This window comes from Silene latifolia, chromosome 6 (assembly GCF_048544455.1).
Source record: "Silene latifolia isolate original U9 population chromosome 6, ASM4854445v1, whole genome shotgun sequence".
Classification (NCBI taxonomy): Eukaryota; Viridiplantae; Streptophyta; class Magnoliopsida; order Caryophyllales; family Caryophyllaceae; genus Silene; species Silene latifolia.
In genome coordinates this window covers 86,761,604-86,905,782 of record NC_133531.1, presented here as the reverse complement: position 1 = coordinate 86,905,782, position 144,179 = coordinate 86,761,604, and the positions used below count along the sequence as shown (strand labels likewise).

Below are 144,179 nucleotides of genomic sequence, written 5' to 3'. Positions count from 1 at the left end.
TGATTATTTGTAAGTGGAAAACATAATTATAATACCTACATCTAGCCTTGCATGCATAGCTTTCTCTTGGGAAGAAAAGGAGAGCATGCATTGGGTCTTCTCCCTTCCCCATTTCCGGTTTTACCATAAGAAAAAGAGCAAAAGTTTTTGCTTAATTTTTCACTCCAACACTACATGCAAAACTAGTGTGTATTATTCATTCAACACATCTAAAACAAATGTATTTTAGAGAGATAAAAATTACTCCATTATTCCTCCTCTTGACCGAAACTCCAAGAGGACAAAACAATATTTTTGGGTCAATTTTTAGTAAGATTATTATTATTCTAGATCTAATAATATTAATATATTAAGGGGTTATCTTGGGTATATGCTTTTGGGAGAGGTTCTAATTTTAACCTTGTTCATCCAGTATTTGGAAGCTCGAGAACAAGTAAGAAGGAGATCTTACTTGTGCCCAATAATCTGAAATCTTCAATGTAAGATGATGATTTCTTCCTTATTCTTTTATTGTTTGCATGCATAAGATCTAATTAATTTTATGACTAAATTAATTTTGGAACATATAAGAATATGTTGTATAATGAGATATAGATTTCTAACAAGCGGTATCGAGAGCCTTGGTTGTTTGCATGCAAATCGGTTATAGTTTTTCCGAGTTATACGATATACATATAAAACTTGTAAATTTGTGTTATTATGATATATCACGAAAATAATTTATGCATGTTAAAGTTTCTGATCCTAAAATGTATTTAGGATATTTTGGTTAATTTATGGATTTTTATTGTTCATCCTTTATAATAATGGCATTAAAATGTGATTTTATGATTAAAAGGTCATTTTCGGAATAAAATTATCTAAACTTCGAATTTTCTAGTGGTTTTTGGATATGTTATCACATGTTTTAGTTTTAGATGACCTGTAAATTGTCATAATTTTTGGAGTTGTTATGCTCGAAATATGGATTTTTCATGATAAAAATCGGTTTTAAATGAAAAATAGGTTAATATGAGAAATATTTCGAATCTGGTCATAGAAATTTAGTATGTTATGACATGCAATTTTACAAGATGTGTGTAAAATAATAGGCTATATTGAAGTCTTTATGCATGATTTATGAATTTTTGATGAAAAATAGCATAAATAGTGACTTAATTAGTGAATAATTGCTAAAACATACTTCATGACTAAGGAAAAACGTCACATGTTGCATTTAACTATCTTTTTCAGATCTAAAATTGAAAAGTTGATGAATATAATTTTTCTCATGTTTTTATGATTATAATTGATAAATCCGATAAACCGCAACATAGTTTTTCCGATAATTTTTTGAAATTTTAACCTATGTTTTTGAACATTATGAGTGTCATGGTATTTTTCCAGAATGTTCATGAGTTTAAATTTCAAATTTTGAATTTATTTGAAATTTTTGTGATTTATTTGAAGTTTATAGTTTTTATTGTAATTTTTGAGTCCACTAATGAACAATTTTAAGAAATATAAGTTAATTATAGTCAAATAGTTAGTGGAGACTAATTTTGAGTCCTAAGAGGTTAGGGTAATTAACTTGTACATAAATATGAATTTATGTATTTATTGTGATTTTAAAAGGTTGAATCACGCAAATCCGTAAAAACCGTTTAATATACGATATTGGCTCCTTAAAGGCGATTTAGCATAAAATTTGGCATGTTCATACATATTATAATGCTGAATTTTATTTATGATTGTCATAATTTTATTTTATGTAATTTTTGAATTATGTAATTTTTACTTAGTATGGCCTTAGTTTTTAATTGGCATTACCCGAAATGTATGGGAATATCGATTCGGTTGTAATTTATTGTTATCTCGTATCACCGTTTTGTAATTTAATAGATTTACTTTATTTTAATTACAAATGTATAATAGGAATTATGTAATTTGTTATGTAATTTATTTATTTCGGAGTTCCTTGAAGACGGTGTCACTCAAGAAGGCGATACATAAAGACGGTGTTACCTCGAGATGCGTGCTAAAACCGAAGTTCAAGGGACCAATGGAGTTGGTTTACGAATATGTAATAGTTAATTAGATTTTCTATTTTAGGAAGGCCATACTAGGATTTAATTTATACTTTGCATTTTATTTATATGTTGCATGCATTGCTAAATCGCCATAACTAAAATATGCATTGTCATTTTTAATCGAGTTTATCGACCGTGTCAATTACAATTATTGTAGTTCACCGCTTTAGTTCATTTAAAACGTGATAGATAATAAATTGACATGACCTCTCACTAAAATAAACAATTGAGACTTAGCCTTACCAAAAAGTAGAAACCATGAAAACCTATTTCGTGAGGGAGTGCACTCGGCCACACCAGGGTACAAACCTTGTTACGTAGGGGAAGTGGGTGATAAATGTCTATCCACCGAATTTATGTTAATAAAGGGTATTTCGGCACACCGTGCCCTAAGTTGATATTAGTTTGGATCATGGACACATTTATTCGAAATTTGGGTTGAACCCAACGAAAGTATTCACGACGATTTCCGGATGTGTTACGGGCTAGAGATAAATATTAATGTAATTTTATCGACCAAGAGTTCTAAAAGTAGAATCGATTAAAGAGTTAATCCACCGAGTTATGTTAATAAAGGGTATTTTGGCACACCGTGCCCCAAGTTAATATGAATTTGGATCTTGGAATCATTTATCATAGTTGGGTAGAGGTCACTATGTAAATGCTTTACTTGTTATTTACAAGTATTAATAAAACGATAAATGTTAAGTTTTCCACTATTCCGTTATTATATTGTTCTATTTCTTTACCACAATTCATATACGATATCATTTCGATTTTAATTCAAATCTCCATTAAAACATCGTAACTAAAGACAAATATGAATTTTCTTCTAAAACCTCATATGAACCATTGCTAAAGATCTCTTGTGAAGAGTATAGATAAAAATTACTCCATTATTCCTCCTCTTGACCGAAACTCCAAGAGGACAAAACAATATTTTTGGGTCAATTTTTAGTAAGATTATTATTATCTAGATCTAATAATATTAATCTATTAAGGGGTTATCTTGGGTATATGCTTTTGGGAGAGGTTCTAATTTGAACCTTGTTCATCCAATATTTGGAAGCTCAAGAACAAGTAAGAAGGAGATCTTACTTGTGCCCAATAATCTGAAATCTTCAATGTAAGATGATGATTTCTTCCTTATTCTTTTATTGTTTGCATGCATAAGATCTAATTAATTTTATGACTAAATTAATTTTGGAACATATAAGAATATGTTGTATAATGAGATATAGATTTCTAACAGTTTTAGCATGTTATAGTCATGAAACAAATGAAAAAATAATAAAAGAGGATTTTTACAACCTCATACTTACATGTTTGGTTATGGCGAGTGACCGACGTAAGTGTAACAACTAGTTTGATCGGAAAAAATTTGGTTTAAAACCGTTTTGGTAAGTAAAAAGAGTGTTTTAAGCTTAGTGATGGTGTAGTGGTCGAAGTGGTTGGTCAAGTGATTTAATGCACGATGACGGTACCAAACAATGTGTAAGGCTTGTATTTACGATCGGTAGGTCGTAAATACGCGTCGGATTGTGACTTAAGAAGTCGAGTCGAGAATTTTAATGGAGAAAAGAGGGGGCGGACGCTCGCGTAAGTCTCAAATGGGTGGCATTTGATGGGTATTTATAGGAGAATGAGTGGTTGTGTGAGTTTTGAGAGACGTGGCCACTTGGGCTGCTCAAAGAGGCGCGAGCCACGTCGCGGTTCTTCGAGTTGTGTTGTCACTTTCACAACAAACGCAATCATGATTTGTTCTATCCTAGGTTTTGTAGTCACATGTTTGGTACTTGACTAACATGAATCCGGGAAAAATTAAGGTAGAAGGTTTGAAATGTTTTGTTTTTGGTGGTTGACTCGGCTTGACTCGTTGTTGGAGTCGGGATTTGAATTTTTGAGTCGGTTTTTGGTCCGGTGTCGGTTTTGACTCTAGTTAGTGTCATTGCGACCCCGTCGTCGTGCATTAAACACTCCAGGTATTTTTGAAATGTTTTATTTTCGAAATCATTTTAAGTTTTCCGACGTAAAGTTGTACACAAACTGTCGATCAAACGCCGCGATTCCAAAACATGTTATAGTCCGATAATCATCGGGTGTTTGTTGGAGTCTCGGCGAGATCTGGGTATCTCTGAGCCCCCACGTTGACGAGGCTTGGACAGGGCAAAAGTCAAAGTAGAGCCCCCAGGTCAATCGAAGATTACAACCTGGAGACCCAAGCGACGTCGAGGCGGCTCGAAAGGATTCGGGCCAAGGACCTGCCGTCAGGAAGGGCGACGCCAAGGCGACTCGAGGGTACGAGTCAAGGACCTGCCGTCGAAAACAGTTTAGAGTCTGTCGACTATCCGTGTGGGTCGTTTAAAGTCCATTAGACTACGTACAAAGGCTCGCCAACCACAAGAAGGAGTCATACCTGAGGCATCTTCGGATATGTTCTTGCGTGTTTGCAGACAAAGGCTCGCCAGCTGATGGTAAGGAAATGTACCAGAGGTATTTTCGGGATCTGTCCTTGATGTGTTGCGGACAAAGGCTCGCCATCCAAAGGTAAGGAAATGTACCCGAGGCATCTTCGGGATCTGTCCTTAAAAGGTAAGGAAATGTACCCGAGGCATTTTCGGGATCTGTCCTTGAAAGGTAAGGAAATGTACCCGAGGCATTTTCGGGATCTGTCCTTGAAAGGTTACGGACAAAGGCTCGCCAGCCAATGAGGCGGTCGATTAATGGACCATGGGAATAACCGCATCAAATGGGCTTGTTTTTGGTGTTGGGAAATGTGTCCTCAACAATAGTGCGATCACATGATTTAAATATCATTATTAAATCTCACTTTAAAGAATACAATTGGGAAGTAATTTTATTCTTAACCAATTCAACATATATCGGTAATGATTGGCTGACTAGAGTTTGACATTACTGTCGTGTGACGGTGGTGATCAGTTGACCCCCTAGGTCATACCTAAAGGGCAACACTCTTAATTGATTATTTAATTAATCGTATAACGTTACGAGTTAATTAAATTACTTGAAAAATTGACGGACGATTTTGGAAGTAAAATTTACGTATCAAATTGAAATGTGATTAAATGAGATACGGTCTGAGTAATCGAATTGTATCATTACTCGGATGAAATTATTGTTTAAAGAAACAATTGAAACGGAATGAATAAATTATTATAAATACAGAATGTTGTAGTTTATAATTCGGAAACATTTTGGTACGAGTAATTACGAATTACTAGTCAATTTTGTAAATGACATATTTTATGAGTATGTTGATTTTTAATATGATAAAAATACATTTCATTGTAACATGTCATGTAACATGTTACATGTGACAAATTTGACAAATGATAAAATAAAATGGACCATCCATTTTATTATAAAAAAATCTTAGAAATTAGAGGGGTGTTGGGTTAATATTGTGCTTTTCATTTGAGTGGAAAACATGATTATTAAAGACTACCTACTAGCCTTGCAAGCCTAAGCTTTTGAGAAGAGCAAAAACAAGAGGCATTGGGCATACTACCCAATGCTCTCTTTTTCGGCCACCAACAACAATAGAGAAGAGAGCTCTTCACTTTAATTCATTCATTCATGCTTCTTATTTTTCTAGTGTAAGAAAATGAAAAATACTCTCTACAATTTATGAGAATTCTAGAGAAATAAACTCCAAAATCCCCTTACTCTTGACCGAATATTCAAGAGCACAAACAATATTTTTGGGTCATTTTTCTACAAGAATTAATATTATCTAGTACTCATAATATTAATTCTAATTAAGAGAAAGCCTTGGGTATAAAGCTTAGGGAGAGATCTTACCCTTAGATCTTTGTTCTTCCATTGGAAAGGCTCAAGAACAAGAAGAGAAAGGAGATCTCTCTTGTGCCCTAATAGCCGAAATATTGAATGTAAGGACATGATTTCTCCTCTATTCATTTTATTGTTTGCATGCATAAGACCTTTATTAATTTATGACAAATTAATTAGACATATATGAGTATGTTAAATATGTATATAGATCTACATTTTCTTCAATCGGTATCATGAGCCACGGTTGTTTGCATGCAAATTGGTTAAAAGTTTTTCCGAGTTATATGAATAACAAAATAAAACTTGTAAAATTTGTGTTATTATGATATATCACGAAATAATTACATGCATGTTAATATTTCTGGTCCTAAAGTGTTTTAGGATATTTTGGTTAATTTTTCGGATTTTTATTGTTCATATCTAATAAAAATGACATTTAAATGTGATTTTATGAGTAAAAATGTCATTTTTGGTCCAAAATTAGCTATACTTCGAATTTTCACTTGGTTTTTGGATATGTTGTTACATATATTATTTTGAGATAACCTGTAAATTTTCATAATTTTTGCACTTGTTATGCTCGAAAAATGAATTTTTCATTATTAAATTCGGATTTAAGAGAAAAATAGGTTAATATGAGTTAAATTTCGAATCTGGTCATAGAAAATTTATATGTTGTCACATGCAATTTTACAAGATGTGTGTAAAATAATTGGCTATAAAGAAGTCTTTTAGCATGATTTATGAATTTTTGAAGAAAAATGACATAAATAGTGACTTTATTAGTGAAAATTAATAAAATATAATCTATGACTTAGGAAAAACGTCTAATGTTGCATTTTATTATATTTTTCAGATCTAAAATTGAAAAGTTAATGAAAATAATTTTTTCCATGTTTTTATGATTATTTTATTAAATATCGATAAACCGCAACATTGTTTTTCCGGAAAATTTCGAAATTTTTAACCTAAGGTTTTGAACATTATGAGTGTCATGGAATTTTTCCAGAATGTTCATGAATTTAAATTTTGAATTTTGAATTTATTTGAAATTTTTGTGATTTATTTGAAGTTTAATAGCTTATTTTTGTAATTTTTGTCCATTTATGAACAATTTAAGTAAATAAAAGTTAATTATGGTCAAATTATTAGTGAAGACTATATTTTGAGTCCTAAGAGGTTAGGGTAATTAGCTTATGCATAAATATGAGTTTATGTATTTTTGTGATTATAAAATGGTGAAATCACGCAAATCCGTAAAAACCGAGTAATATACGATATTGGCTAATTAAAGGCGATTTAGCATAAAAATTGAGCATGTTCATACATATTATAATGCTGCATTTTTATTTATGATTGTCATAATTTTAATTTATGTAATTTTGAATTATGTAATTTTACTTAGTATGGCCTTAGATTTAATTGGTATTTCCCGAAATGTATGGGAATATCGATTCGGTTGTAATTTTTATTGTGATCTCGTATCACCGTTTTGTAATTTAATAGATTTATTTTATTTTAGTTACAAATGTATAATAGGAAATTATGTAATTTGTTATGTAATTTTATTCATTCCGGAGTTCCTAAAGACGGATTTCTTCAAGAATGGCGATACATAAAGACGGTGTTACCTCGAGATGCGTGACACAACCGAAGTTCAAGGGACCAATGGAGTTGGTTTCCGAATATGTAATAGTTAAAGAGTTTTTCTATTTTAGGAAAGGCCATACTAGGATTTATTTATTTTTATGCTTGCATTTTATTTTATGTTACATGCATCGCTAAATCGCCATAACTAAACATGCATTGTCATTTTATCGAGTTTATCGACCGTGTCAATTAGAATTATCGTAGTTCACCGCTTTAGTTCACTTAAAACGTGATAGATAATAAATTGACATGACCTCTCGCTAAAACAATTAATTGAGATATAGCCTTACCAAATAGTAGAAACCATGAAAACCTATTTCGCGAGGGAGTGCACTCGGCCCTACCGGGGTACAAACCTTGTTACGTAGGGGAAGTGGGTGATGAATGTTAAATCCACCGAATTCATGTTGATAAGGGATGTATCGGCCCTACCGTGCCCAAATTGATATGGATTTGGATCATGGACACATTTATTCGAAATTTGGATTGAACTCAACAAAAGTTTTTGATAAGGGATGTATCGGCCCTACCGTGCCCTTGTCGAATGTGTTTTGGGCTAAAGATAAATGTTAATGTAATATTATCGACCAAGAGTTCTAAAAGTAGAATCGATTAAACGTTAATCCACCGAGTTATATTGATAAAGGATGAATCGGCCCTACCGTGCCTAAGTCGATATGAATTTGGGTCTTGGAATCATTTATTATAGTTGGGTAGAGGTCACTATGTAAATGCTATACTTGTTTACAAGTATTTATAAAACGATAAATGTTAAGTTTTCCATTATTCCGTTATCACATTGTTCTATTTCTTTACCACAATTCATATACGATATCATTTCGATTTTGATTCAAATCTCCATTAAAACATCGTAACCAAAGACAAAATTTGATTTTTCTTCTTAAGACCTCAAATTAACCATTGCTAAGGATCTCTTGTAAAGAGTATAGATTAAAGTTATTCATTATCAAACAGGTTTTTGATTCTTGACTAACACATCTACTTACAATGGATTGTTATATACTTAAATGTATTAAGTACCTTGAAGCGATAAATTGTTTTGGTGATTAGATTTTCAGAATTCGTAATTGACCAAAATAACGCAACCACCTCAATGAAAGTTTTTAAGTATAAAGCGAACAAATGAAGAGTGTTCTTCATGAAATTCAATTTTGCTTCTCAAAGCAAAGACTCATTGAAATGAGTGGGAGCATTCTCTTAAACCGTTAAGATGAGGACGAGGTTCAAGAAGTAAAGATTATTATGGAATTGATACAAGGTAATGTTAAAGGTAAAGTTGTTGAGAATGACGATACTAAACCTATCAATGCCGACCGATAAAATTTCCATTGTCTTAAATGTTAGACACGAGAAAGGAAACTACCCCAAATTATTGAAGAATCAACAAGTTAGTTGTGGGACATCTAATGGGACATTCTTCTTTAAAATGTTTATTTGATTAAACATAAATTTTGCTAGTACTACTTAAATCAATATTAGAAACCAAAGGAGAGGTTTTCATCATTATGTTTGATACATAGGATGATTAGAATATGACGACTAGCAACAATGAAGTCGAGAGATAGAGTAATTGTGTACTCTATCTAGTTTTGGATTTAAAGTTGTACTTAATTATGACTATTAAGTGCATAAACTCTAAATAAGAATATAAACTTGTTAAGATACAAAAGAGGTTTTCACTTTTGTGACCCTATACACCACAATTTGATGTATGGCTAGCCCATTATCAAGGTGATTATATTCTAAACCAAACTAGAATGATGTATCATGTAGATGATGTAAGATTCAAATTGGTAACCCAAGATTAAACCTTAAATTTTGGAATGATGAACGCAGAGAGTTATCGAGTACTCTTGAAACCATTAGATTGTTAATGGTATATGCGTATCTTGTATTCAAAGCAAGATATCTCGTGCCTTTTGGTTAAAAAAAGGAGATCGAGATTGTAAATCATTTATCCAAAATAGGTTGATCATTTTCTTTTACCAACGATTTAAGTTGACACTAGTATGTTCACTTAATAAGGTAAATAGAGAAATCTTTGAAGAATTTCAAAGAGTTCAAGGAATCACGATTTAGTCGTGATGGGATTATCAAAGTGAAGACTTTGATATAAGCCAAAGGAAATGTGATATTGTATCACAAATTAATCTCTCTTAGCACACGTTATGGAATAATGTGTGATTGGATATGAATTCAAACGCTATTCGATATGGTTTGGACTTCAATCAAGTTACTTTGAGTAACTTGATCCTTTTGGGGATTTTATCATTTTTGTCTAAATTATTTTTCCACTAAAACGAAACATATGAGATATGAAATGGTAAGGGTACCATGTTTGTAAGTTTTCACAAGAAACAAATGCTCATTTTTCCCTCTTAAATTATCACGAGTACGACGGGTTTTGCGGCTCGTGAAGTCGCTTTCTTCTAAAATATAAGTTTATTTTTAGAAGACAGAGTGGGAGAAAATTATTCAAAGAGCCACAAAGATGTTATGTCGCAAGAAACTGGTCTTTCTTGGCTACGTGAGATGTTTTGTGTAAAACGTTGTCGCAAGAAACTGGTCTTTCTTGGCTACATGAGACGTTTTGTGTAAGACATTGTTTCTTCAAAACCTAGGAGGTTAAATTCGTCACTTGTTAAAAATGATGAATTCATGTTACTTTAAAGAAAGTAAAAAGCTTATAACTTACAAAAGAAATTGTTTGATTCAAGTTGATTACTTCTAGAAAGTAATGAACATATGACTTACATAAGAGTGTTTAAGTCACAACTCAATACAAGGCTTAGAGCCATGAAAACCCGAAAATAAAAGGCTTGATTAGTGACAAAGGGTTTTTGCACTAATAAAGAGATATTTCAATACAAGATTGGATGCAAAGGGTTTTGCACTAATTGAAATGCTTAAGTCTATTTGGATCTTCTTAAGGATTGTGTTTCATTATGAGGTTATGAAATACGTAGCAAGTGAATCTAAAACCCGCTTCTTCAAAAGAAGGAATGTATTCAATACATGTCATGAGTTTTGTAGATTCTTGCAATCCTAAGATAATGTGAAACTTAAGAGAGGGTCTTAAGTAGGACATCAATGAGTTGGAATCAACATTTTGATCATGTGATAAAACATTTCTCGATAAGTCGAGAAGTTATGTTTATACATAGAGTTTAGTGGGAGTTACGAAATTTTTAATTAGTTCGATATGTGGATGACATATTGATCATTGAGAATGATTTAAGACTTTTGGAGTATTATAATACATCTTGAATATCCGGATTTATGAAGATAAATCCACATGATATTAGCGTCAGTAAGAAGTCTTATGTTGATAAGATTCATGACTAGTTCAATTAAATTGAACATATTTGATTGATTTCATTTGCTTCCGCTGCCGAATCAATTAAAAAGAGATGATGTATAACACTTCATATACCTTGAGTATGATGAATTGTTTTCAAAAATCGAATTTAAGTAATCTTTACCAAGTAAGCTATAAAGATTACCCTTAAGTGCTTGCAGAAGCATTAAGGAAGTAAAGCAAAGTGTTTATGATGCAATATTGTGTAAGGGTGTTACACAAGTGACAATTGACAATTGAGATTGCGCATGGTTTCCGACAAAACCATAATCAAAACACACTAGGATGGTTAAGATACCATTGTGGCAATGTTAATTAAGAAGTAGATTTTCTAGAATCGTTCTAGGCAATAAAGAACAATGAGAGATTTTATAACGGAAATTAAGTACACTTACGATCATGAGATGTGTAAGAAACATGAGTCCCGCACACTGTGAAAACAGTGGGAGCTATTCTTAGGCTAGAGGGCCTATGTCTTGATTGGATCTCGACACGTACTCAGGAAGTTTTGTAATGCAAATGTATACATTACAAAGGAAAACAAGTATGTAGTAAGGATGAGTAAGGTACAAAAGGTTGATAAAACCTACTAACCAAAGCCTTCTCAAAGGCTAAACATGATGAGTCATGTCATTTCAATTGAATTGAAATGAACAACTACGTACAAGATCAAATTAGATTATAGAATATGAAATAGTAATCAAGCATTGACTATTCATATGTGATAATCACATTTGTCGTTCGAGTTTTATTTTAAAACTCTTTTATTATACTTTGTTACATCCAAACGGGTTGTGGAGACAATTGAACCCCGTTAAAGTGAACACGGATTAACATTGTATTCGCCCATAGTCACTTATATGAGGTGACGTCTCGAAGTGACTAGAGTGCGATGCGATTGATGGCAAGTTCAAGTGCCATACAGTCATGTGAGATGACTAGTCGATCACATAGGCAGATGTTAGGAACACCTTGTCGGGCCTAATGACCGCTTATAGAGTTACGCAAATTTATATAGCCTGGTCGTGGCGAGAGCTGCTATAGTATTCTAATGAGTCGATTCTTTTGACTAAAGACTATTCACCTAAGATGGCACAGTTTCAGATTAACTTTGATTTGTGTTACTACGACCTTCGTAAATGGGGTCAAATGGGCATATTTTGGGTTATGATGGCTGTGGCTAGTCGAAGGGAATGAGTGCGATAGGAATTGTCCATCCCCTTGTCAGGGTTAAAATAATGTCTCAGGGCCACTCGAGGAGTAATGAACTGGAAATGCGTGGCCACGCTCGGAAGGTATCCAGAGTGGATAAATCCGGTCAATCGATTTATTCTCCGGATCGAGGAAACCACTCTCGATATGATCACTTGCAAGTACGACCTGAAAGACACCTTGCATTGAGTGGGAGATAGTAATAGGACAAGAGAATTGGTGACGCACACTTGTCGAGGACAAGTGGGAGATTGTTGGGAAATGTGTCCTCAACAATAGTGCGATCACATGATTTAAATATCATTATTAAATCTCACTTTAAAGAATACAATTGGGAAGTAATTTTGTTCTCACAATCTGGTCAACATATATCGGTAATGATTGGCTGACTAGAGTTTGACATTACTGTCGTGTGACGGTGGTGATCAGTTGACCCCCTAGGTCATACCTAAAGGGCAACACTCTTAATTGATTATTTAATTAATCGTATAACGTTACGAGTTAATTAAATTACTTGAAAAATTGACGGACGATTTTGGAAGTAAAATTTACGTATCAAATTGAAATGTGATTAAATGAGATACGGTCTGAGTAATCGAATTGTATCATTACTCGGATGAAATTATTGTTTAAAGAAACAATTGAAACGGAATGAATAAATTATTATAAATACAGAATGTTGTAGTTTATAATTCGGAAACATTTTGGTACGAGTAATTACGAATTACTAGTCAATTTTGTAAATGACATATTTTATGAGTATGTTGATTTTTAATATGATAAAAATACATTTCATTGTAACATGTCATGTAACATGTTACATGTGACAAATTTGACAAATGATAAAATAAAATGGACCATCCATTTTATTATAAAAGTGCCGAAATTAGAGGGGTGTTGGGTTAATATTGTGCTTTTCATTTGAGTGGAAAACATGATTATTAAAGACTACCTACTAGCCTTGCAAGCCTAAGCTTTTGAGAAGAGCAAAAACAAGAGGCATTGGGCATACTACCCAATGCTCTCTTTTTCGGCCACCAACAACAATAGAGAAGAGAGCTCTTCACTTTAATTCATTCATTCATGCTTCTTATTTTTCTAGTGTAAGAAAATGAAAAATACTCTCTACAATTTATGAGAATTCTAGAGAAATAAACTCCAAAATCCCCTTACTCTTGACCGAATATTCAAGAGCACAAACAATATTTTTGGGTCATTTTTCTACAAGAATTAATATTATCTAGTACTCATAATATTAATTCTAATTAAGAGAAAGCCTTGGGTATAAAGCTTAGGGAGAGATCTTACCCTTAGATCTTTGTTCTTCCATTGGAAAGGCTCAAGAACAAGAAGAGAAAGGAGATCTCTCTTGTGCCCTAATAGCCGAAATATTGAATGTAAGGACATGATTTCTCCTCTATTCATTTTATTGTTTGCATGCATAAGACCTTTATTAATTTATGACAAATTAATTAGACATATATGAGTATGTTAAATATGTATATAGATCTACATTTTCTTCATTTGGAAGTAGCGAACTCATGATGCCGCCGGGGAAATAGTGAGTTTGGATTTTCAGTATCATTGTTTTTGAAATGAGCGGGTTCCATGAGGGAGCCCCCTGCTGGTATTTGAAGGAATAGTGAATTTGGAATCTTCACCATTCATCGTTCTTCTTTGAACTTGAAGTGGCGGCTTCGATCGCCGTTTGTTTTAATTTTGAAGGAAAATAGCAAATTTGAGTTTGCTATTACGTTTGAAGTGACGGTTTATATGCCGCCGTTGACATTTGATGCAAATAGTGAATTTGGAATCTTCACTATTAATTGAAGTGACGGTTTATGTGCCGCCGTTGACATGTGTGGAAATAGTGAATTTGGAATCTTAACTATTAATTGAAGTGACGGTTTATGTGCCGCCGTTGACATATGTGGTGAAAATAGTGGAATTCAATTTCCAACTATTATCTTGAAAATGACGGTTTTAATTGCCGTCGCTTAAAATTTGGAGAAATAATGGTTTTTGAATTTTCGCTATTTATTTTTTTTTGAAATTGAAGGAAAATAGTGAATTTGATTTCACTATTATTTTTGAAATTGGCGGTTTTGATCGCCGTTTGCTTGAAAATTTTTGAAAATAGCGAATTTAAATTTTCACTATTTGCTTTTGTTTGTCTTTGAGGAAATGACGATTTCCAATATCGTCAATGAAAATCCGAATTTTGTTATGTGGAAATTGGGCTAAAGCCCAAAATTCGCTGAAAGAGTGAGAGACGCCTGATTGAGGCGCGAGCCACCTGGCGAACCAAAGGGGATTCCCTTTTTTCTGTAAAAGACGCGAGTTCAGGCCGCTTACCATTCATCATCTCGTCTTCTTTCTTTTCGACAAAACAAAGCCAAATTCGCCATTGTTGGACCTTCTAGCTTGTTCGAATTCTTGCCCTCATCAACAATGTCATCTCAAGGTATGTATTTCCTCTTAAATCCATTTAAATTTGTTGATCCATAGCTTGAATGAATTAGGGCGAATTTTACCGTAGAAAATCGAATTGGGCGTTTTTGATTGAGCCCTTTTCGAGTGAAATTGATGTTTGCATTAGGTTAGAAACCTGTTTAGGAGTATAGGGGTGCTTTTAGTTTGCAATTTGGTCCCCATTCCCGCTCCCTATGATCGAAAAACGTGAGTGAGGGGAGAAACCGTCTCATTTCACAATGCCAAGTTTATTTGCTTGGGTAGTGGGTCCCACTAGGTTGCATTGTAGTTGAGAAAACCCGTATTCGCCTTTTATGGACCTTCGTTGGATATTTGTGGGCAAAATTGGATTTTTGCCTTTTGTGACGGTCTTACGTCTGACAAAATAAGCGCCTGTTTTGGCTTGAATTGAGTCAGTTTTCCTTGAAGTGGACCTTATTGGTAATTTAGGTCGCTTTGAGGCGTGATAAAATCACGTTTGCCTTTTTGCGGTCGTTTTTGAATTTTTGACCGGTTTGGGCTCAATTTAGCGTATGAATTGCTTTTTTTTTTTAGTCGCAGAAAAATACCCCATTGTGTCGAGAATGTATTTTGGTTTGTAGGCAGACCTTGTACGGGTCTTGAAATGCCGTTTTTGTGGTTTTGACTCGTCTTTTGCTTGAAAAGATGGGCGAGTCGTTTTGTGTTTGTGTGGTTTTTTTTTTTTTGAATTGTTTTGTTTGGTTGGATTTTGGGCGGGATTGCCCTTGTTTTGGCATTGTAGGTTGTTTTTGTTTTTTTGGATTTATCCATTTCATGCCGTCGTAATGCCGAAATTTCGACTGACGTTTTTTATTTGCAGGAGAGTGTTCGGGGCATGCCGAGTCCCTTGCTGCGACTTTTGAGGAGTTGTTCGGGGTGGGCCTGGTTAGCACTCCAGCTAGTGCACCCGCCGTGGTTGTGGAGGACATCACCGAGGAGGAGAGACCTCCTGAGAAGACTGCTAGGGCCACAGAGGCCGTCGAGGAGCGTGAGGCGCCCGTTGTTGGGGCCACTGTCACTGGGAGAGCTTAGAGTGGGTCTGAGGCTGGTACCTCTGGGAGGAGGGTTTCTTCGAGGTCGCGCCGTCCCTGGGCGACCAGACGGTCGTTGCAGGACGTCGCCAGGGTCGTTGAGCTGGGCCCTGCCCACCACGTTGAGTCGCGCGGTCATAAGAGGCGGAGAGCGGAGACAGCCGAGGACGATGCTGATGTCGCGAGTTGGAGAGCCAGGCGAGTTACTGCCCCGCGTGGGTTGCTTTTACGAACGACGCCTGCTTGGGACGAGGGTTTTGACGGCAGCCAGTTGTTGCTTTGACTGGACAGACACCTCTCCAACCGTGCTCACGAGGGCTTGGTGAGTCGTGTTCCCCGATTGAATTTCATCACTTCAGGCCTGAATAGGCATTCTGACGTTGTTTGTTTTTGATTTCAGGAGATTGGCACCATGAGGACTTTCTCAGGCTTTTCTACCTGCTTGGTTTTCTACGACGTTCTCCGAGCCGGGACGAAGGCGTTGATAGAGAGGTCGGCTTTTGGGCCGTTGGTGGCCGCCTGGCGGGACATTCACAGGTCTTCGATTAGGGCGAACCTGTGTCTGATTTCACGTTTTTAGATCTTGAGGATCTGTTATTGTGTTTCTCGGCTTTCTCAGGTATGTTTTGTGTGCTGTTTTTGTGTGTTTGGTGTCGTATTTCAAGCTTTTAGATCTTGAGGATCTGTTATTGTGTTTTGTAGGGCACTGCGGATCCGGGGGAGCTTTCTCGGGTCCGTGCTGAGTTGGAGGCAGCCAGGTCGACGATCGAGGGCCAATAGCTGGGGATCATCCGTCGGGACCAGGACTTGAGGCGTCGTGAGGATGAGCTGCGGAGCCGAGACGCGGAGATTGCCTCTCTCAGGGCTCAGTTGGCTGCGGCGGAGGAGGTTCACGTCGTGATGGAGGAGGAGACGCTGGAGAGTTCTCCGGAGAGGGAGTCCGAGCAGGTGGTGGTGTCTGCGTTGGCGGCGACTCCTAGTGAGACCAGGACTGGTCCGACGAGAGATGCTGAGTAGTTGTTGTAGTTTGTCCGTGTCTTGGACTCTTGTCTGTATATATTTACATTTTGCGTGAGACTGTTTGTATATATGTGTTTTTGGATTGTGGTTTATTTTGTGAGTTTTGGCTTTTTTGTGTTGTGTTTCGGACGAGCGTTGTCGGCTGTTGATTCTCCTTTTGCTTTGCACCAGTTCCTACATCGTTAGTGTAGAAAACAGGCAACAGATAGCACATATACATAAACGCAAACACGTAGAAGCATTTGATTGAAAACCAAAATTAACCAAGATGACTTGAAGTTAAAATTGAATTTTGAAATGAATTTTAAAAATTCCGCGACAAGTCGTCGCGTTCGGAATTCAAAAGGAATTGATTTGGAAATTTGAGCAATTAACTCGTGTCGCGAATTAAATTGCGTCGAAATTATTGCAATTAATTTGCGACTCGAAAAATTCAAACTCAAACCGTCAGGAAAGAATTTTAGAAAAGGATTTTTACGAGTACATTTGATTTTTGATTTTTGAGGTCAAGACTCGAACTTGTGAGTGCTTGAATTTTGATGAAAATTGATGTCGTGTTATCAATTCCCAATTTTGATTTTTTTTTTTGATGGAAAATTGCGAAAAAAATTCTGAATTTCGACTGACATGGAAACGATCCATCGCGGATCGGGGCGACTAGCCCTTCCCCCCTTAAAAAACAGAAAGAAAAATCCGTATGTTTAAAGCTGCGTCATGGAAACCGTGTCGGATTTCGTAAAACGCGAAAGCAAGGAAATGTGAGTGTGAGGAACCACAAAATAGTCCTGGATCATCCCGAAGAGGTGCGAGCTTCCTGGCGGGAGGTTTGAGGTGTCAGGAGAAAGCACAAGTTGAAAGAGACAAGTCAACAGCGGGAATCCTGGAGAAGCCTCAAAGAGGCGCGAGCGAGCACTGGCGATGGCCGCTCTCTCCCCTTTTTCTGAAAAATGCGCTGATCATTTTGTATAAATAGGGACGTTTGCGCTTCATTGTTTCCTCATCCGAAACACAAAAACATCTCTATAAAATCTCTTCTTCTTCCACAAAAATATTTCATGGATGCTTTTGAGAACGCATTGCGACAATGGTGCCGGGATTTGTCGCCTCCCGAAAAGTATCAACTCGTTTGCATGGGAGTTGGTCAATTGTTGGTGCTTCGTCAAGTCAAGGTGCAACCTTCGTTTCTTGAAGCATGTTCTCGGTTTTGGGATTCGAAACATCATGTTTTCGTTTTCCCAAAAGGTGAGCTTTGTCCTCTTGCCGAAGAAGTTGGAGCCATTGGTGGGTGGTCAGAGTGTGTTCCGGTGCTTCCTCCGACTCGGTTGTGCTATAAGGAGAAATTTCGTTCCATGTTGGGCTTGTCAACAAGCCAAATCAACTTTCTCCTTGCTCCACATGGGGTGGACATGTTGGCTCTTATCAACATCTTTTCAAACCAATTAGATGCTAATGTCTCGGAGGTGGCTAGGAGAAGGGCTCTTGCATTTTGCCTTGTCCATATGTACCTCTTTGTTGATGTCTTGAAGAAGGAGGGGCCAAAATGTTATGGTAGCATGACCCTCATTATGTGATTGAGCAAATGGAGCATGGTAGGGATCCATCGTGGTTGATGCTTGGAGAGATTATCCAAGCTTTGGACAAGGAAGGTCTTGTGGAGAAGCTCCCTCTTTCGGGTCCCCGAGGATCCTTCAAGTGTGGCTATTTGAGAGGCTAAGGTATGTACAGCCTCCGGTTGATTCTTCTTCTTATTCCTTCCGTCATCTTACCATGAGGAAGAAGTTGTACCCGGATAGTTTTGCTTCCACCGAGGCCTATTGGGCCGCAAGATTGGCGGAGGAGGGCGGTCCTCATATCCGTTGGGTGGTGCCATGGTGGCACTTGAAGTCCTTCACGGGGTTGTCCGCTTCGGGGGCTAGTCCTCGTTCTTTGATGGTGGTGGGTTTGAAGGTTGTTTCCTTCATTTATCCCGAAAGGCTCATGAGGCAAATGGGGCGTCAACAAAAGGTGCCCACTCAAGATACTCTTGTTCAAGAGAATGTTTTTCGGAACTCCGAACTTGTGGAGTTCTTCGAAAGATGGTGGGCCACTCGGCCACTTTGGGAGGTGCCAAACCCCGTTGCCACGACATGGGTGACTCCCGCTTATGTCAAGTGGTCACGAGCTCCGTCCTTGGAAGAGAGATCCAAATTTCGTAAGGACTAGGTCGTCGATTTGAAGTACTGAGAGGTTGGTAAGGCCAACCGTGCCTTCTTTGAGGAGTATGTTGATGGAGCTACTCCCGATGTGATGAGATCACCGAAGAGGAGGAGTTCCGATCCCAAGAATATGGTGGGCCGTGCATTGGCTCGTCTTGGGTCGAAAATGGGGTCTTGTGCTAGACCGGAGGCCGTTGCCGTCTTAGATCCATTTAGGATCCGTTCCGAGGAAAAAGTCCATGCGAGGCGGGCCAACAAGAAGAACAAGGGGAAGATGTACCCCGGGGGAAAAGGCAAGGGTAGAATGGAAGAGTGAAGACCTCCATTACCCACTTTATTATTATGTTGTATTATTGTTGTAGGTTTTTATTATGTTGTACTAGCTAGTTGTTGTGTGTTTTGTGCTAGTTTTATTATGTGAGGTGTTTTAGTTGACACCTTAGCTTTGACAAGTTGTAGACTCGTCGAGCTTTATTTGTTGTTGAAATTGTAATCCCTCCCATTATTAATTAAATAAGAGGATTGCCCGTGTCGAAAACTATGAACGCTTGTTTCTTCCATCCATTTTGTAAAGGCAATTCAATTTGAATCGTCTTAAACATTTGCACTCGGGAAAGTGGTATTTTGTGGAAAGGGAGAAAGGCTCATTTTTGTATTTTGGTGGGAAAGGGAATGGTTTTCCCTTTCCTTTTTTTTTGGGATGTGGGATTTTTGTATGGGGATGGTTGTTTTTGATTATGGGAATGGTTGTATCCTCCTTGTGTAAGGAAGGACTGCCTACGTATTCACTTGAAGAGGTGAAATCAAACCATGCTCGTAGTTCAGGGTTTTTTTTGTTTTAGTGCAAATGGACGTTGCCTTTGACAGATCAAAGGACATTTGAAATGGGCAAGGTGCCGCAGCTTAGACTCGATAAAACATGCAATTTCAAATCAGAACACGTTGAGGAACTTGACTTGAAAAGGGTTGAGGTCTTTGCTAGTTGTAAAACTAGGCTAGGTCGTTGGTTGCTATGGTTTAAGGGGAGTATTTCTTGAGTTGGTCTAGGTTGCTCGGGTTTGTAAACTCTTCTCCATCTAGGTCACTCAGTCTCACTGCGCCCCCCGAAAGTATTTTCTTGACCAGGTATGGCCCGGCCCAGTTGGGTTTGAATTTTCCCCTCGGATCAACGGGTAATGGTACTCGAACTGACTTGAGGACCAAGTCGCCCTCCTGGATGTTTCTGGGTTTAACCTTCTTGTTGAATGCCCGGTGTGTACGTCGTTGGTATAGTTGGACGTTGTGCAAGGCGTTGAGTCTCCGTTCGTCTAGAAGAGTGAGTTGCTCGTACCTTCGACGGGTCCATTCCGCCTCAGGGACTTGACTCTCCTGTAGGATGCGTACAGAAGGGACCTCTAACTCTACCGGTTGAACCGCCTCCATACCGTATGCTGGGTAGAAGGGCGTGGCGCCTGTCGGTGTTCGAATGGAGGTTCGGTATACCCAGAGTGCGAACGGGAGTTTGCTCGGCCAATCGCGGTATTTGTCTTGCGTTTTCTTGATAATGGTGACAAGAGTTTTTTTCGCTGCCTCCACCGCTCCGTTGGTTTGGGGACGGTAGGGGGACGATCGACGTCGTTGATCTTATTTTTGTCCAGCAAGGCCTGAGTTTCCGCCTGGAAGTAAGAGCCTTGATCGCTGATAATTTCATGGGGTACCCCATATCGGCAGATGATGTTGTTTTGAATGAACTTGGCCACTTGTTTGGCGGTCAAGACTACATATGACTGTGCTTCCACCCATTTGGTGAAGTAATCGATGGCGACGAGGACAAAACAATGCCCCTTGGTGCCTATCGGGTTGACTTTCCCGATGATGTCAATGCCCCAGGTTGAGAATCGCCAGGGTGATGTCATGGTGTATAAAAAAGATGGTGGTATGTGTTGTATGTTGGCGAAGATTTGGCAATTGTGGCAATGTTTGACGTAGTTACGGCAATCGGCTTCCATGGTGGTCCAGTAGTAACCTAGCCGCATAATTTTCCGTGTAAACATCATTGCACTCATGTGAGGGCCACATTCTCCGTCGTGAACCTCTCCCATGACTTTCTTGGCTTCGTGATGGTCAATGCAATGGAGGAGAATCCCTTGGGGTGTTCTTTTGTTGAGTTAGTTTTGGTTTATCACGAATTGTGATGCAAGTAAGCGGATGGCTCTTTGTCCTCTTTGATCAGAGTTGGGAGGGAATTCGTTTTTGGTTTTGTAATTGAGGATGGCTTGGTACCAAGGTTCATCACGACTTTCCTTGTCGTCGATAATGGCACAAATGTGAGCTGGCTCGCTCCTTCTCTCGACACATAGGGGCATTGATGTCATGTCGTCAGGTATGTTGACGAGCGCGACAAGTTTTGCCAGGGCATCAGCAAATTGATTTTTCTCTCGTGGCAAGTGGAAGTAGTCGACTTGGTCGAAGAACTCGGCCTCTTGATTGATCTTTCCTCGGTAGGGAGCTAAGCTGTCAGATCGGATTTTCCATGATCCGGACACCTGATTGATGATGAGCGAGGAATCGCCGTGGACCCTCAGTCTCTTGATGTCAAGTGTGATGGCTGCCTGTAGGCCGATGAGGTATGCTTCATATTCAGCGGCATTGTTGGTGACGGCGAAGTCTAGCTTGACCGAGATCGGAACATGTTCTCCCTCTGGTGATATTAGAAGGATTCCTACCCCGAAGCCTCTCAGATTAGATGCACCATCGAAGTATAGGTCCCATGCGTCAGAGTCGGCACAAAGGATGTCTTCGTCATGAAGTGACTATGTGTCGGTCGTTGGGTCTTCGTTGACGGGATTCTCTGCCAGGAAATCGGCAACTGCTCTTCCCTTAATAACCTTGAGGGGTACAAACTTGAGATCAAACTCGGACAGCATGAGTGTCCACCTAGACAGCCTTCCGTTTAGTACGGGTTTTTCGAAGATGTATTTAACTGGGTCCATCTTGGAGTAGATGTGGACCGTGTAGCTGAGCATGTAATGTCACAGCTTCTTTGTTGACCATACTAGGGCAAGGCATGTCTTTTCCAGTTGGGTATACCTCGTCTCGTACTCAATGAACTTTTTGCTGATATAGTTGATGGCTCGTTCTTCGTTGCCAACTGTTTGTGCTAGCATTGCTCCCATGGCTGTGTTGGTAACAGTCAGGTATAGGGATAGAGGAACCCCCGGTTGAGGTGGCATGAGGACAGGAGGTTTGGATAGGATTTCCTTTATCCTGTCGAAGGCCTTCTAACAGTCGTCGTCCCAATCGGTGTGTTCGGAGGCGCGAAGCTTCTTGAATATTGGTTCACAAATCATAGTGAGCTTGAAAATGAACCGGCTGATGTATTGGACCTGACCGAGAAATCCCCGAATCTCCTTCTCGTTCCTAGGCCGAGGCATTTGTTGAAGGGCTTTGATTTTGGTTGGAACAATCTCAATGCCTCTTTTGCTGACGACGTGTCCCAAGAGTTTTCCGGAGGTGACTCCGAATGCACACTTCTGAGGATTTAGTCTCATGTTATATTTCCGCAGACGATCGAAGAATTTCCAGAGGGCACTGATGTGGCCGTCCCGTTCTTTTGATTTGACAATCATGTCATCGACATATACCTCTACCTCCTTGTGCATCATATCATGTAAGAGAGTGGTAGCGGTTATTTAATAGGTTGTTCCGGCGTTGATGAGGCCGAAAGGCATGACCGTGTAGCAATATGTACCACACTGCGTAGTGAACGCAGTCTTGTGCATGTCTTACTCAACCATCTTAATCTGGTTGTACCCAGCATACCCGTCCATAAAGGATAGGAGAGCATGCTCGGCGGTATTGTCTACCAGAATGTCAATATGTGGTAAAGGGAAGTCGTCCTTTGGACTCGCCTTGTTCAGATCCCTGAAGTCGACGCAAACCCGAATTCTTCCGTCTTTCTTTGGCACAAGCACAATGTTGGCCACCCAATCCGAGTATTCAGACACCTTGATAAAACCAGCCTTGAACTGTTTATCCACTTCTTCCTTGATTTTTAGGGCCCACTCCGGGCGCATCCGGCGTAGTTTCTGCTTCACAGGTTTAGCCTCGGGTTTAATGGGTATCCAGTGCTCTGCAATTTCCTTGTCAAGCCCAGGCATGTCTCTGTAAGACCAGGCGAACACGTCCTTGTATTCGTGGAGGAGATCAATGAACTCTTGTCTTTTCGAGGGGTCCAGGGTTGTCCCTATCCTAAGTTCTTGAGGTGTATTGTCGGTTCCTACATTAATAGGTTCGGTCTCCTCAATGATGGGGGTTCTGGTTTCCCGCTTGTCGAGTTCTTTGGCCAGGTGAGGTGGGTAGTCACTCAATTCAAATTACTCATAGTCATTCAAAATTGCATTGTAGTTAAATTGAGACGAGTCATAAGCAAACTTAGCATTCATTAAGTTGACACGAGCGAAAAGCTCGGAAAGGACACACATCTCGTGGTCAGTCAGAGGCGACACAGCAGAGGAGGCGGCCCCTGCAACAGGCTCCAGGTTGTCACCTTTCATGGGAGTGGGGGTGACCCTAGTAGACTCAGACTCTGAATCAGCCACGACTTTATGATAAAATAGTGGGAAGGGGACCTTGACTGGGACATCAGGAGTGTTAGGAGCTACGACAGACTCTGACTCTGACTCAGACTCAAATCATTCTTCGCTTCCTTCCTTGAACATAGGGCCTTTTCCAGTTGTTATCTTGAGAATGCGGCCCTGGCGATCGGTCCAGTTGACGGTCTTCCTCCAACCCTGGGCGGCTTTCTCCGGGTCAGTATCGGAGATCAAGGCGGTTGGATCAAATTGATTGTCTTTCAGGGCGATGTTGATGATATCCTCATAGTCGAGGTGTTTGACGTTATCTTCCCCAAAGAGGAGTGTGACAGCTTGTCCGTCAAGGCATGGTGACGGCTTGGACTCAGTTGATGCAGCTTCGATGTTGTCGGGGATAAAGTAGCAGTCCTGGAAAATTTCCACTCCCGGGTACCTAGCCTTCACCACATAGTTATAGATTGGTTCCGGAAAGCCGTGGTAGAGCTCGGACTCTCCCTCGGGGACAAAGTATCCGTTGAGAGTCAGGTGGTAGGGACGGAGGATAACCCCGTGCTTCTTGCGTTTTCGGACTAGGAGGTTCATCTCATGGATATCTTCGTCGGTAGGTTCATATCCTAGCCCAAAGGGAATGTTGGGGACCTTAGCCTATTTCAAGGGAGGCAATGGGTCTTTTAGTGGATTGAGCGGCAAACCCGGGAAATAACCCTAACGCATCATGATACGGTTGACCGTGAGGTTGGTGAACGGGTCACAATCAGAGGGCGTCAATTCATCAGTTATGGCGTTCACGGCTTGGAAACCCCACATTTCGTTATCATCCTCTTCAATGGCTTGGGAGGCTGTCCCCTTTCTCATGACTGCTTTGATCGGGGAAGCGGGAATTGTGATCATTTTCCCATTAAAGGGGACCCTGATCTTCTGGTGGAGAGTTGAGATGACCGCCTTGACAGCGTGAATCCAGGGACGTCCCAGGAGCATGTTGAAGGAAGCGTCGATGTCGACCACTTAAAAATTGGTTTGTCTTTCTAGTGGTCCGGTTGCGACGGTCAAAGTGACTAGCCCAGCGACCTTGCGACGAGTGCCGTCGTAGGCGCGTACTCCTTGATTCATTGGGACCAAATCAGATTCCTTGATACCCAGCTTGTGGGCAGTTTTGAGAGGAATGACATTCACCGCGGAACCGTCATCCACGAGTACCATGGGTATATTTTTATGGAGGCATTGTACGGTGTTATACAGGGCCAGGTTATGATTGGCTCTGAACGTAGGGATATCCTCGTCGGAGAAGCCGACTCGGTTGTTCAGATCAGGGGCGTCCCTCGTCATGTGCGCCACTATTTCTTCTGGGAAGAGGTGGAGGGCACGGTTAATTTTCCCAAGGCCTGCAGCAAGGCCTGCCGATACTCAAAAGACGTTGCGATCAGTTGCCACATCGAGATCTCGGCTTTTGCTTTCTGTAGTTGTTTCAGGATTGAGTTCTCAGGAGCCTTCGGTTGAGTGTCCACTTCCGGGACGACTTGGTCATTCGTTGTTGGAACGACCGTTGGATTGTTCGGATTTTGATAGGGACGTCCGGACCGGGTGAGTTGCCCGATTTCTTTCGCCCGCTTCTCCTTCTTTGGGATGATATAGACGTCCTCAACATCATCTCTCCATATGCCGTTAATTTCGGAGTCTCGAGGATACCTTGGAGGGGTATTCCTCGGTGGGTAGTTCTTGTGAGGGATACTTTTGTGAGGGCGATTTTTATGGGGGTAGTTATTTTGAGGGTAGTTATTTTGAGGGTGATTATTTTGAGGGTAGTTATTTTGAGGCTGATTTTCGTGGGGTCTATGCCAAAATGATCGCGGGAACAATCCATCCTGGGGTGGGTAGTTTTGAATGTTTGGGGAATTCTCCCTCTGACGCGGTGCTGGGGGATTGAAGATGAGTCGACAGTAGGCGTCGTCGAGTCGGGTGATTCTCTAAGAGAGGCTGGCTATGGACTCCTCAACTTGCTGAAACATAGTGAGCATAGTGGCAGCACTAAACACAAACACTCCGTCTGAAGGATCTTTTTCCAAAGCATTCACCTCGTCATCAACTGGCAGGATGAGGTGAGAGCAGTCTAGGGTCGGCTCATCGTCAGAGATGACGTGAATTCCCAGGGGATTCGTTTTGTTGTTCGGTTTAGTTGGTGGGGGTAATGGCAAATCTCCTTTCTCAATCATGTCTTGAATGAGGTGCTTGAGTTTGAAGCAAGTTTCAGTATCATGCCCTTTCCCTCGATGATACTGATAGTAAGCATTGGCGTTCCAGAACTGGGACTTCTTAGCATCGGTCAGATCCGAGGTGGGTCCGATCGGTTGTAACTTCCCCTGGTCCATGAGTCTTTTCAGGGCACTAGCGTAAGTCGACCCTATGTTGGTAAACACTCTCTGGGGGCGCTCAGTCTTCTTAGTAGATGGTTCAACGAGGTTAACCTCATCAATCTTGTTTGTCTGGCCGTAAGGGCGAGATTCGGTTGAGGTGGATCCCTGATAACCACTGCCAGTGGTCTTTGCTAAGATACCTGATGCGTGTCATTTGTATGATGTTTTACACCTCATTTTACACGCATTTCAGAGCTCGTTTATGTAGTTTATGCTACTATTCTCCCCATTTCCGTCTACTTTCGTGTTTTTGTACATTATTGCAGAAATGTGAAGAATCCAGCGGAAATCAAGCTAAATCCATCCCCGAGTACCTTGCATTGCATTTGACATGAAGTTTTTACTCAAGGAACGAACTTGGTGCAAATATCGAGACCCGAAAGACTAATTCACGAAGTTTTTGAAGCCAAGTACCAGCTACTCCAGTCGATCGACTGACCTCTATAGTCGATCGACCAGAGCACGACGATCAGAGGCCACTGTTCAGCACAGACCAGTCGATCGACCGTCTTTCATGGTCGATCGACCATCATACGAGCTGAGGCACAAATTAAATAAATAGAACGAGAATTCCAAAGCCCATTGTATATTAGGTTTAGGAATAAGTGTTACGTGATATTCCTATATAACGTAACCTCATGTTTTCATAAGAATCATCCAGTTTTAATTCAGTTTTTAGTTTATCATCGATAATTAGGGTTCTAAAGATTATTGTTCTCTCGTTAATAAAGTTTCTATTTGCATTCGGTTTTGATCTTTCCTTTACAATTCCTCTATACGGTATTCTTCTGTTCTAATATTCAGTTTTATTGCTTTCATTCGTAGTGTAGAATTGCTAGGTTAGATCTCCCGAAGCCATATTATTGTTTTATGTTAATTGTTCATTTAATTAATTTAAGTATGAATTCGAATGTTTTAATTGTTAAGTTTATTGCTGTCATTATTTCTAGTATGAGTAGCTAAATACCTTGTGCCAGGATGTAGGGAATCTGTAGAAGTAGGCGGCATTAGAATAGTATGACCTAAATCGCGCCATGGTCGATCGACTGGGTTCCCTGGTCGATCGAATGGCCATGTGAGGTATGCTTCGTTTTAATTAATTTAATTGCTATATTTGACGAATCGAGTGCACGCGACTAGTTGAATGTTTAGGAATTGACCGACCCAATAAAGATCGAAAGATAGGGAAGGGAGATAGCCTACCTAATTAAGACGACTAGTTTAATGAGATCGAAAGATGAGTTATTTTAGCCTTTTAAATCACTTTTCAGAACGAAAGTTAGCATTAGTAATATTAGGGACCTGTAGCGAGAATGAAAGATGCTACCTATAAGAATGGACTGAGAGGACTTCTTATTTTCCTGTCTCACGTGTTTGTTTTAGACCTACCTAGCATACTGCCTCCGAAACTATAGTGAACCGACCATCTTAGCACCCTTTTAATTATTGATTTCATCTGTTTATTTAGTTTACTTTTCATTTACTGCCTTTAGTTATAGAACAACTCAATATAAACCCCCACACACTATTACTTTTAGACTAAAATCAGACGACTATTAATTGCATCGCCTCCCTGTGGTTCGACCCTGTTACCACTAGCTTATGTTAGTTTTAATAGGTATTATAAATATTATTTTTGGTGCACACAACGACAGGCATCAAATTTTGGCGCCGTTGTCGGGGAGGCAATTGTTAAAAATTTTAGTTGTTTCATTTTTAGTCTTTCTATTAGTTTAAGGGATATCTGTTCCTTAAACTATTCTCATATTCTACTTGTAGTTTCTTCTTATGCGCAGGTCACAGGGTGGTGAATTACTACCGTTCAATCCTGAGATTGAGAAGACTTTACGTGAGTTGAGACGATCATCTAGAGTGTTGCCGACAGAGGAAGAGCTGAGTACTTTGTCTAGTTACTACGAGAACGAGCTATTCGAGGAGGATCCACCTTCGTCACCTGTTTCTACTTCCTCAGCTGAGACCGTCACATCTCCAGACATGGCTGAAGAAGCAAGTATAGCCAGTCACTATTAGCCGACAGCTGAGAATCTCTATAAGGGATTCGCATTACCAGGGACGGACAGAAAATTCGAGCCGAAATCGTCCTATATCAACTTGGTTGAGAGAAACCAATTTGGGGGAGCTGCAAATGAAGATGCAGCTAAGCATTTGGAGACATTCATTGATTATTACTGTTCCATACCCCCACCAACCGGTGTGACCCAGGACCAGGTGAAGGAGACCATGTTCATATTCTCTCTTCGTGATGCTGCAAGGGAGTGGTACAGAGACCTGGATCGAGCTGCTAACGGGATCACTGATTGGAAGTCGCTGGCCCTGGCATTCTACAATAAATATTTCTCTGCCTCAAAGACAAATGCCATTAGAGCTCAGATCACGAGCTTTAAATAGGGTCCGAATGAGAATTTTCATGAGGCATGGGTCCGTTTCAAGAAGCTGGTGCGAACTATTCCACACCATGGGTTCGAGAAATAGAGCTTATGCAATCAATTTTATAATGGTCTTTATGACGATCAGAGGGCGATCCTGGATGCGGCAGCTAATGGCAGATTCCAGGAGAATGTTGGAGAAACTAAGGGGTGGAAAATTATTGATGATTTGGCCACCCACAAAGCTGAGTATGGAAATTCCTCGGAAAATCAAAGGAGAAGTGCTGAATCCCCTTCTGTAGCTGCATTAGAGGCTCTTACGGCGAGATTTGATAAGTACGATTTGGGAGGAGCTTCAAAAGGAGGGATCTCTCATGTGAATGCTGTTTCAGACGGTCCTTTCGTCTGCAAAATATGTGGAGGAGAAAGGCATGTTTCAGACAACTGCAGCATTCCCTATGAGTCATGTGCTGCTTTTCAACATTATAGGTAGACAAATACTTATTTTGAGCCGAATGTCCATCCGAACTTGAGGTGGAGTAGCCAAAATGTTCAAAATCTGACTCCCCCTTCACAGCAGCAGCAGCAGCAGAATTATGTGCCCCCTCATAAGCAGCAACAACCATATCAAAAGCCTCCGTATGTCCCTCAGCAGTAGCAGCAGTCCCAAGGCTCCGAATTTGCCGAGTTGAAAAATTTGTTGCTGAAAGAGTCTCAAGCTAGAGAGGCCGGGATGAAAATGTTGGAGAGTCAAATTGCTCAATTGGCTAGCAAGAGTGCAACAAGAGCTCCGGGACATTTACCGTCGCAGACGGATCAAAAGGAGACCCTTAATGCTATTACTTTGAGGAGTGGGTCCACCCTTGAGGGGCCCGCTATGGACGAGGATGTTACTGGAAAAGATGAGGCGGAACCAAGTAAGAGGAAAGCAGAGATGAACAGTGGAAAGAAAAAGACGTCTACCAGGTATATCAGTCGATCGACTGACATACCCAGTCGATCGACCTGTCCGCGAAGTGAAACAGCTTCTGGTCCTGTAGAAGTCAATCGATCGACTAACATGCATGGTCGATCGACTGACAACGCTACTGATGGTGAGTCTTTTCGTCCTCCAATGCCAAATAACTTGAGGGACCACTTGTTTCGGGGTACGACTACTCCGAAAATATTGAGGCAAGACCCAATCTTGATGGGTCGATCCCCAGGTTCCAAAGTATGACCCGATTACGATTAATGGTTCATTCTTGAGACGGTCTGAAGAAGGGTCAAGCTACAACAAAGAGAAGGTAATGGATTTTCAGCCTAAATCCACCGATGCCGGCATGAGAGACCTAGAGGAGAGGGCTAAGTTACTTCTTTTAGCCCCCTATCCGGAGAGATTGGTGCCGACAAAGGAACATGTATCGTTTAACAAATTTGAAAATGTTATTCGTAGCTTAAACGTACAAGTTCCTTTTCTTGAGTTAGTTAATCGAGTGCCTGCTTACATGAAATTTATGAAGCAACTTTTATCTAAAAAGAAGTCACTTGAAACTGTGCAATCTGTCGCACTAACTGAGGAGTCATGTTCTTATTTGACCTATACTGCACCTCATAAGCTAGAAGACCCAGGAAGCTTTTCAGTTCCATTTAGTATTGGCACCTTTACTATTGAGAAGCCTTTGTGTGACCTAGGAGCCAGTATTAGTGTAATGTCTTTGAGTCTTGCTAGGAAGTTAAAATTGACTAGGTTTGCAGTTACCAACATGACAGTACAGATGTCTGATCATTCTGCGGTCCAGCCTATAGGAGTCTTAGAGGACATTTCTGTGCAAATAGGAAAGTTTTTTTTCCCTGTTGACTTCGTTGTACTAGATATGCCCGAGGATGCCCACATTCCTATCATATTGGGTAGACCATTTCTGCACACTGCTGGTGTAGTTATAGATGTTGGTTCAGGGACTCTGACCTTCAAAGTAGGGAAGTATTCCATTGTCTTTGCCCAGACAGCTAAGAAGAAAGATCCCATGTGGCCCGTCACTTGTAATACGGTTTCTGAAAAGAAATCTTATTTTGTGCTTCATGATATGCCTGCCTCTATGCTTGTTTCTGCTGTAACACCTCCGCCCCAGATTGGGAGCAAATTGGAGGAAGATTCTTGTGTTTTCGATATTGCAGGACCTGGTTTGGGGAAGGACGAGCCGCATGTTGCTTTAGCTGTGAAGGAGCCAATCGTTCAAAGAGGCGGTTTAGGGTGTCTTAGCTATGACACTGATGAGGAACCTGATGAGGAGTCAGTCAAAGTGAGGGAGTCCGACTTGGACTTTGATGAGCCAGAAGATGTCATTAATTGGGGAGATGCTGAAGCTGTTGATCCGTTAAGTTTTGCGGATGTTGGAGTTGAGAAGAGTGCAGCTGAGAAGATGAGCACTGTAGAGGCTACCTCTTGTAGCCAGAAGCCGAGCAAGTGGGCCATTCCGTGGCCGTTCTTGATCAACTATTAGTTGATTAAGACTTTACAAACATTTTATTTGCTTTCGTTAAACTTTTTCTTTTATTGCTTTTGTGTGCGCGAAACTTCGCATTTTAATAAGTTTGCTTAGGATTTTATACACTTTAGACAGTTACTTTGGGTTTTGCGCAATTTTGGGCGCGTTATTGTGTGTATTTGCAGGTTCATAGACCTTGATAGCTCAATTTATTGAGCTAATTCGAAGAAATCAGAAAGTTACAGCAGGTTTTTCAGTCGATCGACTGGCCTGTGTGGTCGATCGACTGAGCTGCGAATTCCAGGAGCTTCTGTTCCTGTTCACTCTGGTCGATCGACTGGGTGATGTGGTCGATCGACCGCCCAGCACTGTTGTACCTGTTTTCGATCATTCCCCTACTGTGTTTGGTCGATTTGCGGAGTTGAGGGAGTCTTTTCTCCACTTTATTCTCCGACTCATTTCTGTTTTCTTCTTTTTTTTTGGTGAAATGTAAGAATTCCATTAATAACCGTAACAAAAGTTACAACACCGTTTTTTTGTTACATAACAGTTTCAATTCCTAAAAGGAATCTACAAATGCAATTTGACACTACTTAGCCACATAACATCTCGACTTACTAAATTAGGCTGAAGCCGTGAACTAACTCTCATTTTTAGTAACTTCATTATCTGTGACACAACTAGACTAGGCCTAAGAATACAGCCTGCAACCCTAGCCTGATTACGTTGGATCCAAATGTGATATTGAGCTGCAAGAACAGCACATAGGAGGACCCCTTTCTTCAGTTTGGAATGCTGCCCAGAACCTATCAGATATATCAAGTTAGTTGCAGGAAGAGCAACATCCAACAGAGTACCAAGCTCAGCATAAATCTTTCTTGCATATTCACATGTCTGAAACAAGTGAATATGATTTTCAATCCCCTTACCACAGAGTAAACAACAAGATCGCATCGCTATGCCTAGGGACAGCATCCTCTCCTTGAGCAGAAGAGCCTCTCTAGCCACAAGCCAAGCAATAAATTGATGTTTAGGGATACACTAAGGATTCCAGACCTGTTTATGCCATGATACAGTCTGGAATTTATGTCTGAGAAGTTCATAACCACTTTGAATTGTGTAGCCTTTAGTATCTAACACCCACTGCCCATTGGAATAACCAGCAGCCAGTTTATCCTTGATCCTACAAACTAACTTCCAACCCCAACTGATATCAGTCCCAGGTTGATAATCATCCCAGTTTTGGCCCTTTAAATAAATTTGGTTAACCCACTTCACCCAAAGTCTATCTGGATTGGAATAAACCCACCATACTAACTTGCCCACGGCTGCAATGTTCCAGATATGACTATCTCTAAGACCCAGTCCCCCTCGGACTTGGGGAGCAGACTTTCTCCCAACTCACTCTTGGGCATCTGATAAAGTCAGGCCCTCCATCCCAAAGATAATTTCTACAAATGGAATTGACTTTGTTGAGCACACCCTTAGGTATAACAAAGATATTCACCCAGTAATTGCAAAGAGCAGTAAGAACAGAGGACACTAACACCAATCTCCCAGAGTATGACAATTTTTTTGAACCAAAACTTCTTATACGAGTGATTAGTTTCTCCACCAGAATACTACAGTCCAACTTAGACATTCTACCACAGGTAATGGGAACTCCCAGATACCTGAATGGCAGGGAGCCTTCATGGACCCCAGAAATTTGCAGAATCTCAAGCTTAATATCAGTAGGGACCCCATTAAAAAAAGCATTAGTCTTGGTAGGATTCATCTGAAGACCAGAGGCATGAGAAAAGGTGGAAAAGGATCTCAAAATAACCATAATAGACTTCATATCTCCTTTGCAGAATAGTAAAAGATCATCAGCAAACATCGGGTGGGACAATCTCAAGGGACTACAAAGAGGATGGAATTTGAAAGGGAAAGTAGCAGTGGTATAGGCTAATATCCTACTCAAATACTCCATAGCTATAGTGAAAAGAAGGGGAGACAGGGGATCTCCATGCCTCAGCCCCTGAGCCCCCTTGAAATGTCCAAAAGACTCACCATTAAGAACAAGAGAGTATGAAGCAGTTCTTGTGCATTCCATGATTAGATGAATAAAGAAAGGAGGGAAATTCAAATAGTTGAGCATTTGTTCCAAGAAATCCCAATTAACTGAGTCATAGGCTTTTTTTAGGTCAACTTTGAGCATGAATCTAGGTGACACAGACTTCCTCTTAAAACATCTAATCACATTCTGACAAATTAGGATATTCTCCACAATACTACGACCTTTAATAAACCCACCCTGGCTATCACTAATAATATGGGGAAGAATTTGAGCTAGCCTGTTGCACAACAATTTTGAAATACACTTATAGACAACATTGCAACAAGAAATGGGTCTGAATTGTGTGACATTTTTGGACAGATCACATTTAGGGATTAAGGTAACCAAGGTATGATTGATTTGTTTTAAAAGATGACCATTGTGGAAGAAATCATGAATAGCCTCACACACAGAAGGACCCACAATGTCCCAGGAATCCCTAAAAAACCCACTGGAATACCCATCAGGCCCAGGAGCCTTATGGGGGGGGGGAATAGAAAATAATACCTGTTTTATCTCATCATTGGTGATGGGAGAAAGCAGGATAGCATGATGCTCCTCAGAACAAATATTACCCAGCTGAACCACATGTTGAGAGACCTTTGTAACAGATGAACTGGTGCCAAGCAAATCAGTGTAGAAATCAATAAAAGCATTCTGAATATGAGTGATATCTTCACACAGCACACCCTTATTATCCTCAATTTTCATAATTTTACTCCTCACTTGCCTTGTTTTGATCACACTGTGGAAGTATCTGTTGTTGCTGTCCCCTTTATCCACCCATGTGACTTTGGATTTCTGAACTAAGAAGGTATATCAAGCATCCTCCAGAAATCTCACACTGCTAGCAGCTTCAATTTCCATATGAATGAGATCAGGATTGTTGGGATCAATCCTTAACTTCTCCTGAATGGATTCAAGATACATCCTAGCTCTGGCAGCATTGTTCTCAATATCATCAAAGTCATGCCTATTGAGACTCTTTAGTGGCCCTTTAAGATTTTTCAGCTTATGAGTTAACTGGTACATTTTGGTCCCAGGCCAATATTTACTCCAATGCTCTTGGACACAAGACTTGAAGTCAACAGATTGACTCCACATGTTGAGATATTTGAAGCTTCTCCTCTTCTTAGGTCCATCACATTGTTCTTGCACCACACATGGTGTATGATCAAATGTGCCCTCACAATAAAAGTGAGCATAGGCAAGGGGATTTGCAGTGAGCCACATTTGATTCACTAAAACTCTGTCAAGACGGCTATACACTCTGGTGGAAGGATCTTGCTTGTTGCACCAAGTATAAAGAGATCCAGAAGCTGGACAATCCATCACTTCACACTCATCAACACAGCGTTTAAAATCATCTATTTCTTCCTCTGTGCTATGACCACCCAGTCTTTCATTGGGACTAAGAACAGTGTTGAAATCTCCACAAATAACCCAAGGTCCCTGAGTCTGAATTTTAATTTGAGAAAGCTTTACCCACAACTCTTTCCTTTCTTGAGTTCCATTGTAAGCATAGACCACAGTAAGAGTAAACTGAGACTTAGACTCCACATCCGTGGCTACTAAATGAATAAATTGAGCATCATAAAGAAGAATTTGAACATTGAACATAGAAGGATTCCAAATAATCCACACTCTACCCCCATGATGAAGGTGAGTGTTAGTAGTGACACACCAAGAGTTGCAGAAGTTGTTTTTAACAGCATTTAGAGACAAAGGCTTGACCTTTGTTTTAAGGAGGCCAAACAGTCCTATCTGGTGGTGATAAAGAAAAATTTTAATGCTATTTTGTTTAGATGGACTGTTCAACCCCCTCACATTCCAGAACCCCCAATTATGCATTACCCCCATCTGGAGGTAATACACTACCAATTGTCCCTATTGCAACTTTAGGGGTCAAGTTGTTCAGAGTTTCTAAAAGATTATGGGAGCCAAATTGCATAGCCTGATGTCCAGTCTCGACAATTTCTTGCCTACTCAGACGAATAATCTTGCGAGCAGGAGTATCAGCCATATGGTACTTCCCATTTCTAGACCAGGAGACTTCAAAATTGTTGGGTTTTTTAAAGGGGGTACTTACAGGGATATCCTCTTGAGTATTAAGGGGAGGTGACACAACGATGTGATAGAATGGTTTCGAGTCCGCTTTGGTCTCCATTGTTTTTCCCCACCGGGTTAACGTCTTACGAGGGATATCTTTCTTACCATCCTTTTGCCTTTCCTACACTTAGCGACTTCATGACCTACTCCTTGGCACTGAGTGCAGAGAAGTGGCTTCCATTCAAACTCCACTTTCAGAGAAATGGTACTGCCATCCACATCACGGAATTTGACTGACTCAGGGATAGGGTGACCAAAAGGAACATCAATCATCACTCTGGCAAAACTAAGATGAGTTTTCCCTTGGGTAGCATCATCACATCGAACAAATTTGCCCATGATACCAGCAATTCTAGGTAAACACTTCCCCCAAAACTTAAGAGGAAGGTTAAAAATTTTGACCCATACTGGTACTTCTTTGATAGCTTCTTTCTCCAGGGCTACACCTTCATCCCAAGGGCGAACAATTAACGGCTTATTGTCGAACAAAAAATGGCCTTGTTGCAGAATCTGTTGCCGGGCTTGGTTAGTGCGAAAACGTACCATGAAAACGCCATTAGCACAAAAGGAGATCTTATCAATGGGATAATTGGACCATAAGCGTTTGAGAAAACCTTCAACTACATCAACAGGCGGATTCGCACCAAGGATAAACCCATACACAGAATTTTTACAATATTCTAACTCTTCTTTCACATCTTCATCTGAGAACTACAGCAAGTCAGAGGGTTCCTCCGGAATGGTAGCCAACGGTTGCTTCCCACGGCGTCTGGTTTGGGTAACCCACTCTTCAGTAGGGGACAAAGAATCCAGATCATACGGGGGTATTCCGACCAATTGATTAACATCCGCCGTCTTCTGAACCTGCTCACAATCAGGGCCACCAACTACAACAGTAGTCGAGGACGAAACAGACGAAGATGCTTGATTATTTGGTACTTGTATTGGGTGATTTGAGACTAGAGGAGGGAATTGAATTGGATCAGTACAATCGATCGACATCGATTAATTTTTAGGGATTTTTTTTGGGATTTTTTAATTAGGGTTTATGAATTTTGGGGATTTTTTTGGATTCTCTCTCTCTCATCTCTCTATTTTTTTCTGTTTTCTTCTGTTTTCTTATTTTACACATAATTTTGCGTTTAATAAATTGTTTTCTCGGATTTACGCACCGTACTTTTATTTGTCATTTCAGGTACTTATTGGTAGCACTGTTGGCTACTGAAACCTCCTAGCTCACGCTGGTTTGGGGAGGTTTCCTTTTGCTACGCTTAAAGTCTTGTGAGTTTCCGAGTCCTTACTTCATGTCTTATGTAGTTAATTTATCGCATATTCCCGTTTTCCTTTTATTTCATTACATGATTTTGCACAATGGGGACATTGTGTGATTTGGTTTGGGGAAGGGTTTTGCGTTGCATTTTATTTGCTTGCATTCACGTTTACATTTTTGTCTTGCATTGTTGTTTATTTTCTCTTATATATACAGAAAAATTCAAAAAAATTGAAAAATTTCAAAAAATGCACGTTTATTTTAGCATACAGGTTGAGTCGGAACGGTAGTATTTCAATGATGACATTGCATTTGCATCTGTTTTTGCCTAAGACTTGCTAATTGACATGTTATTAGTAGAATTATATATGCATAGTCTACGAGTTTTCGTTAATTTATTCGCTGAATCTTGAGACTTGACTTAGATTTTTGGCAAACTACATCATTTTCTGAGATTTAGAGCCTATAACTGGTGACATTCATGACCAGTGTATCTAGGATTGTGAGTAGTTACTCCTTATAAGACGTGTTATATAAATTTGCATAAATATGAACTTAATCTGCTTAATACCTGTATGCATTCGGGTTCGTGGTTAGTTGACACATGTGGAAGAGGTTCCCCTTTATCCATTTTTCCCATAAGCCTCACACTGCCAGAAATAGCCTTTTTGTCCCGTTACTACATCCTACATTTAGCCTGCCCTTGTCAAGCTAGTAGTTTAGTTTTTGGGATTGTTACTACGTTTTTGGTGGCATATGCTCATTTTGAGATGTTGTTGGGAAAATAAAAAAGGAAGGAAGGAAAGAAAGAAAGAACAAATAAAATTGAAAAAAAGAAATGATTCGAAAAAAGAAAAAGAAAAAAAACGCATGCTGTACTGTAGAGGGCGGTCGATCGACTGGCCATCTCGGTCGATCGACTAAAGCCCGAGGAGAAAAGAAAATCAAATCGCATAATTCAAAGTCTTTACTAAATGGCGGTTTTTGCTCCCATGTTGCATTCATATCTTATGGGGAGTTGATTAATTATGGAGGTTGTGAGTTTTGTGCTTGCTATTAGCACCGTTTCGATTAAAATTTTGAGCAAGAAGTTGGATGTTGTTAATAAATTGGTTCCCTTAGTTACTAGCTTGGCTTTTAACTCTGTTTTTATCCAAATTCATCTTAGCCTCTTCTTACCCATTACCTCACATATCCATATTTACCTCGGCATGTGTCATGGTCATCTGTTTGGTTGGAATGCATATGTATGGTTGTAGAGGTTACTTTCATATTAGATTGCAGGCATGTTCTTATAGGTCGTAGTTAGGTGAGCGTCATTACATTTACTTCTTTCTATCTTACATATACTCACCTGTATTTATTGAGTGATATGAGCGACCCGTGAGAGTCCGATTTGATAAGTCTCTACAGTTGACGGTTCAGCATGTTTTTAACGACTTCATAACTCGTTTGCATGGTTCATATTGCTGATTGATTGTTAGTTGTTGCATTAAATTGGTTTAGGCTATTCGGTTTGCATTTCGCTCTGAGATCGAACTTGTTCCATTAGGTTTTAGGATCGAGTCTTGTTCTTGCTTGGGGACAAGCAAGGGTTTGGTTTGGGGAAGTTTGATGCGTGTCATTTATATGATGTTTTACACCTCATTTTACACGCATTTCAGAGCTCATTTATGTAGTTTATGCTACTATTCTCCCCATTTCCGTCTACTTTCGTGTTTTTGTACATTATTGCAGAAATGTGAAGAATCCAGCGGAAATCAAGCTAAATCCATCCCCGAGTACCTTGCATTGCATTTGACGTGAAGTTTTTACTCAAGGAACGAACTTGGTGCGCATATCGAGACCCGAAAGACTAATTCACGAAGTTTTTGAAGCCAAGTACCAGCTACTCCAGTCGATCGACTGACCTCTATAGTCGATCGACCAGAGCATGAAGATCAGAGGCCACTGTTCAGCACAGACCAGTCGATCGACTGTCTTTCATGGTCGATCGACCATCATACGAGCTGATGCGCAAATTAAATAAATAGAACGAGAATTCCAAAGCCCATTGTATATTAGGTTTAGGAATAAGTGTTACGTGATATTCCTATATAACGTAACCTGATGTTTTCATAAGAATCATCCAGTTTTAATTCATTTTTTAGTTTATCATCGATAATTAGGGTTCTAAAGATTATTGTTCTTTCGTTAATAAAGTTTCTATTTGCATTCGGTTTTGATCTTTCCTTTACAATTCCTCTATACGGTATTCTTCTGTTCTAATATTCAGTTTTATTGCTTTCATTCGTAGTGTAGAATTGCTAGGTTAGATCTCCCGAAGCCAAATTATTGTTTTATGTTAATTGTTCATTTAATTAATTTAAGTATGAATTCGAATGTTTTAATTGTTAAGTTTATTGCTGTCATTATTTCTAGTATGAGTAGCTAAATACCTTGTGCTAGGATGTAGGGAATCTGTAGAAGTAGGCGGCATTAGAATAGTATGACCTAAATCGCGCCATGGTCGATCGACTGGGTTCCCTGGTCGATCAACTGGCCACGTGAGGTATGCTTTGTTTTAATTAATTTAATTGCTATAATTGACGAATCGAGTGCACGCGACTAGTTGAATGTTTAGGAATTGACCGACCCAATAAAGATCGAAAGATAGAGAAGGGAGATAGCCTACCTAATTAAGACGACTAGATTAATGAGATCGAAAGATGAGTTATTTTAGCCTTTTAAATCACTTTTCAGAACGAAAGTTAGCATTAGTGATATTAGGGACCTGTAGCGAGATCGAAAGATGCTACCTGTAAGAATGGACCGAGAGGACTTCTTAGTTTCCCATCTCACGTGTTTGTTTTAGACCTACCTAGTATACTGCCGCCGAAACTATAGTGAACCGACCATCTTAGCACCCTTTTAATTTTTGATTTCATCTGTTTATTTAGTTTACTTTTCATTATTGCCTTTAGTTATAGAACAACTCAATATAAACCCCCACACACTGTTACTTTAAGACTAAAATCAGATGACTATTAATTGCATCGCCTCCCTGTGGTTCGACTCTGTTACCACTAGCTTTTGTTAGTTTTAATAGGTATTATAAATATTATATTTGGTGCACACAACGACAGGCATCAACACCCTTTCGGAGGTCGTCCTCAATACGCGTCCCCAGAATCTACAGATCTTGGAAGGTCTTGATATTCTGATACCTCATTAGGTTGGCATAAACTGGGCGGAGATTGTTGACAAACTTTTCCACCAAAGTTGACCCACTCGGCTTACTGACCAATTGAGTACTCACCCTCCTCCAACGGGTTAGGAACTCAGTAAACCCCTCTTTGTCGTTCTGGGTTAGTACTTCGAGAGGACGGGTATTGGCCTAGATCTCGACGTTGTCGGCATACTGTTTGGCAAACTCAACTGCGATCTCATCCCAAGTAGTAAGGTTTTTCGGATCAAGGGAGTAGTACCATTGGCGAAGGATCGGTTCCAAAGAGGATGGGAAGATCCGGGTAAAAAGTTCCTGTTTGACCCCTTTATCGGCCATGTAGTCCTTGAAAGCACTGATATGGTTGAGTGGGTCCTCCACTCCTTTGAACTTAGGCTCATCAGTCAGGGTGAAGTTGTCGGGTAACTGGTCCCCAACAGGTTCGAACCTTCGGTTGTTCTCAAGATGGATATTGTTACCCCGGGCTAGGAGCTGCTCTTCCAAGAGCTTCAGCCTCTTCTCAGTTTCAGTCAGAGGTGGGGTATTATGTTCCCCAGTTTCATTGTTCTCCAGGGTCTCGATACGGGTCTCGACGCGATCTAGGGTGACCTTAAGGGTGGTAAGCAGGCTGGCTAGCTGATCAGTTGTGACATCTCTGTTGTTGTCATTGTTGTTGTTGGACGAAGCTGAAGACGGGGCCATGGCTCTGAGGCAGAAAAACGGCTCACATTACAACTTAATCCGACACGGTTCCAAGACTGAACGCAGACAATACAAAGGATGGGGCGACCGTGTGTGGTCCCTCGGTGCGGACTCGATTTATGACGTGACGGTGTTTGACCGAACCTTTGACACGAGTCCAACATGACGGCGTGACGCCGTTGGACGGGTCTCGTGGTGAGACGACTCATAAGTAAAGACCCATAAGTACGTTTTCTTTGACTCGATAGACACGAGGCGGAATTGGAATGGTGGACTGAAGTTTTCGAACATAGAAATTTTCAAAAAGATTATTTGTCGCTTTAATGGACGGCTTCCGAAGATAGAAATCTCCGCAAGTCGATCAGTTGAAAGGGGTCACCTTAAGTTTATTTTCAAAAGACGGTTTGAGTTTGAGTCGGCTCGGAAAACAGTGCATTGCTTCCCAAGACGGCTTTTGAAATTCAAAATTGTATGTTTTGGAAATCGAGTTTGAAATGTTTGAAGAGGTCTCGGGGACGGTGCATGGTCCTCGGGATCTCGAAAGTGTCTCGAGAAAAGGGTGTGTACTTTTCTCGGGTTTTGAAAGAGCCATTGTCGGCGCGAAATGGGTTAAAATCCGTGTCTAGACGCGGCGATTATAACGGCGTAAAAGGGTGATTTGACATGGTTGGTAAAAAACCGGGTTTGAAAATCGTCATTACGACGGCCTAGAAAGGCGTGTTAAAATGGTTATACAAAACCGGGTTTGAAAATCGTCATTCCGACGGCCTAGAAAGGTGTGTTGGAATGGTTATACAAAACCGGGTTTGAAAATCGTCATTACGACGGCCTAGAAAGGCGTGTTGAAATGGTTATACAAAATCGGGTTTGAAAATCGTCATTACGACGGCCTAGAAAGGCGTGTTGAAATGGTTATACAAAACTGGGTTTGAAAATCGTCATTACGACGGCCTAGAAAGGCGTGTTGAAATGGTTTTACAAAACCGGGTTAGAAAATCGTCATTATGACGGCCTAGAAAGGCGTGCAACGGTCGGCGAAAGACCGAGGTTTGAAATGGCCATTATAACGGCGCAAAAAGGTGTTTTTGAAAGTTTGAAAATGACACGGAAGGACTTATGATCAAGTAACACATAAGCACTCGGAGTTCATTATATTATGCATTATGCTGACACGGGTTTTGGCTTAAAAGGGTGGGTTACACACCAAGCAATCAAACCCCAATTTGCGAGAGGGATACCATTCCAAACAAAATGTGTAAGGAGGGTGCCCTAGCCTCGTGCTCGAAAGTGATGAAAGCTCTTTGACGAAACATAAATGTGTAACGTCAATGGTATGCTTGACTCAATCAGGATTCAAAACGCGGGGATGAGAAAAACTCACGCCGACGAGACGAGCCAATTGGTCGAAAAGGGTTAGGTTGTGGGCCCGGACAAGGAACCCGACCGTGACCGTAATATCAATTAATGCATTCCAACCAAGACCTCGTTCGAGTCTCACCATCTAGGGATCACAAAGACGTAAGTGTCCTAGTTATCCCCAACGGAGTCGCCAATCTGTGGACACGGCCCACCTGCAAGCCCACTTCGATCTGTGGACATACAGCGGTCTTTTAAAAGCCACGCTCGGCGGCATAAAAATGCTTTCGACCGGATCGTTTTAGATCGGTCGGTTTCGTCTCGGTAAGGGTCTCGAAACGATTGGAGATGTTCGGAGTCGCCACCAAGCATTTGTGGGATGCGTGGAACCCGTTCGAATTCCACTTTATACCTCGGTCAAATCGAAGCACAAAGCAGCGTTTGACATAGGTACTAAAGATAAGGAAATCGTCCCTCTTTAGCATCATATCTCTAGAATGACTCTCGTACGCCCTGGATAAGGCCGTCCAAAATCCAAAGTTTCTGAGTAAGATGTGAAGGTACGTATTGGGAAGCCCTTTAATCAGACACCCAATCTCGCCCGCGTTAGCGGCCTCTACTGATCGATCTTGGTTGGTTGAATGCAAAAGTTGATAAAACTGTTTAAATGCATGAATGCGTATCCAATAATTTAAACCTAACATGTGAGAGCTTTCTAAGTCGGTTGATTTAATCCAAGTATCAAGTATAAGATGTCAAGTTGGATTAATGATTGATTTGCATGCAAGACGGAAATTAAACATCCATTTACCGTATTAGGTTTAGGGTGCATAACATAATCCATTTGTCTTAGTAATGCATTTTGCAAATATGGTTTTGAATAATCAAATAGTCATCTGATCCGTCCTATATCCGGTCTAACAGGAGTCGGGATCGTCCTGGACTAATGCTGGAAGGGAACAGGCCCTGTACCAGACGGCTATATGAGGCGCGAGCCAGCCGGCGGTTTAAGGGGCCTCCCTCTGGTTTTGAAAATGAGAAATGGAGAGCCTGTTTAGGCGCGGGTTAGCCAACGGTTCATGTGCCGTGTTCTGACCTTTTAGAAAACGTTATAAAACGTGTTGAAAATGGGTATTTGAACCCGGTTTGATTTAAAGGGGGTCGTTTAGACCACATTTGTTGATTTGAAGAGCTAGACTCGAATAATCATCCTTATTTGGATAATATTCGGTGTCGGGTTCTATTTGACAAACTTGACATGAATAGTTTTGAAAATAATTATGGACTAATTGTTTTAAGTCCATTTGAATGTTATTAGTCGATACTCATCATCGTACCCGGGTTAAAATCCGGCATGGTATGTAGAACCAAGGATGACTTTGTGTTGGTGACTAATATGTTTGTTTGAAAATGTAAAGAAATGAAATAAAAGGCTTTAAGATACCTTCTAAATGTCATTAACCAAATATTATCACCGAAACACGGATTTAACCATCATGGTATGAGAAACCAAGGGTGAAAAATGCTTTATGGTTAAAACAAGTGAAATAAAATAAAAAGGGTTCGAAAATATTTGGAATGGTAAAAACCGATTACAAATATGAAAGTGGATTAAAGGGGAATGACGAGAACAAACACAGTTGATTTCTGGTCTGAACACCCCATTTAGGCGCGGGCAAGTTGGCGACCTAAGGGGCTTCTGCCTCAGACCAAAAATCAGTTTTGGCTCATTTATCCCATGTTTTGGTTCATGTTATGCAAGTTTTAGCATGTTATAGTCATGAAAAAAATGAAAACATAATAAAAGAGGATTTTAACACCCTCATACTTACATGTTTGGTTATGGCGAGTGACCGGCGTAAGTGTAACAACTCGTTTGATCAGAAAAAACTCGGTTTAAAACCGTTTTGGTAAGTAAAAAGAGTGTTTTAAGCTTAGTGATGGTGTAGTGGTCGAAGTTGTCGGTCAAGTGATTTAATGCACGATGACGGTACCAAACAATGTGTAAGGCTTGTATTTACGATCGGTAGGTCGTAAATACGCGTCGGATTGTGACTTAAGAAGTCGAGTCGAGAGTTTTAAGGGAGAAAAGAAGGTGCGGACACTCGCGTAAGTCTCAAATGGGTGGCATTTGAGAGGTATTTATAGGAGAATGAGTGGTTGTGTGAGTTTTGAGCGACGTGGCCACTTGGACTGCTCAAAGAGGCGCGAGCCACGTCGCGGTTCTTCGAGTTGTGTTGTCACTTTCACAACAAACGCAATCATGATTTGTTCTATCCTAGGTTTTGTAGTCACATGTTTGGTACTTGACCAACATGAATGCAGGAAAACTTAAGGTAGAAGGTTCGAAATGTTTTGTTTTTGGTGGTTGACTCGGTTTGCCTCGTTGTTGGAGTCGGGATTTGAATTTTTTAGTCGGTTTTTGGTCCGGTGTCGGTTTTGACTCTAGTTAGTGTCATTGCGACCCTGTCGTCGTGCATTAAACACTCCAGGTATTTTTGAAATGTTTTATTTTCGAAATCGTTTTAAGTTTTCCGACGTAAAGTTGTACACAAACTGTCGATCAAACGTCGCGATTCCAAAACATGTTATAGTCAGATAATCATCGGGTGTTTGTTGGAGTCTCAGCAGATACTGGGTATCTACAATATGTAATTTAATTAATTTGTATAATGATATTTAATATGTTAAATATCCATTAGAACTAATTAATAACGTGCTACATACTACATGTGACACATTGTGTGACAAATGACAAATTGACAAAATAAAATGGAAGTCCATTTTATACATAATGATCGAAATATTGGAGGGATTATAGGTTAGTGGGTGTTTTATTTAATTGATTTATAAAATACAATCATAACCTATTTTTGGAGTAGCCTTACACTTACAATTCTTGTGAAGAACAAAAGAAAAAGCAAGGAGGCCATGAATTGGCCTTCCTTCCCCCCACCACCGGCTCCCTCTTTTCTCATATAGAGAAATTGTTCTCTATATTAATCATTCTACACAATTTCATATCATTCTTATCTTCTTCTCCCACTTCTCTCCAAAAAAAATTTTTTAGAATATATTAAATTTGTTCATCCATATTCTAATATTACTACATATTATTACTAGTGTAGTAATACAAATTTATTAGAACTATTAAGGGCTTCTCATATACTAATCTAGTTAATTAGTATATAAGATTTAAGGGTTTTGTTTTGGGTGCAAAAAAAGAAGGATCTCAATACTTGGGATTTTGGAGCATCATCTATAATACATAAGCTCAAGAACAAATCAGGAAGGTGTCTTTGCCCTTATTTTCGAACTAAAAACAATGTAAGAATCATTGTTTTCTTATTTTATTTCTTATTTAGTTATGCATGCACTAGATCTTTAGAACTCACATTAAAATTTTAATTAGTTCATCATTAGAAAAGTCTAATAATAGGTATATGAACCTAACAATTGGTATCAGAGCATAGGATGTTGCATGCATAATCGATTTATAGTTTTTTCGAGTTATTAGTAACTTAATTAAAACTAAAAATTTGTGATTTATTAGATAAATTCATGATATCATATTGCATAATATATATTCTGGTCCTAAAATGTATTTAAGTCATTTTGATTATTTATGGTATTTTATTATTCATTTTAATGATTTTTAGTTATTTTATTACATTTTTACTTATTGTATGTAAAATAACTTAGACATAGTTTCTGACCTTGAAATTTTCATATGACCTCACATGCATATTTTACTTATTGTATGTAAAATTTCGAATAAATTTGATTTATTTTGCATGATTTATGATTTTTATGAGATAAAAATGAATTAAATGGACGTGAAATGGGTAAATATAGTTAAACTTCGAAACATGCCATGAAATTTTACTATGTTGTCACATGCACATTTTACTCACTGTGTGTAAAATTTAAGATGAACTTGATTAATTTTGCATGATTTATGAATTTTTAGAGTAAAAATGACATAAATAGTGATTCTTTTAGCATAAATAGCTAAAACAAATTCCATGACATGAGAAAATTAATTTAGGTTGCATTTATATCCTACTTATCAGATCCAAACTTGTAAAATTGATTAGATTAATTTTTGTATGCTTTATATGTTTTATATGATAAAACCGATAAATCGCAACTACATTTTTCTCGAAATAAATTCGAAAACTTTAACCATGATTTTTGGCATTATTAGTCTCATGGATATATTCCAGAACGTTTAAAAATTTAAAATTCAAATTTTGAAATTATTGTAATTAAATTTGGATTTATTTCATAAATGTTATGATTTTGGGGTCAAAATGAGCATAAAATTATATCAAGTTGAATTATTATCAAAAATTGAGTAATGATTAATTTTTGAGATCTAAGAGTTTTAGGATAATTAACTTGGACTAAAATTAGATTTTAGTATTATTTAGCGATTTTAATAAGTTAAAATCGTGCATTTCCATGAAACCGGGTTATATAATCTATATAAGTTAAATAGGGCGATTTGGCACATAATTTGGCATGTTAGATACATATTATAATGCTGCATATTGCATTGTTGGATGTCATATTTTATTTATGTAATTTTGAATTATGTAATTTATCTTAGTATGACCTTAGTTTTTAATCAATATTAGCCGTAATGTAAGGGGATATTGATTCGGTTGTAATTTATTGTGATCTCTTATCACTTTTATTTTTACTAGTTTTTCATATTACAAATGTATAATAGGAATAGTTATGTATTTTATTATTATTTTTAATTCCGAAGTTCCTTCAAGGCGGTACCATTCGGAAAGGCGTTCCGACGAAGACGGTGTTCGAGGGAGGCGTTCCACTTGATGATTTAAGGGACCAAAGGAGTTGGTTTCCTAATTTGTAATAGATTATTTGATTTTCTATTTTAGGATGGCCATACTAGGAATTTATTATTTGATTTGCATTTCTTTTAATATGTTGCATGCATTGCCAAATCGCCACAACAACACATGCATATCATATCGAGTTTTCGACCGTGTCAATTAAAATTATCGATAATTCGACCTTTTAGCTCACTTAAAATTGATAGATAATAAATTGACATGACCTCTCAATAATTTTAAAATTGAGATTAGCCTTACCAAATAGTAAGACCCATGAATCCCCGTGACATTTGGGGTAGGTTCGGTTTTCTCGAGGTGCCTTCATTTATCATTGGGTAAGTGGGGTAATAAAATATTATTACACGTGAAATTTGGTTCGTCTCAACGGGATATTATGACTAGTCTTATGTTCCGGGGCTAGAGATGGGTTTTATGAAAAACATCGACCGAGAGTTCTAAAGTAGAATCAATTAAAGAGTTAATTCACCAGATTTTTATAAGTATGGGATGTATCGGTTTCCCCGTACCCATATTTGTATAAAGATGGATCTCAGAATCATTTATTATAGTTGGGTAGAGGTCACTATATAAATGTTAAACTTGTTTAAAAATATTTACAAGTTTTAAGACGATAAATGTTTATAATTCCTTCATTTTCTATTTTGTAGTCAATTTGATTAGTTTGCAATGTCGACTCCAATTTCATCCGCATCAACTAGTGCAAACGCTCCACCACTCCCCAATGCTTCTTGGCTCCGATCCTTTATGGATCGATGTAAACTTGAAAAGAATGGTTCTAACTTCGCCGATTGGGATGCACAACTCTTTTTGGCCGCGGAAGGTGACGACAAGCTTCGTTACTTTACCGAAGCCGCTCCCACCACACCTACTACTAGGTCAACTGCCGCCGTAAGGGAAGCCTGTGAGGCCTACCTAAACGAGTCGGCCGCTATCAAGAACGTCTTGATTTTCTCTATGGAGCCCGATCTCCAAAGGAGTGCTATTAAGATGAGCACGGCCTATGAGATCTACACCAAGCTTGTGACCATGTTTTCGCAAGCTCCTAGGGTAATCCAATATGAGGCGGCCTCCGCATTCTTCGAAATCAACATCAAAGAGGGCCAAAAGGTTATCCCTCATGTGCTCAAATTGATTGAGCTTGTTGAGACTCTTAAGATCCAAGGGGTTGACATTTCCAAACAACTCATTATAGACCGAGTTTTACATTCCTTGAACAAAGTCAAGGCATATGTGCAGTTTAGGGTAAACTAAAATATGCAAAATATGAAGACTTCTCTCCATGAATTGCACAAATTGCTTGTGCAAGCCGAGAGGGATATGGGTCTAAATGTTAGCTCAACCAAGGATGTGCTTATTATTAACAATAAGACCAAAGAGAAGTTTAAAAGGAGTGCTAGCAAGGGGAAGAAACCCACTCCCTTCAAGGGAAAAGGAAAAGCGATTGAGAAAAGCTCTTCTAAAAAGGGTGCTACTTCTGAGGACAAATGCCATTATTGTAATGGCGTAGGACATTGGAAGAGGAATTCCCCGAAGTATCTTGGTGATATCAAAGCTGGAAAGATTGTTCCAGTAGGTAAATAAATTTATCCCTATAATTTATGTTTTGATTTCAATCTCAACTTTGGTATTTGGATACAAGTTGTGATTCTTAACCTTTTTATTTGTATTTAAGGGCATCCAAGCAAAGACAAAGGCAAAGACAAGCAAGCCTAAAGAGGCTCTTCAAGGGAAGCTAGAGTAGCCGCCCATAGTAGAAGACCTATGGAAGCCTGGCCTTTATTTTGATAGTCTTCCTTATATTGTTGTATTTTGAACTTGTTGTTTTAGAACTCTTTTAATTTCCTAGTTGGACATGAAAATTAGTTTATTTCCTTTCATTTTCAAGGACAAGTATTTCTATTTGAATTTTAGTGACTTGGTTTCCAACCCAAGTCACTCGGTTTATGGAAATTTTCCGTTCTAAAACTTGTAACTATACACCTTTTATATCAAAACATAAATTATGTTGACTTAAATTAATCATAAAAGAATTAAAACGATTAGATCATTGTGATTAGTTCATAAGCCATGAATTAGATTCTCACTTATGCTTTTATGACTTAATATCACATCTTATATGATATAAGATAGAATGATTGAAAAGCCAAATAGAGTGATTTGAACTCAAAATGGGGAATTTACTCAACCAATTGACTTGTGACCACTTATACAACTCCATACAAGCTATGAGAGGGCTTAAGACTTTAAGATTGTATTTGACATGGATATGAGTCCAATCCTTTACTCTATAAGGATTAATCTACTTTGAAGATAGATTATAATATCTTTACGAAAGGGTCGTCAATTAAGGTGATCATATAAGATATTTTCTTCCTTCACAATCAAAGTCTGAAATTGTTCGTTGCTTATAAAGCTATCTTTCGAGAAAAACAAATGTATTTTTCAAAGACAGAGTGGGAGAAAATTAGCAACAAACATACGACTGGTTAGAAACTAGTGAGGAGACCAAAAGAAAGCGTTCTTAAGTAAAACTCATGTCATGTGAGGAGACCAAAAGAAAGCTTTCTTAGGTAAATCTTCATACTAGTGAGGAGACCAAAAGAAAATGTTCTTTATATAATAAGATTATGAAGTGGTTGTATCATGAAATTTCAATTCTACTTTACATAAGAGTAGTATGAACCAAAGTAAAATTTGTGCAAAAGGATAAATTTGTTTAGGGTTGCATAGATAGACATGAAAGATGTCTACCAAGCTAAGTCAACATGTAACTTTGCTAAGATACATGATATCATTGCTACACCTCATAGTGTGTATGATCAAGTTAGATGTTAAAACCAATTTCTAAATAGGTATTTAGAAAGCGGTGTGTGTGTGTGTGTGACATAAGCACAAGGTTTTAATTAACACTAAAGACTGCAATGATCTTTTCAATCATGTGATGAGAAAATGGTTTCACTCGAGTTGTCGAGAGACCATGTGTACACATGGATTTGAGTGGGAGTCAAAATTGCCACGTTTAGACATAAAATTCAGTAGGAGAGATTGTCTTCCATATTGTTGTCATATTGCTCATTGAGAATAACACGCTAACACTACCATTGATGAGGGGGTGTTTTTCAATGAAAGAAGACATATTGCATTCCAAAATTCCAAATCTATTATGACATAGGGAATTTTTATTGGCACTTAGATAAAGTGTCCTATATTGATAAGATTCTCTATCTGTTTAACATCAACAAGGTTGAGTAGGTTATTCATATTGATGAAAATAGAATCACTATGAGAGAGTCATAGTCATTCACTGAACCTAATAAGTTGTTGATTCCATGAAATCGATTGCTAATGTTTTCGCCATTAGAATGATCATGTATGCCATTATATGCATATGCTATGATGAATCACATGCTTGGAGCATGATAAGTCAATAACAAGTTAATTCGAATGAAGGTCATTTGAAAGCCTTCAAGAACATCAATTAATTCTTGAGGAGAATTGAGGATTCGTTCTTATGTTTAACATACTAAGTTGTGTGTTGAAGGGTTACACAAACTCAAGTTTCCAAACCTGTAAGGATTTATCGAAATTCGAGGCTGATTTTATTGACTTAGGAGTAAGAGACTAGAGAAATGTTTTAGTTTCAACCATTGCAAATTTTACAAACAGAATCTAAGTACATTGTGATAAGATGGTCAACGTAGGGAATAAGAGTAGATCCCTCTACCAAAGACTTTATCACAAGTTATATGATAATAGTGGGAGCATCTTCCAAGTATAAGAACCCAAGTTTGGTAAGAAGACTGGACATCTACTTAGATAAATTCATGTCATTAGAAATAACATTGAATAGGAGGAAATAGCAATTCATAAAGTTGAAACATATGGATACATGGTATATCCATTTACCAAGCTTTTATTGCAATTGAACTAGTGTAAAATGTACACAATAGATTATAAGATATGAAGTAGCAATAAGGTATTGACTATTCATATATGATAATCGCATTTATCGTTCGAGTTTCTTTAAACTCATCCATTACTTTGTTATATCCAAATGGGTTATTGAGACAATATTGAACCCCATTGAAGTGAACTGGATTGACATAGTATGCGCCCCTAGTTACTTATAGGAGGTGACGTCTCGTAGTGACTATAGTGTGATGCGATTGATGGCAAGTTCAAGAGCCATAGGGTCATATGGGATGACTAGTCGATCACAAAGACAGACTGTATCGGACACTTTGTCGGGCAGTGACCGCTTATAGAGTTCTGGAAATTCATAAAGCCTGGTCGTGGCAAGAGCTACTACAGTATTCTTATGAGTCGATTCTTTTGACTAGAGACTATTTGCCCAAGTCTGCACAAGTTTTTGATTGGCTTTGATTTATACTCTACGACTGTCGTAACTGAAGTCAAATGAGTGTATTTTGGGTTATGATGAACTGTGGCTATACGAAGGGAATAGTGCGATAGGAATTGTCCACCCCCTTATCAGGTTTGTTTGAAAACTCAGGGCCACTCGAGGAGTAGTGAACTGAAAATTCGTGGCCACGCTCGGAAGGTATCTACGGTAGATAATTCCGGTCAGATAGTTACTCTCCAGATCAAGGAAACCACTCAAGATATGATCAAATACAAGTACGACCTGCAAGACACCTTGCATTTAGTGGGAGATAGTAATAGGACAAGAGATTTGGTGACACACACTTGTCTCGGACAAGTGGGAGATTGTTGGAGTATGTTTCCTCAACAATAGTGTGATCACATGTTTAAATCTCAAATTAAGAATATGTAAGAGATGATTCAATTATAAGTCAACTGATCAACATTAATCAGTAATGATTGGCTAACTTGTGTTTGACATTACTGTCGTTTGACGGTGGTCGTCAGTTGATCCCTTAAGGTCACACCTCTAGGAAAATTCCCTTAATAGATAAGGTGATTAATTGTATGTCGATACAAGTTAATCAATTCCTTAAAATTGAACAATTCATTTGCGAGTAAGAATTTTTATATCTTATTGTAATTTGATTAAATAAGATTTATTTTAGTAATAAAAAGATTTTATTACTAAAAGTGATTATTGTTTATGAAACAATTAAGATAAGAATGAATGGTTAAATATAATTACAAAATATTGTGAATTATATTATCATGTCCCATTTTATACTATGTAATTGTGAATTACTAGACAATTTATTTTATGTAATTTAATTAATTTGTATAATGATATTTAATATGTTAAATATCCATTAGAATTAATAAATAACATGCTACATACTACATGTGACACATTGTGTGACAAATGACAAATTGGCAAAATAAAATGGAAGTCCATTTTATACATATGACCGAAATATTGGAGGGATTATAGGTTAGTGGGTGTTTTATTTAATTGATTTATAAAACACAATCATAACCTATTTTTGGAGTAGCCTTACACCAACAATTCTTGTGAAGAACAAAAGAAAAAGCAAGGAGGCCATGCATTGGCCTTCCTTCTCCTCACCACTGTCTCCCTGTTTTCTCATATAGAGAAATTGGTCTCTATATTAATCATTCTACACAATTTCATATCATTCTTATCTTCTTCTCCCACTTCTCTCTAAAAGTAAGTTTTTAGAATATATTAAATTTGTTCATCCATATTCTAATATTACTACATATTATTACTAGTGTAGTAATACAAATTTATTAGAATTATTAAGGGCTTCTCATATATTACTTTAGTTAATTAGTATATAAGATTTAAGGGTCTTGTTTTGGGTGCAACAAGAGGAGGATCTCAATACTTAGGTTTTTGGAGGATCATACATAATACTTAAGCTCAAGAACAAATAAGGAAGGTGTTTTTATTTGCGCCCTTATTTTCGAACCAAAAACAATGTAAGAACCATTGTTTTCTCGTTTTATTTCTTATTTAGTTATGCATGCACTAGATCTTTAGAACTCACATTAAAATGTTAATTTGTTCATCATTAGAAAAGAATAATAATAGGTATATGAACTTAACAGAAATTTGTCATTTCCTTGAAGAAATAACTATTGTAGGAGGATGGGGCCCAGAAACTGTACCGGCTATACCCCCTAGCTCTCAAGGGTATAAAAGTAAATTTAGGGACTTGCTTGGATTGACCAAGGCTGAGGTGGACCGTCCTGTGACCTCGAAAGGAGTTCGTATGTTTGACTTTATTGACCGATTTATAAATAGGGAGGACCCTACCATTTCTTATGTTGTGAGGCGCAGAGCCATCGGGTTTTGTCCACTGCATTGTTATGTCCTTCGAGGGCGTGTTGATGAGGAGATGAGAGGGGATCCTCTTTTTCTGAGCTTAGTGGAACAAATGGAGCTGCGCAAGAGCCCAGCATGCCTAGTCTTAGGGGAGACCATTCTTGGTTTGGATAATAGAAAGGCCAACCGTGAGCTCCCTTATTTGGGAAGTCCCGTCATCCTGCAGGTAAGAACCTATTTTTCGACCGTTCCTTTTTTTTCCTTTTTTTTGTTTTTTTTTTCTTTTCTTTTTTTTATATATGGCCATTAATTCCTCTCTTTTCTTTTTCAGGTTTGGCTGATGGAACGGCTGTAGTTGATTGAGCCTCTAGTTAATGTGCCCGGATATCATGCTCGATCAATTGCAATGAGGAACAGGCTATACATGGTGGACTTCACTCGGGTATCCAACTACTGGGAAAATAAGTTAAAGAGCGAAGGAGGTCCCTTGATCCGGTGGATTGTGCCATGGTGGCATCTTAGGTCAGTCACTGGAGTCTCATCTTTGGATCTGACACGGTCAGTTCGTGTCCCTGGCTTGGAATTTATGGTTTGCATTTTTCCGGAGAGATTGATAAGGCAAGTGGGCTTTAAGCAGAAAATTCCAAAGTTGGATACCGTTCCTCAAACTTCCTTGGCACATACTTCGAATTCTTGTCGGGAATGGGTAATTCGGTGGGCCCAGAGGAACATGTGGTTCATATCATTTCCTATTGGCTCTCTATAGGTATCTGACTCATATTTGCAATGGAGAAAGGCCGGTACTTCTGAAGAGCGTGAGAAGCTGAGAAAGCACAAGCCCGTGGACAATAAAATCCGTGAAGTAGCAAAGGAGAACCAAAAGTACTTTACTGAAGAGGAATAAAGGCCGAATTCCGAGTCGTTCATCCGTCGAAGAAACCGAAAACTGCTTCTGCCGTCGAAATGGTGATGGATTGCAATGGTAAGGCTAGATCGCGAGAGAGACTGTTGGTGATTAGATCGGAGACAACGCAAGAGCGCTCGGCTCGTGGTCGAGACAAGAAGTATGATAAGGGTGACAAAGGCAAAGGGAAGATGGAAGAGTAGCCTTAGTCATATATTATAGAATTATTTATTATTATTCAAGTTGTAATAAACGGCGGGGTTTTTAGAATCCTAGCCTAGCATTTATTTCAGCATTTTCATTTTATATATATTTAGCATATTATTATTTATGGAACAATGAATAAAATATTTATTAGTTAAGAAACTATTATGATTTTCTTTTATTATTCTTGTCGAATTTCAAATGCAAATGCAAATGTCCTTCTATTTACATTTTTTTAATAATGGGTTGTATCCTATGAAGGATTGCCTACGTATTCATTAGAAAAAATGAAATCAAACCCTATGCGTAATTCAAGTAAATGTAAAAGAATAATTGTTCAAAGCAAGAGCTTGTAATGAGCTTTAGAAAAATAAGCATGTGCTTTTTACTTACTCCTAAAGGAAGTACAATTCAATCTATTTGATGATATGAGGATGTCGAAATATCAAAAATGTAAGAGCATAGTGACATGAGCTGTTGCTGGCCAGGGGCCGATTTTATTTCGTGTCGCATGAGCGGCACATGGGTTACGCGAGGCGCGTTTTCCTGTCTTGTGCTAAGGGTAGTATCGTTTCAGTTGGGGTTTAGATTAGTAGGATTAGAAAATTCATTCCCATCCAGGTCTGTAATCCTAACCGCACCCCCCGAGAGTATGGACTTGACTAAGACAGGACCGGCCCAGTTAGGTTTAAACTTTCTCGTGGATCGACAGGTAGGAGAACTCTTACTGATTTGGGCACCAAATCGCCTTCTTTGATGTTCCTGGGCTTAACCCGTTTATTGAAGGCTCGTTTGATACGTGCCTGATATGTCTGCACATTATGTAATGCACGCAACCTTCGTTCATCCAAGAGGATGAGTTCCTCATATCAATCCCTATTCCTTTCATCTTCTAAGATTTGACTTTCTAGCAAAATGCGTAGGGATGGAATCTCTAATTCAACTGGTTGCACAGCTTCCATGCCATAAATTATAAAGAAAGGAGTGGCTCCAGTGGGCGTCCTAACTGATGTGCATTAACCCCACAGTTCAAAAGGTAATTTGCTAGGCCAATCTCGATAATTGTCAATCATTTTCTTGAGGATCATGACGACATTCTTGTTAGTCGCCTCTACTGCACCATTAGTTTGAGGTCTATAAGGCGAGGAATGGTGGTGCTTGATTATGTATTTGGCTAGCAATTGTGCGGCTTCGACCTAGAAATGTGACCCATTGTCACTGATGATCTCATGTGGGCAACCATATCGACAGATGATATTGTTTTTTATGAACTTGGCCACATGTTTAGCTATAAGAGCACTGTAGGATGCTGCTTCGACCCATTTAGTAAAATAGTTGATAGCTACTAAAATTAAACAGTGACCTCCTGTTCCAGCTGAGGTGATCTTCCCAATGATGTCGATTCCCCAAGCATAAAATGGCCAAGGAGATGTCATGGTGTAAAGCATCGAGGGAGGGACATGTTGCACATTCACGAAGATCTGGCAATTATGGCAATGTCTGACGTATTTGACATAATCTGACTCTATTGTCGTCCAGTAATATCCCAGACGCGTGATTTTCTTTGCCATCATGGGTCCACCCATATAAGGACCGCATTCTCCATCGTGAACTTCTTCCATCACATTTTGTGCCTGTGAATGATCAAGGCAACGCAAGATGAGACCAAGTGGTGTTCTTTTGTACAATTCTCCCTGCATGAGGAGGTATTGAGAGCCTAGTAGGCGTATAGCGCATTGTCCCATCTTATACATATCTGGTGGGTATGCACCATTAAGTTTGAAGTTTAGTATGGCTTGGTACCAAGGTTCCTCTGGACTTTCTTCTTCATCTGTAAGGAGGTGTACATAGGCTGGTTCTGACCGCCGTTTAATTCATAAAGGCATTTCAACCATGTTGTCTGGCATATTAATCAAAGATGCAAGTTTCGCAAGAGCGTCTGCAAATTGATTTTCTTCATGAGGTAGGTGTAAATAAGTGACCTGATCGAAGAATTAGGCAACTTGATCTATCCTACCCTGATAAGGTGCTAGACTTTCACTTCGAATTTTCCAAGATCCTGTAACTTGGTTAATGATCAAGGATGAGTCACCATGAACTCAAAGATTTATGCTCTGAAATCCCCCAAGCTCATATACTGGGTCTGTGACTACTTCATTGCTTGACATTTTCTCTATTACAGCCTTGATAGGTGACAAAGTGATCGTCACTACTTTGCCATCTAGAGGAATCTTGATCTTCTGGTGCAAGGTGGATGTTACCGCTTTGGAAGCGTGAATCCAAGGCCTTCCCAGAAGTATATTGAATGATGCTTCGATATCCCCTCTCTGAAAATTAACCTTTCGCTCGACCGGTCTTGTGGCTACAGTGAGGTTAATTAGCCCTACTATATTACGTTTTGTTCAATCGTATGCTCGAACAACCTGGTTGGTAGGAGTCCAATCGGATTCTTTCATACCCTACTTATATGCTGTCTTTAGTGGTATGACGTTAACAACGGAGCCATCATCCACCAAAGTCATTGGTACGTTCTTCTTTAAGCATGTGACCGTAATGTATAGAGCGAGGTTATGACTGGCGCCGAAGGGAGGCAAATCTTCATCTGAAAAAGTAACTGGGTTACTTAGTTTAACTGAGTCTTGGAAGACTAGGTTGACTACGTCATCAGGCGTAGAGTTGTGCGCTACGTTCAATTTAGCCAATGCTTGCTGTAAAGCTTGACGATGGGGAAATGAACTCGCAACTAGTTGCCAGACTTAAAGATCGGCCTTTGTCTTCTGCAGTTGCTTTAGCAAGCGGACAGTAGATGTATCTTCGCCATCATTTGGTGTGATCATATCCTGAAGGACATGTTTCAGTTTGAAACATTTCTCTTTATCGTGTCCCTTGCCTCTGTGATATTCGTAGTATGCGTTCTCATCCCAGAATTTAAACTTCTTCTCTGAGTCAGGTGTAGGTCATATGGGTTGGAGCTTACCTTGTTTCATCAACCTTTTCAGAGCGTTGGAGTATGAATCCCCAATGTTTGTGAACTTCTTTTGCGGGTTATTCTTCTTAGATGATTCGACAAGGTTAAACTCATCGGTTTTGCTAGTGGAGCCATAAGAGCGACTCGTTGAACCCCGATATACACAACCTACCGTTTTGGACAAGAGTCCTTTACGGATGTTGTCTTCAATTCTCGTTCCTAGGACAGTCAAGTCTCTGAAAGACTTTATGTTTTTGTATCTCAAATAGTTTGCATAAATGAGTCTCAAATTATCCAAGAACTTTTCCATAAGAGTGGCTTCATCTGGACGTTCAACAAATTGTGTGCTAGTCTTTCTCCACCTACTTAGGAAGTCGTTGAAGCCTTCTTTCTCATTTTGGGTAAGAACCTCTAGAGTGCGCATATTCACTTGGATCTCAGCATTATCCGCATATTGTTTGGTGAACTTATTTGCGGCATCGTCCCAAGTGGCAATCTTCTGGTGCTCCAAAGAGTAAAACCATTGCTTAGGAATAGTGTCGAGAGATGAAGGAAAGATCCTTAGGAACATCTCGGGTTTGATGCCTTTGATAGACATATAATCTTTGAAGGCACGAATATGGTTCAAAGGGTTTTCATGCCCCTTGAACTTTGGGATGTTAGTCATGTTGAAGTTGGTTGGCAATTGAGCATTTACCGCCTCATACTTGCGATTATTCTCCCTGTAGATGTCATCTCCCTTAAGGTACATTAATTGCTCCTCCAGGTATTGGAGTCGCTTTTCAGCTTCAGTGAGACCTAGTGGGGGGTTGACTTCTGGTTGTCCAACAAAGGGTGGAAGGTTATCATGCATGCTCATGTCGGGAACATCATTCTCTGCAGGAGAAAATCTAGTTTCTACGGCAACAATTCGGCGTTCGATAGCATTTAGGCGAGCATAAGCTTGGCCTTGGCTTGTTTGGAGACGGACGAGCGCAACTAGGATTAGATCATTACCAATTCCGGGTGGTCCATTAATGCTTGCGGGACTAGTTCCAGGCATCTTGGAAACTGGGGATAAGAGATCGACGACGAATCAAAACATGATCGACCATTTTAGCACACTTACTCAAAAAAGACTCGACTTGTGAAGTGGGTGTGTGCCACTGTGTCAAGTGAGGTTTGAAAATGACAGAATTTGAAATGTTTATCTTAGGCAACTGTAGTGTAGTTGTAGGAGTGACGACTCGAAGTGGGTTTTTGAAATGGGTTTTGAGGCCCGAATTTTGACTGGACATTTGGACAGAGTTTCGACTCATTTTGCGCTATTTTAGGCCATTTTTGAAAATATTTACATTTTGAAAAGGATTTTATTTTACAAAATTTCGTCATGGTTTTGTTTACAAAATGGTGATCACGTATATGATACAAACATTCATACAGGCATTAAAATGGTATGCTGAATGCATTTAAAGGGTTTTGGCTTGAAAGGTGGGTTGCCATACCAAGCAATCAAACCCTGGTCTGTAGAGAGGTCTGTGCCAAACATGAGAAAAGTCGGTTCCTAGTCCATTTCCTCGAGTAGTGAAAGCCCTTGATACAAACATGAGTATGTACCATGGTATAGTTAACGTCAATCGCTATCTATCCTTAGGCCCATATAAGAATTTGGACCGTCCAGCCGGGACGCTTGGTCGAATGGGTTGGGTTAAGCCTAGAAAAGACGAATAAAACGACCTAAGAAGGTCGAGTAATTAAAACCGACAACTGTCTCGTATAAACTATTCCCTAACCTCGTTCAAGTTTCACCCTGGGTAACACGTAAGTTCATCCCCAGCGAAGTTGCCAAACTGTGGACATGGGCCACCCGCGCAGCGCGCACCCGCGTTTTTGTGAATGTTTATGGCGGCGGCACTTCTCCCACGGAACCTTGGATAGCCAAAGCACGTCATGGGCCGTTACCGATTTGTGAGGCTTTGAAACCGGTGAAAGGTTGAATAACCCTGCATTTGTGAAGTCGCCACCATTTTTTATGGGAACTTGGAACCGTTCGAATACCTCGTGTCATGTGAAGACACAAAGTAGTGACATGAACACTAAGAACTCGTTACCCTTAGCATTCTATGTCTAGAATGACTTTCATGGATGCCAACGAACACGGATGTTCACAGAGATCTGGAGTAAGGGGTGAGGGTATGTATTAGGAAGTCCTTTTACTAAACATTTAATCCCTCCCGCCTCGATAGCGGCCTCTACTAATGAATAGGGAAATCGTTCGTATTTGATATATCGTCGATTATATGCATGCAATGCAACATCCACAAATTAATCCTAGCATGTGAATTAAACTATGTCGGTGAGCAAATAATTAGGCAACTATTAATGTCGAGTTGAGATTTAGAATTGATTACATGTGAATACAAGTGGATAGATCATACATAAGTAAATACGATAAATAAATAACGATAATTGAAATTACAAATGAATTACAAGGGTTTAATTGATTTACGTCAAAAATACACTTAAGACGGATTTTTGGAGAGAATAAAAGGGTAGAAAATTAAGGTAATAAAATAGGTCAGATTAAGGGTGATATTACGATTATAGTTAATTAAACACCTAATTAAAGCTACATTACAGCGAGAACGGAAATTCAGGGACAGAGATCATCTCGAAAAGGCGCAGCAACTGCTGCGTCCCTTGGAAGAGGCGCAGCTGTTCTTGCGTCTGTTCTTGAGTTGAGCTCTGACAGTGAAGTCAGAACCGCGGTTTGTAAATATTTGTTGGTATATTTACGATTGGTTATTGACGTCTAAACTCAAGTGAAAATGTTTTAGCAGATTAATTACATCTAGAACCGTCATAAAAAGGATAAGAAACGAAATAAAACAAGTTAGAACAAATTAGAACGAATTAGATTTATTTACGGTGTCAGAATTACAAAAGGAACGAACTTGAAAGAATAGAACTTGATAAACTGGATTCAAACAGGGAAATATGTACCAAAGAACAAATCTTAGAAACTTGATATGAACAAATCGAGTTTCTAAAATCCGGGTTTGATTTAATGACGAAAACCCGCAAATATCGAATTATAAAGGATTTAAGTCGAAAATAAAATGTGATAATCAAAAGGAATTATTAGAAACACAGTTTACGTACTGAAGAAAGAAACAAAATAAGAAAAATAAGACGAAATGAATGAAACACAGAAAACCGGAGGAAAAAGAAGAAGAGCAGAGAGCGGCGTAGCCTGAAGAGGCGCGGCAGAGATGTCTTGCGACCCTTCAAGAGCCGCAAATTCTTTTTGCGTTTAAATCACGACGTCTGGTTACTGCAATTTCGTAAAAACAGTTTGCAATAAAGGTTTTTAAAATCGGTTTTAAATATACTTTTGACGTAAATGTTACAATAATGAGTACAAAAATAAAATACAATAAAAAAAAGATGGGATTTACACCCTCAAACTTACATGATTGACGAAACGAGATTGACTAAATTAACGTTAGTGATTGCTCGACTCGAATGTATGTAGAAAGTGCCCTTGTTGGAGGATTTTAGATTAATTGATTGATGTGTAGTGGTCAAATTGGTCGGTCATGCAACGTGACTGGAACTCGGAATGATCTGAGCTTACGTGGTCGATTGATCAAGCACGTAGGCGTCAAAAGCTTAGAGCAAAGTCTAGAATGCAATGGGAGAAGAGAAGGGCGGACACTCGCGTGAAAAATATGGAGACCGAAGGTCTCTATTTATACCAAAAAATGTGAAGAGTTTTGGAATGACACAAACTTTGGAAAGAATAACGGACTTATTCCGTGAATAGCAAAAGAGGGCTGGAGAAGAGGCGCAGCAGCTGCTGTGGTCCTTCCAAGAGGCGCAGCACCTGCTGCGTAATTTCCCCAGAGGTTTCCTCCTGCGGAAGAAAGATTTCCGCATTTCTTTTAGGGAATTGTGGTAGATCTCTACTTCTTTATTCCATAAAATATGATATTTGGGATATATTTTACCAAAAGATGTAAAATTAAATTATGGAATAAATATCTAGAACATTCTAGAACGTTCCGACTCGGCATTTTAAACGGTTTCTTAGAAAATGAAGTGGTTTTTGACCCAGACTCCAAATGAACTCTAATTACTGTCAAAACGACCGTATCGGCTCGTAGATGACGATCAAGGGGTAGACACAAGTGTTTGAGCTATCACCTGATGATAAACTTACAGGACTGTCAAAAATCGTTTCGCGTACCAAACATGCGGCCCAATCGTCACTGGGTGGTTGGCGGAAGGTGCAGAAATGAGGTATCTACACATGTTTGGGAGCAGATATATGTTGGATGAAGGGGAACATGTCACGCTTGATGCTGGGCCAGCACTTCTTGAAGAAGCCAGCATGATACCCGTCAGATCCCGGGGCTTTGTTCGACCACAAGAGAAAGAGACCCATACGAATCCCTTCTTCACAGGGGACGGAGAAAGAAATGATTTGAGAGAAGGAGGGTTGAGGAGAGTGATCACCTCAGCATGAGACCTAGTGGGTGTTTACGTAGGTGTGGGATTTCGGAAGCTAGGAGCTCTAGTTTGTGGGGTTCGAGGGCTGCTTGGTGAGACTTCCATCGACAAAAAGGGTGTTTGACCAGGCAAGGTTCGGATATAATCGGGCGACCTAAATAGAGGGTGAATTAGGTGACTTCGGTATAATCTGGCTGGACCGGGTGGCCTAACCATGGAAGTTGTGTGTATTGGAGTTCCTTCCTTTTCTAACCCTGCCTACGGTATCTATAATTGTACATATGCGTACATAAAATGGGTTATACGAAATGAATTTTTTTAATTTTTTTATTCTTACATATCATAACCAAACTAAATTTATGTAAGAGTATTAAATCAAATTATTTTTCATTGGTAGACATTTATCACATGCACTAACCAAATGAACTATGACATAAAATAAAACAAGTAAATAAAGTAAACTTTCATGACAAAAACATGCAAACCATTAAATATTGATGGAAAAACTACGAAGCACGATGATTTCAATAGTGATTCCGGGTCCAACTGCAATCAAAACACCATCATTCAACCCTTGGCCTGTTGTAGGCATACCTTCCTTAAATGACCTATTCCTTATCTCATCCAACACAAATATGATTGTTGTACTCGACATGTTCCCGAATTCACTCAACACGTGCCGACTTGCTTCTAATTTATGATCCTTTAGCCCGAGTCGAGCTTCCATTTTGTCTAAAATTGCCGGTCCACCCGGGTGAACTGCGAAGAATATAGAGTTCCAATTATGTATATTTAATGGACCAAAAGCTTGAAGTAGTGGCTTTTCAATGCTATCTGCGAGCACTTGGGAGAGTTTCTTTGACAAATAGAAGTTTAACCCTGTTTCTCTTAATTGTCCTCCAGCGCCCCATTTAGTATCTGGTATTAGACTTTGGAAAGCTGATACCATTTCAAAAATAGGTCTCTCGCCAATCGCTTCATTCGGATTTGAGCCGATAATCATCGCGCCTGCACCATCGCTGAAGAGGATATGCCCCACCATAGAACCCATATCACGTTCACCTATTAGATTATTTATAAAGTAGTAAAGAAAAATACATCAACATAAATTTATAAGTCGATATATATTTTTCAAGGCTATTACAGTACATGTTTATTTGTATCTTTTCGTGTTCAATACAATGGCTTATTCATTTGGAGAATCAGTTGTAAAATACTCTAGAAAATTCTTTGGTCCAAAAAGTGCAGACAGATCAGATCATAATCGTAGGTATGATCTTAATATATTAGGATCACACGAATATACTTGTCTTAATGTTCTATAAAGTATAATCTTAATATTACTAATAAGACGGATTTAGTAGAGTATAGAAGTGTGGATTTAGGCAAGTTATTGGTGGAATAAGTAGCGTTTAGAGGTATAATTGTATAATTCATTCCTATTTCATGGTGTTAATTGCATTTGAGAGTAATTAAGTTGAAATATGGGTTAATGGAGTTTTTTTTAGATGAAATATGAGTATATATATTATATCAAAAACCAATCCAATATACATGAGGCTTGGGGTTCAAAACCCCCAAAGGTCAAACAAATCAGACCCAAAACAAACAAGCTAAATTACAAATCAGAGTAATTAAACCAGCCATTTGTTGTGTGACCCAACTCAGGGCCAGTTTTGCTATGTCCTATTCTCCTTGCAGTTTCCTCAATTTGAAGAGCTATGAGTTCAGGCCTCATCACTGAAAGATTAACCCTTGTAGAGTTCCTTTGGTACCAGACGGTGTAGTGGAAAACATTGAGTAACATTGTCATAACTTTTCACTCTCTACTGCTTTTTTTACCATTCTGAAGCTGATTGACAGTAGGGAAGGTTCTTCCAAGCCAACTGGCAATAACCTCCTTGATCTTGCAACTATTGATACATTCATGGAACAAATGATCAAAAGCTTCAGGCAGTTCTCTACAAAGTAGGCACAGATTATCCTCACAAAAACCTAAATGAAACAGTTTGGTTTTAATGTTTAGACCTTCTTGCATAATGAGCCAGGTGATGATTGAGTGCTTGGGTATGTTCCAGCTGTTCCATACCAGAGAACACCAATCCAGTTTAGGCTATTGAGTACTGAGCCAGGCATAGCCATTTCTGACAGTGTATCCTTTAGCATTAGGTGTCTAACAGTTCTCAGTGAAACCATCTTTCAATTTGTCTTAAGAATGCCAGTCCTGGGATTTCAGGTAAATATTACTTACCCATTTTATCCAGAGCCTGTCAGCTTTGCAATACACCCAATTAACCAGTTTCCCTACAGCTGCCACATTCCAAGTTTCAGCCTTTTTAATGCCAAGTCCACCTGTATCTTTGGGGAGAGTAGCCTTGTCCCATGCCACTAAGGGGACCCTGTGATATTCAGAACTCCCATCCCAAATATAATTCCTGCATATAGCCTCAATCCTCTTTATTACACACTTAGGTATCAAAAACATATTGGCCCAGTAGCTATGAAGAGTATTCAGCACTGAATTAATAAGAGTGATTCTGCCAGCATAAGATAGTTTTTTTATTCCTAGAGCCTCAATCCTCTTTATTACACACTTAGGTATTAAAAACATATTGGCCTAGTAGCTATGAAGAGTATTCAGCACTGAATTGATAAGAGTGATTCTGCCAGTATAAGATAGTTTTTTTATTCCTAGGCTTCTGATCTTAGATATCATCTTTTCTGTCAAGCTGCTGCAGTCTTTTTTGCTCAGTTTGCCAGGTTGAATGGGGACCCCCAAATATCTGAAAGGCAATTTGCCCTCTGGAAACCCTATTACTCTCATTATATCTGTTTTTAGATCAGTTGTCATGCCACTGAAAAAAATCTCAGACTTTGTATTATTCATACTCAAGCCAGAAGCCTTAGAAAAGGAAGGCTGTAGCAAAAGTAATCAATCTAGTCAAATAATCCATACAAATGGTGAAGAGAAGTGGTGAGATTGGGTCACCCTGCCTAATCCCTCTTTAACCCTTGAAATATCCAAAATTATTACCATTCAAAACCAAAGTGAAAGAGGTTGATCTGATGCAGGCCATAACAAGCTTTGTAAAGTGACTTGGGAAATTTAGACCATAAAGCAATTGTTCTACAAAATCCCATTCTACAGTATCAAATGCTTTTTGAAGATCAATTTTGAATAGGTATCTAGGGGAGACATGACTCCTGGCATACATATGCACAATATCCTGACATATTAAACATTTTCAATGATAGATCTTCCGTGTATAAAAGCTCCTTGGTTGTCATGGATAATGTCAGGGAGCACAAGAGCCAATCTGTTGCAAAGTAGTTTAGAGATGATTTTGTAGAGCTTATTACAGCAAGCAATAGGTCTAAATTGCTTAACAGAAGTGGGCCTATCACACTTGGGAATAAGAGTAATGTTAGTGGCATTAATCTGAGTAAGCAATTGACCTGTGGTGAAGAAGTCTGCAATAGCTTCATATACATCATGCCCAATCATTTCCCGAGTATCCTTAAAGAATCCATTGGAGTATCCATCAGGGCCTGGAGCTTTGTCCTTGGGGATGGAGAAAACAGCCCGTTTAACCTCTTGATAAGTGACATTGCTATTAAGGACTTCAATATGTTCAGAGTTGTAGACCTTGCCATGGGCCAGAACAGCAGGTCTGACTACATCAGTAGGACTTCTTTTACCAAGCAGATCTTTGTAGTATTCTAGGAAAGCATTCTAAATAGTATCAGTGTCCTTACAGACCTTCTCCTTTTGATCTTCAATTTGGATCACTCTATTTCTCATACATCTCTTCTTGATAGCATTATGAAAATAAGCTGTATTACTATCTCCATCTTACAGCCACTGGCCTTTTGATTTCTGTTGGAGGAAGCTGTCCCTGGCTTTTGTCAAATTTTGAAGCTCGGAAATAAGGACCACTTCCTTCTCAATAAGACCAGAATTATGGATATCAACAGTAATCTGTAATTGAATGTCAGCTAACAAATGGGCAGCTTTGCTAGTCTTATTCTCAATGTCAGAAAAGCATTCTTTATTCAAGGCTTTGAGACTATATTTCAATCCTTTCAATTTCTTAACTATGCAAAACATTTTTGTCCCTAGCACAGGTCTCTCCCACACTTACTTCACTTTTGGTAAGAATGCACTGGCATTACTCCACATGTTAAAGTATTTAAAACTTCTAGCCTTCCCATTATTAAGATGCATATTACTAATCACACAAGGAGTATGATCCAATAATCCTTCTGGATGAAAATGGGCAGCCATATCAGGGAACTTATCCAACCATTCTTGATTAATTAAAAATCTATCAAGCCTACTATACTTCTTATGCTCAGCATCCTGTTTATTGTTCCAGGTAAAGAAAGCACCAGTAGCCTGAATATCAACCATACCACAATTACCCAGACAATTCAAGAACTCTTCCATATCCTCCTGCTTTGTCTGTCCTCCCATCCTCTCATCCGGGCTTATGACAGTATTAAAATATCCAACCAGTGCCCAAGGTCCAGAGCACTGCAAAGCAAAGGAATTCAACCAGCTCCATGGGTCAACTCTCGCAGCTCCATCATTATAGGCATAGATCATGGTAAGATAAAAGGTTTGCTGAGAAGCTATCACAGTAACCTTAACATGAATGAATTGAGGATTGTACTGTAGAATCAAAATATCAAACAGACTTGGTTGCCAAATGAGCCAAACCCTACCACCCTTATGAGTACGGCAGTTGGTAGTTACACACCAAACATCAAATAAATTTTGAGAAATATTACTCACATTACCAGCATTAATTTTTGTTTCTAGTAAACCAAAAAGACCAACATTCTGCTTATTAATAAAACTTTTCACTATTTGTTGTTTATTTACACTATTTAACCCTCGAACATTCCAAAATCCTATGTTATTCATTATTACTGCTTTGGATAGGAGGGTTACCATTTTCAACTACCACCATTTGATGATCATTTAACTTTTCTGAGGTATTAGATGACTGTGTAGGACTGTCATCCTGAATTTTGCAATTCTCCTGTGGCTGAATTGTTTGGACATTATTAGGAGTTGTAGCCACCTTTTTCCCAGGAGAATTTACAGTTGCATTCAGCACAGGATATTCGGATTCATAAAGCCCAGGGGTATTTGCAGCTGGCTTTGGAATAGGCTTCCAAACTTTGCGAACAGGCTGTGTTTTCTACAACTCTTTCCTACAATTTCTATCCTCATGCCCCATGCCTTTACACTTTGTGCAAATGCTTGGTTTCCATTCATATTCAACTTTGAGCACAACAATCTTACCATGTTCATCCTTAAACTTAACAGAGTCTGGAAACTTATGTCCCACATTCAGTTCCACCATAGTTCTAGCAAATCCCAATCTCGTCTTCTCCTTAGTGGCTACATCCTTTTTAACATATTTTCTGACCAGGCTTGCAATGGATGGGAGGCATTTCCCCCTGAACTTCAACGGAAGTCCATGCAATCTTACCCAAGCAGGCACCACCTTGACATCCTCCTTCAAGAGATCCACATCCACCTGCCATGGTTTTACTATAAGTGGCTTATTATTAAACATATGATAGCCAGCATTAAGCACTGCATCTTTGTCTTTCATTTCTTTGAATCTTACCAAAAACATCCCATTTGTAAGAAAGATACCTTATCAATACCATATTTGCTCCAAACACGATGAATAAAACCATTAAGCACTCCCGTGGAGGGTTAGCATCGAGCACAAAACAATACACTGCCTGATTCCAATATTCAACCTCCTCTTTAATATCATCATTGGAAAATTCAAGCAAATCTTCATTGACGTCTTTCAGAACAGGGGTCTCTACAATAACAGAGACACATTCATCATTCTTTGCATCAGGTTGCTTACCTCGTTGTGTAACCCATGCCATGTTGGTAGATGGGTCTTCTTCATCCTCAAATGATAATCCAGTCAGTTGATGTACTTCATGCATAGGCTTCGTACGTATCACATCTTCTTCATCAGGTCCTCTCTTTTTCTCATTATTACGGTCAAAACTACTCTTCTTTGATGGTGGTGTACGTTTAGGGATGGATCTTTGACCATTACGTGATTTCTTAGCAGAATTTCTTGCCATAATAACGAAAAAAAGAGCCCTAATCAATGGCTGCAAGTCACTTTTTTTGTTGCCTCGCAGTCGCCAGTCATATTAGGTTTTTTTTGTACGAAAAGTATCTCGGGTTAATGGAGTTTACGATTGTTTTACTCTACATCATTATATCCATTAGTTAAATTAGTCCTTCTCTGTGAATTTGACCCTTATGTCCATTATATTACTATATTTAATGGTGTAATTGAGTAAGTGAATATAAATTTACTTTGATAGGCACAGCCTATCATGCACAAACCTACGACTACATAAATCGATGGTCACGTCACTATTTTAAAAAGTTAGCAAACCTTTTTAAAAACGTTATATGTGGTAGTGGTATCTCAGTTTTTCCTAGCTGCATATGAAATTCAATCCTTAACAGCAAGCTTAAGGGGGACTGAACAGTTAGTTTATATGATGGCTTAACAACAGTATTAAAAATGAGTGAAGAGTTTGCATCAATCACAGATTCACAGGAAGACACTAAATAAGTTGTCCTAATTTATCTAGAATTCAGATTGTCGAAAAGCGGAATTGTTAACATTATTTAACGTAGGTTTGCCTGATGAAGAATTAGCTGGTGATTAAGGCTTACATATATGATATATACATCCGCAGTCGGTTGTCAAATGTCATGATTCTTTACTTATCGACCACGCCTGACCATTTGTCAGAGAGAATAAGGGTTTTTTTACATGGTATTCCTTATTTTTATTTTTCGAATTCTACGTGCTACCCACGCTTTTAAAAATAACAGTGGTAGTCCTTAACTTAATGAAAACATTTAAAATACCCAAAATGCTCTAATTCGACTCATTTAAATGTGTAGTTTACGCAATTTTGATTGATTTTTTGGCAATAACTTGTCATGTCATTTATATAAATATCATTACTCAATCGTAAACCTATTTTCCTTACAAAAATGATCTGTTTAAATACTTTACTTTTAGTACTTTTGATATTTTAAGAACATTTTACTAAGATTAAAGGAATAACTGATGTTTTTAAAAAACCTAGAGATACTATCAAGCAACAACAACAACAACAACAACATCAGAGCCTTAATCCCAAAATGATTTGGGGTCGGCTGACATGAATCATCCTTTCGAACCATCCATGGGTGAACGCACGCCTCAAAATGCGAATAAAAAGGGAAAATGAAAAACAAAAAGGAAGAACGAAAATGTAATGGAAAGTCAAGGTAAACTTAGGGGTTTTAAAATCGAATTCCGGATTTCTTTTATAAAAACTTAAAATTTAAATTGAGAGAAAAGATTAAAACGATTTTAAAAATCGAAATAGAATTAAGGATCCGGAATGCCTTAAAAGTAAATCAAGTAAAATCTATAAGAAAGTGGTTGGTAAAAAGGTGTAATAAAGGAGAGAAGAATAAATAATTTAATTTCTTTAAATTAAATAAAAACACTAAATATGTCAAAAAAACATCAAATACTAAAAATCCACATGTATCCTTTCCCTCCATTGTGCCCTCTCCGTCACCATACTCTCCTCAAGCCCCGGAAATCTCATATCGTGCTCTATCACTCTCAACCATGTCTGTCTCGGTCTTCCTCTATCTCTAGTGACCTTTTCTGTTCTCCAAGTCACCAGCCTCCTAACTGGTGCGTCCATAGGTCTCTTTCTCACATGGTCAAACCATCTTAGTCTGTTTTCCATCATCTTGTCCTCTACTGGCGCCACTTTTACCTTTTCCCTAATCACCTCATTCCTTAACTGATCTTTCCTTGTATGTCCGCACATCCACGTCAACATGCGCATCTCCGCCACACTCATCTTTTGAATGTGACAATGTTTCACGGCCCAACACTCGGAACCGTAAAATAAGGCAGGCCTAATTGTCGTGCGATAAATTTTTCCTTTTAATCTTTGGGGCATATCTTTATCGCAAAGAAACCTTGAAGCACTCTTCCATTTCAACCATCCCGCTTTAATTCTGTGAGCCACATCTCCGTCTAACTCCCCCATCTTTTTGAATAATAGATCCTAGATATATGAAGAAATCCGACCCCTCAACAACATTCCCATCGAAAATAATACTCCCCGCCTCTGTCGATCTCAACCCCACCACTTTAGTGAACTCACATCTCAAATACTCAGTCTTACTCCTACTCAGCCTAAACCCACGAGTCTCTAAAGTCTGCCTCCACAATTCCAACTTTCTCTCCACCCCCTCTTTCGTCTCATCAATCAACACAATATCATCAGCAAACATCATACACCAAGGGATGTCGTCCTGAATATCCCTTGTCAACTCATCCATAACTATAGCAAAGAGAAAAGGATTAAGTGCGGAACCTTGATGCACCCCGATAGTAATGGGAAATTCTTCCGTTCTCCCAACATTAGTGCGAACACTTACAGTAGCCCCCTCATACATGTCCTTTATGAGGTCAATATATTTTCGAGACACACCCTTTCTCGCCAAAGCCCACCAAAGTACTTCTCTTGGTACCCTATCATATGCCTTTTCCAAGTCAATAAAAACCATATGCAAGTCCTTCTTCTTGTCCCGATAGTATTCCATCAACTGTCTCATGATAAAAATCGCATCCATAGTCGATCTCCCGGGCATAAATCCAAATTGGTTATCCGAGATGTCTACACATATCCTAAGCCTTTGCTCGATTATCCGCTCCCATAAATTCATCGTATGACTCATAAGTTTAATTCCCCGATAATTGGAACACTCTTGAACATCACCTTTGTTCTTGTACAAAGGGAGAAGAGTGCTTCTCCTCCAAATCTTGTTGAAGAGCATGGTTACCCATTCGATCCCTTTCTCCCCGAAGCACCTCCAAACTTCTATGGGTATACCATCCGGTCCCTCTGCTTTCTTTGACCCCATCTTCCTTAACGCCTTTCTAACGTCACTCTTTTGTATTCTACGCACAAATTCCCGATTAACCATGCTTGGTGTTACCCCTACATCTCCAAAACCTTGTTCCTGATGTCCATTGAATAAAGTAGCAAAGTAAGAACTCCATCTAGCCTTTATTTCGTTATCCTGAACCAGAACCTTGTCGTCCATATCTTTCACACATCTAACTCTCCCAATATCTCTCGTCTTTCGGTCTCTTATGCGAGCCAGTTTATAGATATCCTTCTCTCCTTCTCTCGTTTCCAACCTGGCATACACTTCTTGGTTAACTTTTTCCCTCACATCCCGTACGGCCTTTTTAGCAGCTCTTCTAGCCTCCTTGTACCTTTCAAAGTTCTCATCACTCATGCATTTCCCCAAAACCTTATAGCATTCACGTTTAGTCTTTATCGCTTGTCTCACCTCATCGTTCCACCAAGATGTGTCCTTACTTGATGGTCTATTCCTTTAGATTCCCCTACCACTTCCCTCGCCAAATCCTTTACAACATGCTCCAATTTATCCCACGTTGCATCAATATCTTTCCCCTCGCAATCCGACCAAATATCGCTACTTCCAACCTTATCCAAAAACGTTTGTTGGTTTCCCCCTTGTAGCTTCCACCACTTGATACGTGCCTCGCCGATTATCTTTCTCTTCCTCAAGTCTCTCCTACCACTAAAATCAAGCACCACTAGTCTATGTTGTGTTGCGGCACTTTCCCCGGGTATGACCTTGCAATCGGTGTACTCTTTCCTCCACACATTCCTTACCAAAAGGAAGTCAATTTGATTAGCATTTCCTCCACTTATATAAGTTACCAGATGAGAATGTCTTTTCTCGAACCAAGTGTTCATTACACCCAAGTCATATGCCAAAGCAAAATCTAATATGTCACTTCCTGCTTCATTTCTCTCCCCGAACCCAAAATCCCCATGAATGTTCTCGAAGCCAACTCGACTAGTACCCACATGCCTATTGAGGTCACCACCAATGATCAATTTCTCTCCAATAGGGACTCGTTCTACAACCTCTTCCAACCTCTTCCAAGGCTCGTCGAAAAGACGCATCCAAACCTACTTGAGGTGCGTAAACACTTATAACAGTCACCACCTCATCCCCAACTACATGCTTAATGCTCATAATCCTATCACTCTTTCTTGATACTTCTACCACATCATCGATGTAATCTTTATCAATGACAATACCCACTCAATTACGACTTTTGTGTTTACCCGTATACCAAAGCTTATAACCCCAAGGCGCTATCACCCTTGCTTTATCTCCGACCACCTTTGTCTCTTGTAGACACATTATATGCACTCTCCTCCTTTTCATAACCTCCTCTACCTCAGCTAATCTCCCTGTCAAAGAGCCAACATTCCAAGTACCAAAACGTAACCTACTACCATTCCTAAAGTCATGTCCTGATTTCTTTACCCCCTCTTGACCATGCTTCCTAGATCCAAACCTATTTGACACCACACCCATACTTCGAGGTGGCGCGCCTTTTTTGGGCGACGACCTAACAACCCTTGCATATTTTTCACTACACCCGGGTCTAGAAGATGTAGCGCACCCTTGCCTATTTGACACCACCCCCAAATGTAAAGATGGCGCGTCGCTTCCGGGCGACGACCTAACAACCCTCACATACTTATCACTACACCCGGGTCTAAGAAGTGCAGCGCGTCGCTTCTGAGGAGACGCTCCAACGATGTTCAAATTCCGATTCATGTCCATAAAATGTGACTAAGTTTTTATGCTGGCTGCCACAGACCTACCGCAACCCTCCTCCTTTATCCGGGCTTGAGACCGGCAATGAATGCCCGAAAACATTCAGAAAAATACAAGGGCGTATCACTAAGAAAAACCCATAAGGAAAATTGAAGAGCAAACCATTGTGTTAGAGAGAACCGTCTCTGAACTAGCCCTAATGAGTTTCGTTATATTATTAATTGAAATAATTTGTTGGAAAATTTCGATATATTAGTGCTCTGAAAATTAGCACGATATTTTGCCATAATTAACATGTTAATTATGTCTTTTAGTTTATTTGTAGGATCATACGATCCTACGATCCCATCCTATCGGTTCGATCAAAAGTATGATCTCATTTCGAACACATTAGAACAACGTGTCTATACACATAGATTGCTACCATGGAGTACAATACAAGTCCGGAATAGAATAGTACCTGGTGCTCGAAAGCACATAGTATTGATCTCGCAACACACTGCGAGGACACGAGCGCCAGGAGTATTTTCTGAAATAAGCTTAGCCAAGCGCAATACTGTACCACCTCCATAACATCCTTGTTGGTAGAGCATAAATCGTTGGACATTCGGGCCGAGATCGAGGAGTTTGAGTAGCTCATAGTCACACCCTGGCATGGCAATGCCACATATAGTGCAAAATATAATATGAGTGATCTTAGACTTGGATTGCCCCCATTCACTTATGGCCTTTAGAGATGCTTCATATCCAAGTTTTGGGACCTCTTCTATAAGTATGTCTTCACGAATGTTGAAAGATGAGGCATTTTCATCACATATTTGCGGTTTATCCTTTATGAATTCCATTGTTAAGTGCATGTAGCGCTTTCTAATTCCACTTTTTTTACCTAGAAGTTGTAATAATACCCAAATGAGATCAAAGCGACATTAAGGTTAGATCTTTATGGGGTGTTTCATCACCTCGAGAAGTGTGTTGTTATTTTTTTAGTTAACAAACCCGATTTTTTCGACCACCGTATGATCAAACACTTTAAGTTGAGCAAAACTAAATGACATCTATAAATCTTCTATATAAAAGTATAAAACAAGAATCACTTAAACCAATTGTACGCGTGTCATGTTTTTAGAGTTTTTTTCGCCTAAGCATCTATATCTATATAAATCACATAACAAAGGAAGATACAAGGAGACATAAGTAGTATAAGCTGTAAAGAGTTTTGTATTAGGGCTAAATAAAAGCGGAGGAAAATGGCAACCATAAACAAGGGCGAACCCACGCGGTAGCAAGGGGTAGCGGCCGCTACCCTAAATTCAGAAAAATAAATGAGAAAGATGATCTTTTGCTACCCCGAACTGATGGCTGTAATTAAAAGATAAGTACTTCCTCCGTCCCGGTCATTTGTTGTCCTTCGGTTTGGCACAAAGACCAAGAAAAGAGAAGAGGGTCAATTACTAAATGACATGTGGATGAAATTGTGTGTGAATGACCAAATCTATAAATACTATTAAAAGCCTAAACTTTAAAGGTCACATAGACAATGACACCTCACATTACTAAATGCCACCTTGCATTACCAAAATTCCACGTCACCAATTCTCCATGTAGTGTGACGTGTTTAATTAAAATGGTAATTCATGTTCGTATAATGATCCATTTAAAACGATACACAGATTAAAAATTTTTACATACAAAATAAATTAGTATAAAAAACATTAAATTTTGGCATTTTTAATTCCTAGATAAATTAAAAAATAATTAAATATCAAAATTCATACAAATTTCTACGTTTATTCTTAGGATATTTTAAGTAACAAATAAATATCACGTAATTCTAATTTTACGTTGTTTATGAAATAATAAAGAATTTGTTTTTATTAAGGGCAAATAATAAGATACTTAACATTGAACATTGACATTTTAATTTTTAAAAGTATAATTGGTTAAACGAAAAATAAAAATTTACATCACTCTAATTTAAAATTATTTATATGTGCAACTTCTTTATAAATATTATTGCAATAAACTTGCTCAATTTCAATAAATTGAATACATATGTAAATCTATAATATGATCTATATCTATATCTATATCTATACAATATAGATACAGACAAAATAAAAAAATATTAGTTGCAAACACAAAAACCAAATTGATACAAACTCTTTATTTCCTCTCATAAATTTGTACCAATCTACCTATTTATTTAGTTTTTATTTCTTTTATTTAATAGATGGTCTTTTGGTTTTCCCTCACAATTATTATACTTTGTGTTTATTTCACCATAATGTTTTTTATCTCCCATTTATTTTACAAAACATTCTTCTTCTCTCAAATAAATAAATTTATGAAATTAATTATAAAAAATTTCTTAAATAAATAGTACAACAATCCTCTTTTTCATTTTTATCCAAAAAATTGGTAGGTAAAGTATGCATATATAACCAATTGAACTATTTAAATTATTTATTCTTATTATGTTTTGAATTAATTAAGAGTTAGAATAATATTTAATTATTTTTTTTGTGTAATTTTTCTATTAGTTAATAATAATTCAATTATATTAGATACTTGGTTATCTAACTAAAATTAATCTCTAAATACCATGTGTTACATACTTATAAAATACAAACAAAATAAAAAATATTAGTTGCAAATACAAAAAACAAATTAATACAAACTCTTTATTTTCCTCTATAAATTTGGTATCAATCTACCTATTCATTTAATTTTTATTTCTTTATAATAAATTGTCTTTTGGTTTTTCCACAATTATTATACTTTGTATTTATTTCACCATAATTTTTTTTTATCTTCCCCTTAGTTCACAAAACATTCTTCTTCTCTCAAATAAATTCTTGAAATTAATTAGATAATTAATTACAAAAAATTTCTTATATAAATATTACAACAATCCTATTTTTCATTTTTATCCAAAAAGTTGGTAGGTAAAGTATTCATATATAGCCAATTGAATTATTTAAATTTTTTTTATTCTTATTATGTTTTGAACTAATTAAGAGTTAGATACATATTTAATTATTATTGTTGTGTTTGTATTAAAATTGTAGGAGGATGACATACTCACATATCAAAAACATTGCATGAAGTCTGGAAATAATGGTTACGGAACTTCTTTGCAATTATCTTTTGACTTGATTATATTTTTTTTTTTTATTGAGTTTTCCTTTTTTTATTATTATGGTGTATGCGCAATATCAAGTTTTTAGTACGAATCTCTAATTATTAGTGACATGTTACATTATATATTCCAATCCTTGGAATATTAATTGATAAATTTTGTAAATTGTACTAAATTGTCTTACACCTTTTCGTGCACTTTATTAGTTTTTCATGTACTCTTCAACTTGTATTTTGTGAATCATGGTATAAATCAAATATTTTAGTCGACAAACAAGATTATAAAAGTCTTAATGGAAGTGTTGAAGTTATATGCTCCAAAAATATAAATTGGATCTTTTAATGCGGATCAACGTAAATAATTTGCATGGTTTTTGATCGGAATCCGATGATCATTCTCCAATCCATTTTTTTTAACTTTGAATGTTTTCAAGCCTTTAAATCATTTTTGTTTTCCATCAAATATTTTCTTCTAGCACTTCCAATATTTCTTCGAGCAATGTTTATTTTTTTTTGTAATGATTTGTATATATTTTTCTTTTCTCATAATCAATTGTTACGAATATTTTTTATTTATCACCCCACTTCACTTTTTTTTTGTCTATTTTTATATTATCACTTTTTTTTCTTTGATTTCTACTTTGGGACATGCTTTTTACCAAATGCCTCTTATAACTTTTTTTAAAAATTACCAAATAAATGTCATCGTTTAAGGGTAAATTTCTCACATTACTCCACCAATTGCAAACGTTTTCCGAATCTTAATTATTGCGCACAAGTAAATGAGGTGATAATTAAAATAATGGAAGTATAATAATACAAATTGTGCATCCTTATTTCTTTGGAATTCATCGGGATAGACGTTAAAGCTTCTCACATAAAAGTTCACCAACAACAACAGATATAGAGATGACTCTAATTGACAAGAGATATAGAAATGAAACTAGAATGATGTCATTGTTGAACATATACATTTTCTCATGTATCCTCTAAAAAATTGTTCACACAAAATTTATTTTAAAAATTATTGAATGCGTATTTATTCTCAAATTTTATTTGTATAAGTCACATGTCATCAACTCCTTGCTAATAATTTAAGTATATCACTTAGGTCTTTCGTTATACAAAAATTATTTCAATAATATCTTTCCCGATACATTGGAAATCAACTGAATTTACAAGGACGATGTTGCAAGACCGACAAATCGACAAGAATTATAAATGTATTATTTTCTGAAATTTTTTAACAAACTCCTTTGAATTTAAGAAAATAAACTTGTAATTTTAGCCTAATTAGTAAGATAAACATAAGTTGTATAAAAGAGCGCTTTCGAAGCATTATTCATATCGTCTCTAATTGACTAAAGATAATATGTAAAATTCAGTTATAAAATATCATTATTATCCATTCATTTATATATTTTATATGTTTAATTTATTTTTAATTTCTTTTTCATTAGAATACGTTAGGTAATAAGGAATAGAATTAGATGTTCAAGTGTCCAACCTTTTGTTTTTTTGCAGGATAAAAATGGGACTAAGGTTCTTAGAACGCACCAAAACAACACTGAAAATAATATATCAAGTACTAGAATACCAAAAGCCGTCAATGTTGAGTGAACTGAATAACCACCGTGACAAAGCCAAGTGCCCTCGAAATCCAGAGACAATCTAAACAGCATAAAAAAAAAGCAGGGAACAAAAACAGAAAGGGGGCTGACAGTGATTAACACAACAAGACAACAATCAGTAAAAGGACAAACACGACGAGGACCGTAGCAAAATAAAAGTAGTTTGCAAACTTAATATTCTACTGTTTGAATGCAATTTTACGTTTTCCCATAATTTGTGTTTACTTTTGCTTCTAGGCTTTGAGAATAAGTTGTTTAAAGTGCTATGAATAAGTTGTTTAAAGTGCTATGATGAAACACAAGACAATACAATTTCTCAGTTAATTTATATGCAATACCAGCCTTCAAAATCAGAGAATGGACATTCGTATGTTCTTTAAAATGAGGGGTTCATGAGTTTTGGTGTCGTTGTTCAATAAAGAGTATCTGATTTCCAACAAATTCCAACTATTCTAATATAATAAATTTCCAAATCCCCTTAGATATTATAATATACTTATCCTCGAAAACTGTGGTAGAACCCTCTCTATTATCTTGCTTAGGTATCCTACCAACATATCTTCAAGATAATAAGCAAGAAGACAAACAAGTCGAATAACGCATTCATGAACGATACTGCAAAATAAAAGAACAAAAACAATCAAACCCGTGATGTTCACGGGTCACAAAACTAGTTGTTCATCAAATGCAATCCTAAAATAGAAAGAATAACAATTAACTGAGACATCCCAAAATGAGAAAGTGCAACAAATGACCGGGAAGCGTGATATTAGCAACATAATATGTGTGCTGAAGTGGTAAAGTTGTTGGGCTCCTATCTAATCCATCTGGGCTCAAGCCTTATTAGAAGCAGTTTTTATTTTTCTTTCTTTTTATTTTTGACATCATTTTGAGAGCATATGTTTTCAATCATTTCCTGTATTTTTAGTTTTCTTTTATTACACATTTAATAATTAACATTATGAAAAATGAAAAGGCAACTACTATATACTTGTATTACATTATTTTATAAATTATTATTTATTACTTTTTCTGTTGCAATCATTTATTTACTTACTTTGTTCTTTGTAAGTGATATTTCAATCAAAGGTAAACAAATAATTGAGATGAAGGAGCTATATTTTTTTTGTTATAAGCTACAAGTTGTGGCGCTTTTATTGATAATGAATTGTTCATGTATATATATAAATGATCACCAGAAGTACTAAACAACTAGAACTTAAGGCTCAGGCGCTATAAACAATTTCAAAACAATAAACGCGAAAACAATTGATCTTTTCAAATTGAAAAATAAAATTAGTATAAAAGATTTATGTTCATTGTGTTTGTGTTTCTCTTAATCGAGGAAATGTTACAAAAATTTCGCTACCCCGTATATAAAATCCAGGGTTCGTCCCTGACCATAAAGGTGATGCATGAGTAAAATGTTACTCCCTCCAATCCACTATTTTCTTCCCTATTTCCGTAAACGTATTATTCAGGTGTTCTTCCCTATTTACTTTTTTGGGTTGATTTGTGTGGTCTAAATTCAATAACATGTGGGGTAGTGTGTTTTGTGTGGTTAAAATTCAATTTCTTATTTCTTGTGCAAAAAAAAAGGGGAAGAAAATGGTGAATTGGAGGAAGTATGTATCACTATCATCAGATGAAAATACTTCAAATTAGTGTTGAATGGTTAGACTAATTATGAAAAATGACATTAAATAAAAATGTCGTTTATATAACATTACGAATATAGGGTTGCAAAAAAAAAATACAGAAAGAATCACGAAAAAATGTGACCCCATAATAACCTATATTCCGTGTAATAGTGTTTCTATTATCTGAATAGTATTCATCAATTTTTAAGTAAGTTACCAATAAATAAAAGTGTCTTTTGTATAACATCTATATATATATATATATATATATATATATATATATATATATATATATATATATATATAAAAGAGAGTTTTTTCGAGCGATCTGAGAGCGTCCACATCATCAAAAATCAATTTAGGAAAGTATAATTTTTGATGTAAAAAATAAAGTGGAAAATCTTTTAATTATTATAACATGTATATTTCCTAAATTATATTCAAGTGATATTTCCAATTTTATATCAAACTTTTACATTTCATTTGGCAAAAAAATATCGTTAAAAAAATAATGAAAATAATATAATTAGCTTTGTGTTAAAAAATGCTATCATTAGAGTATAAATTTCATATTATTTGCACATATTAAAGATGGTGTACTTCTTAATATGTAAAATTGTGTACTTTTTAGTATGTTTTGTCCCACATTGGAAAATAAGTAGGTGTGGTGAATATACTACATATAAATAGTAGAATTGTCTCACACCGAAAGATTAGTATAAGGTGATGTGATCCTATGATTATAAATAGGATGCATATTTGGAACTTATGTATCCACCCAAAAAATTTTGAGTCTCATAAATATTGTTTTAAAGAGCTCTTAAGATTTTTTATCATTATCTACGATATGATATAAAAAATAAAGTGGAAATCGTTGGGAACTACCTTGAAAGAGTTAAGAACATGAACAAGAAAATAAAAAAAAAATAACTAAAGGTTTTACTAATGGTAATCTTCTGACACAATACAAAACTAAAGATTTTACTTATGGTTGTCTTCTGAATGCAGTAATAGACGTTAATGAGTCGTTATATGTACGATGTAGATATCCATATTTAATAATCGAGACTAAGTGATTTTACCTTCAAAGAAAAATAATATGTATACAATAGTGATTTTTTAAGAAGAGACATGTATTTCTTGGTATGTTATATCTTTCACATTGAATAATAATGTAGGCATTATGAACATACTACGTCTAAATAATTAAATTATGTATCTCACATTGAAATAATAGTATACGGTAGGGTGATTCTATAAATATAAATAGGAGGCATCATTGAAACTCATGTATTAATCCAAAATTTTTTGATATAAAAGATATAGACTTTTTAGATGTAGGTGTTGTGAATATATTATGTATAAATAATAGATATGTCCCATATATATACATTTTCTATATTATATTATAGTGATGTTTATAATTTTGATATAAAAACTTTATATTTCATTTGAAAAAAAAGTATCGTATGAAAATTATATAATTAGATTGTTACAAAAAAATGTTATCATTAGAGTGTATATTGTATTGTATTGTATTTTCTCATTATTAAATCGGGTTGATGTCAAAGTAGGTGGAAAAAAAATGGTGTACTTAGTATGTTATTTGTCCTACATTGAAAAGTAACGTAAGTGTGGTGAATATACTATGTATAAATATTAGAATTGTCCCACATCAGAAGATTATCATAAGGCATGGTGATCTTATGATTATAAATAGAAGTCATAACCCAAAATCTTTTGATTCCCTTAAGTATTATCAGGGATAACTCTTAAAAGAGTATGTATTACTGTCTCTACAATAATGGTTTCTAACCTAAGTTAATGTTTGGAAAATCTTTTAGTTATTATAATATACACTATGTATTTCTTATTTTATATTCAAGTAATGTTTCTAATTTTTATATAAAAACTTTTAAATTTCATTTGACAAAATAATGTAGGTAAAAAAATTATGAAAATAATATTATTAGATTCATGGTAAGAAATGATATCATTAGAGTATATATAAATTTCATATAATTTGCACATATTAAAGATGGTGTATTTCATAGTATGTTATATCTCCCACATTGAAAAATAATATAGGTGTGATAAATATACTACATATAAAAAATAGAATTTTCCCATATCGAAATATAGCATAAGGTGGGTGATTCTATGAGCATCCTTGGAACTTAGGCATCAACCCAAAATCTTTTGAGTCGCTTAAGTATTGTCTTGGAGAGCTCTTAAAAGTTTATATCATTATATTTTCTACCTATAGATTTTATATGTCCCATATTGAAAAATAATGTAGGTGTGGTAAATATACTATGTTTAAATAATATAAATAGAATTGTGTTAAAAAATATTCTATCATTAGAGTATAGGTTCTTATCATTTGCACATATTTTAATTATGATAAAAAAAAATAGAAAACAAACGTTCATGGTAGCATGTGTAAATCTATCAAAGTTCAAGATTACCATGAGAAATTTCCAATATTATAATGATATAGTTAATAAAATTTGCATTTAAAAGAGAGATATCCGTACCAATAAAACAATAAAGGGGGTATTATTTTTTAATTGTTATTTTATTGCCACGCCATCAAACTTAACGTCCATTTAACAGCCATTACATTATGGGGTACCATGGACAAAAAAAATGGAACCTCAAGGGTACTATAGGCAGATTTTTAAAAGTAGGGGTAACATGGAAAATCTAACAAAATTAAGGGGTACCACGGGAAATTTCCGTATCTCAATTATGTTAAATTTTTTTTGAAGAAAAACAACGTACAAATATTAATGGAGAGTACTTGATCATATTATTAAATTTAAATATAACTATTAGATATAATGAGCAGCAATTATCTGTATTCGGTATTTGAGATTGGTTGGATGTCGAACTAAGTACAAAAAAGATGGAGTAATTCTGAGTATGTTATTTGTCCCACATTGAAAAATAATGCATGTTTGATAAATATATATTACGTATAAATATTAGAATTGTCCCACATCAGAAAAAAATCCAAATTTTGTGAATATATTACTTATAAATAGTAGAATTGTCCCACATCGAAAGATTAGTATAAGGTGGTGTGATTATATGATTATAAATAAGAGTTAACCCACGTATATATTAATCTTTTTTTTTAAAGAGATATTTTAATAATACGTAAACAAATCATTAGACATATAATGTAAACATTAAACGCTTATAACGTTTTTTTTTTTGCATTATAAATAAGCTAATTACCCCGTTGCAACGCACGGGCATTCAAACTAGTTACGAATATAGGGTTGAAAAAAAATACAGAAAGAATCATGAAAAAATGTGACCCCATAATAACCTATATTCCGTAATAGTGTTTCTATTATCGGAATAGTATTCATCAATTTTTAAGTAAGCTAGCAATAAAATCAACTGAAGCCTTCATGTTCTAGTCTCCCTCCTTCATCTCATGATTCTAAAGTTCAAAACCATAACAATATAATACCAAAAATAAATATATAAATAAAAACCGACAAAATAACATTATAAAAAAAGGGGTTAGCAATGTTAAATTCAACAATGGGTTTGGGCCGCACCCAAACGGAGGAGAAAGAGTACACAACGCAGGCCCAAGAGAGTTCCGCTCTAAAACCAATTGGCAATAGAGGGAGTAGTCCATTGCCTTATAAAGTGGTAGTTCTTCCCCTCTTTTATAAATGTGGGACTTTGGGTTTCTTCAGAATCCTCCTCACATGTGAGACCCACTTTTCACACAATCTGGACAAATTCAACTCAGTAACTTTGCTCGTCCAGCTATAAACATGGCCCAGTATTAACTCAGACCGGACAAATTCAACTGAGCAACTTTGCTCGTCCGACAGCAAACTTTGGCCCATGAAATCCAGGTCTTTAGTCATGAGTTCTGATACCATGTTAAATTCAACAACGGGTCTGGGCCACACCCAAACGGAGGAGAAAGTGTCCACAACGCAGGCCCAAAAGGTTTCCACTCTAAAACAAATTAGCAATAGAGGGAGCAGCTCATTGCATTATAAAGTGGTAATTCTTCTCCTCTTTTATCAATGAGTGACAAACCTCACATGTGGGACTTTAAATTTCTTCCCAAACAACAAAACAAAAACAGTACCAATCAGCATTTACCTCCCTTTCACAATTTCTACCTTTTCATATAATAATTGGAAACTTTATATTATCAATTTGTTTATATTATACTCCCTCTGTTCCAGTGATATATTTACATTTCCTTTATTTTGTGAGGAGGAAAAAAAAGAAAGTGTAAACATATCACTGAAACGGAGGGAGTACTTCGTAACTTGTTTTATGGTCCAGTGATGTCTATGACATACTTACCAAAATCATTTTATCAGAGTGTTTTCTTGTATGAGACGATTATTATTTAGTCCCTTGAACCACTCTAAGACATGATATTTGGTCATTAGAAAAAGCATCACGAAATTGTGAGCAAACCGCCAATTTATAATACGATATTTTGAATAACAATATTTTAAACGTTCAGCCATTTTAAGTATAAACGCCACAAAAATTTGGAAATGCAAAAAATTAAAATATCAACATTAAAATGAATCTTAATATCTATTGCTGAGTTACTGTATCTCATATGTTGATGGAGGGCAAGAGACTGAAAAAAGAACGCTAACATAATAGCAACTCTCGTGCCTAGCTTCGCCTAAAGGGGCATTAGACAAAGTGATCCCTTCTCCCCTATCTCTTTATTATTTGCAAGGAGGCTCTTTTTACTCTCATTCACCGGTCGTGTTCGGACATGGATTGGTCCCTCTTTTCCTTTGGTAAAGGTGGGGCTTGTTTCTCCCATCTCCTCTTTGTTGACAATATTCTTTTGTTTGGTCGTGCTTCTGAGCGTAATTTGTGGGCTCTTCAAGATATTCTCTGTAATACTACGGTTTAATGGTCTTAGCTTACTCGGTCAAGTAGGCCATACTCAGCCGAGTAAGTCGTCGAATGCGACAGGCTACTTGTAATACTATGGTTTTCTAGTCTTAGCTTACTCGGTCGAGTAGTCTATACTCGGTCGAGTAAGTTGTCGAATGTGCATAAGCAGGCTACTGTTTGGGTACACTCGGCCGAGTAGGTCGTACTCGGTCGAGTACCCGGTCTGACGGGATTAATTTCCGCGGTTTTGATTAAGGTGATTCGAGGTATAAATTACGTGTTACCAGTTACTAAATCAATTTTACAAAATCCTAAACTACGATTACCACTTCTCTAATCATTTAATCACTCCCAAGTCTTGTTTGATCGATCGTGAGTCTACATCTCTTTTTCCATAACGGTTTGGTTGGTAAATCTCTAGTGCTTTCTTAATCAGTTTGTGGTTGTCTTTTGGAGTTGCCCTAATTTGGGTTAGGATGGGGTTAAGGTTGATTAGTAATGTTTTATGATATATTATTGTTTGATTATTCTTTTCTAGGTGACGAATTCGTAGAGGAGCAATTCTAGCCTCGTTGTTGTTGTTGATTTACGGAACTTGCGAATAAGGTAGGGTTTTCCTACTCAGTTGATTGTATAATTGATTTAAGATGATTGTGATTGATTGTATAAGATGTTTCATTGGATTGAGATTGGTTAAGATAGTATTGTTGATTGGTACTGTTGTTGTGGGACCATTTTCGGGAGATTGTTCCAACCCCATGTTCGCCCCTTATAACTCCCGTCACAAAGGGGATGTGCACATTAATGATCTAGGTCCGCTCGTTGCGATGAATGGGGTTTTGGTGGGCAAGGCTATTGATGCATATGCGGATGCATCAGTCGGCCAAATCGAACAATCTCAATGTGTGTTCAAATGGACGTCTAAAGACACCGTCCGAACGACTGCTCCGTCGATTAGTTGGCGCCCAAGGGAGTGGTGTCAAGGCTTCTTTCCTAAAAGAAGTCATATTTTAGTTGAGTTAGTTTTATTAATTACTTTCTAAAAAGTGTAGGAGAGTTCACTTTCCTAATCTTAGGTAAGGTAGTTATTACTATTTCCTAATTAGCTTAGAAATGTTTATTTATAGTTATTATTTCCTAATTAGTTTAGGAAAGTTTATTGTTTCTATTATGTTTAGGAGGTTGTGTTAGTAGTATAAATTGGGAGTCTTGTAATCCTTATTACTCAGATTATATTGAGTTGAGAGCTTTAGCTTATTGCTTGTGAGCATCCCTTGCTAGTCTTGCGAGATTAGGATTCTTTTTTTCCTTGCGAGGTTGAAAGTTGAGTGTGAGTCAATCCTTGCGAGGTGAGAGTCATACAAACCAGTTGTGAGTTGTTACAAATTTCTTGTGAGGAAGGAGTGCAATTTACGTCATATCCTTTACTATATTTGTTGTTCTAATATTAAAAAAACCCAAAAAAAACATATACTTAAATTCCGCTGTGACATTATTATCCAACAGCCCAAAGTATTGTTTAATTCCTTAAATCATATTTACTTTACATCAAAGTGGTTATCAGAGCTGTTTTCAAATTTGTTTCTTAACAAGTTTGTCTTGGGAAAAGCATAATGGAAATAAAGATGGAAAAGAGCTGGATTGCTACAATGATGAATATAAAGTAGAGGATAATTTATTTTTTGCCAAAGAATTTAAGAAGGAAGACAATTCTTCTTTAAATCTCGATTTGCCACTAATATATGATGATTATGGTGATGATGAACAGCTTGATGTTGTTGGCTTCAAAGTCGCAAACCCTATGAACTTTTATGTGATTGATTTCGTAGAAGAAGAGCATTATAAATCGCCACTTGACAAATACATTGATAAGAAGCTATATGGTGGTAATATTTCTTTCTTGTTAAATTCGATTCTTATGGAAGCTAATAATAATATTGGTGCAATGAATGTCGAACTTTCAAGCTTAGTGCATGAAGGGTGGTGGGGTGGAATAAACAATGAAAGAAGATTGAAAGGTCGTTGGTACATGCACAAGAAAGGAAACCACAATAAAAGATGGTGCAATAGGGGTTTCGGTTATACTACTCGCTACAATCGCAAATCACCAGAGATGGATAAGTATGAAGACTACATTGAAGATGACGAGTTGAAGAAGGGAACAATGGTGTGCATAAATAGCTTCATGTTCTTAAACACGTTTGAATCTAAATTTTCCAAATTTGTTTTTGATCCCGGTGGCATCAAGTATTTCCAAGAATTGGGACAATTCTTTTTCAAGAAGAAGGGTTTGATGCATATACGAATGCATCAAACGGCCAAATTGAAAAGCCTCAATTTTCAAATGGACGTCTAAAGACATCGTCCCAACGACTTCTCCGCCGATTACTTGGCGCCCAAGGGAGTGGTGTCAAGGCTTCTTTCCTAAAAGAGGTCATATTCTAATTGAATTAGTTTTATTATTTCCTAAAAAGTGTAGGAGAGTTCACTTTCCTAATCTTGGATAAGGTAGTTATTATTATTTCCTAATTAGCCTAAAATGGTTTATTTATAGTTATTATTTCCTAATTAGTTTAGGAAAGTTTATTGTTTTCTATTATGTTTAGGAGGTTGTGCTAGTAGTATAAATAGGGAGTCTAGTAATCCTTATTACTTAGATTATATTGAGTTGAGAGCTTTAACTTATTGCTTGTGAGCATCCCTTGCTAGTCTTGCGAGATTAGTGTTCTTTTCTTCCTTGTGAGGTTGAAAGTTGAGTGTGAGTCAATCCTTGCGAGGTGAGTGTCATACAAACCAGTTGTGAGTTGTTATAAATTTCTTGCGAGGAAGGAGTGCAATTTACGTTATATCCTTTACTATATTCGTTGTTCATATATTAAAAAAACCCAAAAAAACATATACTTAAATTCCGCTGCAACATTATTATCCAACATCCCAAAGTACTGTTCAATTCTTTAAATTGTATTTATTTTACATCAGCTATAGTCCCCCACTGGCGGCGAAGATTACCTGTTGTGATGCGTAACCTGGCAGGGCTAAACACTTTGGTGTGTAGTCGGTTACTGGTTAATATTGGAGTTTGGAGGATGGTTACTACAGCTTGGATTGGCTTGTGTATTGATTTCTGTTGTTAATCCTTATCTTGGTTATGCAGTTAACTGACCCCTTTTATTGTTTTCAAAACTGTGGTGATCCATTCGGGGATAGTGAGCAGTTGGTTTAGCAGGTTATGGCTGTGGATATAGCTCGCGGGTTATGGATGGGACCGAGTCATCACCTTGTGTTTAGCTAGCTTCCGCTGTCGCATAAACTTTAGTTTTCTTTGGTTGTTTTTCAGTTGTAAACAATTTTGTTTTGGACATCAGTTGTATCTTGGTTTTAAACAGTTTTGATATCTCTTATTAAATATTTTTTGATGGTCTATTTGATATACTTTACCTCGGGCAACCGAGATGGTAGCACATTGATGTGCTAAGGTGGTCTTGGTAAGACACCTTGGTGTATGGGGGTGTTATAAAGTGGTATCAGAGCGACGATTTTGGAACCTAAAACCAATGAACAAAATGAACATATGGTGTCTAACTAAAATAAACTCGGGTAGGAGTTGTTTGGAGCTACCACAAAGGCTTGGAGACGTCCTAAGGCCGTAATTCGGCCCCTACAACTTTGAGTCGATCACTACGGGGTGTCAAGAGAGTCGTTGCATGTGTTGTGTATGTTTCTCATAAGAGTATGGATGGATGGAATGGATGTTTATGTGAATTGGATGAACACGGGGTAATGGATGTGTTGGTGTGTTATAGATAGTATGAGGCATGCTTGGATGTTATTACTTGGCATTTTGACTGATTAGTAACATGTATAGGAAAGTTGGTATACATATACATATGTTGTTAAGTAAAGGGGTATATCGTTTTCGGCATGACTCGGTCGAGCAGGGCAGATACTCGATCGAGTAGGGGGCACTCGCCCGAGAAACTAGTCACTCGACCGAGTGAGGGGACTCGTGTTTTTGGCAGTAGCTCTTGGAATATGACCACTCGGCTGAATAGGGATAGTACTCGACCGAGTGAGGCGTACTCGACCGAGTACGTAAGATACTCGACAGAGTATACTTTATGTGTATTTTTGATCGGCTAGGATGATTGAGTAGCAAGAAGCGCTCATGGAGGCACTCATAAATGTGTGGAAAAGGGAAAGGACACCGGTGGATGCATCCCGTCTGAGCACCACGATTTTCCGCTTTAACTCTACTACTTATGAGGGCACCGGTGAGCGTAAACTGCTTGACAACTGGCATCGAGAGATGGAGAGTGTGTTGGAGGTGATTTATTGTCCGATGGAGATGATGGCAGAGCAGGCTGCATTCTATCTAAGGGATGAGGCTGGGGTATGGTGGCACAATGAGCGGGAATGAGCTTGAGCATACTATTGGAATCTGGGCCAATCTGCAATTCCATGGGTAGGATTCAAGAGGGCGATGAGGGACCACTTCGTTCCGGAGCACATCCGTGCAAAAATGAGGGCTGAGTTTGATTGCTTTACTATAACCGACAGCATGACCGTCACTGAGTACTATCACAGGTTTATTGAGCTGTCACGCTCTGCGGAAGACATGCAGCTGAGTCAACGGATTTTGGCTCTTCAATTCGCTTTGAGAAAGGGTTATCACTGAAGATTATAGAAAAGCTACCAGCTGAGGTGATCTCTTAATTAAAACATGTCTATGAGAGAGGGGGCATGCTGAGAGGTTGGTTGATATGGCCAAGGAGGGAAAGGAAAAGGGGGTTGAGAAGAGAAAGGCTGAGAGTGAGAGTGGAAACCAATCAAGCCACAAGAGGGGTAACCACCACCAAACTAGGACCTATTCTGGAGGGTCTAGCTATAGTGGGGATCTCGTGCATGGGGAAGAGGTGGCCGGAGCACTAGTGATAAAACAACTTTACAATGCTTCAACTGTGGTGGGACAGGTCATAAAGGGTATGAGTGTAGGAGCGCTGTAAGGGGAAGAAGAGGCTTTTCGAGTTCATCTCAAGGAAATTACTTGCAACCTCCGAGCTAGAATTTGGCGAGTAGCAGGCCAGCTGGGTCATGGAACAATCGAGGAAGCCAAAGCAACAACAATGGCGGCTACAAGCGCAATAATTGTGGGTCATATTAGTGTCCGAGTAACTGTGTGACTCAGAATTCCGCGGCTAAGCCTACTAAAACAGTGACTAAGGTCCAGGGAGGAGGACAGAAAAACAGTGGTAAACTCTTCAAGATGGGCAAGAAGAAGGTTGAGGATGATGCACATGTAGTCTCTGAACTTTTCTTCTTAACAATTCGCCGACTTTTGTTTTGTTTGATTAAGGGACAACCCACTCGTTTGTGTCTAGGGGTCATGCCTTATCTATGGGTTTGAGGGAACATGAGTTGGTAAAAGATAACGTGTTTATACCATCGGGGGAGTTAGTGACATGCAACAAGTTGTATAAAAGGGTGTCTATGGTGGTTGGACAAGTGGACCTACCGGTTAATTTGTTTGAGTTTCCTATGGATGAGTTTGAGGTCATAGTCGAGATGTATTGGTTGGGTAAGTATGGGGCCAAGATAGACTGTCGTCAAAATAATGTGTCTTTAAAAGGTCCTAAGGGAGTTAAGGTGTCATATAAGGGGTTTGTTGTAAACCCAAGATGAAGTTGATTGCAGTGATGACTTTGAAGTCATATTTGAGGAAGAGGTGTCCTTTGATCCTTTGCTATCTGAGGGATACTCGGGTAGAGGAGCCATCAGCAGCAGAGATACCGATAGTTGGCGAGTTCGGTGATGTCCTTTGGGAGGAGATACCAGTGTTACCTCCTAAGAGGGACATTGATTTCAGTGTTGGGCTTAAACCGGGGACGTCATCTATATCTAAGGCTCCGTACCATATTGGACCAAAAGAGTTGAAGGAATTAAAGAAACAGCTGAACGATTTATTGGATAAAGGATACATTCGACCTAGTGTATCGCCTTGGGTGCACCAGTTCTATTTATGAAGAAGTAGGACGGTAGTATGAGGTTTTGCATCGATTATAGAGAGCTCAACCATGTTACCGTGAAGAACAGATATCCTTTGCTGAGGATTGATGATCTTTCTGATGAGTTGAGTGGGGCCGGAGTGCTTTCCAAGATTGATCAAAGGTCGGGTTATCACCAGTTGAGGATTGCAAATGCGTACATTCCTAAGACAGCTTTTCGGTCGTGGTATTGTCACTATGAGTATGTGATGATGCCTTTCGGTTTGACTAATGCATCGGCAATGTTCATGGATCTTATGAACCGAATCTTCAGTCCGTTTCTAGATAGGTTTGTGGTGGTTTCATTGATGACATCTTGGTCTATTCAAAGACTAAGGAAGACCACGAGGAACATTTGAGGTTGGTACTGCAGACCTTGCGAGATAATCAGTTATATGTTATGCTATCCAAGTGTGAGTTCTGGTTAGAAATGGTGGCTTTTCTGGGTCGTGTGATTTCAAAAGATGGTTTGTCAGTGGATCTTAGTAAGATCGAGACAATGTTAAACTGGGAAGCAACGAAGAATATTGTTGAGATCCAGAGTTTCTTAGGTTTAGATGGCTACTATAAAAGGTTCATGAAGGATTTCTATAGGATCGCTAGATCTATGACATCCTTGATGAGGAAAGAGACCATATTTCGTTAGAATGAAAGTTGTGAGATGTCGTTCCAAACATTAAAGGAAAGTTTGACTACAGCTCCTGTTCTAGCTTTTGCCTGAGGGAAGTGAGAACTTCGAAGTTTATACCGATACTTCAAAGAATGGGTTGGGTTGTGTTTTGATGCAGAATAGGAAGGTCATTGCCTATACTTCTAGACAGTTGAAGTCGTATGAGGAGAAGTATCCTACTCATGATTTTGAGTTGGGTGCGGTTGTTTTTCATCTAAAGATTTGGAGGAATTACCTATACGGGGCAACCTTTAGGATGTTTTCAGATCATAATAGTTTGAAGTAAATCTACACTCAAAGGGAGTTGAACATGCGTTAAAGAAGATGGATGGAGCTGATTGGGGACTATAATATGGAGATCATCTACCATGAAGGGAAGGCTAATGTGGTTGCATATGCTTTGAGTAAAAAGAGTGTGCATTCGCTATGCACTGCCATGTCATTGATGAAATTGAAGGATGAGATGACTAAGATGGGGATTCATATGATTCGCAAGAGAGATGCCATCGGAGATTTGACTATCGAGCCTAAACTTTTTTATGACATAAAGAGGAAACAAGTAGTTGATCCCAAGATTCAGGAGTGGAAGACAAGGGTATAGGGAATAGTACGGTTTTGAGATTTTCTTTCCATACAGATGGGAGTGTTCATTTCGATGGAGATGGTGTGTGCCTAGTAATGCTGAGTTGAAGAGATCGATTATGACGGAGGATCATTGCACTCCTTATTCGGTACATCCGGGAGGTGACAAGTTCTATAAAGACTTGAAGAAGACATTTTGGTGGCCTGACATGAAGAAAGAGGTAGCTGAATTTGTGGCTAGGTGTTTGACTTGTCAAAGGGTCAAGCGGGAACAACGGAAACCACAAGGTAAGATTCGGTCACTTGAGGTACCGGAATAGAAATGGGAATCGATTTCTATGGATTTCATTGTCGAGTTACCGAGGACTCAGCAAGGTAATAACATGATTTGGGTAATCTTCGATCGTCTGATAAATCAGCTTATTTATTCCAATGAAAGATACTTAGAGTAAGATCCAACTAGCCCTTGGGTACAGGAAGCATTTGGTACGGTTACACGGGGTACCAAAGGACATTGTGTCAGATAGAGATGCGAGATTTATATCACGGTTTTGGCCAGAGTCGCAGGAATTAATGGGGACTACTTTAAAGATGTGTACATCGTTTTATCCTGCGACAGACGGTCAAACTGAAAGGACTATCAAGACCTTGAATATATGTTGCGATCTTGTGCGATGGAATTCGGTGGGAGTTGAGAGGATAGACTTGATCTTATAGAGTTTTCTTATAACAACAACAGCTATTACACGAGCATTGGGATGACATCTTTCGAGGCGTTGCATGGGAGGAAGTGTAGGAGTCTGGTGTGTTGCAATGATAGGGCTGAGGCTGTGATTTTTGGACCACAAATGGTACAAGATTGGTTGAGCAGGTGCACTTGATTCGACAAAAGATGAAAGCAACTCAAGATCGGTAGAAGAGTTATGCGGATCTACATCGCAGAGACATTGATTTTCAGTGGGTGACAAGGTTCTCTTGAAAGTGTCACCTATGCGGGGCGTTATGAGGTTTGGCAAGAGAGGGAAGTTGAGTCAGAAGTTCATAGGTACTTATGAGATTTTGGATTTGGTAGGTGAAGTAGCTTATCGGCTAGCTTTACCTCCATCTCTTGATCGGGTGCACAATGTTTTTCATGTGTCACAACTTCGAGAATATGTGTGTGATCAGTCAAATGTTCGCGAGGTTGAGAATATCGAGTTACATGAAGCTCTAACTTCGAGAATATGTGTGTGATCAGTAGATCGTAAAGTACGCAAGACAAGGAGTGGTGAAAAGTCTTCCTTAAGGTGATATGGTCTAATCACAACGTGGAGGAAGCCACTTTGGAGCCGGAAGAGGCTATGAGGGAACGCTACCCACACCTTTTTGAGCAGGTATGTTTGGTTACGAGGTTGTAACCATTGTCTTTTAAGGGGAGGTTTGATAGGATCGCATGTGTGTTTTGGGGTAGTTGCGAGGTCGATATGCTTGTGTTTGGGTTTGTGTGAACAATAATTGGTGATATTTTGGTTCATGTTGGTGTTTTTTGAGTTAGGTGTTCTTTCGAGTTGCATTGTTAGTGGGTTGGTTGCTTGTTGTATCAGATATGGTCTGAACTTCGGGGACAAAGTTCACTTTAAGGAGGAAAGACTGTAATACTACGGATTTCAGGTCTTAGCTTACTCGGTCGAGTAGTCTATACTCAGTCGAGTAAGTTGTCGAGTGCGTATAAGCAGGCTACTGTTTTGGGTGCACTCGGCCGAGTTGCGAGATACTCGGCCGAGTAGGTCGTACTCGGCCGAGTAACCCATGTACTCGACCGAGTACCCGGTCTGACATGATTAATTTCTGCGGTTTTGATTAAGGTGATTAGAGGTATATATTACGTGTTACCAGTTACTAAATTATTTTTACAAAAACCTAAAATACATTTACCACTTCTCTATTCATCATAATCACTCCCAAGTCTTGTTTGATCGATCGTGAGTCTACATCTCTTTTTCCATACCGGTTTCGTTGGTAAGTCTTTAGATCTTTCTTAATCGGTTTGTGGTTGTCTTTTAAAGTTGCCCTAATTTGGGTTAGGATGGGGGTGCAGGTTGATTAGTAATGGTTTATGATATAGTATTGTTTGATTATTCTTTTCTAGGTGACGAATTCGTATAGGAGAAATTCTAGCCTCGTTGTTGTTGTTGATATACGTAACTTGTGAATAAGGTAGGGTTTCCCTACTCAGTTGATTGTATAATTGATTTAAGATGATTGTGATTGATTGTATAACATGTTTCATTGGATTGAGACTGGTTGAGATTGTATTGTTGATTGGTACTGTTGTTGTGGGACCATTTTCGGGAGATGGTTCCAACCCCATGTTCGCCCCTTGTGGCTCCCGTCATAAAGGGGATGTGCAAATTAATGATCTGGGTTCGCTCGTTGGAATAAGCTGGGCTTAGGTGGCAAGGCTACGGTCCCACTGGAGGTGTGGGTTTCCCGTTGTGATGAGAACCTAGTAGGGCTACACATTTCGGTGTGTAGTCATTTACTGATGATTGATGGATATTAGAGGATTGATTGGTTACTGTAGGATTGTGTTGTTGTGAGTTCTTATCTTGATTATGCTGTTGACTGGCCCCGTTTATTGTTTTCAAAACTTTGGTGATCCATTCGGGGATGGTGAGCAGTTGGTTTAGCAGGTAATGGATAATGTAGCATGCGGATTGCGGACGGGGTCAAGTCATCACCTTTCCTTTAGCTAGATTCCGCTATCACTTTAAACATTAGTTTTATTTTGGTTTCTTATCAGAGTTGTAAACATATTTGGGTTTGATTTCAGTTTGTATTTGATTAAACAATTTTGTACTTTTAATAAACTTTCTATTATGGTCCATTTGATATACCTTGCATTGGGTAACCGAGATGGTAGCACTTTCATTTACTAAGGTAGGCCTTGATAAGGCACTTTGGTGGATGGGGGTTTTACAAAGTGGTATCAGAGCGACAATTTTGGAACCTAAAACCAATTATCAAATAAACATAGGGTGTCTAATTAAAATGAACCCTGGTAGGAATTGCTTGAAGCTACCTCAAAGGTTCGAGAGACATCTCGAAACTGCAATGTTGCCCACACAGATTCGAGCCGGTCACTATGGGGTGTGAATTGGGATCGGTGTATGTTGTGTTTATATCTGAGTATGAATAGAGTGGATGCGGATGTTGTGGTTCAAGATGGCATGGCATGAATTGGATGCATATGTTGTGGAGTAATTGAGGTGGTAGAGAAATTACTCGACCGAGTATGCTTTATGTGCATTAGATCAGCTACTGGAGTCGGAGTACTCGGCCGAGTAGTTAGTATACTCGACAGAGTAGCTCGTACTCGGCCGAGTACCTTCAGGTACTAGACCGAGCACCTCTTTCGCGGATGTAATATTTATTTTGAGCCGTAAGCTATGTGTTTACGTTTGTCTTGGTTATATCATCTCAAAAATGACACCAAAGAGATCTGCCGCTTATATCCAGGCTTATGAGATGAGCCTTGATGAGATAGCTAGGATGATCGACCAGAAAGAGGTGTTCACTGAAGCTCTTAAGAATGTGGGGAAAGGGAAAGAGACAGCGGTTGATACATCCCGTTTGAGCACCACCATTTCCCGCTTTAACCCTACCACCTATGAGGGCACATGCGAGCCTAAACTGCTCCACAACTAGCACCAATAGATGGAGAGTGTGTTGGAAGTAGTTCATTGTCCGACGGATAGGATGGTGGAACAAGTTGCGTTCTATCTGACGGATGAGGTTGGGGTATGGTGGCACAATGAGAGGGAAGGAGCACGGCCATATTATAGGAATTTGGGGCAATCTGCAATTACTTGGGCAGGATTTAAGAGGGTGATGAGGCACCACTTCGTTCCAGAGCACATCGGTAGCACGTTGAGGGAGTAGTTTTATAATTTTGTTATGCCTGATAGCATGACCGTGACTGAGTACTACCACAGGTTTAATGAACTGTCGCGCTACGCGGAAGACAAGCAGTAGAATCAACGAAGTCTGTCCCTTCGCTTTGAGAGAGGGCTAACACTGAAGATTATGGAGAAGCTACGAGCTAGAGTGATTTCTGCTCTAAAAGAAGTCTATGAGAGAGAAGGGCTGGCAGAGAAGTTGGTTGTTATGGCCAAGGAGGCCAAGGAAAAGGGAAGTGAGAAGAGGAAAGCTGAGAGTGAGGGTGGTAACTCATCGATGTTGGAGTTAGTGTCCTCCACAATAGTGCATTTACATATTAAATCTCATTAAAGGAATATCATCAGGATATTTAATTATTTGATCCTCGTCAGTTGATTAACGTAAATCGATAACGGTTGGCTAACTAGAGTTTGACGTTATTGTCGTGAGACGGCGGTGATCAACTGACCCCTTTCGGTCACACCTATAGAAACGAACCCCAATTGATAACTAATTAATTGTATGAGATACAATTTATTTAGTCCCTTGATTTATAGACTAAAAGGTTAGTCGATTATTTTAGAGAGATTTCGAGTTGCGAACTCGAGGAGCGGCAGTTATTATTTAATTACGCGATAATTAAAATAATAAATTTTATGAGACAGGTTTTAGTCAATTAATTTTTAATTCACTAAAATTATACTAATTGATTAATGTGATTAATATTAGTACGTAAAATAATATGTGTAGCGGTACACGTATATTTACGGAGTGATTTGGACGAAATTAATTGGAAGCATTTAAACATGAAACGATGTTTAAATAAAATTTACACGTATTTGTGCGACAAATATAAAAACCAAAATGGACCCGTAAATGGGATATTAGACCGTGTAAATGGAGTATAGTGGATGATTATAAACACAATCATTTCACTTTACTTGTGATACTTCCACAAGTTATCTTATAATTATATTTTACATGTGATGTAAGATTGACAAATATAAGACAATTTCAACACTCCACTACTCCCTACTCCACCCGCCACTTCCTCCTTTATACTCCAATTTGTTGTTCATTTTTGTACACTACTTCACTACTTTATTTTGCATGTGAACAAAAGTTGGTACTTCTCTCTAAAATAATAAAAGCTTTTACTAAGATTAGTTAGTAAACAAAATAAAATAATTACTAAGATTGTTAGTATTATTTACATATTATCAAGGGTTTAATTTTACAAGTATCTAGTTAATACTTGTAAGATACTTTTTGGGTATAGTTCTTGGGTGCAACTTGAAGGAGACTTTCTTGTTGAAGGTTTTTCTAGGAGGATCATCCATCTTCATTTAGCTCAAGAACAAACTAGAAAGGTGATCTAGTTGGTGCCCATATTACCATAAAAATCTATGTAAGGAAATTGTTTTTCCTTAACTTTCATTTTTATGCTTTTATATTTGCATGCATGTTACATAGATCACTAAAATGATAAATTATGAGATAATTTAATTTTTATTAGAGAGTCTAATATGGATCTATGATCTTTCAATCGAGCTACAAGCGTAGGAACCACAACAAGAATAGAATATATTTTGGAGGATCTAGCTATAGTAGGGGATCTCGTGTGTGGGGAAGTGATGGACGGAGTACGAGCGACAACTCTACTTTTATATTGCTTTAACTGTGGTGGGGTAGGCCACAAGAGGTTTGAGTGCAAGAGTGTTAGAGGAGGAGAAGGAGGCTTTCCACGATCTTATCAAGGGAATTATTCGCAAACTCTGAGCCAGGGTTTGGCAAGTAACATGCCAGTTGGGTAATGGAACAATCAGGGAGGTTAGGGCAACAACAACAACAACAATGGCGGCTATAACCACAACAATGGTGGATTCTATCAGCACCCGAATAACAGTGTGACTCAAAATTTGGCAGCTAAGCCTACTACATCAGCGACTACGGTCGAAAGAGGAGGTCAGAAGAGTAGTGGCAAACTCTTTATGACGAGTAAACAAGCAGCCGCCGAGGATGATGCGCATGATGTCACTGGTACTTTTGTTCTTAATCATAAACCGACTTTCTGTTTGTTTGATTCAGAGGCAACCCATTCTTTTGTGTCTAGAGGTCATGTCATAACCATGGGTTTAGGAGGTTTTGAGTTGGTAAAAGAGAATTTGTTTATACCATCGGGGGAGTCCGTGTCCTATCATTAGTTGTACAAAGGGGTGTCTATGGTGGTTGGACAAGTAGACTTACCAGTTAATTTACTTGAGTTTCCTGTAGATTGTTTTGAAGTCATAGTCGGGATGGATTGGTTGGGTAAGTATGAAGCCAAGATAGACTGTCGTCAGAAGAAGCTGCCCTTAAAGGGTCCTAAGGGAGTTAAAGTGTCACATCGGGGATTTGTGTTAAAACACAAGGTGAAGATGATTTGCAGCTATGACTTTAAAGTGATATTGGAGGAAGGGGTGTCCTATGATCCTTTGCCATGTGAGAGATACTCAGGGGGAGGAGCCGTCAACAGCAAGGATACCGGTGGTAAGTGAGTTCGATGATGTCTTTCCGGAAGAGATACCACGTTCCCCTCCTAAGAGGGACATTTATTTCAGTGTTGAGCTCAAACCAGGGACGGGACCTATATCTACGGCTCATAACCGTATGAGACCAAAGGAGTTGTAAGAGTTAAAGAAGAAGCTGAATGAGTTGTTGGATAAGGGTTACATTCAACCCAGTGTATCGCCTTGGGGTGCGCCAGTTCGATTAGTGAGAAAGAAGGACGGTAGTATGAGGTTGTGCATCCACTATAAAGAGCTCATGTTACGATGAAAACAAGCATCCTTTGCCAAGGATTGATGATCGTTTTTACTAGTTGAGTGGAGACGGGGTGTTTTCAAAGATTGAACTGAGGTCGGGTTATCACCAGTTGAGGATTGCGGATGAAGATATTCCTAAGACACCTTTTCGGTCACGGTATGGTCACTATGAGTATGTGGTGATGCCTTTTGGGTTGACTAATGCACCGGTGGTGTTCATAGATCTTATGAACCGGATCTTCAGTCCGTTCTTAGATAGGTTTGTGGTGGTTTTCATTAATGACATCTTAGTCTATTCTAAAACTAAAAAAGGGCACGAGGAGCATTTGAGGTTGGTACTGCAGACTTTGCGAGATAATCAGTTATATGCTAAGTTGTCCAAGTGCAAGTTCTGGTTAGAGAAGGTGGCCTTTCTGGGCCATGTGATTTCAAAGGATGGTGTAGCTGTGGATCCTAGCAAGATTGAGGCAGTGTCAAACTGATGAGCACCGAAAAATGTTGGTGAGATTCAGAGTTTACTAGGTTTGGTTGGTTACTACAAGAGGTTCGTGAAAGATTTTTCCAAGATTGCTAGACCTATGAAAGCGTTGATGAGGAAAGAGACCAGATTTCGTTGGGATGAGGGTTTTGAGACGGCGTTCCAACCATTAAAGGAGCGTCTGACTATGGCTCCCGTTCTAGCTTTGCCTGAGGGGAGTGAGAACTTCGAGGTTTATACGGATGCTTCAAAGAATGGTTAGGATGTGTCTTGATGCAAAATGGAAAAGTCATTGCATATGATTCAAGACAATTGAAGCTTTATGAGGAGAAATATCTTACTCATGATTTGGAGTTGAGTGCGGTTGTTTTTGCTCTAAAGATTTATAGGCATTACCTATACGGGGTAACCTTTAATGTGGTTTCAGATCATAAGAGTTTGAAGTACATCTACACTCAGAGGGAGTTGAACATGCGTCATAGAAGGTGGATGGAGCTGATTGGGGACAATAATATGGCGACCATCTACCATGAAGGGAAGGATAATGTGGTTTAAGATGCTTTGAGTAAAAAGAGTGTGTATTCGGTATGCATTGCCATGTCACTGATGAAATTGAAGAATGAGATGACTAAGATGGGGTTATATTGATTCCCAAGGGAGATGCCATCTGAGATTTGACTATCGAGCTTGAACTTTATTATGACATAAAGGGGAAATAGGTAGTTGATCCCAAGATTCAGGAATGGAAGACAAGGGTAGGTAATAGTACGGTTTCGAGATTTTCTATCCATACAGATGGAGTGTTCTTTTCGATGGGAGATGATGTGTGCCTAATGATGCTGAGTTAATGAGATTGATATGACGGAAGCTCATTGCACTCCGTATTCGGTACATCCGGGAGGCGACAAGCTCTATAAGGACTTGAATAAGACGTTTTGGTGGCCCGGCATGAAGAAATAGATAGCTGAACTTGTCAAAGGGTCAAGCGGAAAAAGCGGAGACCACAAGGTAAGATTCATTCACTTGAGGTACCGGAATGGAAATGGGAATCGATTTCTATGGATTTTATTGTGGGGTTACCGAGGACTCAGCAGGGTAATATCATGATTTAGGTAATCGTCGATCGTCTGATAAAATCAGCTCATTTTATTCCAAAGAAAGATACTTGGAGTAAGATCCAACTAGCTCTTGGGTACAGGAAGCATGTGGTCTGGTTACAAGGGGTAACAAAGGACATTGTGTCAGATAGAGATGCGAGATTTATATCACGGTTTTGGCAAGAGTTGCAGGAATTGATGGAGGCTATAATACCACGGTTCTTCCTAAGTCTGTTGCTCGGCCGAATATGGCTTACTCGGCCAATTAAGGGTGTCGTATGTTTCTGGACAGTTTACTGCCCAGGAATACTCGGCCGAGTATGGGAATACTCGACCGAGTAGAGGATACTCGCCCGAGTATTCTCTATACTCGACTGAGTATCCGGTCCGACGATTGTTTTTTCCGTGGTTTGATTTAGAAAGGATTAGAGTTATATAATCGTGAATTAACAGTTTCTAATCATTTTCACAAAACCTAAACATTTCAACGTAACTCTAATCCTCTCCAAATCTCTCTCAAGTGTGTGTTGATTGTTAGTGAGTCTTCTTCATCATTTATTGCATCGATCGCGTCGCTAATCTTTTGATTTCATTAATTCTATTGTTTTATCTTTTAGGGCTTTACCCTAATTTGTGATTTGGGGGTTGTTGATGATAATGTTCGCGAGGTGCGTCCTCGGCTGAGTGGAGTCACTTGCGGGAGTGGCTTCACACCCTAGTTTTGCCCTCTGTGGAACCCGCCACAGAAGAGGATGTGCACATTAATGAACAGGGTTATCGCTCATTGATGAGCGGGGGCTTAGGTGGGATTGGCTGCGGTCCCCCACCGGCGGTGAGGATTATCTGTTGTGATGGGTAATCTGGCAGCGCTACACACTTTAGTGTCTAGGCAGTTACGATGTGAGATCGGGAGTTGGAGGTGGATGATCATCAGCATTTTGCCTTTTGTACTTGACTTATTTTGATTATACGGTGACTGACCCCGCTGTTGTTTTGTAAAATATGTGGTGATCCATTCGGGGATGGTGAGCAGATTGTGACAGGTGATGATGTTCACTAGCTATAGGGCCGTCGTGGGGAGTCATCACTCGAGTCTAGCTTCCGCTGTCAAGAGATTTAGCATTTAGTTTTAGTTGTTGAACACTAGTCACATGTACTTTGGTTTTGGATTATTGGAGCATGTAAACTTTAATTATTTACTTTAATAATTGTGTTTTGGATTGGTAAATTTGATATACTGACCTCGGGCAACCGAGATGGTGACGGCCTCTTATTTTAGGGTGGTCGTGGTAAGGCACCTTGGTATGTGGTGGTGTCACAAATTGGTATCAGGGCGACGATTCTGGAACCTAAAACTAATGAACCCAATGAACTTAGGGAGTGTAAATAAAATGAACCCGGGGAGAGTTTTTTGGAGCTACCGCAAAGACTTGGGAGACGTCCCGAAGTTGCATTGAGGCCCTTACGATCTTAACCCGGTCATAAGGGGGAGTCTTGGGAACTGTTGTATGTCGAGTTATGTGTGTGTGGTACTTGCAGCTTGAATCTTGTGAATTGGTTGGATGAAATGATGAAAGAAGTGGAACATGGTAGTATTTGAAAGGTGCATTGAGAATTTGTCTATGCTCGATCTTGAGCATAAAATATGTCGAGCATGTTACCTATTTAATATGTGGCTTTCAAAAGGGTAGTGGTACATATGTATATATGTCTTGAAAGAAAAGCATGATTAAGTACGTTTCCGATAGTTACAGCTCGTTTTTGGCATGACTCGGCCGAGCAGGGCGGGTACTCGGCCGAGTAATCAGGCACTCGACCGAGTGTTATTTGGGGTATACGTAACAGTAGCTACTGGTTGTGATCACTCGACCGAGTATTAGAGTACACTCGACCGAGTGAGGCATACTCGACCGAGTATTATCCATACTCGACCGAGTATGTTTTCTTTGTTTTTGACGTTGGCTACTGGGGTGGAACACTCGACCGAGTATTAGTAATACTCGATTAAGTAGTCTATACTCGACCGAGTATCTCACCATACTCGGCCGAGTGCTTCTTTGGCGGAGGGTCATGTTTATTTTGAGCCGTAGGTTATGTGCTTACGTTTCCTTGATTTTATCAGCTCAAAATACTACCAAAGAGGTCAGCCCCGTATATCCAAGTATCTGAGATGACCACAGATGAGGGAGCCCGTATGATTGAGCAGTAGGAAGCACTCCTATAGGCTCTTAAGAATGTGGGTAAGGGGGCTGAGAAACCGGTGGATGCCACCCACCTAAGCACTATCATTGCCCGCTTCAACCCATCGACTTATGAGGGCACTGGAGAACCTAAGCTTCTTGATAACTAGCACCGTGAGATGGAGAGTCTCCTTGAAGTTGTGAAGTGTCCGCCGGAGTTAGTTGTTGAACAGGTAGTGTACTACCTGAGGGGTGAGGCTGCAGTATGGTGTCAAAATGTGAAGGAAGATGCCAGGGCATACTATAGGGATGTGGGGCTCGGTGTTATACCGTGGGCAGGTCTGAAGAGCGCTATAAGGGAGAAATTCGTGCTGAAACACATCCGTCACAAGTTGAGATCCGAGTTTGATTCTTTCATCGTGACTAATGACATGACGGATACAGAGTACTATTACCGGTTCCTTGAATTGTCACGCTATACAGAAGACATACAGCTGGGGCAGCGGGGTCTGGCTCTTCGTTTTGAGAGGGGTTCGCACCCAAGATCATGAATAGGTTACCAGTTGGGGTTATCACCGATCTGAAAGATGTGTACTTGAGAGCCGGGCAAGCCGAGAGGTTGGTGGATTTATCCAAGGAGGCTATGTAGAGAACCACCACTGAAAAGAGGAAAGCAGAGAGTGAGAGTGGCAATTAATCGGGCCGCAAGAAGGGCAACTATGGTCAGTCTAGCGCTTTTTCAGGAGAATCTGGGTTTTCTGGGGGATCTCGAGCATGGGGAAGGGGTGGTGGTCGGAGTGTTAGTAACAACTCCAACCTTACTTGCTTCAACTTTGGGGGAGTGGGTCACAAGAGGTACGACTGTACCAGTGCCAGAGTTGGATTAGTCTCAGGGGCTTATCAGGGGAGTTTTTCTCAGGCTCCAAGCCAGAGCTTTGCTAGGAACAAGCCATCTGGGTCATAGGGCAACCGTGGAGGACAAAACAACAACAATGGCGGCTTCAACCGTAATAGTGGAAGATCCTATCAGTGCCCGAACAACAGTGTGACTTAGAACTCGGCAGCTAAGCCGACTACTTTTAACACCTCGGTCCATGGTGGAGGCCAGAAAAACAGCGCGAAGCTCTTTATGATGGGCAAACATGAAGCTGAGAACGATGCTAATGTAGTTACCGGTACCTTTCTTGTTCATAATACACCGTCTTTGGTTTTGTTTGACTTAGGGGCAACACACTCTTTTGTGTCTAGAGGTCATACTTTGTCTATGAGTTTGGGAGAGTTTGAACTTGTAAAAGATAATGTGTTTATACCTTTCGAGGAGTCGGTGTCTTGTGTCAAGTTGTATAGAGATGTGTCCATATTGGTTGGAGGGGTGGACTTACCGGTCAACTTGTTAGAGTTTCCTATGGATGGGTTTGAGGTCATCGTCGGGATGGATTGGTTGGGTAAGTATGATGCTAAGATAGACTGCCGACAAAAGAAAGTGTCTTTAAAGGGTCCAGAGGGTATTAGAGTGTCATACAAGGGTTTTGTTGTGAGACCAAAGTGTAAGTTCATCGCGGTAATGACCTTAAAGTCATGTTTGAGGAAGAAGTGTCCCTTGATTCTATGCCAAGTGAGAGATCGGCACGTGGAACAGCTGACAACATCTGATATACATGTGGTGGAAGAGTTTAGTGATGACTTTCCAGATGAGATACTGGGGTTACCACCTAAGAGAGATATCTACTTCAATGTGGAGCTTAAACCGGGAACAGGTCCAATATCTAAAGCACCATACCGCATGGCACCTAAAGAACTGGAAGAGTTAAAGAAACAGTTTCATGATCTGTTAGATAAGGGTTATATCCGGCCTAGTGTGTCACCATGGGGAGCACCAGTGTTGTTTGTGAAAAAGAAAGATGGGAGCATGAGGCTATGCATCGACTATAGGAAGCAGAATCGTGTCATGGTGAAGAACAAGTATCCTTTGCCAAGGATTGACGATCTTTTTAACCAGCTGAGTGGCGCAGGGGTGTTCTCTAAGATTGATTTGAGGTCGGGTTATCACCAGTTGAGGATAGCAGATGAGGATATTCCTAAGACAGCCTTCCGGTCTCGTTATGGTCACTATGAGTATGTAGTGATGCCTTTTGGTATGACGAATGCACCAGAACCTTTGATGGATCGTATGAACCAAGTTTTTAGTCCGTTCTTGGATAAGTTCGTGGTCGTCTTCCTTGATGACATCTTAGTCTATTCTAAGACTAAGGAGGAGCATGAGGAGCCCCTGAGATTAGTTTTGCAGACCTTGCGAGACAATCAGCTATATGAAAAGTTATCCAAGTGCGAGTTTTGGTTAGAAAAAGTGGCTTTTCTGGGTCATGTGATATCTAAAAAGGGTGTGTCGGTGGATCCTAGCAAGATTGAGGCAGTGACCAAGTGGGAATCACCAAAGAATGTTACTGAGATTCGGAGTTTCTTGGGTTTAGCTGGTTACTACAGGAGGTTCGTGAAAGACTTTTCTACGATAGCACGGCCTATGACGGCTTTGATGAGGAAAGAGACCAGTTTTCGGTGGGATGAGAGTTGTGAGATGGCGTTCCAGACCTTAAAGGAGCGTTTGACCACAGCCCCTATCCTGGCTTTACCTGAGGGTTGTGAGAACTTTGAAGTATACATCGATGCTTTAAAGAATGGTTTGGGTTGTGTTTTAATGCAGAATGTGAAGGATATAGCTTATGCGTCGAGGCAGCTGAAGCCATATGAGGAGAACTATCCTACTCATGATTTGGAACTGGGTGCAGTTGTTTGTACTCTTAAGATTTGGAGGCACTATCTTTATGGGGCAACTTTTAAGGTGTTTTCAGATCATAAGAGTCTGAAATATATCTACACTCCGAAAGAGCTTAACATGCGATAGAGATGATAGACGGAGCTGATTGGGGACTATGACATGGAGATCATCTATCACGAGGGTAAGGCTAATGGTGTTGCTGATGCTTTGAGTAGGAAGAGTGTTTATTCGTTGTGTACAGCTATGTCTTTGCTGAAGCTGAGGGATGAGATGTCCAGGATGGGAATACATATGATTCGAAAAGAGGATACCATCGGGGATTTGGCGATCGAGCCAGATTTGTATGAGGATATCAAGAGAAAATAAGAGCTTGATCCGAAGATCCAAGAATGGAAGACAAGAGTGGAGAGTGGCACAGTTTTCTGGTTTTCTATCCACACAGATGGGAGTGTTCGCTTTGATGGGAGATGGTGTGTTCCTGATGATGTAGATTTGAGGAGGGTAATCATAACAGAGGCTCATTGCACTCCTTATTCAGTTCACCCAGGACGTGACAAGCTCTAAAAGGACCTCAAGAAAACTTTTTGGTGGCCTAACATGAAGAGGGATGTGGCTGAGTTCGTGGCTAGGTGTCTGACCTGCCAGAGAGTTAAGGGTGAGCAGCGAAGACCACAAGGTAAGATTCAGTCACTTGAGGTACCTGAGTAGAAGTGGGAGTCGATCGCTATGGACTTTATCGTGGGGTTACCAAGGACACAGCAAGGTAACAATATGATTTGGGTGATCGTCGATCGGTTAACAAAGTCAGCTCACTTCATTCCGATGAAGGATACTTGGACTAAGATACAGCTAGCCTTGAGTTACAGGAAACATGTGGTTCGGTTGTTGGAGCTGGTGTCCTCCACAAATTAGTGTGATAACATTTGTAAATCTCTTACAGGTTCACAAGGGTATACTTCGTATATTTAATCAGTTGATTAACGTTTACCTAATAATGGTTGGCTTGCTAGAAAGTTTGACGTTATTATCATACAGATGGCGGTGATCAACTGGTCCCTAAAGGTCACACCTATAGGACGTATTTGAGAAATGTGGTTATAGAAATATAATTACATTGATGCCCAAAATGACTAAACAGTTAGTCAATGTGTTGATGAGATAATTATTTAATGAAAATTAAATAATATTAAGTTGAGACAAATTAACTGTCAATTCGTAAATTAAATATAATAAGTTATATTTATTTAAATATATATAAGGTTAGTTTGAAAGAATTAATCTGTTAACTCGTAATTAAATATAATCAGTTGTATTTAATATCAACAAGTTGAATGTGTCATAGTGGTAATAGTGAGGGTACACATACCAAGAGGTCATGGGTTCGATCCTCACTAGATGACAATTTAACACACTTTATATATTTTTGGAAAGACCAAAAATAAGGAAAAAAAAATACTCCTTATTTTCGGTTCAGGTGGCCGAAATTAGGGAGGTTTCCCTTTTCCTAATTGATTTCGGATTTCGGTCTATATAAAAAGAAAGGTGGAGAATTATTTCTAACCTAATTCTTTTTCTGACCTAGCCTCCTCTTTCTCGTCACAAAAAACACAAAGACAATAAAATTTTACAGAAAATTTTAGATTGATTTCTAGCATAATCAAAGGGTATATCTTAGATCGTCTTGGGTGCAACTAATAGGCGAATATCAATTTTGATATTGTTCTTAGGCCAATTTTGCAAGGACCCGAGGTTAATTCTAAATCTTTTTACTTATGCTTATGTATTTTATTTTATGACCATAGATCATCTTTATTATATCGTTATAATCCTTCATGTTAAAGGGAAGTATACAGATTATTTCCCACAAGTGGTATCAGAGACTTTGGCTACGATTTTAATTTTGATGATTTTCATAAAATTTGTATGTAAACGATCAGATTTTCGAGAAAAAAAAAAATTAGGGTTTCGATTTTTTTGGATCGAAATTTTTTATGCCGTTTTGTTGTGCCGTTTTTTATTCCTGTTTGATGATAGTTTTTCCATTCTATTTTTCATATTATAGTTTATAATCAGTTAAAATTATCATATGAAGAATTGGTAGTTTTTGATTTAATGCAGATTAAGTTAAAATCAAATGGAATCGTCATGTTTATGATTAAAAGATTGTTTTTGCTATATAGTTTTTGGCATATAAATTAATCATGTTTATTATTTCATATGCTAATCATGTTCTAATAGCAAAGGTAAACAATTGATCATCAAATCTTGTTTTAGGGCATAATTGCCGCAAGAAAAAAAAAGGAGCTGTTTTTTTTAGGGTTTACCGAAAAGAAAAGAAAAAAAAAATTTGTTAATTTTATTTTTGGTAAACCATGAAAAAGAAAAAAAAAAATTTAGGAAAGTTTTTTTTGCCTTTTGCCGAAAAAAAATAGAGAAATTTTTTTTGGAAAGTTTTTTTTCCCTTGTTTTTCCTATTTACCTAATTAGAATAGGAAAGTAGTTGTTTTTTTTTTTGTTTTTTTTAGCCGTGTCAAATAAAAAAAAAAGGACTTTTCGTTTTTTTGGCCGAGTAAAATTTAGAGAATTGGATTTTATTTTTCTTTATTTTGGCCAATTAGTTATTGTGAATCGATTCACAATTTAATGATACCGAGTTATTTTAAAGCAGTTTAAAATTTTTTACGGATAGAATTCATATTACAAGTATAATATGGATTAAGTTTGAAATTAATGTGATTAAATTGCGGAATTGTCACTTAATTTAATTTAAATAGGTGGTTTGGATAAATTAATCAACATAATTTATTTATTGTATTATGTATGTTTAATTTATTTTTAGTTGATGCTTTTAATTATGTTGAATGAATCGAATGAATGAATTTTATTTACATATTTAATTTTGCAATCGGTTGTAATTTGTAATACTTAGTGTGGCCTTAGTCAATCATGTTTTCGTAATGAAGGAAACATGATTTTTATGTAATTATGAGATCTCGAATCTCCTTATTTTAGTTTTGGGTTTTGAAATTAGAATGTAATTAATAGGTCAATTATGTAATTTTAATTATTGTAATTTCAAAGAAGACTAAAGATGAAGATTCAAGCTCACTCCCGCTACATGGATCAAGATGGAACATCAAGACAAGCTTCTCGGGTCCAAGGATGAATTCCAAACTTGTATTTATTGTTCATTTTGATAGGATAGGCCACACTAGAACTTTTACTGTTTTTTTTTTACATTTTTTTCATTTTATTGCTTTTCATTCACATGCTAGTAATTGCATCATATTCCGCCTAAAACCAAACCACCTACTACTAAAATGCATGAAAATTGACTCATATAGGTTGTATGTTAGTTTTCATGGACATGCAGATGTCACAGTCTTTAAGCCATCACCTTAGTTTAAATCATTCTCACATGCTAGATTATAGTTCACTTAAAATGAATTAAAAAGTTGATGGGATCTTCCTCTAAAACGGAAATTGAGATTAGTCTTTATAAGGGCAAACATCTATGAGTCCCTTCTTCGTCGGTAGGCCTAATATGACCCCTTCTACGTTGGGTAAGTAGTTGTGTTGACTTAGTTTACCTCAACATCATAGTCCGAAGAGTTTCTCGTGATTATGATGGACTATAGATAGAATTTACAGAAATTTATCGACCAAGAATTCTAACGGTAGAATTAGCTAAAAGGTTAGCTTATCAATTTACAGAGAATTGAGTCTTGGGGTCATTTATATAATTCTTGAGGGAGGTCAATTGTATAAATGTCTTTGAGTCTTCGCGTTATGACATTAGTTCATTAGACTTAAAATAAAAATGATGCATGCTTATTATTTTATTCTTCTTTCGCATGATGTAGAACACGCTTATTATCAATAATACTGTTACAACAAATGGCTGGAAATAACGCAATCCCAATGCCTAGTGCCACACTAGATCGTTCGTCCTGGCTTAAAATGTTCATGGACCAAATGAATCAGTCCACTCGACTGAAGAATGATGGGTCCAATTTTGCGGACCGGGAGGCGGCACTACGGAATGCTCCATCTGCGACGGTAAGCTCGGGTATTTAATCGAGCCAATACCGGTCAACCCAGGCCCAAATGTAGGAGCCAACGAGTCACTCGCTTATAGTGATTTCGTTATGGAAGCGGGTGCGATAAAGAACGTACTCATCTTTGCAATGGAAACCAATTTGCAGAGACGCTTCATTGCCCAAGGTGCAAACAAGATTTTCACCACGCTCACTAATGAGTTCTCAAAGGCACCGAGAATCATCACATATGAGCATACCTGTCGCTTCTTTGATGCGAAACTCGAGAAGGGCCAACCGGTTAGCCCACACATTCTTCACATGATTGAGAATGTCGAGAAACCTGAGTCACCGAATTGTAGAATCGGTGAGAGCATTGTCATTGACCGAATGCTTCATTCTCTTCACGATGGTTTTGCCCTTTTCAGGGCGAACTACTACATGAATGACTTGAAAAAGAGTCCTCATAAGCTACACTCCCTTCTCGTACAGACCGAGAAGGATATGAAATTGAGTGGGAGCATGAAGCAGGATGTTCTCACGATTCACAACAAGAGTAAAGGTAAGGGCAAGGCTCATGGCGACCTAGCTGTAGGTAAGCCAAAGTTTAAAAAGCCAGAAACGGTAAGAGTGCGCCCGGTGAGACTAGTGGCTCACAGGGCAAGACAAAGAGCAAGGGCGGTGACATAGAGTGCCACCATTGTCACAAGACTAGACATTGGAGGAGGAACTGTCCCGTCTACCGTGACGACATCAAAGCGGCCGTGTCGCTCTCTGTTGGTATGTCATCTTATATTCATATGATTGAGATTAACCATGCAAGTTTCGGAACTTGGGTACTAGATACTGGTTGTGGTTCTCATCTGTGTAATCATTTGTCGGGCCTAAAGAACATCATACCTCTCGAAAAAGGTGATGTGGACTGCGAGTCGGGAATGGAGCACGAGTAGTCTGCGCCTCGAAGGGAACATATGTAATCCAACTCCCTAGTGGTTTTGAGTTATCATTAAATAACTGTTACTATGTACCCAGTTTATCTAAGAACATTATTTCTGTTTCCGTACTTGCTAAAGACGGTTTTACATTTTCAATAAAGGATAATAGTTGTATTTTCTCTTTTAATGAAATGATTTATGGCAAAGCAGTTTCCATGAATGGAATTTATATCTTAGATCAAACCACGGAAGTATTACACATGAATAATAAGAAATTAAAGGTTGGTGACAAAGATCAAACCTATCTATGGCATTGTCGAATGGGACACATAAATGAGAAACGCGTAAAGAAACTCGTCGATAATGGGACTATTCCCTCATTCCGATTTTCTGCATATGGCACGTGTGAATCATGTCTCATTGGCAAGATGACTCGAATTTCCTTCAAAGGTGTTGGAATGCGCGCTAGTGACCTATTAGGACTCATACATACGGACGTATGTGGACCTATGTCAATTACCGCTAGAGATGGCTATAGATATTTTATCACTTTCACGGACGATTTGAGTAGATACGGATATGTCTACTTAATGAAGCATAAAAGTGAGTCCTCTGAGAAATTTAAGGAATGCCAGAATAGGGTACAGAACCAACTGGATAGAAAGATTAAAGCACTACGTTCAGATCGGGGTGGCGAATATCTTTCAAATGAGTTTGATCAACACCTGAAAGACTGTGGAATCGCTCTACAGTTAACTCCACCTGGAACACCTCAATTAAATGGTGTGTCCGAACGGAGAAATCGAACCTTACTTGATATGGTTCGATCCATGATGAGTCACACAGTAGTGCCTGATTCATTATGGGGTTATGCTCTTTTGTCAGCTGCACTTATACTTAACCGAAGTACGTCTAAAGCTATCGACAAGACTCCATATGAAATATGGAAGGGAACAGTACCTAACTTCTCCTTTATTCGGGTTTGGGGCTGCGAGGCTTATGTCAAGTGGAGACACGAGGATAAGCTCGGCCCGCGATCGGTCAAGACATACTTTATACGTTATCCAAAAGGAACATTTGGTCATTACTTCTATTCGCCAACCGAACATCGAGTATTTGTTGCGGCTAGTGCGACGTTCTTAGAGAAAGAATTTCTCGAGAACTAGTCGAGTAATAGAACCTTCGAGCTGTCGGAGATTCCAGAACTAACAACCGAGGAACAGATGGAGGAAGCTGTACCTCCAACAGATGATACGGTTAATATTCCCGAGGAACCTAGGAGGTCGGGTAGAGACTCTCATCCTCCGGACAGATACATTGGTATGGTCGAGGAGAATGATGTTTTACTTCTAGAAAGTAATGAACCCGCAACCTATAAAGGTGCTATGGCCTGTTCTGACTCAAAGCTATGGCTCGAAGCCATGCAATCCGAGATGGACTCCATGTATGAGAATAACGTATGGGATCTAGTTGATTTACCTAATAAGGTAAAACCTCTACAGTGCAAATGGCTTTACAAAATAAAGCGTTCTGTAGACGCGCAACCCGATATCTATAAGGCACGACTTGTGGCAAAAGGTTTCACTCAAGTGCAAGGATTGCATTATGATGAGATTTTTGCACCTGTAGTCATGCTACGTTCCATTCGGATAATCTTAGCGATTGCCGCATTTCATGATTATGACATTTGGCAAATGGATGTAAAAACCGTCTTCTTAAACGGTTATTTGTAAGAAGAGTTGTACATGGTGCAACCCGAAGGTTTCATAGATCCTAAACATCCTAAGAAAGTATGAAAGCTTAAGCGTTCCATTTATGGACTTAAGCAAGCTTCTCGGAGTTGGAATCATCGTTTCGACCAAGTGATAAAAGAGTATGGTTTCACTCGATTGGTCGAAGAACCATGCTTATATATCAAGTCGAGTGGGAGCAAGATTGTATTCTTGATATTGTATGTCGATGACATACTCTTGATTGGGAATGACATTCCTCTCCTTTCTTCGGTTAAACAATGGTTGAAGAACCATTTCCAGATGAAAGATCTGGGTGAGGCACAGCGTATTTTGGGAATCTGTATCTACCGAGATAGATCACGACGGACGTTATCACTTAGTCAGGAGTCTTATCTAGATAAGGTTCTTGAGAGGTTCAGCATGACCAACTCCAAGAAGGGGAACCTTCCTATGACGACTAGGATGCAGTTGAGCAAGTCTCAGTCACCCAGGACGCCTGAAGGTATTGAGCGCATGAGTCGTGTTCCTTATGCTTTTGCAATAGGATCGATCATGTATGCCATGATATGCACACGTCCAGACGTGGCATATGCATTGAGTACGACGAGTCGATACCAAAAGACTCCAGGTGAAACACACTGGATAGCAGTCAAAAATATCCTCAAGTACCTACGGAGGACTAAGGATTGGGTATTGACTTATGGAGGCGATACTAAGCTATGTGCAACCGGTTCTGAGATGCTAGCTTCCAAACGGATCGAGACGATTCAAAATCTCGGTCCGGGTTCATCTTCACTCTTAATGGTGCTGCGCGTCACCGGAAGAGTTCCAAACACAGTGTTGTAGCAGATTCTACTACTAAATCCGAGTACTATGCCGCCTGGAGGCGTGAAGGAAGCGATATGGATGCGCCAATTCTTACAAGGGCTTTCGGTAGTTCCTAGTTCGAATGACCCGATCACCATCTATTGTGACAATAGAGGTGCCATCTTCCAGGCTAAGGAGCCAAAGTCTAGCAACAAATCTAGACATGTACTACGGAAGGCTCACCTGATCCGTGATTACGTGGAGCAAGAAGAGATAGTGATTGATAAGATTGCGACGGATGATAACATCGCAGATCCTCTCACCAAACCGTTGAATTATGATAAGCATGTAGGGCATGTTAATTCCATGGGAATTAAACATGTTCCTAAGTTGTAGTACTTGATTATGGATTTGATACATTATCTTTTTCATATATTATTTATAACTTCATCGTTTTATATATATAATATTTTTTTTTCATGTGGATTGTACTGACAACATTGAACGCCACAAAGTGAACTGAATTACATTATATTTGTTTTTGTCCGTAATCGCCAAATGTGAGCTGATAACTCCGGCTATTATATTGTGCAGTCGATTGATGGTGGGTTTAACGATCCATAATTTAAACGGTTGACTAATCGATCACAGATACGAGATTATGACGATACCTCGTAGGACAATTTTTATTTGTGACAACTTAATGGAGTCCTAAATGTTCTATAACATTCGGTGTCAGGTCGTGGATAGGACATCTATTGTGTACCTAGAGTCGATTCTTTTGACTATCAACTGTCTCTTGAGATTAAGGCAGTCTTTGGGTGACTTTGGTTTCTTTCTCACAGTCTACCGTAACTGGGGCTAAGTAGATTTTTTCTGGTTCATTTCATACTGTGCTTACATCTGTAGGATTTGAGTTGAGGAAAATATCCATCCCTTATCAGGTATAGTTATTTCTCAGGGCCACTCGAGGAGTTGTAACTGAAATGCATGGCCATGCTCGAATGTTGATTCGTTTATCAGTTAAGTTACTCTCTAGTCGGGAAAACCACTCTTGATAATGATCGCTTGTAAAATACGACCTTTGTGAATTCGGATTTGCAAATTGTTTTACATTGAGTGGGAGAAATTTTAAAGGATATGAGAATCGGTTATCGCACATACACTTGTGAGGACAAGTGGGAGTTTGTTGGAGCAGGTGTCCTCCACAAATTAGTGTGATAACATTTGTAAATCTCTTACAGGTTCACAAGGGTATACTTCGTATATTTAATCAGTTGATTAACGTTTACCTAATAACGGTTGGCTTGCTAGAAAGTTTGACGTTATTATCATACAGATGGCGGTGATCAACTGGTCCCTAAAGGTCACACCTATAGGACGTATTTGAGAAATGTGGTTATAGAAATATAATTACATTGATGCCCAAAATGACTAAACAGTTAGTCAATGTGTTGATGAGATAATTATTTAATGAAAATTAAATAATATTAAGTTAAGACGAATTAATTAATCAATTAAGTAAATTAAATATAATAAGTTATCTTTAATTAAATATATATAAGGTTAGTTTGAAAGAATTAATCTGTTAACTCGTAATTAAATATAATCAGTTGTATTTAATATCAACAAGTTGAATGTGTCATAGTGGTAATAGTGAGGGTACACATACCAAGAGGTCATGGGTTCGATCCTCACTAGATGACAATTTAACACACTTTATATATTTTTGGAAAGACCAAAAATAAGGAAAAACAATACTCCTTATTTTCGGCTCAGGTGGCCGAAATTAGGGAGGTTTCCCTTTTCCTAATTGATTTCGGATTTCGGTCTATATAAAAAGAAAGGTGGAGAATTATTTCTAACCTAATTCTTTTTCTGACCTAGCCTCCTCTTTCTCATCACAAAAAACACAAAGACAATAAAATTTTACAGAAAATTTTAGATTGATTTCTAGCATAATCAAAGGGTATATCTTAGATCGTCTTGGGTGCAACTAATAGGCGAATATCAATTTTGATATTGTTCTTAGGCCAATTTTGCAAGGACCCGAGGTTAATTCTAAATCTTTTTACTTATGCTTATGTATTTTATTTTATGACCATAGATCATCTTTATTATATCGTTATAATCCTTCATGTTAAAGGAAAGTATACAGATTATTTCCCACAAGTGGTATCAGAGACTTTGGCTACGATTTTAATTTTGATGATTTTCATAAAATTTGTATGTAAACGATCAGATTTTCGAGAAAAAAAAAATTAGGGTTTCGATTTTTTTGGATCGAAATTTTTTATGCCGTTTTGTTGTGCCGTTTTTTTTTTCCTGTTTGATGATAGTTTTTCCATTCTATTTTTCATATTATAGTTTATAATCAGTTAAAATTATCATATGAAGAATTGGTAGTTTTTGATTTAATGCAGATTAAGTTAAAATCAAATGGAATCGTCATGTTTATGATTAAAAGATTGTTTTTGCTATATAGTTTTTGGCATATAAATTAATCATGTTTATTATTTCATATGCTAATCATGTTCTAATAGCAAAGGTAAACAATTGATCATCAAATCTTGTTTTAGGGCATAATTTCCGCAAGAAAAAAAAGGAGCTGTTTTTTTTAGGGTTTACCGAAAAGAAAAGAAAAAAAAAATTTAGTTAAGTTTTTTTTGCCTTTTGCCGAAAAAAAATAGAGAAATTTTTTTTGGAAAGTTTTTTTTCCCTTGTTTTTCCTATTTACCTAATTAGAATAGGAAAGGAGTTGTTTTTTTTTTGTTTTTTTGAGCCGTGTCAAATAAAAAAAAAAAAAAAAAAAAAAAAAAAAAAAAAAATTGACTTTTTCGTTTTTTTGGCCGAGTAAAATTTAGAGAATTGGATTTTATTTTTCTTTATTTTGGCCAATTAGTTATTGTGAATCGGTTCACAATTTAATGATACCGAGTTATTTTAAAGCAGTTTAAAATTTTTTACGGATAGAATTCATATTACAAGTATAATATGGATTAAGTTTGAAATTAATGTGATTAAATTGCGGAATTGTCACTTAATTTAATTTAAATAGGTGGTTTGGATAAATTAATCAACATAATTTATTTATTGTATTATGTATGTTTAATTTATTTTTAGTTGATGCTTTTAATTATGTTGAATGAATCGAATGAATGAATTTTATTTACATATTTAATTTTGCAATCGGTTGTAATTTGTAATACTTAGTGTGGCCTTAGTCAATCATGTTTTCGTAATGAAGGAAACATGATTTTTATGTAATTATGAGATCTCGAATCTCCTTATTTTAGTTTTGGGTTTTGAAATTAGAATGTAATTAATAGGTCAATTATGTAATTTTAATTATTGTAATTTCAAAGAAGACTAAAGATGAAGATTCAAGCTCACTTCCGCTACATGGATCAAGATGGAACATCAAGACAAGCTTCTCGGGTCCAAGGATGAATTCCAAACTTGTATTTATTGTTCATTTGGATAGGATAGGCCACACTAGAACTTTTACTGTTTTTTTTTTACATTTTTTCATTTTATTGCTTTTCATTCACATGCTAGTAATTGCATCGTATTCCGCCTAAAACCAAACCACCTACTACTAAAATGCATGAAAATTGACTCATATAGGTTGTATGTTAGTTTTCATGGACATGCAGATGTCACAGTCTTTAAGGCATCACCTTAGTTTAAATCATTCTCGCATGCTAGATTATAGTTCACTTAAAATGAATTAAAAAGTTGATGGGATCTTCCTCTAAAACGGAAATTGAGATTAGTCTTTATAAGGGCAAACATCTATGAGTTCCTTCTTCGTCGGTAGGCCTAATATGACCCCTTCTACGTTGGGTAAGTAGTTGTGTTGACTTAGTTTACCTCAACATCATAGTCCGAAGAGTTTCTCGTGATTATGATGGACTATAGATAGAATTTACAGAAATTTATCGACCAAGAATTCTAACGGTAGAATTAGCTAAAAGGTTAGCTTATCAATTTACAGAGAATTGAGTCTTGGGGTCATTTATATAATTCTTGAGGGAGGTCAATTGTATAAATGTCTTTGAGTCTTCGCGTTATGACATTAGTTCATTAGACTTAAAATAAAAATGATGCATGCTTATTATTTTATTCTTCTTTCGCAGTGTAGAACACGGTTATTATCAATAATACTGTTACAACAAATGGCTGGAAATAACGCAATCCCAATGCCTAGTGCCACACTAGATCGTTCGTCCTGGCTTAAAATGTTCATGGACCAAATGAATCAGTCCACTCGACTGAAGAATGATGGGTCCAATTTTGCGGACGGGAGGCGGCACTACGGAATGCTGCCATGCGACGGTAAGCTCGGTATTTAATCGAGCCAATACCGGTCAACCAGGCCCAAATGTAGGAGCCAACGAGTCACTCGCTTATAGTGATTTCGTTATGGAAGCGGGTGCGATAAAGAACGTACTCATCTTTGCAATGGAAACCAATTTGCAGAGACGCTTCATTGCCCAAGGTGCAAACAAGATTTTCACCACGCTCACTAATGAGTTCTCAAAGGCACCGAGAATCATCACATATGAGCATACCTGTCGCTTCTTTGATGCGAAACTCCAGAAGGGCCAACCGGTTAGCCCACACATTCTTCACATGATTGAGAATGTCGAGAAACTGGAGTCACTGAATTGTAGAATCAGTGAGAGCATTGTCATTGACCGAATGCTTCATTCTCTTCACGATGGTTTTGCCCTTTTCAGGGCGAACTACTACATGAATGACTTGAAAAAGAGTCCTCATAAGCTACACTCCCTTCTCGTACAGACCGAGAAGGATATGAAATTGAGTGGGAGCATGAAGCAGGATGTTCTCACGATTCACAACAAGAGTAAAGGTAAGGGCAAGGCTCATGGCGACCTAGCTGTAGGTAAGCCAAAGTTTAAGAAGCCAGGAAATGGTAAGAGTGCGCCCGGTGAGACTAGTGGCTCACAGGGCAAGACAAAGAGCAAGGGCGGTGACATAGAGTGCCACCCTTGTCACAAGACTAGACATTGGAGGAGGAACTGTCCCGTCTACCGTGAGGACATCAAAGCAGGCCGTGTCGCTCCTGTTGGTATGTCATCTTATATTCATATGATTGAGATTAACCATGCAAGTTTCGGAACTTGGGTACTAGATACTGGTTGTGGTTCTCATTTGTGTAATCATTTGCAGGGCCTAAAGAACATCATACCTCTCGAAAAAGGTGATGTGGACTGCGAGTCGGAATGGAGCATGAGTAGTCACCTCGAAGGGAACATATGTAATCCAACTACCTAGTGGTTTTGAGTTATCATTAAATAACTGTTACTATGTACCCAGTTTATCTAAGAACATTATTTCTGTTTCCGTACTTGCTAAAGACGGTTTTACATTTTCAATAAAGGATAATAGTTGTATTTTCTCTTTTAATGAAATTATTTATGGCAAAGCAGTTTCCATGAATGGAATTTATATCTTAGATCAAACCACGGAAGTATTACACATGAATAATAAGAAATTAAAGGTTGGTGACAAAGATCAAACCTATCTATGGCATTGTCGAATGGGACTATTCCCTCATTCGGATTTTCTGCATATGGCACGTGTGAATCATGTCTCATTGGCAAGATGACTCGAATTTCCTTCAAATGTGTTGGAATGCGCGCTAGTGACCTATTAGGACTCATACATACGGACGTATGTGGACCTATGTCAATTACCGCTAGAGATGGCTATAGATATTTTATCACTTTCACGGACGATTTGAGTAGATACGGATATGTCTACTTAATGAAGCATAAAAGTGAGTCCTCTGAGAAATTTAAGGAATACCAGAATAGGGTACAGAACCAACTGGGTAGAAAGATTAAAGCACTACGTTCAGATCGGGGTGGCGAATATCTTTCAAATGAGTTTGATCAACACCTGAAAGACTGTGGAATCGCTCTACAGTTAACTCCACCTGGAACACCTCAATTAAATGGTGTGTCCGAACGGAGAAATGGAACCTTACTTGATATGGTTCGATCCATGATGAGTCACACAGTAGTGCCTGATTCATTATGGGGTTATACTCCTTATTTTCGGTTCAGGTGGCCGAAATTAGGGAGGTTTCCCTTTTCCTAATTGATTTCGGATTTCGGTCTATATAAAAAGAAAGGTGGAGAATTATTTCTAACCTAATTCTTTTTCTGACCTAGCCTCCTCTTTCTCATCACAAAAAACACAAAGACAATAAAATTTTACAGAAAATTTTAGATTGATTTCTAGCATAATCAAAGGGTATATCTTAGATCGTCTTGGGTGCAACTAATAGGCGAATATCAATTTTGATATTGTTCTTAGGCCAATTTTGCAAGGACCCGAGGTTAATTCTAAATCTTTTTACTTATGCTTATGTATTTTATTTTATGACCATAGATCATCTTTATTATATCGTTATAATCCTTCATGTTAAAGGGAAGTATACAGATTATTTCCCACATCGGTTACATGGTGTGCCTAAAGATATAGTGTCGGATCGAGATGCGAAGTTTATATCACGGTTTTGGCAGGAGTTGCAGGATTTGATGGGTACGACCTTAAAGATGAGATCTTGGATCGTGTAGCTGAGGTGACCTACAGGTTAGCTTTACCACCAGCTTTGGATCGAGTCCACAACGTGTTTCATGTTTTAGAGCTCCGGAAGTATGTGAGTGATCCATTACATGTGCTTGAGGTTGAAAACATCAAGCTTGATGAGTCTTTATCCTATGCCGAGGTTCCTAAAGATATCTTAGACCGCAAAGTACGCAAGACAAGGAACGGTGAGACCGTCTTACTTAAGGTGCTTTAGTCTAATCATAATGTGGAAGAGGCCACATGGGAACCAGAGGTGGCTATGAGAGAGCGCTTCCCCACCTTTTTTATCAGGTATTTATGGTTACGGGGACGTAACCGTTGTCTTTTTAGGGGGGTAGGAGATGGTCGCATGTTTGTTTTGAGTTAGTTTGTGTTGGTTTAGTTATGTTTTGTGTTGATTTAGCTATGTTTGTGTCATCTGGTTGGTTGTGTTGGGTGTTTTGTTTTATGTAGCAGGAGTTATGTGGCTCTTGTTGACTCTTTTTTGTGTGTATAGTGTGAACTTCGAGGACGAAGTTCTTTTTAAGGAGGGAAGACTGTAATACCACGGTTTTTCCTAAGTCTGTTACTCAGCCGAATATGGCTTACTCGGCCGAGTAAGGGTGTCGCGTGTTTCTGGACAGTTTAATGGCCAGGAATACTCGGCCTAGTATGGGAATACTCGACCGAGTATACTCTATACTCGACCGAGTATACTCTATACTCGACCCAATATCCGGTCCGACGGGTGTTATTTCCGCGGTTTGATTTAGAAAGGATTAGAGTTATATAATCGTGGATTAAAAGTTTCTAATCATTTTCACAAAACCTAAACATTTCAACGTAACTCTAATCCTCTCCAAATCTCTCTTAAGTGTGTGTGGATTGTTAGCGAGTCTTCTTCATCATTTATTTCATCGATCGCGTCGGTAAGCTTTTGATTTCATTAATTGTATTGGTTTATCTTTTAGGTCATTGTCCTAATTTGTGATTTGGGAAAAGGGTTTTTGTATATGATAATTGGAATTATGTGATTGTTGTTAGGTGAGGGCTTCGTAGAGGATCCGTTCTATATTGCTTGCTTGTGTATCTCATCCCTACTCAGTTAATGTTTAATTACTATAAGATTTTGTGGTAATTGTTGTACTATTGATTATATGCTGATCGTTGTTAGTGTATTGGAGTTGGTGTTGGTGTTGTGATTGTTGATGATGATGTTCGCGAGGTGCATCCTCGGCTGAGTAGAGTCACTTGTGGGAGTGGCTTCACGCCCTAGTTTCGCCATCCGTGGAACCCGCCATAGAAGGGGATGTGCATGTTAATGAATATTGTTATTGCTCGTTGATGAGCGGGGGCTTAGGTGGGGATTAGCTGCGGTCCCCCACTGGCGGTGAGGATTATCTGTTGCGATGGTTAATCTGGCAGGGCTACACACTTTAGTGTGTAGTCAGTTACGATGTGAGATCGGGAGTTGGAGGTGGATGATGATCAGCAGTTTGCCTTTTGTACTTGTCTTATTTTGTTTATACAGTGACTGACCCCGTTGTTATTTTGTAAAATCTGTGGTGATCCATTCGGAGATGTTGAGCAGATTGTGACAGGTGATGATGTTCACTAACTATGGGGCCGTTGTAGGGAGTCATCACTCAAGTCTAGCTTTCGCTGTCAAGAGATTTAGCATTCAATTTTATTTGTTGAACACTAGTCACATGTACTTTGGTTTTGGATTTTTGGAGCATGTAAACTTTAATTATTTACTTTAATAATTGTGTTTTGGATTGGTAACTTTGATATACTGACCTCGGGAAACCAAGATGGTGACGACCTCTCATGCTAGGGTGGTCCTGGTAAGGCACCTTAGTATTTGGGGGTGCCACAGAGACTACCTTAAAGAAGATTACAGCGTTTCATCCTGCGACAGATGACCAAACTCAAAAGGACCATCAAGACCTTAGAAGACACGTTACGAGCTTGTGCGATGGAGTTTGGTGGGAGTTGGGAGGATAAACTTGATCTTATAGAGTTTTTATACAACAACTATCACACGAGTATTGGGATGTCACCTTTTGAGGCGTTGTACGAGAGGAAGTGTAGGAGTCCAGTGTTTGGACTCAATTCAAAGTCGACACCTCCATCTTTTCCCTTGATATCCAACCTTAAATTCATGAGAATTTTACCTCCCAAACCCTTCATGGCCAACTCTCTTTACTTTTATACTGTGGCGTCTTTGGATAAAGCAGTGTTATACCATTTTCACGACTTCCACGCTCAACCCTTTTCATCGCTTTTACGACTCCATCTCCACTTAAGTCTCGTCTTGGGTGGCTGCCAACAGCTACATCTCGCAGCCCCCCACATGTGTTCACTCCTCTACCTCTTGCTACCCCAGTAGCTGAGCCCTTCCATCGCATAGTTCGCTCAAGGTCTACGTTGATGCAGTCCTTTCTCCCTCCTCTTCCTTAGCTAGTATTGAGTGTGTTGTTAGGAATGGCAATGTGTAACACCCCGTATTTTTATAATAATATTTTATTATAAAATTATTTTATTACATTAATTATTTCGAAGTGTATTGATGTATTTTGGAAATATTTACATTTATCGCTTCCATTCTATATTTTATTATTTCTCGTTTTAATCTACTTTTGGAAGGGTTAAAATGTCCGCGCACAATTTTACTATTTTAATTTAATAAATACTTTTCTATTATAACACCTTCTTACGTTTTAATATGGTCCAATCTGATTTGTAATCAGATAATCTATTTTATGAGCTAATGGACCCAAAGCCCATTAGTTATTCCCCTTATAAATAGAATTTAACCTAGCAAGCAACTAGGTCAATTCATTGTTTTGTGCGCGAGATTGTGCCGCACGCCTCTCCTCCTCCCTTTCTCTCTTTTGTTGTTCTTTTCTCCCTTTGACTCTATTGTTGAATATCTTTCCTTCTTCCCAATTCAAAAGAAAATTATATTTTCATAATCCTTACTCTTACCTCTACAACATATTCTTCTCCATATATTTTTATGAGAATTATTTGTATGGACCTTTAGACCTACCTTTAAGGTCTCTTATTTTAATGGGTGAAGAATAAGAATAGTCTTTCATGGCGTTTTAAAGGGTTTCGGTCTGTGCTTTTATTTTGTGTCGCTTTTCAGGATGTTGACACGAGTTGGAGACAAGACTTTGATGGTCGTGTCTTCCTTGGAGGTTTTCATTAATTTGCATCATTAATAATCGCTAATAAGGTAACTAGGTGTTTTCCTTTAATTATGTTTATGCCAATTCATGTAATTTACATTATTTAATAATTTATTTGTGTAATAGGTACGTGTTTGATTGTCTATTATCATGTTAATTATGTTTTCGCATGCTTGTATATGTTTTAATGCTTTAATCATATATCGTATGTCGTTTACATGTTTATTATGGGTGTCATGAGCGCAATTAGGGTTTACGAGTAAACTCTAGTGGCGGCATGATAGACGGCCAAGGGTGCTCTCCAAAGTTATGGCTAAGGCTAGTGTAACCTTGATGATGATTCAAGTGTTATAGCTAAAGTTAATACAACTTTGGGTAGTTACGGTAGTTATGGCTGAAGCAACTATACCATTGAAGTACGAGTTAAGGTTATAGCTAGAGCTAACGTACCCTGAGATTTACGGCTCAAGGTTATGGTTGGAACTAGTATAACTTTGAGTTTCGTGTCAAGGTTATGATTGAGGTAAGTATAACTTCAAGTTATATATGTTGAAGTTATAGTAGAGGTTACTATAACCTCGCATCCATAGTTCATGTTATGATTAAGGTTACTATAACCTTGGTTGTTTATGCTTGCCTCACATGTTGTGTTGTGTTCAGTTACTATATGACAATGTGTGCATGTGTCGTTGGTTACTCTTTTTCATATGTTGGTAGGACAGTCAGTTAAACTGTTCTACTATGTTGAGTCGTGATGTTATTCACGCATGAGTTGTACAATCAGTTAAACTGTGCATTTGCATGAGTTGGACAGTCAGTTAAACAGTTCTTCTGAGTTAAGTCGTGATGTGGTTCACGCATTTCGTATGCAGTCAGTTAAACTGTGCATATTTGTTTGTTGGCTAAATCGAATAGATGACGGTAGTATCAGTTAAATACTATCGGAATGAATCAAGAGCTGCTCTTCGGAGGTTTATTGGTCTATGTTCGGGGGTGGCCAGATTCGTCAGTTAAACGTTGTGGGTCCCGAGTGTCATTCGATGTACAGTTAATGCATCGAGAGGTCTGGACAGGTCTTAGGCATATAGGCAGTGGTGATACGCTATACATAGTACCGTGGAGTATCAGTTAAATATTTCACAACCGATGGTTCGTCAGTTAAACGTTCCATCTTCTAGTTCATCAGTTAAATGTTCTAGCGGCGTTCGCTCTATTCGCTATGCTTTGTTGCTAGCTTTGTGCCTTATGTGCTGTGGATCGTGTTTACTTTGGTTTGTAGGTGTCCATGGTCTAGTGGTTGCATATGGTCTAAGTTCATATAGTCTCATTCATCTAGTGTTATGAATGTCATGAGTAGTAAGTCTGAGTTTGATTTTCATGAGTGTAGATGATCTCACATGTTTACTGTTTATGCATTTCAATTGTTATCGATTGTTGGTTATATTCAATTGTTGTAAACATGACTGGGAGAACATCTAGTTACTCCCGACTGATTGTCGACCCCATTCTCAGGTTGAATGCTCATCGCTGTTTGGAAGATGTTATTTGGGATGCATCGAGGGGCGAGACGAATAATAAATTAGGAGTTTGCTTTTATGTTTTGAGAACCTTGAATAATGTAGTAGTTTGGTTTTGGATTTAGTAGCGAACCGGATTAGTCAGGTGTTTCCGCCACCTTGACCCTTTTATCAGTGTTGTACTCTGATTATCCTTTTATAGTACATTTTTCCTTTGTTTTATAATCCGGGTTGTTACAGTTGGTATCAGAGCGAACACGCTCCCAACTCTCGCTTAGTTGATGACTAAAATAAATGACCTAGTAAATGAGTGAGAGTAAATGGGGTAGAAACAATTAAGAACTTGTTTGTTTATGCGTTAATGTTTCGCATTGTTATTAATTGTATCACATTTATTGTTCGTGTACTTACTTTTTATGCCTTAATGTTTCGCAACATTGTTAATTGGTATTACATGTGTTATTCATGTATTTGTTTGTTTACGCACTTGTTTGATTGTGCCTTAATATCCCGTATCGTTATTAATTGTATTAAATGTATAGTTTATGTACTTTGTTGTTTATGACTTGATGTTTTGTTTTGTCATTAGTTGTATAAAATGTGTTGTTCATGTATGACCTTTTCGAGCATGCTTTGTTGTTTTAAAGACGGTCATTTTTAAAAATGTCCTTTGCATGTTACGTATCGTGCATTTTCGTTATATGTTGGTCAAAACTTTTAATCCTTGGTAACCCGAGCTTTACTCTTATCGTACTTTCGTCCTTTTAGATTATATGGTGGTGTTGTCCTTGCTTGAGGTGATTTCGAGGTTGAACTTCTTGTGGTTTCTTGAGGTTTCAAGTTAGGATTGATTGGCAGGTTGGGATATCCAAGTATGAAAGAAAAGAACGTTTATTATTATGAGTTTGGTAACGAATAAGTTTACTTTGGGATTAGAGGTTGTTGAGAAGAAGTTTACTTTGGGAATAGAGGTTGTTATGACGATGTTTCTCTTGGGATTATAGGTGTTAGGTTCTTTTATTTATTCGAGGAAATCCTTATTTATGATAGTGAGTAGTGATATGTGGCATGATATATATGATTGTGGTTTCATAGTTCATAAGAAGTGAGAGACATAATGAGTGGATTCATCTTATGGTCTTATTTGGGAATATCGTGGCTTATGCTTTTAATGGTTAGAATTATTGGATTTTGGCCCGAGTTAAGGGAAAAGGTTATGCGAGTTATTTATGGATCAAGGATAGAATAATGGAAATGAATTGAATGTTATCATAGACTTAGATTAAGCACGTTGGGAATTTTGGAGACTATACTCGTCTATAATTAGAATACCATATTTGAGGAGTAAGAATTGTTAATAACTATTAGGGAGTTATGAAAGATTGTAATTTATGGACTTGTGAGATGTTAATGTTAAGGTGTTCTCGCGTTGACTTAGTGAATGGCCTTGTCGAAGATGGTTATAATGAATCGTGGTGTTCATCTTTTGAGGGTATAGAGATTGTTATAGATTGATTCATTAAGTGTGATTAGATGGAGTTCTTGTGAGTGGAAGGACTTGAGGGTTGATGTCGTGAGAGTTTATAATCTTGAGAGTTGATAATCTGAGGATGTAGTGATGGTAAAAGTAGGAGTTATATAGAGATTTTTTGGTCCCGAGGTTTTATGGAGATGTGATGAAAGGATGTTACGAGATGTTGTTACCTTGAGTGATGATTGTACGAGAATTGTAAGACTCTGGTTATCTGCTTTATTTATTTTATCTTAAGTTGTTGTCTTCGAGTACATAAAATTGTTTTTGAGTCGTCTATTCTTGTAATCCTTGCACGTGTTAATCATACCTCTTCTATTTGAGCCTTCGGACCAAAGGTTTCTTTTATCTTTGTCCTCTGTTTCTTTCATCTATTGTTACTCTCTATTCGTTCTTTATTTCAACTCCAGTTCCTTCTTCTTTGAACTTTTGTAATTACCCTTTTTCACATTGATTTCTCTCTAAGCTTTTACTTCCGAAAGGAATGTGTTCTTTTGCTTTGTGGTATTGCACGGAAATATTTTGATTTGGTTTGCAAGTTATTTATTCTTTCACGGTAACTTGAAAACGTTTCAAATCTCTTTAGAGCTACTTGTGATCATCTCGTAGTGGAAGCTTTGATCCTTTTGCGAGTGATGTTAGAAACCTTGAGATCAATGTTTGGTTATTTGAGGTTTAGAACTTAGTAACATAGTTGTATGCGAGTGTTAATTGGGATAACATATAGAGTTTTGGAGAAGGAGTATTAAAGGTTTTATACTGAGCTAAGAAAGTTTTGAGGATGTTATTACTTTGAGGATACATAGATATTTGTTTGTTCTATCTGGGGATAAAGATTTTTTATTTAAGCGTATGAGTGATTAATTGACGGACATAGATTCTTAAAGTCTTATGATGGAATTGTGATGTTGAGATGATATTCATGTATAGTAAACTGTAATTACAAATTGAGGTTATAAGTTGGGTGATTATATGAGCACAGGTGATGAGAGTTGTATGGTGTTATTAGTAAACATTGATGGGATTGCGTTGTCGATGATAAGTGTGTGGTCGTACAATAGGTTTTTGCTTAACTAAAGGTGTATGGTTCCTTGGGTGCTTAGGAACGTTGTGAATATAAGTGTTCAAATGAAATAATTGGGTCTTGTGAGTGCCACGAATGATTTTGTCAGGAGATTGAGGTTGGATAGAATTATGACAGTTTAGTTAAAGTTTGAGGTTTGAGATTGATGACTTTGAATACTAGATATATATCGAGAATCATTGAGATTTATAAGCTTTTTGAGGCATGAGAGTTGTGATTGGTGGTAAGCACTACTCGCTTTGAGGATATTAGAGTAGGAGTAATTTTAATGGCACTCATGAGTGAAACAGTTTTCTCGTTCAAATGATACCTTATGTTTGGAGATTTTTTATTTAGGGCTTTGACTGATGTTAGATCTTGTGGTGAATAGTAAACTATAATTGGAGTATCTGTTAAAGGTTTTGTGGATTTGGAGTAATAGTAACGAGTTCACAATTTTGAGAAGTCATATGTGTTGTTTAATGATGGTTAATGATATTTGGATGAGTGATTGAAATATGAGGACTAGATGTTGGCTTAAAGATTATGTTGGGTTGCGATGGTTTGAGTCTGATGTGAGTTTTAAGGTGATAGAGAGTGTGAAGATGATAATAACTATGAGGATGTGAGCTATCTCTCTATGGTTTGAGCGTTGATATTGATCAGAGTGCGCAGCGGTTAGGATTCCGAGTTGACTTTTATTGATGATCACTTGTAAATCTTACCTTCTTTTGATCTTATCTTTGAAATTCAAGTTTCGAGGACGAAACTTCTTTTTAGGGGGTTGGATTGTAACACCCCGTATTTTTATAATAATATTTTATTATAAAATTATTTAATTAAATTAATTATTTCGAAGTGTATGGATGTATTTTGGAAATATTTACATTTATCACTTCCATTCTATATTTTATTATTTCTCGTTTTAATCTACTTTTGGAAGGGTTAAAATGTCCACGCACAATTTTACTATTTTAATTTAATAATTACTTTTATATTATAACACTTTCTTACGTTTTAATATGGTCCAATCTGATTTGTAGCCAGATAATTCATTGTATGAACTAATGGACCCAAAACCCATTAGTTATTCCCCTTATAAATAGAATTTAACCTAGCAAGCAACTAGGTCAATTCATTGTTTTGTGCATGAGATTGTGCCGCACGCCTCTTCTCCTCCATTTCTCTCTTTTGTTCTTCTTTTCTCCCTTTAACTCTATTGTTGAATATCTTTTCTTCTTCCCAATTCAAAAGAAAATTATATTTTCATAATCCTTGCTCTTACCTTTACAACATATTCTTCTCCATATATTTTTATGAGAATTATTTGTATGGACCTTTAGATCTACATTTAAGGTCTCTTATTTTAATGGGTGAAGAAGAAGAACAGTCTTTCATGTCGTTTTCAAGGGTTTCGGTCTGTGCTTTTATTTTGTGTCGCTTTTCGGGATGTTGACACGAGTTGGAGACAAGACTTTGATGGTCGTGTCTTTCTTGGAGGTTTTCATTAATTTGCATCATTAATAATCGCTAATAAGGCAACTAGGTGGTTTCCTTTAATTATGTTTATGCCAATTGATGTTTTACATGATTTAATAATTGATTTGTGTAATTGGTACGTGTTTGATCGTCTATTATCATGTTAATTATGTTTTCGCATGCTTGTTTATGTTTTATTGCTTTAATCATATATCGTATGTCGTTTACATGTTTATTATAGGTGTCATGAGCGCAATTAGGGTTTACGAGTAAACCCTAGTGGCGGCATGATGGGCGGCCAAGGGTGCTCTCCAAAGTTATGGCTAAGGCTAGTCTAACCTTGATGATGATTCAAGTGTTATAGCTAAAGTTAATACAACTTTGGGTAGTTACTCTAGTTATGGCTGAAGCAACTATAACATTGAAGTACGAGTTAAGGTTATAGTTAGAGCTAACGTACCCTGAGATTTATGGCTCAAGGATATGGTTGGAACTAGTATAACTTTGAGTTTCGTGTCAAGGTTTTGGTTGAGGTAAGTATAACTTCAAGTTATATATGTTGAAGTTATAGTAGAGGTTTCTATAACCTCGCATCCATAGTTCATGTTATGACTAAGGTTACTATAACCTTGGTTGTTTATGCTTGCCTCACATGTTGTATTGTGTTCAGTTACTATATGACAATGTGTGCATGTGTCGTTGGTTACTCTTATTCATATGTTGGTAGGACAGTCAGTTAAACTGTTCTACTATGTTGAGTCGTGATGTTATTCACGCATGAGTTGTACAGTCAGTTAAAGTGTGCCTTTGCATGAGTTGGACAGTCAGTCAAACTGTTCTTCTGAGTTGAGTCGTGATGTGGTTCACGCATGTCGTGTGCGATCGATTAAACTGCGTGCATATTTGTTTGTTGGCTAAGTCGAATAGATGACGGTAGTATCGCTTAAATACTATCAGAATGAATCAAGAGCGCTCTTGAGGTTTATTGGTCTATATTCGGGGGTGGCCAAATTAAATCGCTTAAACGCTCGGGTCCCGAGTGTCGTTCGATGTACAGTTAATGCATCGAGAGGTCTGGCCAGGTCTTAGTCATATAGGCAGTGGTGATACGCTATACATAGTACCGTGGAGTATCAGTTAAATACTTCACAACCGATGGTTCGTCAGTTAAACGTTCCATCTGCTAGTTCATCAGTTAAATGTTCTAGGGGCGTTCGCTCTATTCGTTATGATTTGTTGCTAGCTTTGTGCCTTATGTGCTGTGGATCGTGTTTACTTTGGTTTGTAGGTTTCCATGGTCTAGTGGTTGCATATGGTCTAAGTTCATATAGTCTCATTCATCTAGCGTTATGAATGTCATGAGTAGTAAGTCTGAGTTTGATTTTCATGAGTGTAGACTATCTCACAGGTTTACTATTTATGCATTTCAATTGTTATTGATTGTTTGTTATATTCAATTGTTGTAAACATGACTGGGAGAGCATCTAGTTACTCCCGACTGATTGTCGACCCCCATTCTCAGGTTGAATGCTCGTCGCTGTTTGGAAGATGTTGTTTGGGATGCATCGAGGGGCGAGACGAATAATAAATTAGGAGTTTGCTTTTATGTTTTGAGAACCTTGAATAATGTAGTAGTTTTGTTTTGGATTTAGTAGCGAACCGGATTTGTCAGGTGTTTCCGCCACCTTGACCCTTTTATCAGTGTTGTACTCTGATTATCCTTTTATAGTACATTTTTCCTTTGTTTTATAATCCGGGTTGTTACAGTTGGTATCAGAGCGAACACGCTCCCAACTCTCGCTTAGTTGATGACTAAAATAAATGACCTAGTAAATGAGTGAGAGTAAATGGGGTAGAAACAATTAAGAACTTGTTTGTTTATGCGTTAATGTTTCGCATTGTTATTAATTGTATCACATTTATTGTTCGTGTACTTACTTTTTATGCCTTAATGTTTCGCAACATTGTTAATTGGTATTACATGTGTTATTCATGTATTTGTTTGTTTACGCACTTGTTTGATTGTGCCTTAATATCCCGTATCGTTATTAATTGTATTAAATGTATAGTTTATGTACTTTGTTGTTTATGACTTGATGTTTTGTTTTGTCATTAGTTGTATAAAATGTGTTGTTCATGTATGACCTTTTCGAGCATGCTTTGTTGTTTTAAAGACGGTCATTTTTAAAAATGTCCTTTGCATGTTACGTATCGTGCATTTTCGTTATATGTTGGTCAAAACTTTTAATCCTTGGTAACCCGAGCTTTACTCTTATCGTACTTTCGTCCTTTTAGATTATATGGTGGTGTTGTCCTTGCTTGAGGTGATTTCGAGGTTGAACTTCTTGTGGTTTCTTGAGGTTTCAAGTTAGGATTGATTGGCAGGTTGGGATATCCAAGTATGAAAGAAAAGAACGTTTATTATTATGAGTTTGGTAACGAATAAGTTTACTTTGGGATTAGAGGTTGTTGAGAAGAAGTTTACTTTGGGAATAGAGGTTGTTATGACGATGTTTCTCTTGGGATTATAGGTGTTAGGTTCTTTTATTTATTCGAGGAAATCCTTATTTATGATAGTGAGTAGTGATATGTGGCATGATATATATGATTGTGGTTTCATAGTTCATAAGAAGTGAGAGACATAATGAGTGGATTCATCTTATGGTCTTATTTGGGAATATCGTGGCTTATGCTTTTAATGGTTAGAATTATTGGATTTTGGCCCGAGTTAAGGGAAAAGGTTATGCGAGTTATTTATGGATCAAGGATAGAATAATGGAAATGAATTGAATGTTATCATAGACTTAGATTAAGCACGTTGGGAATTTTGGAGACTATACTCGTCTATAATTAGAATACCATATTTGAGGAGTAAGAATTGTTAATAACTATTAGGGAGTTATGAAAGATTGTAATTTATGGACTTGTGAGATGTTAATGTTAAGGTGTTCTCGCGTTGACTTAGTGAATGGCCTTGTCGAAGATGGTTATAATGAATCGTGGTGTTCATCTTTTGAGGGTATAGAGATTGTTATAGATTGATTCATTAAGTGTGATTAGATGGAGTTCTTGTGAGTGGAAGGACTTGAGGGTTGATGTCGTGAGAGTTTATAATCTTGAGAGTTGATAATCTGAGGATGTAGTGATGGTAAAAGTAGGAGTTATATAGAGATTTTTTGGTCCCGAGGTTTTATGGAGATGTGATGAAAGGATGTTACGAGATGTTGTTACCTTGAGTGATGATTGTACGAGAATTGTAAGACTCTGGTTATCTGCTTTATTTATTTTATCTTAAGTTGTTGTCTTCGAGTACATAAAATTGTTTTTGAGTCGTCTATTCTTGTAATCCTTGCACGTGTTAATCATACCTCTTCTATTTGAGCCTTCGGACCAAAGGTTTCTTTTATCTTTGTCCTCTGTTTCTTTCATCTATTGTTACTCTCTATTCGTTCTTTATTTCAACTCCAGTTCCTTCTTCTTTGAACTTTTGTAATTACCCTTTTTCACATTGATTTCTCTCTAAGCTTTTACTTCCGAAAGGAATGTGTTCTTTTGCTTTGTGGTATTGCACGGAAATATTTTGATTTGGTTTGCAAGTTATTTATTCTTTCACGGTAACTTGAAAACGTTTCAAATCTCTTTAGAGCTACTTGTGATCATCTCGTAGTGGAAGCTTTGATCCTTTTGCGAGTGATGTTAGAAACCTTGAGATCAATGTTTGGTTATTTGAGGTTTAGAACTTAGTAACATAGTTGTATGCGAGTGTTAATTGGGATAACATATAGAGTTTTGGAGAAGGAGTATTAAAGGTTTTATACTGAGCTAAGAAAGTTTTGAGGATGTTATTACTTTGAGGATACATAGATATTTGTTTGTTCTATCTGGGGATAAAGATTTTTTATTTAAGCGTATGAGTGATTAATTGACGGACATAGATTCTTAAAGTCTTATGATGGAATTGTGATGTTGAGATGATATTCATGTATAGTAAACTGTAATTACAAATTGAGGTTATAAGTTGGGTGATTATATGAGCACAGGTGATGAGAGTTGTATGGTGTTATTAGTAAACATTGATGGGATTGCGTTGTCGATGATAAGTGTGTGGTCGTACAATAGGTTTTTGCTTAACTAAAGGTGTATGGTTCCTTGGGTGCTTAGGAACGTTGTGAATATAAGTGTTCAAATGAAATAATTGGGTCTTGTGAGTGCCACGAATGATTTTGTCAGGAGATTGAGGTTGGATAGAATTATGACAGTTTAGTTAAAGTTTGAGGTTTGAGATTGATGACTTTGAATACTAGATATATATCGAGAATCATTGAGATTTATAAGCTTTTTGAGGCATGAGAGTTGTGATTGGTAGTAAGCACTACTCGCTTTGAGGATATTAGAGTAGGAGTAATTTTAATGGCACTCATGAGTGAAACAGTTTTCTCGTTCAAATGATACCTTATGTTTGGAGATTTTTTATTTAGGGCTTTGACTGATGTTAGATCTTGTGGTGAATAGTAAACTATAATTGGAGTATCTGTTAAAGGTTTTGTGGATTTGGAGTAATAGTAACGAGTTCACAATTTTGAGAAGTCATATGTGTTGTTTAATGATGGTTAATGATATTTGGATGAGTGATTGAAATATGAGGACTAGATGTTGGCTTAAAGATTATGTTGGGTTGCGATGGTTTGAGTCTGATGTGAGTTTTAAGGTGATAGAGAGTGTGAAGATGATAATAACTATGAGGATGTGAGCTATCTCTCTATGGTTTGAGCGTTGATATTGATCGTGTGCGCAATTTAGGATTCCGAGTTGACTTTTATTGATGATCACTTGTAAATCTTACCTTCTTTTGATCTTATCTTTGAAATTCAAGTTTCGAGGACGAAACTTCTTTTTAGGGGGTTGGATTGTAACACCCCGTATTTTTATAATAATATTTTATTATAAAATTATTTAATTAAATTAATTATTTCGAAGTGTATGGATGTATTTTGGAAATATTTACATTTATCACTTCCATTCTATATTTTATTATTTCTCGTTTTAATCTACTTTTGGAAGGGTTAAAATGTCCACGCACAATTTTACTATTTTAATTTAATAATTACTTTTATATTATAACACTTTCTTACGTTTTAATATGGTCCAATCTGATTTGTAATCAGATAATTCATTGTATGAACTAATGGACCCAAAACCCATTAGTTATTCCCCTTATAAATAGAATTTAACCTAGCAAGCAACTAGGTCAATTCATTGTTTTGTGCATGAGATTGTGCCGCACGCCTCTTCTCCTCCATTTCTCTCTTTTGTTCTTCTTTTCTCCCTTTAACTCTATTGTTGAATATCTTTTCTTCTTCCCAATTCAAAAGAAAATTATATTTTCATAATCCTTGCTCTTACCTTTACAACATATTCTTCTCCATATATTTTTATGAGAATTATTTGTATGGACCTTTAGATCTACATTTAAGGTCTCTTATTTTAATGGGTGAAGAAGAAGAACAGTCTTTCATGTCGTTTTCAAGGGTTTCGGTCTGTGCTTTTATTTTGTGTCGCTTTTCGGGATGTTGACACGAGTTGGAGACAAGACTTTGATGGTCGTGTCTTTCTTGGAGGTTTTCATTAATTTGCATCATTAATAATCGCTAATAAGGCAACTAGGTGGTTTCCTTTAATTATGTTTATGCCAATTGATGTTTTACATGATTTAATAATTGATTTGTAATTGGTACGTGTTTGATCGTCTATTATCATGTTAATTATGTTTTCGCATGCTTGTTTATGTTTTATTGCTTTAATCATATATCGTATGTCGTTTACATGTTTATTATAGGTGTCATGAGCGCAATTAGGGTTTACGAGTAAACCCTAGTGGCGGCATGATGGGCGGCCAAGGGTGCTCTCCAAAGTTATGGCTAAGGCTAGTCTAACCTTGATGATGATTCAAGTGTTATAGCTAAAGTTAATACAACTTTGGGTAGTTACTCTAGTTATGGCTGAAGCAACTATAACATTGAAGTACGAGTTAAGGTTATAGTTAGAGCTAACGTACCCTGAGATTTATGGCTCAAGGATATGGTTGGAACTAGTATAACTTTGAGTTTCGTGTCAAGGTTTTGGTTGAGGTAAGTATAACTTCAAGTTATATATGTTGAAGTTATAGTAGAGGTTTCTATAACCTCGCATCCATAGTTCATGTTATGACTAAGGTTACTATAACCTTGGTTGTTTATGCTTGCCTCACATGTTGTATTGTGTTCAGTTACTATATGACAATGTGTGCATGTGTCGTTGGTTACTCTTATTCATATGTTGGTAGGACGATCGTTAAACTGTTCTACTATGTTGAGTCGTGATGTTATTCACGCATGAGTTGTACAGTCAGTTAAAGTGTGCCTTTGCATGAGTTGGACAGTCAGTCAAACTGTTCTTCTGAGTTGAGTCGTGATGTGGTTCACGCATGTCGTGTGCAGTCAGTTAAACTGTGCATATTTGTTTGTTGGCTAAGTCGAATAGATGACGGTAGTATCAGTTAAATACTATCAGAATGAATCAAGAGCTGCTCTTCGGAGGTTTATTGGTCTATATTCGGGGGTGGCCAAATTAAATCGATTAAACGTTACTCGGTCCCGTGTGTCGTTCGATGTACGATTAATGCATCGAGAGGTCTGCCAGGTCTTAGTCATATAGGCGGTGGTGATACGCTATACATAGTACCGTGGAGTATCGATTAAATACTTCACAACCGATGGTTCGTCAGTTAAACGTTCCATCTGCTAGTTCATCAGTTAAATGTTCTAGGGGCGTTCGCTCTATTCGTTATGATTTGTTGCTAGCTTTGTGCCTTATGTGCTGTGGATCGTGTTTACTTTGGTTTGTAGGTTTCCATGGTCTAGTGGTTGCATATGGTCTAAGTTCATATAGTCTCATTCATCTAGCGTTATGAATGTCATGAGTAGTAAGTCTGAGTTTGATTTTCATGAGTGTAGACTATCTCACAGGTTTACTATTTATGCATTTCAATTGTTATTGATTGTTTTTTATATTCAATTGTTGTAAACATGACCGGAGAGCATCTAGTTACTCCCGATCGATTGTCGACCCCCATTCTCGGGTTGAATGCTCGTCATTTTTTGGAAGATGTTGTTTGGGATGCATCGAGGGGCGAGACGAATAATAAATTAGGAGTTTGCTTTTATGTTTTGAGAACCTTGAATAATGTAGTAGTTTTGTTTTGGATTTAGTAGCGAACCGGATTTGTCAGGTGTTTCCGCCACCTTGACCCTTTTATCAGTGTTGTACTCTGATTATCCTTTTATAGTACGTTTTTCCTTTGTTTTATAATCCAGGTTGTTACACAATGAGTCTTGGGTTTGGGTTGGTCGACTCGTTTGTTTACCCATAATCCCTTTATTTGTGAGGTCCTTTCTATTAGAGAAGGGCTTTGGTTTTGTGTACAGTCCGTGGACAAGTTTGTTCTTGCCTCTGATTACCTTAATGCGGTCATTACTATCTTGAGTAAGGCCCCCCATTGTGGTCCTTATGCTAATATTATCCTTGAGTGGAGGGAACGTTTGGAAGGCTCGCACCATTTGAAGATAATGTTTGAGAAGAGGTCGGCTAATGGAGTTGCACATGCACTTGCCAAATTTTCCTTAGTCGATACTTGTTCTTGTAATGGTCGCTTTAATTGGGACTACGCTCCTTAGTTTGTAATTCGTATGTGTACTATTAACTTTATGTCGGCCATCAAGCCGCTTTCCACCGACCCGCGTCCATGATATATTTGAATATTCTTTTTAGTTAATATCATGTACTTTTCTTCCCAAAAAAAAGAGCAACTCTAATGGATGGCTACACAATACATTGTAACTTTATTGACAACTCGATTTTTTAAGCTACTTTACTTTTAAACAACAAACTGTTTCAATGGAAATGTACGCCATTTTGTAGCTTATATGGGTCCCACTTTATTATTTTCATCCAATAATGAAATTTACTTTGTTTTTTTCATACCAATTAAGCTATATGTTTGGTAGAGAATGCTCATAAGCTACACATTTACAAATTTACAAATATTGCAAGCAAGTCCCTAAAACAAACCATTGGAGATGCTTTAAAGTTGGCAGTCGATGCGACATATTTATCTATTACAGAATATTGTTATATTATAATAGAATTATCAGGAAATTATATTAGATAAGAGCATATTACGAGTATCATAATATACTATAGAATTTCATTAATAATAAGTCGCGTCATTATATAGTCTTACATTATCTACATACCGGGTTTGTCCAATATGGCACCCTTATATTTTTTTCGAAATTTACGGGGTACCCCTTATTTTTTTAAAATTATTATTAGTACCCCTAAAGTTAGTACATAAATATTAAAATATTGAAACTACTAAAACTAGAGTTTTAATTAATTGAATTTTGTAATGAAAATAAGTTTAGAATTGAGTAAAAGATATTTATGTTAATGGCATGACAAGTTATTGTCAAAATAGCAACAAAAAGTTCATAAACTAAGCTTTAAAATAAATGAGGCGAATTACAGCATTTTGGGTATTTTAAAAGGTTTTTACTAAACTTAAGAGGTACGGTGATATTTTTGAAAAACAAGGGATGCCAAGTAAAATTCGATAAAATATAAGAATATCATGAAGAAAAAAACTTTTATTTATCTAGGTTTGCTTTCATGTAAAATCATGCATATACCAATTTTACGAGGGAATAGTTAACACATAATAAGAAACTAGTATAGATCCCGTGCTACAGCACGGTAACTTTTAGATGTAATTGCTAGATATGTTTGCATTTAGAGTATTAGTTTCAACTCATTTTCAGTTTTTTGGGGATCATATTGATAAAATTTTACTATTAAAATAAATAAAATAGGAAAGTCGACACTTTTAATCCGAATAAATTCATGAATTTTACTTGAATTACTTTGTCAATTTATTCAAAAAATAAATATTATATTATTATATTCACTAAAGGCATAAAATTCGTGAGAATTATATCATCGGATCAAATATGTATTAACTGATGAAGGGATGATAATTATGGAGATGATTGCATGATAATTTTAATCGTAATTATGGAGATTGTATAATAATATCCTAGATTATCATAATATAGTGGGATGTACGTTTAACTACAATTTAGTGGGTTGTTATCCATTCTCATTCCCATTCCCATGATTTAATATCCAAATAAATAGGCCCATATGAGGATTATGCAATTTAGGCGGGAAAACTACTAAGGGTTTTATTCTCTTAGTAGTAAGGGGGATTCAGAAGGTCTTCCTTCAACTGGTCATTTCGGTAGAAGGTTTCAGACGGGCTATATGTGACGCATTTACAACTAAATGTGATCCAATTTAAATGGTCACATTTTAACATAAAAATGGTCACATAAAGCTCTGTAAATGAGTCATATATGGGTTGTTTGAAACCTTCAGACGGAATAATCCGCCTAAAATGAGAATTAGTGTAAGAACTTTAAGGGAGCGAAGTGTTTTAACTAATGATCAAACAAATATAATAAGTAAATAAATAAGAATGCGAGGATGTAAATAAGTAAGATGTACTAACAGGACCTGAATTGAATACACCAAATTTATAGGAACTAGACTAATCGAACTAATTAGAAACTTAAACTACGTCTAAATGAACCTGAGATCTTTTATCATAGAAATATGATAGAATACCTACATATTAGCTTGAATTTCTCCTTAATTTCAGTCATATCAGCTCCCAAAAAACAAACATTACCTAACCCAAACACCCAACAGCCAACAATCCCTCCCCCACCCCCGCCACCGCTGACCACCCCTCACCGACCCCATCCTCGTGCTGATCACCCCTCCCCGCAACCATAGACCACCCTCTCCCCACCATTTTCGTCGCCTCGACTCAGCCACATAACCATCATTCGATTCACCTTCAGCCGCAACGAAGGTGTTGGATCGACGGTGGAGCTAGAATGGAGTTGACGGTGAGGGGGCAAGAGGTCGGCGCCGTGGGCAGGCGGCCGGTGCTGGTGGACGGTGATTGGGGTTGTTGGAAGGGATGTCGGGCTTGAGAATTCTGGTTTTTTTTTTGTTTGAAGGGTAGTGATGGAAAAACGGGTAAAATGTTTTGGATTGAGTAAAATGACGTGTTGGATTTAACAATTACGATAAAAAGAATAAAATGAAAAATAGCTAAATACGAATAGGAGTCTTAGAGGCTCAAATTATAATAGTGGAAGCGTTTTTTCTGACATGAAAGATTCACATGATATTCTCATTAGTTATGATAAAAATGAGTTTATACTTCAATATCTTATAATAATATCGTGTGGATTAATAAAATTTATCTTATTAATGTGTGTCTCGGGCACATGTTACAAAAACCATAGTATAAATTATAAAACTTACATAAAATATTATGGGGAAGCGAATTTGGCTTGAGGTTTATATGGACTGCAGTATGGAACCTAAGCTAGTATAGATATAATCATAAGAAGATGATAGAATACATACAGATAAGCTTGACTTTGTCCTTAATTTCAGTCATATCATCTCCCCAATTGTTAACTCGGAAATAGAAATTAACAAACTCTTCTTGGGTTATTTCGTTGGATGGGTTGGCAGTACCGATTGATTGGATGGTGGCATTACCATTCACTTTTTGGACGGTCTTCATTTCCTCTTTTGAACCCATCCGTGATAAGAACTTGTCTAAGGAAAAAAGAAAAAAAAGATTTGGTTCGCAAGAAACCAACGTTCCGCCTTTGTTCGAAAAACTCGTCTTGGCTTGAGGTTTATATAGGACTTGTGATGAATAAACAAAGAAGAAGACAATGTATTAATGAAGAGTAAATCCTCTTTATTAAAGCAACAACCACAGAGCCTAGGTGTCGCTCTGTGGTTGAAAGTCAAATATTCAAAGGATTTTTTACTTTTCCTAAATTTAAGGACCCATGATCATAAACAATTTAATTTGGTTGCTTTAATATTTGCTCACTCTGATAATTCAGATGCAAGACAATAATGTAATTATACTACTAATTAGATATAGACAAATTTTGATCAAATTACAAATATATAAATAACATTATTTGTCATTTTGAAGGAGTAGATAATAAAATTTGTTAGTATTAAGGAGTAGACTGCTTTTTCCGTAAAATATGTCAATACTAAATATGTCAAAATATTGATATGACAAACTTAATAGAAAGCATAAATCAATTAACAAAATTGCCAAAATAATAAATACCAAATTATTAATAAAAATTGAATCAAAATTTATGGGATAATTAAAAACGAAATTTTTAATCTCTTTGATTTAATGATATTCACATTTTCACCAAAAAAAAAACGAAATTTGCGTCAACATTTATAGGATACCAGATCTTAATCCTTTGAAATTAGAAATAGTAAAAATCAACAATAAAAACCAAATTTAAACATGCAATACCAGATCTTAATCCTTTGAAATTAGAAATAGTTAAATTCATGAAAAACCAACTCCAACTACAACTTTATATCTTGAAATATGGAAATCTTCATATAAAAACTGATTTGTGGTTTCTTTTTTGAAGGTGAGAAGGGGAGATAGAATTATTAACAAAAGATTTTTGTCTATATAGTTTTTATTAATGGTGATTATGAGCGATCAAGAGGAGATGAGTAGATTGAAGTGTTGGGACTCTTGGGGTTTTGACTATCGTGAGGGTTCTCCTACTAATTCGCACACTAAGTGATTGTGCAAAGTTTCATTAAATGGATTTCGCCCATTATTATGAAATTAAATTCTATTGTATACGGCTTGACTATTGACTTATTGAAGGTTCTCAATCATGACTAGGGATTGGTTAAAAATGAGCCCAAAATGTGTTCATATGGAGCATCATAATTCTTCCGTAAATTCTTGGGTAACCTTATTTTACACAGGAGGTTATACTACTGTTTTTTAGCAACTAAATTTTTATTCAAATATATTCTTGATATTTGCGCTAAATATTTGTTCTATATCGTTTTTGCGTAAGATAACCTTACAACAGAATAATTAACTCATTATACTACATTTTTATTGTTGTAACTCTTTTGACAATAAGACAAATCTAAATAAAATAGGAAAAGTCTAAACACACAGTATACTTCCTCACTCTCTTTAGATATTAATACAATATTGAATAAATCATTTTGACTAACGCCAATGAATAATCTTAAGGGTTGTTTTAAGATTGATAGTGGACAATAGGTCCCAGGTTCGAATCTCCCTTCCCTTTATTGTAATGCGACTTTGTGCGCGCTTCGATTGACCCAAAAAAAAAAGATTGATAGTATATGTTCCCTCACATCTAATACATTTTACCAATCAAATACATGTCACGGGTCATATCACGGCCTCCCGGGTCATGAGTCTGGGTCATACTCATAGGTCACGCGTCAAGCGTCGTGAGTAGTTGTTGAAAAACAATCATAAATGAACCGTATATCATATCGGTATCTCAAACTTGGTGAGAACCGTATCACGTGTCATCTGTCACGGGTAGTTGTAGAAAAATCTGAATTCCATATAAATATAGAAACAAAGTCATATTAAAAAAATTATTATACTCTTCATCTAATCCACTCTTCTCATTTGACTTTGTATGATGAGTGTCAATAACTCAATAGGTAAATGTCATACTATTCATTATATAATTTTTTTATTTTTTTTTATCATAATTTTAAAATGTCAACGTTAAAAATCAAATGTGAATATTAAACTGACTGCAGGGAGTAATTATCAATATTGTATGAATTAATATTATTAAATAAATGTCTTAATAATAACAAAATATGATAAAGCAAACCCATGCAATTTGCACGGGTTTAAGACTAATGAGCGTTAAAAGAATTATTATCGACCCATGTATTTCGTTGAAAAGAAATATGGCCTCATTAAAAATGCGTCAACTTTGACAATTATTTTACGTTGTGCCGCTACACAAAGTGCAAAAAATACAGTATATCGTTTCAGATTAGGATTAATTTATATGGCCTTACGTTGTGCAATTATTTGGGATTATTAGAGTAATTATATCAGATTATTTTATATGGTCGTACGTGATGGTTTAAAGTTGGTTTCTTTTAAAGAACAATTTTTGTTTGTTATTTATAAATAACGTTATTGATAGTGTGTCTTATATTTTAATAAAATTATGAAGTATATACCATTATTGTTTAATTTTTAGTACCCTATATTTACAAAATAATATTACGAGTTGAATATTTAACAATTCAACTACATCGCTTTCAAATATGCACGAGTCACGATTTTAATTTTGTCATATTTTACTAATTAACAAACTCATGAAAAATGGGTTAGAATTTTCATTTAAACTTGCACGGGTTCTACAAACGTGTTTGTCTAAATGAAAAACATTTTTAACAATTTCCACTGGTATGCAACTATTTAGACCAATTCACTTTTACAAGTTTGTGGCTATTTCAAGAGTCACAAGCAAAAAAGGACTGAAGATTCTAATTTGCGATAATGATAAACGCGTGTCAATCAGAACAAATAACGTAGTTTATAAATAATTTTTCGAGAAATTATAGTACAATTTACTTATGATTTTACACCGTAGCAGCTTATTGTTATGCTTTGGAAATTTCGAGGAGTTGTTATTGACTTGGTTGAATTAATATTATTGCCATATATGCAATATTTTAGATAATCTCGATAGATACAACTTTATTATTGCTATATTATATTTTAGATACTTCGGACAGATACTTCAGTTACAAAGCAACCACTATTAACACATTTTTCTACAACAACTTAAACAACAATACCGTGCAATTTGCACGGGTATAAAACTAGTAAAGAAGTATATAAGTTACCTGATATAATCACAAAAAAAAAAAAATAGGTAAGTCTAATTTGGGAAGGGAGGGGGATAAGAGGGATTAAGTTGGATTCATTTGAAATTTAGAGTAATATAAGAAGGATACTCATATTTTTAATTATTCCTATAAAATAATCATATAAAAAATTGATTTAGATTAAGTCTATCTAGCTACGAGTATTCTCTCGAATATAGAATAAAACACATTTGCTTGTTTAAATTAAATAAACTATCTAACATGAAATGTTACCTAGTGTAATATTTGAGAAATCACAAATTCTCATTATAGACGGGAGATATCCGTCTATACTATAGACGGATCCTAGTTTATATTCTTTGTTTACTACCTTCAATCTATAATAGTGTCAAATAATTATTATTCCCTACGCATATAGGTGTTTGCCTCATTTCTCTAACATATGCGATGAATGTTTTATTAAAATGGGCGAACATAGGTGTTTGGAGGGAGTATATCTTTTATGTCATTTCTCAAAAAATAACCTACCCTTTTAGTTAGTTTAAAAATTATTTGATATATATTATATTATCAACTACCGCCTCCGTGTTTATATGATTTATCCATTTGTTAAATATATGAGTGTAGTATTTTAATAAAATGGGTAGATCATATGAAAACGGAGGAAGTACCTTATTATCTCTTAATTTCCAGCTACCTTTTCAAATTTTAATTAACTTTTCAAGTTTTAGGTATTTTTTTTAGCTTTTAGATACCTTGTCAACTAGTTTTACTAAATACTGCTTAAATGAATCTTTTTTACAAAAATAGAGAGTATTTAGTAAGGATTTGATATTACCGCTTTTCAAGATGGATGACGTTAGGGCGCCACCCGGTGATACCGAATCTGGGCGCCACAATAATTAAAGAAAAAGAAAAAAATGTTTGTTTTCGTTTTTACGTAAAAGTACTAAGGGTAGGTACGTAATTATATATTTACTAGGTAGTATCCCGCGCTTCGCGCACCCTGTTTTAAAATTTTAGTATTATAATTGAAGAAAAATAAAATAATTCATACATGACCTTAATATTTTTAGTTACAAATAAAAATAAATTAATTTTTCTCAAATTAATTTTTTTATGTTAACTTCAATGTTTTAAAATAAAATATCCACATTTATAATTAAAACTAATAACTGATAATTAATTATGCATGATCAACGTTTTATAAATAGATTTGTGACTGATTAAATATTATATTAATTAAAATAAAATTTAGTCGAATAATGCAACAATCAACATTAAGTTCTTAAATTATATCATTTCACGATATGTTATATTCCAAATCAATTAATATTTGTTCAAAATAATGTGAATATAATTTTATATAAATTTTAGTTTTTTATATTTATGTATCAAACATACATGGGACAAACTCAACTTATTCAAATGTTTTAATTGTGTGTTTCATGTGCTATGTATCGTGTTTTTCTCAAATATTATTTTTTGAGGTTTAACTTCAAAATATTTATAAGCTAAAATATTTAACTAAAAGTAATACTTAGTTAGTCATAATCAATATTTTATACTTAATGTATATATATTTAATTGAAGATATTAAAGAAAACTTTAACGTATTTTCTACTTTTACATGTCGTTTATAACATTACTTTTGTTTTGATTATTCAAATGCACTCGCGATCATTGTGTACAAACATACTCATACACATACTCATCATCAGACTATTTAAACCTATCAACATCTCATATGTATTCAATCTCTTGTAATATTTTTTTTTTCATTTCCACACTATAAAAACTTATCTCGTAGTAGTTTTATTTAAGTTTATTTTTAATAGATATAATTACTCTTTCAAATATATTTTTCTTAATGGATTTAATGGTTTAAGTTTTTTTTTCACGGAAATGTAAAAATTATGAGACACTCACTTTAATCATCTCTACCTATCAAAATATTTCAATAAACATAATGAAAATTAGACTCAATTTAAAGCATTTTTCGCGATGAACGTAATTATTTACATTTTAGAATTTTTATCAAAATAATTTTTTAATAAATTTACAATCAAATCACCGTAATTTTAATGTAATTTTATAATAAAATTTATTGAACTATAATTGATATTTTGCGGAGATTTATACAACAATTATTATATTCATATTAAATGATTAGCTGTAATTAATACTTGTTATTAAGGCTGTATGGACACGTGACGCGTCCACAACGTTTCAACCCAGTTTTATATATATACTAGGTAGTATCCCGCGCTTCGCGCGGCCCGTTTTAAAATTTTATTAATAAAATTGAAGAAAAATAATACAATTCATATATGACCTTTAATATATTTACTTATAAATAAAAATAAATTAATTTTTCTCAAATTTAATTTTGTTAGGCTTACTTCAATGTTTTAAAATAAAAAACATATAATTTTAATTAAAACTAATAAGTGATAATTGATTATGCATGATTAACGTTTTATAAATAAATTAGTGATTGATCAAATATCATATTAATTAAAATAAAATTTATTTGAATAATGCAACAATCAACATTAAGTTCTCAAATTATATCATTTCACAATACATTATGTTCCAAATCAATTAATATTTGCTCAAAATGATGTGAATATAATTTTATGTGATTTTTAATGTTTTTTCTATAACGTAATATTTATGTATCAAACATATAGGGTCTAAATTAAACTCAACTTATTCAAATGTTTTAATTGTCTCTTGCATGTGTTATGTGTCATACATATGTTTGAAAACATCTTATTTTAAATATCATATATTTTGGTTTAAAGTTTTAGTCATAAAACTTAAGGATCTTATGCATGCAAAAACAATTACATAGGATTAAGAAAAACGATTTTTCATACCATAAATTTCGGATAAAATATGGGCACAAGTAAGGTCTCCTACCTTCACTTGTTCTTGAGCTTAATTATTTTGGGATGATCCTCCAAGTATTCAAAGTAGAATATCTCCAATAAGTTGCACCCAATACTACCCCTTAATACCCAAGTATTCATTAACTAGATGAATAAGTGAGCCACCTTAAAATTAATCTAATATGTAAGATTTATTACTACACTAGTAATATGTAATTTTTATTAGATTTTAAGAACAAATTTTATATATAAACATCTTTATATTTTAGAGAGAAGATGGAACTTTTTCTTACTTGAAGAATAAGTGAGTTGTAGAATGGGAATGATGGAGAAAATCTCATGTTATTTTTCTCCCAAAAACCGGTGGGAATATATGAGGGAGTGTGTGAATTTTTATTTATTTATTTTTTTTTTTTTTTTTGCTTTTTGCTTTTTGCTTTTTGTCTTCATAAGATAAATTGTGTAAGCCTTTGTCCATAGTCATGTCACTATCAAACATTTTAGACAAATGAATAAGACAAAGACTTCTCACACTACCCTCAAAATTTCGGTCAAGATGTATAACATGGAGTCCATTTTAACTTTGTAATTTTGTTAATTGTATAACATGTGACATGTGACATCTCATATGTCATATGTAATTTAAATGCACATTTAACTAATTAAATGTCATTTTATAATAGTTAAATCACATTTAACAAATTGACTAGTAATTCTAAATTACTTTTACATAAAATGGTCATTTTAATATAATTCACAGCA

At 37.5% G+C, this 144,179-nt stretch overlaps 1 protein-coding gene across 1 annotated transcript; it reads right to left on the bottom strand.

Annotated features, from left to right (window-relative positions):
• Positions 1-61,592: 61,592 nt before the first annotated feature.
• Positions 61,593-137,460, bottom strand: LOC141658830 (chalcone synthase-like). The gene is made up of 3 exons (XM_074465618.1): positions 137,188-137,460; positions 72,344-72,769; positions 61,593-62,189 (listed from the first exon to the last, which is right to left on the bottom strand). Exons 1-3 carry the CDS (start codon positions 137,366-137,368, stop codon positions 61,615-61,617), a joined length of 1,182 nt encoding a protein of 393 aa, XP_074321719.1. The 5' UTR covers positions 137,369-137,460; the 3' UTR covers positions 61,593-61,614.
• Positions 137,461-144,179: the final 6,719 nt, after the last annotated feature.

Excerpts from the sequence above, each read along its gene's own strand:
- LOC141658830 (XM_074465618.1), bottom strand. The coding sequence starts at position 137,368 with ATGGGTTCAAAAGAGGAAATGAAGACCGTCCAAAAAGTGAATGGTAAT. Across the intron at positions 72,770-137,187 it reads GGACAAAGTCAAGCTTATCT|GTAAAAAAAGTGGAATTAGA; the intron begins GTATGTATTCTA and ends TACAACTTCTAG. Across the intron at positions 62,190-72,343 it reads TATGTGCTTTCGAGCACCAG|GTGAACGTGATATGGGTTCT; the intron begins GTACTATTCTAT and ends ATAATCTAATAG.